The sequence below is a fragment of the Lissotriton vulgaris genome, chromosome 1_2, assembly GCF_964263255.1.
Source record: "Lissotriton vulgaris chromosome 1_2, aLisVul1.2, whole genome shotgun sequence".
Taxonomy (NCBI): Eukaryota; Metazoa; Chordata; class Amphibia; order Caudata; family Salamandridae; genus Lissotriton; species Lissotriton vulgaris.
In genome coordinates, this window is record NC_141686.1 from 20,577,997 (window position 1) to 20,722,175 (window position 144,179).

Genomic DNA, 144,179 nt, shown 5'->3' on the forward strand with positions numbered 1-144,179 from the left:
GAGGAGCAGATTTCAGGCAGCGTCTGCTCTTATAATCAATGTCACCTGCCACAGTGGGCGTGGCTACACCGCAAAGCATTCTGTGCTTTGTAGTACGCTGACCTTCTTCCCCCAGTGGGGCCACTCACCAGTCCTTGCAAATGGAATCAAGTGTTCACCAAGTGGAGTGGAGAGTGCGCTGGATGCCTTCCAATTGCGTTTTTGCAGCCGTGAAATTGTGCGCAAGACAGCACCACCTGCATTGGAGCTGTTCTTGTCTTCGTTCCGTTGTTTGCAAGCCCCAGCTCAGAGCCTGCACGGACCCTAGCAAGGTGGGCCTCGCTTCTCGACTGGGCAAAGCCGATATACATCAAATTCAAACACAGGAAGCCCCATTGAAGCACAGCCACACAAAGTTCAATTCAGCACGTGTATTTTGGATCCATTTCACAGCTCGCTCCTTGGATGCTTTCAGAGCAATCTTCAAACATGTAAAGCCTGACGCGTTTCAGGAATCAATCCTTTCTTCAGAGGCAGTTCGTGAAGGGCTGGAGGAGCAGATTTCAGGCAGCGTCTGCTCTTATAATCAATGTCACCTGCCACAGTGGGCGTGGCTACACCGCAAAGCATTCTGTGCTTTGTAGTACGCTGACCTTCTTCCCCCAGTGGGGCCACTCACCAGTCCTTGCAAATGGAATCAAGTGTTCACCAAGTGGAGTGGAGAGTGCGCTGGATGCCTTCCAATTGCGTTTTTGCAGCCGTGAAATTGTGCGCAAGACAGCACCACCTGCATTGGAGCTGTTCTTGTCTTCGTTCCGTTGTTTGCAAGCCCCAGCTCAGAGCCTGCACGGACCCTAGCAAGGTGGGCCTCGCTTCTCGACTGGGCAAAGCCGATATACATCAAATTCAAACACAGGAAGCCCCATTGAAGCACAGCCACACAAAGTTCAATTCAGCACGTGTATTTTGGATCCATTTCACAGCTCGCTCCTTGGATGCTTTCAGAGCAATCTTCAAACATGTAAAGCCTGACGCGTTTCAGGAATCAATCCTTTCTTCAGAGGCAGTTCGTGAAGGGCTGGAGGAGCAGATTTCAGGCAGCGTCTGCTCTTATAATCAATGTCACCTGCCACAGTGGGCGTGGCTACACCGCAAAGCATTCTGTGCTTTGTAGTACGCTGACCTTCTTCCCCCAGTGGGGCCACTCACCAGTCCTTGCAAATGGAATCAAGTGTTCACCAAGTGGAGTGGAGAGTGCGCTGGATGCCTTCCAATTGCGTTTTTGCAGCCGTGAAATTGTGCGCAAGACAGCACCACCTGCATTGGACGGAACGGAACGAAGACAAGAACAGCTCCAATACAGGTGGTGCTGCCTTGCGCACGATTTCACTGCTGCAAAAACGCAATTGGAGAGCTTCCAGCGCACCCTCAACTCCACTTGGTGAACACTTGGTTCCATTTGCAAGGACTGGTGAGTGGCCCCACTGGGGGAAGAAGGTCAGCGTACTACAAAGCACAGAATGCTTTGCGGTGTAGCCACGCCCACTGTGGCAGGTGACATTGATTATAAGAGCAGACGCTGCCTGAAATCTGCTCCTCCAGCCCTTCATGAACAATGCCTCTGAAGAAAGGACTGATTCCTGAAACGCGTCAGGCTTTACATATTTGAAGATTGCTCTGAAAGCATCCAAGGAGCGAGCAGTGAAATGGATCCAAATAAACGTGCTGAATTAAACTTCGTGTGGCTGTGCTTCAATGGGGCTTACTGTGTTTGAATTTGATGTATATCGGCTGTTGCCCAGTCGAGAAGTGAGGCCCACCTTTGACAGGGTCCGTGCAGGCTCTGAGCTGGGGCTTGCAAACAACGGAACGAAGACAAGAACAGCTCCAATACAGGTGGTGCTGCCTTGCGCACGATTTCACTGCTGCAAAAACGCAATTGGAGAGCTTCCAGCGCACCCTCAACTCCACTTGGTGAACACTTAGTTCCATTTGCAAGGACTGGTGAGTGGCCCCACTGGGGGAAGAAGGTCAGCGTACTACAAAGCACAGAATGCTTTGCGGTGTAGCCACGCCCACTGTGGCAGGTGACATTGATTATAAGAGCAGACGCTGCCTGAAATCTGCTCCTCCAGCCCTTCATGAACAATGCCTCTGAAGAAAGGACTGATTCCTGAAACGCGTCAGGCTTTACATATTTGAAGATTGCTCTGAAAGCATCCAAGGAGCGAGCAGTGAAATGGATCCAAATAAACGTGCTGAATTAAACTTCGTGTGGCTGTGCTTCAATGGGGCTTCCTGTGTTTGAATTTGATGTATATCGGCTGTTGCCCAGTCGAGAAGTGAGGCCCACCTTTGACAGGGTCCATGCAGGCTCTGAGCTGGGGCTTGCAAACAGCGGAACGAAGACAAGAACAGCTCCAATACAGGTGGTGCTGCCTTGCGCACGATTTCACTGCTGCAAAAACGCAATTGGAGAGCTTCCAGCGCACCCTCAACTCCACTTGGTGAACACTTGGTTCCATTTGCAAGGACTGGTGAGTGGCCCCACTGGGGGAAGAAGGTCAGCGTACTACAAAGCACAGAATGCTTTGCGGTGTAGCCACGCCCACTGTGGCAGGTGACATTGATTATAAGAGCAGACGCTGCCTGAAATCTGCTCCTCCAGCCCTTCATGAACAATGCCTCTGAAGAAAGGACTGATTCCTGAAACGCGTCAGGCTTTACATATTTGAAGATTGCTCTGAAAGCATCCAAGGAGCGAGCAGTGAAATGGATCCAAATAAACGTGCTGAATTAAACTTCGTGTGGCTGTGCTTCAATGGGGCTTACTGTGTTTGAATTTGATGTATATCGGCTGTTGCCCAGTCGAGAAGTGAGGCCCACCTTTGACAGGGTCCGTGCAGGCTCTGAGCTGGGGCTTGCAAACAACGGAACGAAGACAAGAACAGCTCCAATACAGGTGGTGCTGCCTTGCGCACGATTTCACTGCTGCAAAAACGCAATTGGAGAGCTTCCAGCGCACCCTCAACTCCACTTGGTGAACACTTGGTTCCATTTGCAAGGACTGGTGAGTGGCCCCACTGGGGGAAGAAGGTCAGCGTACTACAAAGCACAGAATGCTTTGCGGTGTAGCCACGCCCACTGTGGCAGGTGACATTGATTATAAGAGCAGACGCTGCCTGAAATCTGCTCCTCCAGCCCTTCATGAACAATGCCTCTGAAGAAAGGACTGATTCCTGAAACGCGTCAGGCTTTACATATTTGAAGATTGCTCTGAAAGCATCCAAGGAGCGAGCAGTGAAATGGATCCAAATAAACGTGCTGAATTAAACTTCGTGTGGCTGTGCTTCAATGGGGCTTCCTGTGTTTGAATTTGATGTATATCGGCTGTTGCCCAGTCGAGAAGTGAGGCCCACCTTTGACAGGGTCCGTGCAGGCTCTGAGCTGGGGCTTGCAAACAACGGAACGAAGACAAGAACAGCTCCAATACAGGTGGTGCTGCCTTGCGCACGATTTCACTGCTGCAAAAACGCAATTGGAGAGCTTCCAGCGCACCCTCAACTCCACTTGGTGAACACTTGGTTCCATTTGCAAGGACTGGTGAGTGGCCCCACTGGGGGAAGAAGGTCAGCGTACTACAAAGCACAGAATGCTTTGCGGTGTAGCCACGCCCACTGTGGCAGGTGACATTGATTATAAGAGCAGACGCTGCCTGAAATCTGCTCCTCCAGCCCTTCACGAACTGCCTCTGAAGAAAGGATTGATTCCTGAAACGCGTCAGGCTTTACATGTTTGAAGATTGCTCTGAAAGCATCCAAGGAGCGAGCAGTGAAATGGATCCAAATAAACGTGCTGAATTAAACTTCGTGTGGCTGTGCTTCAATGGGGCTTCCTGTGTTTGAATTTGATATATGTATATATATATATATATATGTGTTGAATAAGTTAAAATGTTCTTTGTTTTCAGTGAGAGCACAAAAGACACTGCCTTCTGATTAGTTTGAGACCAAAAGCATCCTGGTGATAAAAACTATTATCTTCCTTTAAATGTATTCAGTCCGTAAACTCCTTATTAAGGTCTCATAAAATATGACAAGCAAAATAATCCATATTTCTCTGAAGACCAAAAATATCGTCTCCTAAATATTGATCACAAATATATTCTCTCGTCGGATGGATATGCTCTATTATTAAGCTTAATGGGGCAGGATTTTTATAAAAAGACATTTAGGACACAATATTTCTCTCAGACGGTATTTTGTTATTATATTCTTGCACCATCCCCACTGTTTCTTCATTTGTATGTGGTGGACTCGGGTTCTCAGACCTTACATTGCTACTGCATACTACAAGGACAACTTTCATGTATTTCTTCTGTTCCAAGACCATCCAAACGACACACGTCCTTGTTCTTCCTGGTCTTAGGCCTGAACAATCGCTTGTAAGTGTGTGAGGTTGTTGTCTTTTTTTAACCCCGAAGTCAATCTCTCTCAGTTGGTATATTAATCCCTCATGTGGTTAGTGTTATAATTAAAGCCACTGGTCAGTTATATCTAACCCATGTTCAGCCTTTGTTTCTCCATCACCACAAAGAGTATCTCATTTCAGTTCTAAATTGGATCTTGTTTAAACCACAAGCCATTGGTAATTGCCTGGGCCGGCTCGAATTTGGCTGGGGTACCATGAAAAGAAAAAAAAGTAAGAAAACAGTGAGAGAGGATGGTTTGGCATCTGTTACTTGCGTCTGGCCTTCCTCGCAAGGACATCCGACAGTCCACTCATTGTGCTTTGTTGTGTGCACTAGAGACCCACCCTACGTCAAATATGGTTGCTGGGTGAGGATCAGAACATTGTCCTTTTTATGCCAATCTTTCTTCAGTTTCCTTTGCAAGCCATTCTCGAATGAGGCCACTTCCTCGGCACACAGAAATATACTGCCCATTTGTTTTCCAAAATGTGGTCTTATCTGACTGCTTATTCTGTCCTGGCATGTGGGACATACTCTTTCGCTAATGAGAGGGCTGAATCCACCCTGCAGGCTGTTGTTTCTGTATCGGTTTCCGAACACAACACACTCCAGGAAAAAAAATCAAACAAGAATTATAATTTGCACTTTTTTCATGACCATTTTCCTCGAGGCTCCAAATACTACCTCCAAATCTGTCATTTTTTGTTAAAGGATATTTGTCAAAGGAACACGTTTCCAGGTTTCGACGCTTGCATTAGTGTAATTTGTTTTAACTCAAGACACTTTGAAGAGTAGTGACAAGTCATCTGTACTCGTGCAGAGTATGTCCAACGCTGTTTTATTGATTTTTTGGGCAGCACGAACTTGGCCAAAGGGCATTAGACCGCTATCCATGAGCAAAAGATTACATTACACAAGGGCAGAGTTATATATATATATATATATATATATATATATATATATATATATATATTCAATTCAAAAAAACTTTATTCGATCATTTGTTAATAATAATCATAAAAGTACATACATACATGATACGATAAAATACATATAAAATGCAGCTGATTTATAAATACTCATGTAACAAAGGACATATTTTTCCTCAAGTGTACCGACTTTAAAATAAATACAGCGGTGAAAAAACAAATGTCCTGCGAATCAAGTGCAAATAAAAGCCTCATGGCAGATTTAGTAGTGGATACATTATATCTTTTAAAAAGTGGTTTCAGGTAGGTTTTACGAAGATGAAGATAAAATGGACATATCAATAAAAAATGCTCCGAGCTTTGCTTTGAGGTCCCATCGCATGGGCAAGGGGCAATAGTGTGAGTCTTAATATGCGGGCACGCGACAAGCATATGAACGGTCCCCATCCGCAGTCTTGTCAGTACATATTGGTGAGAGCGAATGGTAACCATTTTAAGGTATCCTGCGAAACCCAGTTCCAACATGTTATACTTATCATAAAAAACATGTGTAGGGTACTGAGAAGTTACTGGTAATCAAAAGAGAATGGACACTGGTATCCGCAAAAAACCAATAGTTTTTTTATCGAAAACCCTCATAGACTTCCTGGGAAATGTCAAAGCGGTATATCTTTTCTCCGCCCCATCAGGAGTCTTGGCATAGTCATTGGGTCTCCGATTGACGTGCAAGATGCCTGCCTCACCCGAGGCTACTCCTGATATTTGCAGAAGTGTCCAGAGATGAAAAATAGTGTAACTCACACATAAGGTGTGTGCGTTAGACATAGCGATTATACTTTGTTTTGTGTTTGTTATTGTCCTGACGAAAGCTCCCCTGACCCCTGTGGGCCCCGAGAGCTGAAACATGTCGACACCTCTGGAATGATATAGTAGCCCCATAATCCAGCTACTCATATATCACTATTGTTTTTTATTAAGAGTGGCTATTTCTTTGCACTCATTAAAGTTTTTCATTTTTTTGATCTAGCCATTACTTTTTTAAATTTCCCTTTTTCATCTCTGGACACTTCTGCAAATATCAGGAGTAGCCTCGGGTGAGGCAGGCATCTTGCACGTCAATCGGAGACCCAATGACTATGCCAAGACTCCTGATGGGGCGGAGAAAAGATACACCGCTTTGACATTTCCCAGTAAGTCTATGAGGGTTTTCGATAAAAAAACTATTGGTTTTTTGCGGATACCAGTGTCCATTCTCTTTTGATTACCATTAACTTATAAAGGGGAAACGAATGGATTCTATTTTTCCTCTTCCCTCCTTTTCAATTTTTGGGTACTGAGAAGTGGCAACATTACGCTTTAGGGTCCTAGCCCTCATAAAGACATGTTTAAGTTCTTTCTTAGGGATGTCTATAACACTAGGTGGATTATCACAAACATGCAATTTGAAGACATCCTTAAATACACAGATGATGTAATTAAGCCAGGGGATACGGGAACACTTGTCCATTTGGAGACAATCTAGGATAATCTTTCTTGTAAACCCTGTCTGCTCCTTGTACCAAATAGATCTTCACACCAAAAGTGGTCTAAGACTTATTAGATCAGAAAGATGTTCCAGGCCAACCTCCTGGTGGATCAGATTGGTTGAGGCAGAGGGTGGTAAGCAAAGAAGCTTTTTGACAAATTTATTTTCCTCCACCTGAAGCATATTATGATTACAGCGGCCCCATACCCCTGAACCATAGAGGGCCAAGGCAACACATTTATGACGATATAAATACAACATATCGGAAATCCGCCTGGAGCCTACCTTGAAAGCAAACTTAAAAATGCCAAAAGCACACTTGCCCATTTTAGCGGGAAGTGTCAGTGATTTGCCCAGAGTCACAGCATGTTCCGCTGAGTCTTGAACCTGGTTCCCCAGTTCCACAGGCAGCAGTTATTGGTGCAATGCCACATCCGTTAAAAAAAATATTGACAAAGCCAACTCACACAGAGCTATTTGGCTTAGTGAATGTTTTTTAAAGATGTTGCACAGCTGCATGGGCTGCTTTACAACATGATTTAAAGCAAGCAAAAAAAAGTGTGATGTGATGGCGCAGTCAATATTGGCCGCCTCATAGCATTTTGGGGCATATTATCAAGAAACGGCGTTAAAATGATCACATGTTCTGGTGTGAACATGGGCTTCTATTAGAATTCTCAGGGACATATTATTAAGCCTATTATCGCTGCTTTAGTGGCAGTTTCCTGACGGTAAAGCAGCGAAAATTGTAACGCCGTTCTTGATAATATGCCCCATTGTTTTTATTTACTTTGATTTATGTTGCACAGCAACTAGCTCTGCTTTCAAATATCTTTAGAAAATATTCACAACGCCAAGAGGTCTCTCATAGGCGAAACCTGTTTACTTTGCCAATGCTTATTTGCCATAGTATGGTTATGTTACGCTAAGTCCTTACATGCCCTGATGAAAGTAAACAGCAAGCCACAGACAGGAAATGAAAAATAACTTGTGGTGACCTATTGTCTCTAGTGAAGTTCTGCAAACAGATTTGACTTGACTTGCCTCCCAGCAGGGGTAGCTGAACTATGTAATTTTTGGGAAGACGTTTCTAGTTTTTAAGCAACATTACACAACCGTAAACAAAGGAATGCACTTTTATTGTCACCACAATATGATATAATTACATCAAACTGAAGCACGCATGTCTCGTGCTGTTTCCTTCGTACCTCTGTTGTTCATTCAGCCAGTAAAATTCACACGTGTACAAAACTGAACATGAATGACTAACACAAAATATATAAGTGTAAACTTTATATAACGATCAACCCAATTAAACAGTCCTCAGTTACCCACCTGGCTAGGATGGAATACTGACTGCGCCTAGCCGAGATTCGAACTTGTGGCCAGCAGACAACAAGGGGTGTCAGTGCAGAGCTCATCTTCACATTTTCACTAATGTGCTTAGCCAATGATTATTTAACATTAATATTTGAATAAACGAAGCGCTGATTCAAATATTTATATCAAAGACGATAGGTTGATACACTTCAGTGGGGTTACTATGACAGGAAAAAATAATAAATTTACTCAAACCGCGGAAGAGGCGTGTAGAAGCTGGCTACAGCACACAGATCCTAACTAAAGGTATTCATGAATCAGCCCTACTTTGTGCGATATTATACCATGTCTTTTCTCTTTTATTCCACAAAGTATAGTTTTAAGTTGAGGATTAGGTCAGGCAATTATACAATGGATGAATATTCCAGTAAACTGAGCTTTAGGAGAGAGAGAAAAAAAAAATATATATATACACACATATATATATACACATATATATATATATATATATATATATATATATATATATATATATATATATATATATATACATACATATATATATATATATATGAGGCATACAACGTCTTGGCATCTGTAGAAAAAGACGAGGCGAACCCATAGATAGTGCGGTATTATTTATTGGAGCCCAAGCACCACACCGAACATGACGCGTTTCAGCCCTCGAAAAGGCCTTGATCACATCAGTATATATATATATATATTTTTTTTTAAAACATATCTCACAAGAGATCAACCTGAGAAAGTACATCCGTCAACAACATTTCACAGTATGAGGAGCATTGTTGTATTTCTATGCCAAGGGCCTCTAGGTTAGGGTGGGCCGGGGGGTATGGTGATAGGTCCCTCTGCAAACCTTTGACGAAGTTCTTTCTTGGGTCCACATATTGGTCTTAACTGGTACCCCTCGGGCCAACAGTTTGGCATAGACGAAGCAAGCTAGCGGGAGCCGAATGAGATATTAATATCATTTGTAAGACACCCAATGCCTTTTTAGATCAGTGTCTCCTAATGTCAACTATTGTCCATATCAATCTCACTCTCCTCTGGAATACATGGATAAGTAACTCTGTATATCCTTATCTGCCATTCTTTTCACTCTTTACGATTCATGAGCTGTAATGACCATCCTTGTGTCACAGCACTGGGTAAACTCAACACTTCTTCAAATTAACTATGTTCTTCGGTATTAACAACTCATGCCAAATCCTGGCTCAAACTGCCATCAGCAATCACCTATCTCAGTGCTAGCTTCTGGGTTTCGTTTTCAGGTCGAGCCTAGACAGTGCTTGCACTGTCTCTTCGAGAAATGTTGTACATACTTTGTGGGCTTACAGCCCTTCCATTGCTATTCATTTGTTTCTTTCACTGTTCTTCAAAAATACTTGCTTCCAAGTGGTTAATCTTTCCTTAACACCTTGACTGCTTGAGATATTTGCCTGCTGTGCCGAAGGTCAATAGAAACGGGTGTGGTCATGATGAGCTCAGCTCGTCATCAGCACACGAGCAGTGTGCCTTATGACGAGCTGAGCTCGTCATGAGCATGGAAGGGGTTAATTGTCCTTTTTTTTATTGGTTATTCACTCCCACGGAGCAGTACCCCATTACTTGTAGCCTTCCATTTGCCCCATTTTAGTAATTGTAAAAGGTACTACTTTTTCCTTTGCCAAATAGTATTCACACAAGTTCTCCATGTTTTCATTCGCTCCAAATTCCGACTTCAATTTCTGTAAACAGGGCTGTAATTCTTTTTATCTCCTCATTTGCTGGGCATTCAAAGACCAACATCAACTGTAAGCTTTTGGGTCACATTTTGGTTGTTTTTAACAACGTAATTGGCAGGTCAGTAATGGGTGCACTCTCTTCTCAGTGCTGCTAGTAATGCCAGATGGCGGCATTCCCACGCCCCTTTACCTCAACAGCTGTGACTCATGCCCCCAGTTCTGTCTGCCCCTGCTACCCAGGGCCGGACTGGATACTGGGCTTTCCTTAGTGAACAATGCAAAACAAATGTTTTAAAAAGTATGCTTTAAAGCTATTTGTTTTACGTTGTTCATTTAAACGCGCCGGCAGCTCCCCAGAAACAAAATCAGTCCCTCAGCAGTGAACCTGGACCCCACCCAGCCACTCCAGCCAAAAATGCCCTGTTGCCAGTCAGGCCCTGCTGCTTCCTCACCACTTCACCCACTGCTGCAGGCGATGCCTGCCTTACGCTTGCCTTTTACTGTAGTACATTATGGAAATGGTCCCAGTACCAAATTGCTAAATATAAAAACACCTTTAAGTAAAATTCACAAAACATATATAGTAAAAGAATGCAATAGAATAGAGTTCAATTGTTATTTAATCACAACCAACATACAAAGCATTTCAAATATTTATGAAAAATGAGTGCCCCAAAGGGAGAGGGGGGTGTTGCAAGAAAAGGTTCATGTGGATGGTGTGAAAGTGAAAAGGTGAGTATATTTATATATTTATATTTAGCAATTTGGTACTGGGACCATTTCCATAATGTACTTCTATACACCCAGGTCCCAGGGACTTTAACCCCTTCCATGCTCATGACGAGCTCATCTCGTCATGAGGCACAATTGAGCTGTGCTGATGACGAGCTGAGCTCGTCATAAATAGGGCTAAAGTGCAATTTCCAACACAGGGGAAAAATAACCACAGCAGCGATGTGGTTAACTGGGTTTACTCTTATGGTAACGCAAATGCCTTTTACTGTAGGGCAGCCAGTTGAGCACCCTCCCTCGCTGCTCAACTGTGAGGCATTTTTAGCCCATTAGTGACACGCTGCGCTATGTAAAAACGTAATATTTCTTATGATATGCCACTGGGGCTTTGGGGGGCGGCCAACCGACAGGGAGGCTCACACCCCTGGGGTTTCTGGGCTGGATGGTGCGACCTGAGCCTAATTGGGCTTGATTTGTGCTACTTGTTGGGCTAAGGTGAAGGTTGATATACGGCCATTTCGGGAGCCGTGTCACCATTTTGGAAGGTGACACGGCTGCCAAGATCTCCTTTAGTCAGGGAAAGTTTTTGCCCACCCAAATTTTGGAAGGAAGGGGGGTGTTGTTTGGTTTTACCTGTTATATATATTTCTTGGCACATTTTGATTGGGTACAGGTGCATCAGGGGAAAAAATGATTGTGCATTTTAATTGTCGCTTGAAGCAGGTGGGTGCCGTTGGTTGCCTATTTTTGGCCAGTTTGTTACTGTTTCAGTTTTGGTTGGGGACAGGTAGGTAATGAGGTTAGGATAGTTTTTACTTATTTGGAGAAGAGTTTACAGGGTTTAAGGGTTAACAGTTATTGATCGGGTAGGTAGATCTTTTGATAGGTTGAGAAGCAGGTTGCAAGTTTTTAAAGGGGCAAAAGTTATTGATTACTTTGGGGTAGGTTAAATAAATTGCAATTGTGTTTGGGGAAAACATTAGGGGTGGGGGGAGGTGGATACGTAGATGTATTTTGTATAGTTAGATTTCGTTTTGTAAGGCAAAGGCCAAGGTTATGTTGTGTAAGGTGCACCTGTCTTCAATAAAAGTGGCCTTTTGCACACTTATGGTGAGTCAATTGTGGTTCGTTCCGTGCACTTCTCGTCTAGACACAACCTTGAATCAACGTTTTGTGGTGTTGAGAAAACTTTTGCTGTTTCTGCAGTATGTAGTTTCAGCGTCAAGGCAGAAGAGCCCTGCTCCTTTGATCAATGTCCCTTCTGAGACAGCTGGCGCAATTCCATCTCCGTTAAAGCCCCTACATTTGCATGTGGCTTCTGACCTGCTGTTGTGGTTCTGGCCTAAGCTCCCGGGAGGGGACGGCTCATGGATTCTCATATGTTGCAGTTTTGTTTCTCTCTTCTTTCTATTTATCATTAGACTTGTTACACATGAGGGATCCTCCTATGATGGGCGAGGCCAAGGCCTTGTTAGATGCACAGTTGTCAGTCATGCCCTCTGGAGCTTTCCATTGCCGAAATCCGCCATGTTTATATTCCTGTCCACTTCGAATTCGCCGCCTATCGCTTTAATGACGCAATTGAAGCAAGCCACCCACAACTGGTACAGAATGCTGTCAAACATGTTATATGCTGAGTACGCTGTTACAATTATGTAAAGCTTCCACAGGTAGCTTTTCGCTGCTGCTATTACATACCATTTGACATGCTTCCAAAGTTGAGTATTTTTTTTAACTCTGACCTGGGATTGGCTTATCTGTTATTTTTTTTTTTAACATTTTCAGCAACCCTCATGTCTTGTTAATGACGGCTTCACGTCTGATCGTTGGGGGAGCCCATTACTTGTGCAGCTCTAGTGAATCAGTGCATCGTGGCGTGAGAGGTGGGCTTGACTGACGTGAGTTCTGTATGTAGAGTGTGGCGCGTTGTGTTGGTACGCTATCAGAATGACTCTAGGGGAGGAGACTCACGGATCTTAAACTTCGGCAGCACGTTAGTCATGCGTGCGTCTGTGGCTGCATGCGATGAACTGAAAAATAGGTACTGGTGTGCTTGTGCAAGGTCTGCAAACCAGCAGCTCTATTCATTGACTTGCAAGTAATTGCAGAGCGCCAGTGGAGGCTGCAAGATAACACCACAGGACTTAATGAAGTTTTCAAATACTTGCCAGAGCTCCACACTGTGTAGGTGGCGCGATCGTGTGTCTTGTCATTGGCAACGCATTCATGCTGCTTGTTTGCACTTAGTTACAATGTGTGCACTAGGGCACATTCTGAGTCTAGGCACATGACCATGTTCGCCAGAAAGGTACAGTTTTGTATGTAATGTAAATATGGGAGCAATAGCAACCACAATAAGAAAGTCATATACATCATGGACATTAATAATAGTCTGCTGTCAGAGCAGCGGTGTGCGTCAAAGTTTTGCTTTCATGTTATACAACCCGATGATTTTTAGAAATGTTTCCTGTGATACTTAATCTGAGTAATTCATTCCATTCCATTTCTTTGAGTAAGCCCATTGGCTTAAAGCAAAACTCGATGCTGGGAACTTACTATATTTTGGCAATTGCATTCAGAATTACGTGTCATTTATTTAAAATCAACATGCTTATCAACCAAGTTCGCATATCAACCATTTAAATCACAAATATCTGTATAAACAACACAGTAGATAAAGTAAACATTGATCTTAACAGGCTGTTTTTAAAGAACTCTCTCTACTGCCTCACCTATTTCAAAAACACATGCAATGTACACTTACTATATAACCACACTACTGTAAAGCAAAGCAGAAGAAAGACACTCTCAAAAGTGAGACCTATTGGCTTTGCCAATGCTTGATGGCGTTGGTATTGCACATATTCTGGGGTAATTGTTTTCAACCGGTCTCATTGTCAGTGATCTGATGGGCTTTGTGGCTTACTGTAGTTAACTTTGGAAGCAGCCAAACTGCGTTGTGGCATACAGTCAGTCTGTGACCTATCATGGTAGTGGGCAATCAGGGGCTGATCCAGTTGGCTCATGGTCATCTGCCAACCTGCACTTATAAGATTCTTGCTTTACACAAGGGTGTGCCTTACAGGTTTTGGTGATAGTGTGATGCATATGCACTAGAAAGCTTGTAATGGAGATCCCTGCATCTTACTCTGCTTCTATTCAGCCAAATCTGTTAGTTTTAGAAAGTCCTTTCATTTAGGTGAGATGCCAGCAAGTGAGGCAATGTGTAGCTCTCTTCTTGAGGCATTCCCAGAATGTCTTAACTCAGTCCTCCTTCTACTTGTGGCTCCATCTTGAACAGCAATGACTAGTCTCACTCTCACTGTCTCCCCTCTCACTCTCAAAAAGGTGCACAGTAGAAGTGTGCTTTTGCACTTTGGCCTGCTGAGCTGGGGTTCAAAGCATATTCATGAGGGGCTGGTATTTACAATTCCCAGGAAGCGATGGTCAAGTTCCAGTATCACATATTGTAACTCCTTGAACCACTAAAAACTGGCTAGTCAGCTTGAAAATTGGACCTGAATTATAGAACTTTCCATTAAAGTGTTGCTGTCATAGCATAAGGGTGCTGTGTGTGTCCCTGACCAGTGCCCTTTAGCCTTCAAAGATGCCTGCTGCCTACAGTTCCCTTCATCTGAATTGTGAAATGAAGACGAAGGAGAGCTAACAGAAAGATGCAACAGAAATTCTCCTACAGACTCACCAAACTCAGAAGAATATTTACAACAAGGAATTATCTCAGCTTTCCCCTGTGGCCTGAACGAAACACCCACATGACTGTTAATTTTTTTATTCACATTAGAAATCTGTGACCTGAGGTCCAAACACCCTCCGTGTGGTGGGGATGAATTTAACATGGTTGACATCACCTTCTTTCATGGATGTCATCACCTTTGTTTCTGGGTTGACATCACCTTGTTTCTGACTGCTGGTTTCTTTGAGGGTGATGGTGAAGCAGATAAAGCAGGGTAATGAATCATTGCCACCAATAGAATTTGCTGGCCACGAATTTTCGGGCGGACAGCACTTGGGACCCTGTTCAGAGGGTGAGGATTATCAGCAAGTTCAATGGGTAATTAGTTTCCCCGTAGTTAATGATTGGACAAAACAGCTTTGCAAATGCCCCTGTGATGACACCGCTGACCAGTCTACGATACATGTGCTAATCATTAGTAAATTTGACTCCTCATCAAGGAAAAAATGGATCGTCCCTGTCCTAAAAGAATCAGGAGTGAGGCTTTGTCGCCCTGCTCTTGTGGTACTCTAGTAATTGGAGACAATTTTTGTTGTATTTTCAATTACTGTCTTTTAAAAAAATGTTTTTAGATTGAAGTAAACAATTATAATGTGATTTAGCTTTATGATGTCTCTTTTTAAACGCATTTTAAGGTATATTTATAATGTGTGATCAAATTGTATGTGCTTTTATGGTTATATACCTCTGTAACCGAATAAAGTATTTTGATTGATTGGGTAATTAATTCAAATTAGCCTACTATTCTGCTATCAGTCGTGGTATTAATTCTTTGTTAGGTTCATGCAACAGAAGGTCAGAGCTCTTCTTCACGGAAAACGTTGTTTGATTTCAAGCAATAAAGGTCATCAAACGAAGACTTAAATAGATCTGTTTCCAAGAGCCACGTGAAGTTGTAACTAGTTTGATCCAACCTTCCTACAAAGGTTCAGTGCATTCCAGGGTATTGGACCCTGGATTACCAGGCATCTTCCCTTGTGTTTTATTGATTAATAGACTTAACGATGTAGCATGGGGCGGGAGCAGGAATATTTGCAGAACCTATGGTATTTGCCTCAGAAAACCATCTGCATAAGTCATATGGTTTTGAAGTCGATCCTTGACTCAACCGTGAGCCAGTGAGGTACTTGCAAGGCAGATTTAACTGGATTAGGGGGCATATTACCAACGTTTAGCGATATTTATCGCTAACGATGCTTAGCAACACATTTTTTACCGCTAAGCATCGCCGGAAATTATCGCAGAGATAACTTGCTATTAGCAAGGTTTATCTCAGAAGTGATAAAAATCCTCGTGCTAACTGCCAATTGAGAGATTATTGCTGGAAAACCAACGATAATCTCTCGAAGTTTGGCGTTAGCTTGATGATAGGGGCTCACAAATTTAGCCATGATATCCACCTTCCATAGGATATCATGGCTAAGTCAGGAAAATACCAGGTGTAAAAAAAGCAGTGCTAACCGCGGTTAGCATTGCTTTTTTTTATCACTAACAGGGTTAGCGAAATCCTTGATAATAGGAGAAATGTCGCTTAACAACATTTCTACTATTATTTTTCTCTGGAACGCCCCCTTTGCATCTCATTAGAGATGCAAGGCGAAGCGTAGAGAAAAAGGGTGCTAACATGCGAATTTGCGTGTTAGCCCCCTGTTGCTAATAGGGAGATAATTTTATCTCTGGAACCAGAAAAACTAAGCCTCTGTAACCAGTTGACAAAGGTATGTGGGCTGTACACCTCAGATAGAGCATAGAGCTGACTGTTGTGGTGCACTGCAGCACCCAATAGCACTTTTCAATAATGTACATCACACACAGACATGTAATAGCGCACACTGGATGAAGCTTATATAGCACATAGCTCAGAAATACCATATAGCTGGATGGCACGTAACTCCCTAGAGCATTGTAAGTAGTTTAAAATGCACGCAAGCATCTAACAGAACGCACTGGACAGGCCTTGCATACACCCCACATAGCACAGATATACTATACAGCTGGCTGCAATGTGGCCCAAAAGAGCACTTTTCAATAGCATAGAACGCACACAAACTTCTAACACAACACATATAATAGAACATTTTGCTTACATCTAATTAAGCACAGGCATGGCATTTGGGCCGTGGGCCGTATTTTCCATAGAATGCAGTATATAAACATAAATAACGTAACATAACATGTAATTGATGCCCCTAGTGTAGCTCTATCTATAACTTGGTTATTAGAATGTGCTACAACAAAGACGGTGATGCTGGGCTGGTAGACAGGAGAGAGAGCCAACGCATCTTCACTATTGAGAGACTCAGAAGCGCACCATTTAATTTATGAGGCAGGCCACCTGGCCGCAGGACTGATATGAGGCAACTGGTGCGCCCATGCTGCTGATGTGTGCTGCAACTATTGCAGTCTACTCTGCAACACTCCGCTTCACTCTGCACCACTCTAATCTGCGCTACTCTACTCTACACCACTGCACCAATGCACTCGGGGTCAATGCAGTCTATACCACTTTACTCAAAACCAATCCACTCTATGCTATTCTACTCTGCACCACAGTACTTAATCCCACTTCACTGTAGGCCACTTTACTCCACTCTGCAACACTCCACTGTTTGACGCTCTTCTCCACTCTATGTCACTCTATGACACAACCTGCACCATTCCACTCTACGCACTGCAGTCTACTCTGCACCACTCCACTCTGCACCACTCTACACTGCACCACTCTACTCTACTCTACTCCATGCCAATCAACTGTATGGCACTTTACTCAAAACCAATGAAATCTAAGCCAATGCACACTATGCCAGTCCACTCTAAGCCACTGTACATTATGCCACTTCATTCTAGGCCACTCTAATTCACTCTACAACACTCCACTCTATGATGCTCTACTCCACTCTATGCCACTCTGCAACACTACTCCATTCTACGACACTCTATGCTACTCCCTCTCTTCCACTTCATGCCATTTTACTCCACTATATTCTACAGTACACTCTAGTCTACTTCCCTCTACGCCACTACTCTGCATACCACTCTATGCCGCTCCGCTCTGACACTCTACTCTACAACAATCTACTCCGCTCTACACCACTCTACTCTATAACACGGTACTCCAGTACTCCACTCTACACAACACACTCTATTACTCTCCACTCTGCTCTATACCACTCCACAACGCTCCATGACTGTACGCCACTCCATAACAGCCCACTCTACTCCACGACACTCTGCTTTACGATAGTCCTGCCACGCCAGTCTCCTTTACGCCACTAACTATCTTTTAGCCATTCTGAACAGCTGGCTAGCAGGTAGACAACACGCTAAAACATATTGGCAAAATTGATAGCTCTTTCATTGCTGAGACCTATTGGTTTTGCCAATGCTTGTTTAAGAGTAAGCAGTGGTACGTGGTGCCACTGACTGTTCTGTTCTAAAAAAATAATTTGTTAAACATTTTTAAATGGGAAGGGATCCAAGAGGTCCCTCGTGGTCCCCTTTCTATTTGTGAATAGTTACCACCTCCTTCGAAGTGTCAGTAAAAAATTTAAGTTTTGTAACCGTAATTCAGTTACAAAACATTAATACATACCACTGCGATTCTGTAACAAGTTAATTGATAGCAATTTGATTTTTGTACATATGAAAATGCTTCGTTGCTGTTGCAAATGGCCTTATTCTGCTAATTGGGCCGTTTGTGACCTCCAAACAACTTTTGTGCATATAATTTTGTTCTTTACTGTACCAACAATAATTGTCTTAGCTTTCCGAACCTTGCATTTCAAGACATTAGTGGAATTGATGATGGTACAGGTCGAGAATGAGGTACATTGGAAGAGCAAGGTGTCGCACTGTAACAGAAGTGAATGTCATGTCAGAATTTCTGTACATTGGCAGAGCTGTAAGATGGGCTCTGCACTAAACCAACCCGAGGTGATGCTACAGCATTTTGGGTAGCGGTGCACCAGTGAGTGAGGTGCCCCAGTACTGGGCTAGAAGTGCCAGCTGCAGATCAGAAATGATTGTGCACATATGCAACTCTGACTTGATTTCTGTACTGGAATTGCAGAAGGGAGCTGTCCTACAGGCCAGACATGTTGGGAGAGTGGCCAACTAGACTCTGAGCACAGGGGCCATCCCCAGAGTGCAACTGTCCACGACCCACTCTAAACATATCCCAGAGTGCTCTGTAAAGCTGGGAATCCCCCACCATACCCTGGGTGCTTGTCCTCTTCTGGCCCTTTGCTTGCGTCAGGGGTCAGGTATACTAGGGCACCTCCACAACGCAAGACCCAAGGGATTGCTGGAAATGAGCCCAACTAAGAAGGACGTCTGTGCAAGTCTTTCTGCTCAGTCGTAGGCTGTGCACATATCTCACAGCATCCATTTAAAGGCCTCAAAGCACACTGAGTAAACAACTGGAAGACTCCATTTACAGATTCAGAGAAGGCTGTGCACACATCCAACTGCATCCATTTACAGGCCTCGTGCAGACTGAGCAAACAACTGGCAGGCTCCATTTACAGTCTCAGACGAGGCTGTGCACACATCCGACTGCATCCATTTACAAGCCTCAAAGCAAGCTGAATAAATAGCTGGCAGGATCCATTTACAGCCTTAGAGGAGGCTATGCACACATCTGGCAGAATCCATTTACAAGTCTCAAATGAAGCTGCTTAAACACCTGGCAGGATCCATTTACTCCCTTAGAGGAGGCTATGCACACACCTGGCAGCATTCATGTAAAGGCCTGAAAGGAAGCTGTATATGCATCTGGTGGGGCCCATTAGGACCTCAGAGTAGGCTGTGCACACAACCGTCAGCATCCATTTACTGGTCTCAGAAGAGGTGGACTACAACTAGCAGGATCCATTTACATGCTTCAAACGGATGTATGACGTTACAACGCAAACTTTTACAACGCATACCTTTACAGCGCATTTTTTACAACGCAACATCCATACAACGCATTCCGTTACAACGCATGCCATTACAACAAATTTTTAAAAACTACCTTTACAACGCATTCCAATACAACGCATACTACCTCTACAACGCATACCATTACATTGCATGTAAGGTAAGTATTGGATCCCCCCTCTCAAATGCTTTGCAACTCCATCGCAGATTTTTTTGAGGAAAAGGTTAAGGGTCTGACGAAAGACTTTGAGGCTCCCAGCTTTGATCAAATATGTGAGGACGAAACTACTAGGCAGGAAGACACCCAGCTTACAGCTTTCCGCACAATCAGCCTGGAAGAGACAAAAAAGGCCATCCTGGCAACCAAATCAGGATCACCATTTGATCCATGTCCTATAGGACTCTTACATCTTATTGCGGATATTGTTAACCCGGACATAAATGTTATCGTTAACAACTCTCTGTCCACCGCCTATGTCCCCCCCGAGTGGAAACTGGCAGCTGTAAAACCCTTACAAAAAAAACAACTTCCCGACTCCTCCACACTATCCAATCTACGTCCGATTTCATTACTTCCAGCTTTGTGTAAAATCACTGAGTCTACAGTGAACAAACAGCTGACACTTTTCTTGGAAAATAATGAAGTATGGCACCCCAATCAGGCTGGCTTCAGAACTCAGCATTCCACCGAATCGGCTCTCCTGTTCACTACGGAAACTATCCGCTCAGCTCTAGACCAAGGCAAGAAGGCCGTCCTGATACTATTAGACCTGTCGGCGGCCTTCGACACATGCCATCTTAATAGACCGGCTAATAACATCTGGCATTAAAGGTATTGCCTTAGAGTGGATAAAAAACTTTCTTAGTGACAGGAGACAAGTGGTGACTCTGGGGGAATTCCGTTCCAGCGAGAAGCCACTGTCAACGGGAGTACCTCAGGGCTCCAGTCTGAGTCCGACATTGTTTAATGTTTACACCGCACCCCTGATTCAGCTGATATCGTCCTACGGCATAGATGTAATAGCATATGCCGACGATACCCAACTGATCCTGGTCATGGACAAAGACAACCAGGCCTGGGAGGAAAAGCTCAAGTGCTGCTTAACGGCCACCTTTGAGTGGATGCGGAAAAACCACCTAAAATGTAACACAGGAAAGACCGAGATCATGCCCATAGGCTCAAATAATGACTTCATCCCCAGACTGTGGTGGCCTGAGAAGGCAGAAATTCCACCCCACACTACCTCCTCGGCTCGCAACCTTGGGGTACAGTTTGACGCCGATCTATCCTTCAAACATCAAGCGTCAAAAGTGGCAGGCACCTGCTTCGGGGTAATAAAAATGCTTAGAAAGTTCTTCGACTTGCTGCCCCTCGAAGCAAGGAAAACTGTTACGATTGCATTAGTCACCTCCCGCATCGACTACTGCAATAGCCTGTACGCTGGCTCCAATAAGATGGTTACCCATAAACTTCAGATGGTGCAGCATGCAGCTGCAAGGCTGGTTCTGAAATGGCCAAGAAGATCCTCAGCAACCAAAGCCCTCAATGCACTACACTGGCTGCCTATAACTAAAAGGGTCCTCCACAAAGTTTTAACTATCACTTTTCGCGCTGTGCATAATTCAGGCCCCACTTACCTAAGAAATAAATTTGTAAAATACTGTCCAAATCGCGCACTAAGATCCTCCAATGCCAATCTTTTGACCATCCCTAGATTCAGACTCAAAACCCGCGGGGGCAAATCCCTAGCGGTGTTGGGTGCCAAAGCATGGAATGCCCTACCCCCTCTATTAAGAGCACTGGACAAGGAGTCTGAGTTCCGCAAGCAATTGAAAACCTGGATTTACAATCTTCCAGACCCAATGGCCAGAGCGCTAGTGTGATCCCGGTTATGGTCTCCTTAGCAGTAAGGCAACCTTTTCATCTGGTTGTCCTCATATTGGCGCCGAGATGCTCCTTGGAGCGATTGCTAGCGCGTTATAAATGGACTCTACATCTACATCTCTACATAGTGTAGGGGTAAAAATTACTATTCTAACTCCAGGGGGGTGCAACAGTAGGGTAAGTGTTGGATAGTGTAGGGGTAAAAATTACTATTCTAACTACAGGGGGTGCAACAGTAGGGTAAGTTTTGGATAGTGTAAGGGTACTATGCATTGTGATGGTATGCGTTGTAATGGTATGCGTTGTAATGACTGCGTTGTAATGACATGCGTTGTAATGTTTGCGTTGTAATGGCATGCGTTGTAATGGATCTTGCGTTGTAAAAGTTTAGTTGTAATGGTAATACGTTGTAAAAGTTGCGTTGTAAAGGTGTTTTCCCCTTCAGACGAGACTGTGCATAGCTAGCTGGCAGGACCCAATATGAGCTCTGAACAGCCGGTGTACACAGCTGGCAGGATCCATTTACATGCCTCAGAGTAATCTGATTAAGAAAAGGGGGTGGTGATGGACAGAGTGTCTGAATTAAACAGAACACTCGTACCCAGTCAACAGATCAGGGCTTGATCCATCACCGCTTTTAGCTCACTGCACCATCCCAGCTCAGAACCTGGCTACATGCAAATTAGTCTGTCCCTGGCCCAGTGCATCATGGGAACAGGGCAGACCAAACTACCAAGCCAATTCTTATACTGGAAAGGAAACAAGCTTCCGGGGACCGGTTTCTGGCATTACAGCCGTCTTCGGCCCGGCTTGCTTGAATCCTGATGGTGCAGTGAGCAAGGTACTCACATCTGAGTATACCCTTCCACGCTTATGGTGGACAAAACGATTCAGAAAAGGGGGTGGTGATGGACAGAGTATCTGAATTAAACAGAACACTCGTACCCAGTCAACAGATCAGGGCTTGATCCATCACCGTATATATATGTGACTGGGCACCGTGGATGCTGACTGCTAAGCGGTGAGGTTGGTGTGGCATTTTGAAGTTTATTCTTATCGGTCCTCATCGACCCATCATGTGCGCCCTTGACTTCAACACAGCAGCGTGTTTCTTGCAAGGATGTTCGGAAAACTTTTTTCTACATCATTTTTAACATTACGGTGGCGACCCTGAAAAGGAACATTTCTTTAGGGTTTGTGCAATGATCCGGTTTCTATTCACTTTAGAGATTGACGTCAGAACTCTTGCACGGATTTTGACTGACAATTCCGTTGATGGGGATTCTGGACCTTGTAGTTGTACTAGCCAGTAGAGACTGCCTGGAGGCTGACATTTAGGTCGCAAATGCACGCAGTTGGTGCAATTTGAGCCCCATGTACTTATCACTACACCATTATCTCCCAAATGTGTTCCAGATGGTTCATGTCAACAGTGTTGATATTAGTTTCCTGCCATATTCGCCGTTTCTGTTATCTAGGGAAATGTGTTCCTTTCAATCAGTTGACCAGATGTATGTTTCCGACCTTCATTATAGCAACAACGAGCACGTCTTTTAAAGTTGCTTTGATTTTATAGATATATTGGATGGGCTGCATTTTTTAGAGCTTTTTGGTGCTGTATTTGTATAAATTTACCCACTCATTTAGGAATGTTATTTTTTTATATGCCACTCTCCAAGTCCGATAATGCACTGACACAATTTACATGATAGGAAAAAATTTACATAATAGGATGGCTTTGCAATATGCGGCTTTTGTATTATTTTATAATTTGCATTATGCACTTTACCTATCTAACATGCTTGGTATGTTTATCCAAACAGGAATTTACCTATGTAGTCTGTTTTCCATGTTTATCAGTGCCTGTATCACAGGGGAGGGCTATATATACTTAAATTTAGGCGCCAAATGGGATTGACAAAGCCTGCTGCGCAGGCGAAACGCGTCTGTCTGTCTTTGCGGGGTCGTGGGAGACCTGAATCAATAAATTTGCCCTATTCCTACTGATCATGAGTACGTGCCATTTACTCTCTGGAATCGGATGGATGTTTGGGATATATATATATATATATATATATATATATATATATATATATATATATATATATATATATATATATATATCCCACAGCTCCAAAACACCAACCAATTGCACACGCGAGTCGGTGCACACGAAAACGGGGGTGTACCCGTGTTTAAATATGCGCTCCAAGTATCCCAGGAAAATCACTCCAAAAGGAAAGTAGCACACGCAGGGGAGGTTTCCACAGATTTTTAATGGAAAAACCAACAGCAACGACGCGTTTCGCCTTGGGGCTTCGTCAAGTTGTGCAGCTGCTTGACGAAGCCCCAAGGCGAAACGCGTCGTTGCTGTTGGTTTTTCCATAAAAAATCTGTGGAAACCTCCCCTGCGTGTGCTACTTTCCTTTTGGAGTGATTTTCCTGGGATACTTGGAGCGCATATATATATATATATATATATATATATATATATATATATATATATATATATATATATATATTATTTATTAACAAAACATATAAAATATTTTTTCCGTAGGATAGCGAGAGGGTTAAATTTACTTTTCGCACTCCAGAGAGTGCACCAGTAGGAAAATCGTTGGATGGCGTAGGGGTAAAAATTACTATTCCCACGCCAGAGAGCGCAACAGTAGGGAAAGCGTTGGATAGCGTAGGGGTAAAAATTAATATTCCCACTCCAGTGAGTGCAACAGTAGGGAAAGAGTTGGATAGCGTAGGGGTAAAAATGACTATTCCAACTCCAGAGAGTGCAACAGTAGGGCAAGCGTTGGATAGTGAGAGGGTAAAAATTACTATTACCACTCCAGAGAGAGCAACAGTAGTAAAAGCGCTGGATATCGTAGGGGTAAAAATTACTATTCCCACCCCAGAGAGGGCAACAGTAGGTAAAGCATTGGATAGCATAGGGGTAAAAAAAACTATTCCCACTCCAGAGAGTGCAACAGTAGTAAACAGTAGTAAAAATTACTATTCTCACTCCAGTGAGTGTAACAGTAGGGAAAGCGTTGGATAGCGTAGGGGTAAAAATGACTATTCCAACTCCAGAGAGTGCAACAGTAGGGCAAGCGTTGGATAGTGAGAGGATAAAAATTACTATTACCACTCCAGAGAGAGCAACAGTAGTAAAAGCGCTGGATATCGTAGGGGTAAAAATTACTATTCCCACTCCAGAGAGGGCAATAGTAGGTAAAGCATTGGATAGCATAGGGGTAAAAAAAAACTATTCCCACTCCAGTGAGTGCAACAGTAGGGAAAGCGTTGGATAGCGTAGGAGTAACAATTACTATTCCCACTCCAGTGAGTGCAACAGTAGGGAAAGCGTTGGATAGTGTAGGGGTAAAAATTACTATTCCCACTCTAGTGAGTGCAACAGTAGGGAAAGAGTTGGATAGCATAGGGGTAAAAATTACTATTCCTACTCTAGAGAGTGCAACAGTAGGGAAAGCGTTGGATAGCGTAGGGGTAAAAATTACTATTCCTACTCCAGGAGTGCATCATTAGGGAAAGCATTGGACAGCGTAGGAGTAAAAATTACTATTCCCACTCCAGTGAGTGCAACAGTAGGAAAAGCGTTGGATGGTGTAGGGGTAAAAATTATTATTCCTACTCCAGAGAGTGCAACAGTAGAGAAAGCGTTGGATAGCGTAGGGGTAAAAATTACTATTCCAACTCCAGAGAGTGCAACAGTAGGGAAAGCGTTGGATAGCGTAGGGGTAAAAATTACTATTCTCACTCCAGTGAGTGTAACAGTAGGGAAAGCGTTGGATAGCGTAGGGGTAAAAATGACTATTCCAACTCCAGAGAGTGCAACAGTAGGGCAAGCGTTGGATAGTGAGAGGGTAAAAATTACTATTACCACTCCAGAGAGAGCAACAGTAGTAAAAGCGCTGGATATCGTAGGGGTAAAAATTACTATTCCCACTCCAGAGAGGGCAACAGTAGGTAAAGCATTGGATAGCATAGGGGTAAAAAAAAACTATTCCCACTCCAGTGAGTGCAACAGTAGGGAAAGCGTTGGATAGTGTAGGGGTAAAAATGACTATTCCCACTCTAGTGAGTGCAACAGTAGGGAAAGAGTTGGATAGCATAGTGGTAAAAATTACTATTCCTACTCTAGAGAGTGCAACAGTAGGGAAAGCGTTGGATAGCATAGGGGTAAAAATTACTATTCCAACTCCAGAGCGTGCAACAGTAGGGAAAGCGTTGGATAGCGTAGGGGTAAAAATTACTATTCCAACTCCAGGGAGTGCATCAGTAGGGAAAGCGTTGGATAGCGTAGGGGTAAAAATTACTATTCCTACTCCAGGGAGTGCATCATTAGGGAAAGCATTGGACAGCGTAGGAGTAAAAATTACTATTCCCACTCCAGAGAGTGCAACAGTAGAGAAAGCGTTGGATAGCGTAGGGGTAAAAATTACTATTCCAACTCCAGAGAGTGCAACAGTAGGGAAAGCGTTGGATAGCGTAGGGGTAAAAATTACTATTCCCACTCCAGTGAGTGCAACAGTAGGAAAAGCGTTTGATAGTGTAGGGGTAAAAATTATTATTCCTACTCCAGAGAGTGCAACAGTAGAGAAAGCGTTGGATAGCGTAGGGGTAAAAATTACTATTCCAACTCCAGAGAGTGCAACAGTAGGGAAAGCGTTGGATAGCGTAGGGGTAAAAATTACTATTCTCACTCCAGTGAGTGTAACAGTAGGGAAAGCGTTGGATAGCGTAGGGTAAAAATTACTATTCCCACTCCAGAGAGTGTAACAGTAGGGAAAGCGTTGGATAGCGTAGGGGTAAAAATTACTATTCCCACTCCAGTGAGTGCAACAGTAGGAAAAGCGTTTGATAGTGTAGGGGTAAAAATTATTATTCCTACTCCAGAGAGTGCAACAGTAGAGAAAGCGTTGGATAGCGTAGGGGTAAAAATTACTATTCCAACTCCAGAGAGTGCAACAGTAGGGAAAGCGTTGGATAGCGTAGGGGTAAAAATTACTATTCTCACTCCAGTGAGTGTAACAGTAGGGAAAGCGTTGGATAGCGTAGGGTAAAAATTACTATTCCCACTCCAGTGAGTGCAATAGTAGGGAAAGTAAATACTTCATTTATAAATATAAATAACATAAATATTAATACCAATTACAAAATAATTACATTATTTTACAATTTTATAAAACATTAATTAATCAATTAAAATTACAATTAAAAATTAAATAATAATAAAAATTACCTAATAATACTAATTATTTACCAATTACCAATACATTAATTTACAATATAAAAATAAATAAAGATTAGACACAAAAAAAATTACAAAAAATGTAATTACTTACAATTAAATTACTTCCCAAGCTATTCACCTATAAGCACACAACCCACTACAGAAAATAATGTAATAAAATTAACATATTTATCAATTGATCAATTACAATAAATTACCAATTATATTTTAATTATTACCAATTAATAATTATTTAACAATTAATTCTAAATAAATACCAATAAATAAATTAACATATTTAATTAATTATAATTAAATTACTTCCCACCCTATTCCCCTATAAACCCACAACCCGCTACAGAAAATAAATTACTAAAATTAACATATTTATCAATTAATCAAATAAAATTAATTACCAATTATATTTTATTTAATTGCCAATTAATAATTAATTAACAATTAATTCTAAATAAATACCAATAAATAAATTAACATTTTAATTAATTATAATTAAATTACTTCCCACCCTATTCCCCTATAAACCCACAACCCGCAACTGAAAACAAATTACTAAAATTAACATATTTATCAATTAATCAATTAAAATTAATTTCCAATTATATTTTTATTAATTACCAATTAATAATTAATTAACAATTAATTCTAAATAAATACCAATAAATAAAGTAACATATTTAATTAATTATAATTAAGTTACTTCCCACCCTATTCCCCTAAAAACCCACAACCCGCTACAGAATTATATTACACAAATATTAAAAATTTATATTAACTTACCCTAAATTTGATATGTTTGTTGTCTATAATATGTCTAGTCTATATTATGTCCATTCTATATTTTTGATTCGATATTATGTCCATTCTATTCGATATTAAAATTTTCTAGTCGATATTTTTGTTGTCTATATTATGTCTAGTCGATTTTGTCTATTCTATATTTTTTACTATATATTATGTCTAGTCGATAATTAAAACTCTATATTTTGTCTCTATACCGAGACTTTAAAGAGATTCTTTGAAGTACACAATGCCCTGCTTTTTCTGTCTTGGCTCCAGAAGCACTACATGGCGGTATACAACTCTTTGGGGACAAGACCTGGCCCTTTCTGCAGAGTGTCGGCCTCTCCCTCTCATCCTGTCTCAGGATGACCCATAAACATGCAAATTGCTGCTCAGTCAGAACTACCCTTTCTTTGTGTGTGACTGTCTAGAGGAATGCAGAAAGCTAGCTGTCACCAACCCCAGACATGCATTTCTGAGACCAATTGGTTTAAATAAGAAAATGCCAAATGTCTAAAAGTGGAATTTTAAGAACTGCAGTGTAAAAAACCAACTTCACCACAGGGTTATGTTTGTTTTACATTTTGAGTCCGGAGACACCAAATCAGATTTTTCTATCTTTTCCCAATTGGAAACTACACTGCAATTAAACACTAATTTCACCATAAATTGTGTTTTTAAATTGTGAGTCCAGAGACACCAAATCTGATTTTCCTATCTTTTCCCAATTGGAAACAATACTTATAAATTGTAATGCGACAGCCCCAATGTTACCCTATGGGGGAGACAGCCCTTGGAGTTGTGGTAAATTAATTTAAGAGTATTATCCTGCTAGGACATGTAAAACTTAAAAGTAAATGCCCTACTTTTGAAATACACTCTATCTTGCCCATGGGCTGCCCAGGGCCTATTTTAGGGGTGACCTATATATAATAAAAAGGAAGGTCTGAGCCTGGCAAGTAGGTTTAGTTGCCAGGTTGAAAATGGCAGTTTGAAACTGCACACAGAGGCTCTGCAGAGGCAGACCTTAGCCATATTTAAAGGGCTCAAGACTAACTACAAGGAGTATGAAGCCCTTTGTGTGATGGCATAACACATCCTATTCAAGTGCAAGTGGGGCTGAGCCCAGCTCCTTCCCTCCCATTTTGCCAGTGATGGCCCATCCAGGCACACCTAAACTACTTTTTTTATGTGGCTGTCTAGGATAAATACAGTTAGCCCAACTGTCAACTGCCTTCAGTCATGTGACCCAGAGACAGGCTGCAGGCACCAAATCGCTAAGGCAGGAAAATGACAACTTCTAAAAGTGGCATTTTCAAAATTGCAATTTAAAATCTGACTTCACCATAAGTTAGGATTTGCAATTACAATTCCAAAGACACCAAGAAGAGAGGTTGTGGAGTAACAGACGGCGCTGCCAACCTTGTAACCGAGGCACCAGGTCCGAGTCTCGGCCTCAGCTCAACATCCTGTGATTCTTGACAAATCACTTACTCTCCCTGTGCCCACCAAAAATGAATGTGTTCTTGTGTAATGTAACTACTGCACATGTAAAGTGCTCCAATACCTTCGGGTCAAGTTTGTGCTATATAAAACTACAAAAACTGCAAACAGCAACCAAACATGAATGAGTTGCCTGTTCCCATTTTGAAATTATAACTTATTAAATGTAATAAAGTACCGCAAATGTTATCCTATGGGAGAAGTAGGCCTTTCAGTACTAAAAAACAAATTTCTGAGTTTTTCACTACCAGGACATGGAAAACTAAAAGTACATGCCTCACTTTTTAAGTACATTGCACCTTGACCCCTGAGCTGTCCTTGGACTACTCATTACATGTATTAAAAAGCAAGGTTTTGGCCTGGCAAAGGTTTATTTTGTCATGTCGGCATGGCAGTTTAAAACTGCACACACAGGCTTCAACCTGAGTCATTATTAAAGTGCTACTTGAGTGGGTGGAAAAATCAGTGCTTCAGGTCATCTAGTAGCATTTAATTTACAGGCCCGGGGGACAGGTAGTTCCAATTTACTAGGGATTACAAGTTACATATGCCAATTGGGTATAAGCCAATTCAACCATATTTTCTGGAGAGAGCACTTTAGCAGTGGTAAAGTATGCAGAGTCCTAAAGACAAAGTGAGCAAAGAAGAGGGTTGAAGACAAAAGGTTAGGGGGGTAAACCACGCCAATGATGTTAGGTCTAACATCAACCTGCTCACAATTGAAAGTTCTCACTTGTTAAATGTAATAAGGTAACCCAATGTTGTCCAATGGGAGAGGTAGGCCTTTAAGAGTTATTAACTACCAGGACATATAAGCTTTAAAAGTGCATGTCCAACTTTTTAAATGCAAGGCACCCTGCCCTGTAGGCTATTTTGGGCCTACCCTAAGGGTCAATCTTTTGTATTAAAGTGGAAGTTTTACTTTGCCAGTTTGAAAAACCAGTTTAAAACTTCACACAAAGGCTGCAATGGCAGACCTGAGACATGTTTAAAAGGATACTTAAGTGGGTGCTACAATATTTGCTGCAGGCCCACAAGTAGCGTTCATTTTGCAGGCCTTGGGTGCATGTAGTACCACTGTGCTAGGGACTTACAAGTAAATTAAACATGCCAATTTGGTGGAAGCCAATATTACCATGTTTAAAGGAGCGAGCATAAGCACTTTAGCACTAGTTAGCAGTGGTAAAGTGTGTAAAGTCTTAAAGTCAGTAAAAACAAAGTGAGCAAAAACAGCATGATGGAAGGCAAAATGGTGAGGGAAAACCATGCCAAAGATGTCAGGTCCAACAGTATGTCTCTGTAGGAGCTATTGATGTTTAGCGTGTAAGGCGTTTTTATGAGTTTTAGTCAAAGATATGTGACAGTGGTTTTCCAACGCTTAGCCCAATCTCTGTTGTAACATTGGTTGTTAGCTTCAATTCATGACTGAATTTCGCAGTTTCAGCGGCGAAATGTTGCTTAGTATGTAAGAGATAGTATGAAGATGTTAACACAGAGTCTGAGATATTCGATTGGACCAATCTGTCTGAGTTTGTCTTCATTGGCAAATTGTTGCAATCGCTACATGCAAAGGTCTGTTTCAGCTCTGTTGAAGATGATTAGTGAGACAAGTGTTCTCATTGTTTTGTTGTGTGTAAACACTATTAGGCAGATTTATAAATTTTTAGTGCAACGCAACAACCATAATTCCTGTGCAGTGTTGTGCAAAGTGGATGAACCAGCGTAGATCCATGTTTATTACAAAAGGTTTGCTGCTGTCATCCCCTGTGCTGGTGCATTATCATGGCTGCCTAGCACCAATCACAAGCTTAGCACCAAGGTGCAGAGTTTTGAGGATGCTGTCTAGCAACAGATTTCTACTATAAGCATAATCTTCCAGTACAAAATCTATGCCTACACAAATTCTGAAACATTCCATTCATTGTACACATGTTGTGCAATGCAGCACACATCCAATGTGTCGAATATTTGGAGAAATTAAAATATTTCTCCTTCTTAATGCCTGGTTCAAGGAACCTTTATTTTTTTTGCAAATCCCTCAAGTTATCTTCACAGATTAGATTTTGCATAAAAAATGATGAGTGCTTGCACACAATTCGCCCCCTTGACAGAAAGTGGTGCAAAGTGCTATTTGCACTAAGAAAAGGGTACCTTTCCAGCCAAGACTGAAAGCTCAGCTCTGCAATTTTATCCGGGAATGAGCATATATCGTCTGATGTTCGATATATTACTGCTGTAAGAAAGATTTAGGGCCTGATTACGATGCGGTTCGGACTGCAACCGACGGCTTGTCGGCTACGCTCCGAACCGCATCTACTGCTATGGTCCGACCTGAATATCCCTGCACGGTGCCTGCCACAAGGTGCTTGGATGTTCACAAACTCCCATTCCTCACGGGGAGCTTGTGCTGCAGGCATTTTCCATGTACAGCACAAGCTCCCATTGAGAAATGGGAGTTTGTGACCATACCGTGTGTGGTCGCATCCAAATAAAGGAGTCAGAGCCGCCAACCTGAGGTCGATTGGTTCCCAATACGCAGCGATGTTGGTCGGACGCAACTCCGACCTACATTGTAATCAGACCCTTTGTCGGGTTAACTATGCATCCACTTGACTATGCACTAGAAAGCTGGAAACACTGTGATAGGTTTTTCATGAATGTGACTTCAGCAGAGTGAATGACCACTACTCCTCTCCTGGCTTCTCTTTTTTGGTGAATGTTTGAAAGGAAGACACTATACAGAAGCGATGAAGGTAAGTGTCTGGTTTATTCCATCTAACGTCCAGGTCCCGGCAGCAACTGAACTGCTGTGGGACCCCACATTCCAGAATAGAACCCCACCAGCAACACGAGCTCACACGCGAGCTCGAGACATGTGTTCCAAATAGATCCCAACACACGCCCCTTCCTTCACAATATAAAAAAAAAGAGATAGAAAGGGTGAATAAAGATAAGGGAAAAAAATAAGAGAAAAAACAAACAGGAAACAAAGCATACTAAAGAAACGGCATTACAACATTTTGTAATCTTGCAGGAACAAATTTCAATCTGTTGGATGCACCCCTGGAAGAAGCAGGATCAAAATGAACAGGTTCCTTCCTGTGAACATTGGTGGGCACAACCATAGAGGGGGAATCAACACCAAGTTTCTTGTTGACATAGACCAGCATTGACTCAGGCACAATGGATATAGAAGACTTGTTCCAAACTTTGCCGTTCGCCAACACCACCATGTGATTCCTTACAGCAGACACTTTTTTGGGAGCAGAGAAGCGAGACTCGCCCTTGCGCAGAAAACCCGGTATCTTGACTCGACTCTCACCCAATCGCCCACCTTGACAGGCAAAGAATTACGAGCTCCAGGCCTGGTGTCATACTTACCCTGAACAGCAGCCCTGACATCAGTTATGACTGACAATTTCTTAGTGTCCACCTCCCTCCTGAACATCCATTCCTTGTTTAATTTGGAGTCAGCAACCATCTCCCTACGTAAGGTAAATGGGGCAATGCCGGTACTAACATGGGGGATAGTCCTCACAGCCCACAGCATGTCACTGACGGCTTGCCGCCAATGCAACCCATTCAGTAATGCCAGCTGCAGGTGTTCCGCGGTTGAAACGTTCAACCAGACCGTTGCTGTGGGGGTAATAAAGGGACGGTAGAATGTGACTAACACCTATATCCTTGAGAAATTTCTGCATCTCTCAGGACACCATTTGGGTACCAATATCTGACACCAACTCCTCAGGAAAACCCTCTCTGAGAAAGACATCCTGCAAAAAGTTGATAACAGATGAAGAAATGGCATTGTCTACATACCTGGCTTCAGGCCATTTTGACATGTAGTCAATTAGGACAAGAGCATACGTGGGAGAACTACCAACGAGTCCAAAAGGACACGCAATGTCGAAAGCTAATGTAGTCCAAGGAGGGTTTTTCACCACAACAGGTTCAACCGGGGAAGGATGGGTCACCTAGGATTTGTCACTTGTTACACACGCACAACAAGTAACAAACAAAGTGCTCAACATCCTTATCCAGGGCAGGCCACCAAAAATCCTTCATTTCATAGCTCAAATCCCAGGATGGCCCTCATGAGCCAAATTCAAAATCCTTCTGCGAATGGATAAAGGAACCACCAACAAATCACCTCTCCTCAATACCCCATCCACTACAGATAACTCATCCTTAACCCTTTTGTAAGGTACCAACTCGGAAGGGCATTCTTTGTTGCTGGGCCACACACCGGCTAAGAGATCTATGACCTTCATAACTACAGCATCTTCAGACGTACTCTCCAACCAGTCACGTTCCGAAAGTGCACAGCTAAAAGTGTCCTCTGACGAGCACACAGAACAAACCATCTCCAAGTCATCACATCCCAACACATCATCCTCACATGAGAGAGGTAATCTGAATAGACAATCGGCGACATGGTTTTTGACTCCAGCCACATACTCAAGCCGATAGCGGAACTCCTGCAGTCTATACTGTCATTAAGAATTGCGTGGCATGGCCCTGCCACCACCTTTGGTAGTAAACAAATCCTTCAAGGGTTTATGGTTAGTTCTTAAGATGAACTCGTTGCCCCACAAGAAATTCTTGAAGTGTTTGACACCCCACCACAAACCCAAAACTTCCTTTTCAATGGTTGAATAGATGCTCTCAGCACCCCTTAAGGTCTTAAAGCAAAGGCTATGTTTTCTTCACGACCATCACCCCTCCTCTGAAGAATAACTGTCTCTAAACTAACATTACTCGCATAAGTAGGGGGGCAGAGCTTGCTCGCGACCAAGATGGCGGCTTGTGCCGAGAGCTCCGCAATACTGTCGTAAAAATCTGACATTAATCCGGCAACCTCATCGCTCTAGAGGCCAGAGACGGCGTTGCCTGGACTCTGGAGATTGGCAGCGGCAATCTCATGTGCCCCCCATGGCTGTGCTCCCCCATGGAGCGAAGAAAGAGAGATTGACGCCATTGGCCTGGCTGGGCCACAAGCACCGCCGTAAAGTAGTTGCGGAGGGCGGTGTTCGCCCGGCGACGCTGATGCGTGTGAGCCGGGGGCGACTTCGGAGCGCTGCTGCACATACACGGCCGGCGCCCTGCCCTGCTGGCCCCCTGCGGTACCTCAAGGTGCATGGCCTTTACATATTGGTGACCCCACTAGCTGCTGAGCTGTCCGGGGGGAGCCCTGCCATGCTGCATTCCACCTGCATCGGAGCCCCGAGATGGACGGAAGTGCGATCCGCCTGCTGTTGCCCCCTGCCATAGGCTGCCCTCTCTTTACTCACTGGGCATACTACGGGCTACCAGCAACCCTCGCCTGCGGCGACTTCCTCTACCAAACTCGGCGGTGGAGGCACGTCGAGCTTCCACCTTACAGCCTGGACGGAATTACCATTTTGTTAGCTGGGTGAGCCTGATATCCCTAGCCTGTGAAGCTGGAGGCCTGCTCTGAAAGAGATCACAATACCCCCTGGTAGGTCCTTGGTGGTGACTGTGTGGTGTGCCAGGAGCGGTGCCTGATACCAGGATTCAGATAGTCTGGGGCGAGGACATAGCTTTTATTGTAGGCTGCCCCTGAGTGCTGTGGACGCTTGCTTTTGTTCTGGGTAGCTTGAGTTTACGGGCCTCATCTGCTGGGGCTGCCTGGACTCACTTTCTGTTGACCCCTGGCCCTGCTTGTATTACCGGCTGCGGTGTGGGGGCCCTGCACTCGCTCTGTGCTGCCTGTTTGTAAGATACGCCACAATTGCTCTGGAACCGGTTTGTGCCACATTCTCCCGTGCTAAGTGGCCTGGCATTGGGGGCTTGAATCCACATTCGAGTGAGTCCCTATACTCTTGCCCCACTTGATTCTGACAGAGATGGCAGATATGCGATATCTAGATGTCAGGGGAAGGGCATTTAGTGATAGTAAACATCCATGGCCCCAATTACGACTGTCCCAAACTTTTTTGACTCACTGGTGACCGCAGCTAACACATACAAGGACAGTCATTTCCTCGGGGGAGGGGATCTCAATATGTTCAGAAACCCAAACTTGGATCATTCAGGGGGCCTGAGAGGCGCCACTCTGCAACAGCTAGGGCACTGGAAAGCGCTATGCTTCGTCTGGACCTGTGCAATGTTTGGCGCACAAGATACACGCAGAAGGGGGGTTATACACATTATTCTGCTGATTATAATCTGCATACTAGGAACGATTATTGGGTGGCCTCCTCATCTCTTTGTGATGATGTCAGGGAGTGTAGGGTCCTCTCACGTACACTATCAGACCACTGCCCCTTGTTGATAGCGATAGCTACCCCCAAGAAGAGTATACCGCTGTTTACCTGGAGATTCCCCCCGTACTCGCTAATGGATTCAGTCTTCAAGGCTGAGTTGGCGGAAGCAATCGAGACGTTCTTCATCACTAACGTGGGATCTATGGATAGTTTCCAAGTGGTCTGGGAGATCTTTAAGGTTTATATTCATGGTATAGTTATGTCCAAGCACTTGGGAGTCCTCCGAGATGTATGCCGACGCCTGGCCAATCTCGAAGAGAAACTGGGAGCACTGGAGCTGCAACAGTTGGTGCACGCAGACGATGCAGTATCTGCAGAATTAAGGCGCTTCTGGAGGAATATCATGACGCTACGGATGCCGAACTTAAACACTCAGGCATATATGCCACGGTGTGGGTGTACGGAGAGGGGGAATACGGAGAGGGGGAACAGGCGGGTGCAGTTCTTGTTTAGATGCTGAAGAGATGTCGGAGTACAGCCCAAGTCTCTGAATTAAAATCAGCAGTTGGTGAGGTGCTAACTGAGGAAGCAGAAAGATTTAGATGTTATTATCCAGAGTTATATTCCACCTTCTCTTCCAGGACGGAAGATGAAATCTTGATTATCTCTCCCATATCAAGCTTCCCTTCCTTACAAATACACACCATGAGTTTCTGATGAGACCCGTCGAAAGGGATGAGATCTTGTTGGCCTTGACTGGCATGAAGTCTGGCAGCGCCCCTGGAGTGAATGGCCTCTCTGTGGCCTTCTACAGGGTGTTCCTTGATATTTTATTGCCTCACCTGTCTGCGCTCTACAACAACATGTGCCAATCTGGCACTATGCCGCCCACGATGAGAGAGGGCGTCATAGTCGCTATACCCAAACCGGGAAAGCCCCCAGATGAGTGAGGATCATATCGCCCGTTTTCATTGCCAAACGTCAGCACTAAAATCTTAGTTAAAAAATCCTTGCTAATCGGATTATTCCCCTCGCTCAGATTCTTGTAGCCCCGGAACAAGCTGGGTTCATCCCAGACAGGAATCTCACTTATAATTTGCGTATGGTCTTCGGAGCCTTACAGCATATCAGGCAAGACACCGAGGCGGTAGCGGTCTTCCTGGACATGGAGAAGGCCTTTGATTCTGTTGAGTGGCCCTTCATACATCAAGTTTTGACCAGGATGGGTCTTGGGCCGGTGTTCCTACAACTGATTGGGGTGCTGTACAATCACCCCACCGCCAGAGTCTGAGTTGGCAATCTGATGACGGCTCCCTTCAATATTACCCGTGGGACGAGGAAGGGATGCCCGTTGTCCCCTATATCATACGCCATAATGAGCCACTGGCCTGTGCATTACGAGAATATAATGGTCACAAGGGTATTAGATTGCCGATGTATGAATTAATTGTGTCTCCCTATGCCGACGACACATTATTATATGTCCCGGACCCAGACAACAACCTCTCTTCTGCCTTGCGCGAGGTGGTGCACTTTGGTGCCCTCTCGAGGCTGAGGGTTAATTGGTCCAAGTCTATTGAGGTCCCACTCACGCCTGTCACAACGCCACTTGAACCAGACAACCCACTACAATGGTCTACTGATTCGATCAGGTACCTGGGGATACAGGTGCACCCTGACTCAGAAGTAGTCTTCCGGTTAAATTAACGTGCTGCTGTTAGTAGGTTGGAAGACAACGTGGACACTTGGATCAAACTGCCTCTATCCCTGTTGGGCAGAATATCGATCATGAAAATGTTGGTGCCCTCCAGAGATTTTTGTTCTTATTCACGAATATCCCCATTGCTTTACCCATTTCTTTTTTTCACCGGGTCATGACATTAATGATAAAATTAGGCTGGGTGGGCAAATACGCTAGAATTAAGTGACAGACACTGACCTTGCCATTTCATATGGGAGGACTGGGTGCACCGAACTTAAACTTATATTATAGGGCTGCGCAGAGGGCACATGTGTATCACTGGATGCACGGGCCGCAGATGCTCCTCATCTCTGTATTGAGACGATTGTTGCGAACCCGCTGCCACTCTTGGCCTTGATATTTGAAAATGTAGACCGTAGGACGGGTATACTTGACGCCATCAATGTTACATGGCATGCCTCGCACTCACTGCTGCAACTTGAAGTGGAGCACTATTATACTCCCCAGTCATGCCACTTGACTGGGCCCGTTGGCTCCCCCCCATGCAGAGACAGAAGGGTGTCTCGAGCTCTGAGCTCCCTGAACATCCAGACGGCCGGTGATCTCTTTCATAACTGCGAGGTTAAAAAATGGGAAGAGTTGGAACAGCAAGAGCCCCCTCACGCCCTTCTGCAACAATTTCAATTCCACAGGGTTAAGCACGCCCTATGAGACATTCTGGGTGAAGATCTCTTAGAACCCCCAGAGGTCCTGGAATTAACCTATGCAATTAAAGCTAAGTCATCCCGCAAGATAGTTTCCAATATATATAAGATTGCAATGTCACACAGGGTCCATCAGTACTCCAAGGCTAGGTTTGACTAGTAGCGAGACTTACAGCAACCAATCGATGATGCTATGTGGGCGTATTGCTGCACCAGTACACGTCACATCTCGTTAAATGGTAGGCATAGGCTGATTCATTTTAAATAATTGAAAAAGGCCGTATTATACGCCGGAGAGACTCCACAGATACGGGTTGAGGGAAACCGCAGCCTGCGATAGATGTGCCAAACAAACTTCTGACTTCTTCCATTTAGCCTGGTCATGCCGTAGGGTACACAAATTCTGGGAATTGGTCTTTAGTGAGTTGGGGAAAATAACAGGCTTAGAGCTCCACCTAGACCCTCCCCTTAACCTGATGGGTTATTCCAAAAAGATCACCCGAGTGGGGCGCAGACTGATAGACATGGGACTTCTTCTAGCAAAACGCAGAGTAGCAATTAACTGGCTTTGTGGCTCCACCCCTACAATGGCACAGTGGTCCCATGACATGCTTTTTTGCAGTACACAGACAGAAAACTTCAGTAATCTCCTCCCCCCCCCAGGAGTCGCCTGAAACCTGAAATATTTCTGGGGACTCTACACGACATACATATGTGACAGGGGTACAGACCAGCCAGAGCCTGACCGTGACGTTCCGAGCCATGTCCTTACTGCCTCTCATGATTGATCCCACTTGCGACATTGTTTGGCAGATATCAAGATTGTTGAGATGATGCAATATTTACCTATAGGTTACTACTGTTTCGTTCTGGAGATGCTGAAAGTGTTCATTCCACAGTCCTTACTATGAACCATCACATTTGTCTACACTGGTAGGTTGATTTTTAGGTCTTGCTGATCCAACGCGCATGTGTTGATCTGCGAGAGTTTAGAAGGGGCTCTCAAAAATGCTCCCGACGTCTGCAGGCGGATGGGGCACAGTGCATGTGCGCCGGGCTCGCGCACCATTTGTCTGCCTGCAGCCTTTGGGAGCAATTTTGCGGCCGCTTTGATGTTCTTAGTGACCGCGCCGACACTGAGAACATCAAAGCGGCTGCAAAATTGCTCACCAGATGCCTCCCCCTCCTTTATCCGACTTCCTGTTTGTTGCTTCATGCGCAGGCATCCTTTGTTTTCTACAGCTGCACACTGGAAGCTGCTTTCCAGGAATTGCCTGGCACGCACAAGTGGAGGCGCAGAGCATATTCCATAGCATGGCAGAAATTCAGAACATGTTATTCTTCATTGATACTTCCAATTCAGAATAAGATACCAATCACTGTAGAAGCCTTCTATCCATCTCTGCAGAGAATTTAGTGAGTTTGTTATTTTAGCCGAGAACTAGAGCAATTGTGCAGTTCAACAGCATATGTCGCTTATGTTCTGCACTGTGCTGTCATTGTGCTGTTGTGTAAACCTTGTTTGCATGTTTCATAATGTTAAAAGATGCATACACAGCATACTCGCCTGTTTAGAGTCTTAGTCTCTCTTTCCTGTAATATCTCTTTCAAATTTTAAGTGAGACATCTTGGTACCATTGCTTATATATCAATGTATTTGTTTTTTTATGTTAGGTCATGTTATGTTACTTCATGCTTTGCTATTTTAACAGAGAATTGTTTAGCGGGGCATGGCTTTTTAGTGTGGTCCACAGTGACTGGTGGTTTGGGTATCCCTCACTGTGTAGGGGTACTGCCATGTTGACTTGCAGTTTCTGTTTCAGACAACCCCAGACACAAACACGCAACCCCACACACAACCCCACACACACAACCACACACACACACAAAACACCCCACACAAAACCCTATACACACAACCCCCACATACCCCCCCACACACGACCCCCCACACACAAACCCACACACACACACACACACACCCACACACACCCCCCACAGACACACACCCACACACACACAACACCCCCCCACACACAAACCCACACACATACAACCCCACACACACAACCCCACACACACAACCCCCCGCACACAACCCCACACACACACAACCCCCCACACACACAACCCCATACACACAACCCCACACACACACAACCCCCCCACACACACAACCCCCTCACACACACAACCCCCCCACACACACAACCCCACACACAAACAACCCCCGACACACAACCCCACACACATAAAAAACCCCACACACACAACCCCCCACACACACAACCACACACTCGCACAACCACACACACAACCACGCACACAAGCACACACACAACTACACACAACTACACTCAACCACACTCAACCACACAACCACACACACAACCCCACAACCACACACACAACCCCAAACACAACACACACAACCACATACACAACCCCACCCACACTACCCCACACACACACAACCACACACTCACACACAACCACACACACAAAACCACACACACACAACTACACACACAACCACACACACAACCACACACACACACAACCACACACACAACCACACACAACCACACACACAACATTCTATCTATCTATCTATCTATCTATCTATCTATCTATCTATCTATCTATCTATCTATCTATCTATCTATCTATCTATCTTAGTCTCCCTTTTCTGTAATATCTCTTTAAAATTTTAAGTGAGACATCTTGGTACCATTGCTTATATATCAATTTATTTGTTTTGTTATGTTAGGTCATTTTATGTTACTTCATGCTTTGCTATTTTAACAGAGAATTGTTTAGCGGGGCATGGCTTTTTAGTGTGGTCCACAGTGACTGGTGGTTTGGGTATCCCTCACTGTGTAGGGGTACTGCCATGTCGACTTGCAATTTCTGTTTCACACAACCCCAGACACAAACATGCAACCCCACACACAACCCCACACACAACCACAACACACACACAAAGCCCTATACACACAACCCCCACATACCCCCCACACACACAACCCCCCACACACAAACCCACACACACACACACACACACACACACACACACACATACAACCCCACACACACAACCCCACACACACAAACCCACACACACAAGCCCACACACACACAACCCCCCCACACTAAACCCCATACACACAACCCCACACACACACAACCCACCACACACACAACCCCCCCCCACACACACACACAACCCCCCCACACACACAACCCCACACACACACAACCCCCCACACACAACCCCACACACATAAAAAAACACACACAACCCCACACACACACAACCCCCCACACACACAACCACACACTCACACAACCACACACACACAACCACGCACACAAGCACACACACAACCACATACAACTATACTCAACCACACAACCACATTCAACCACACAACCACACACACAACCCCACAACCACACACAACCCCAAACACAACACACACAACCCCACACACAACCCCACACAACCCCACACACACAAAACCACACACAACTACACACACAACCACGCACACACCCACACACACAACCACACACACACAACCACACACACAACCACTCACACAACCACACACAACCACACACACACACAACCACACACACACAACCACACACACAACCACACACAACCACACACACAACATTCTATCTATCTATCTATCTATCTATCTATCTATCTATCTATCTTAGTCTCCCTTTTCTGTAATATCTCTTTAAAATTTTAAGTGAGACATCTTGGTACCATTGCTTATATATCAATTTATTTATTTTGTTATGTTAGGTCATTTTATGTTACTTCATGCTTTGCTATTTTAACAGAGAATTGTTTAGCGGGGCATAGCTTTTTAGTGTGGTCCACAGTGACTGGTGGTTTGGGTATCCCTCACTGTGTAGGGGTACTGCCATGTCGACTTGCAATTTCTGTTTCACACAACCCCAGACACAAACATGCAACCCCACACACAACCCCACACACAACCACAACACACACACAAAGCCCTATACACACAACACCCACATACCCCCCACACACACAACCCCCCACACACAAACCCACACACACACACACACACACACCCACACACACACACACACATACAACCCCACACACACAACCCCACACACACAAACCCACACACACAAGCCCACACACACACAACCCCCCCACACTAAACCCCATACACACAACCCCACACACACACAACCCACCACACACACAACCCCCCCCCACACACACACACAACCCCCCACACACACACAACCCCACACACACACAACCCCCCACACACAACCCCACACACATAAAAAAACCACACACAACCCCACACACACACAACCCCCCACACACACAACCACACACTCACACAACCACACACACACAACCAAGCACACAAGCACACACACAACCACATACAACTATACTCAACCACACAACCACATTCAACCACACAACCACACACACAACCCCACAACCACACACAACCCCAAACACAACACACACAACCCCACACACACAACCCCACACAACCACACACACACAAAACCACACACACAACCACGCACACACCCACACACACAACCACACACACACAACCACACACACAACCACTCACACAACCACACACAACCACACACACAACCCCCCCACACACACACACAACCCCCCCCACACACACAACCCCACACACACACAACCCCACACACATAAAAAAACACACACAACCCCACACACACACAACCCCCCACACACACAACCACACACTCACACAACCACACACACACAACCATGCACACAAGCACACACACAACCACACACAACTATACTCAACCACACAACCACATTCAACCACACACACAACCCCACAACCACACACAACCCCAAACACAACACACACAACCCCACACACACAACCCCACACAACCACACACACACACAACCACACACACAAAAACACACACAACTACACACACAACCACGCACACAACCACACACACACAACCACACACACACAACCACACACACACAACCACACACACAACCACTCACACAACCACACACAACCACACACACAACCCCCCCCCCCCCCACACACACACAACCCCCCCCACACACACAACCCCACACACACACAACCCCCCACACACAACCCCACACACATAAAAAAACACACACAACCCCACACACACCCAACCCCCCACACACACATCCACACACTCACACAACCACACACACACAACCACGCACACAAGCACACACACAACCACATACAACTATACTCAACCACACAACCACATTCAACCACACAACCACACACACAACCCCACAACCACACACAACCCCAAACACAACACACACAACCCCACACACACAACCCCACACAACCACACACACACAAAACCACACACAACTACACACACAACCACGCACACACCCACACACACAACCACACACACACAACCACTCACACAACCACACACAACCACACACACAACCCCCCCCAACACACACACAACCCCCCACACACACACAACCCCACACACACACAAACCCCCACACACATAAAAAAAACACACACAACCCCACACACACACAACCCCCCACACACACAACCACACACTCACACAACCACACACACACAACCACGCACACAAGCACACACACAACCACACACAACTATACTCAACCACACAACCACATTCAACCACACAACCACACACACAACCTCACAACCACACACAACCCCAAACACAACACACACAACCCCACACAACCACACACACACACAACCACACACACACAAAACCACACACAACTACACACACAACCACGCACACAACCACACACACACAACCACACACACACAACCACACACACAACCACTCACACAACCACACACAACCACACACACAACCATCTATCTATCTATCTATCTATCTATCTATCTATCTATCTATCTATCTATCTATCTATCTATCTATCTATCTATCACATTCACTCTATCTATCTGTCACCCTCAGTCTATCTATCTATATATATATCTATCTATCTATCTATCTATCTATCTATCTATCTATCTATCTATCTATCTATCTATCTATCTATCTATCTATCTATCTATCTACCTATCGCCCTCACTCTAACTATCTATCTATCTATCTATCTATCTATCGCCCTCACTCTAACTATCTATCTATTGCCCTCACTCTATCTATCTATCTATCTATTTATCTATCTATCTATCTATCTATCTATCTATCTATCTATCTATCTATCTATCTATCTATCTATCTATCTATCTATCTATCTATCTATCTATCTATCTATCTATCTATCTATCTATCCATCTATCTATCTATCTATCTATCTATCTATCTATCTATCTATCTATCTATCACCCTCAATCTATCTATCTATCTATCTATCTATCTATCTATCTATCTATCTATCTATCTATCTATCTATTTATCTATCTATCGCACTCACTCTATCTATCTATCTATCTATCTATCTATCTATCTATCTATCTATCTATCTATCTATCTGACTCTATCTATCTATCTATCTATCTATCTATCTATCTATCTATCTATCTATCTATCTATCTATCTATCACCCTCAATCTATCTATTTATCTATCTATCTATCTATCTATCTATCACCCTCAATCTATCTATCTATCTATCTATCTATCTATCTATCTATCTATCTATCTATCTATCTATCTATCTATCTATCTATCTATCTATCTGACTCTATCTATCTATCTATCTATCTATCTATCTATCTATCTATCTATCTATCTATCTATCTATCGCACTCACTCTACCTATCTATCGCCCTCACTCTATCTATCTATCTATCTATCTATCTATCTATCTATCTATCTATCTATCTATCTATCTATCTATCTATCACCCTCAATCTATCTATCTATCTATCTATCTATCTATCTATCTATCTATCTATCTATCTATCTATCTATCTATCTATCTATCTATCTATCTATCTATCACCCTCAATCTATCTATCTATCTATCTATCTATCTATCTATCTATCTATCTATCTATCTATCTATCTATCTATCTATCTACCGCCATCACTCTATCTATCGATCTCCCTCCCTCTATCTATCTATCGCCCTCCCTCTATCTATCTATCGCCCTCCCTCTAACTATCTATCACGCTCACTCTATCTATCTATCGCATCACCACAGTATCACTCAGCACCACCACAGCATCACTCAAGGGCACCACAACATCACTATAGGCTACCACAACATCAATGAATGCCACAGCATCACTCGTCACCACCACAACATCACTCAGCTCCACCACAGCATCAATCTGTGCAACCATTCAACAACAACTGGTTCAAATATTTTCTCTCAATGTTTCAAGCTTTATTACAAATGTCACAAAAAGATGTTAATATTTCACTTCTGTTCTTGGATTTTCGTCGCAATAAAATACACTGAACATAATCTTCACAAAAGTTATTTGCAAAAGTTTAAGCTATTGCCACTATAAATTACAATAACTTTTATTTAAGTATTAATTATTAAAAAAAATTAAAAGCTATTCTTATTTGTAATATCAATATATCTAAGCCACGTAAATACAACACATATTGCATTACAAATGCTATAGGTGTCCCAATTGCGAAAGTTATAACTATTGTCATTGGAAATGACAAAGCTACTAATTTCGCTGTTTTCAAAACCAACACATAAATAAAAAATGTGTCATTTACAATACCAATAGCTCAAACTTTCCTAATGCGAGACCTATTGCATTTCAAATGCTTGTTTTACTTGATCTGATTGTATTATGCCTCATTGTAATCAATTGTACAGCATGTGCTCACTCTACATCGATCGATATGTGACATATTGCTTCTTGTATGTACTGATAAAGCTTCATAAATGCATTTTTTTTTACTATTACTCGCATCAGTAGAAACAATACATAGATCATTAATGTTGGAGAGTTTAAGGGTACGAGCATGTACAATTTCCTGTTTGATAGACTCAAAATTGTTGCTGCAGTCAACATCTCATACATACTTGACGTTTTTCTTCAGCAAGTTCCGCATGGAAGTGGTTCTAGTGGACAAACTTTGCGTAATATTCCACTAACCCTAAAAAAGAGCGAAGTTGGTCCTTGTTCAAAGGAGTGGGTACATTCTGAATAGCCTCAATGATATTTAGTTTGGGTTCAATACCCATGTGTGAGATAAGATGGCCAAGTTAATCAACACCGTCTTGGAGGAACTTGCACCTACAGGTCCCGGCAGCAACTGAACTGCCGTGGGACCCCACATTCCAGAATAGAACCCCACCAGAAACAAGAGCTCACACACGAGCTTGAGACATGTGTTCCAAAAAGATCCCAACAATGTTATATGTCAAGTGATAGCGTTTGAAGGTTAAAAAACATGCTGCATGTCTTTCCATCAAGTTGAGCTCCTCAGAGTGAACATGTGCTACTGCACTCCTTCTCCTGGCTTCTCCTATTTTTGTGAAAAAATGTATATCTCATTGGCCCGCTAGACAGACGAAATATTAGAATAGGTATATTTCCTTGAGGTAAGCTTTGTAGAGGGAGGGGGCACTAGATGGCGCCAAGTAAGATGGCCGCACTTGTGTGAAGCTATTGCTGTTCGGGCTGCTATCCACCTGTAATCCTGGTCATCTCTCACGGAAAACGGCTGAATTGCACCGATGTGGCTGTGTAGACGGCTTGGTGTTGAACTGGGACCCAAAGCGACGGTGTGTTGGGCGTAGGAACTCGGAGACCCGCCACCCGACCCCGGAGCCGTGGCCCACAAGATGGCCGTGGCCAACTGATAGCGGAGGAGGGATGAGAGTTGTGCTTATCTGCCACGGGGGAGGTGCTGGACATACCGGACGGCGGGTAACACTGCCGAGCACTGAACAGACTCTACAGGAGATGCCTGCCCGCGGCCTGTGATAGCGCCAAGGTGAACTGCAGATGCCGCACAAGAGGACCCGGCTAGGCACGTGCCGCTGCCTTGAGGAGAGACTGAGTGCACGGTGGCCCCCCGGGCTGCCCTTCGCTGACTGACAGGACCGGGGCCGGAGCTTGCCCAGAAAGAATGCGGGGCGGGGAGAGAACGTCGCAGCAGACTTGAAACTGGGCACTTAGAGGCCCGCTGCACCCCCCCCCCCTGCGGCCTTGAGAGCTGTTGGAGCCGCCGGCTGGCTTCCGCCGGACCTCGCTGCAGTGGAGCACAAGGATCTGCTGGACCCAGCGGAGCCTACCTGATCCCTGCCATTAATCTGGCCTGCCGAGGGCCTCAGCCTGCATTGCTGTGACAGCGCCGGAGGGGAAATTGCTTTGGACCACCAGGGGCCGAGAGGCACGCGCCCTGCCCACTATGGGGCTGCAACAGGACCTAGCAGCGGCCGAGCGGCCCGCTGTGAGAGGAGGCCTGGCCCCCATTGTCACCCCACGCAACCAACCCATCCTCTGAAGGACGTGTGAGGTCACGAACTGCATGGGCATGCCTGCCCGAGTGAGTTGCACACCAACGCTACACTACACAACCCGGGCCTATATAGACACTGCAGTGGGCTTCGTGGGCTGCCTGACGTCGCCCCCCCTTCCCCTGCTGGGTGACTGCTGGGGGTTTTGGAGGAGATGCTGGCGTAACTGAAAGACGCTGAATTTGGGAGCACATAACGGCTGCAATCTTGAAATGAGCTCTGCCACTGATCAGCTCTCTGTGGGGCGGGCCCTGTTGGCACACTGTGCCATCCGGCTGCTCCCGGCCCGTAAGATCACTCTTGAACTGCAGCGCCACATCGAGTAACTCCACGCACATCACCCTAGAAGTGCACAAGGCTGATTGACCCGGCGATCGCGGAGGAACCCTCTCCCATTTGCTCAAGTATTATCCCACACGCGCCAACCCTCAACGATGGGGAAGCCGGATGGACGCCAACCAAAGATGACTTTTGAGGCCAGGAGGACGATCATGCGGATCCCCAACCCCCCTCCACTGCTGATCTAAAAGAACTCCTACTCATCACGCAATCCAGCTTGACTTCCATTGAGTCAAAGATGGACTCCATGAATGCAAGGCTGGATGAAGTCACTCACAGGGTTGACAAGCATGAAGACCATCTGATGGAGGCGGAACGCCGCATTTCAGACCTAAAAGATAACACCACTGCCACTACATCTCGCACATCAGAGATGGAGAGGGTTCTCAAGGTATTAGCAGCCAAGAACGAGGATTTGGAATCTCGCTCTCGCCGCAATAATCTCCGAATCCTTGGCATACCTGAGTCGATAGCTACAGGATGAATGGAGGACTATTTTGAGCGTCTCCTAATAATGCTGTTTGGAAGAGAGGCCTTCGCCGGTCCTTGTGGTGGAGCGGGCGCACCGCTCACTATCTACCCAACCTGTCCCGGGGCCCACTCCCCGGCCGATCATAGCTAGGAGTCTGAACTACCGGGACCGCAAACACTGCCCTCCGCCTTTCTAGGGAGCATGTGCAGCTCCGCTTTGAAGGTATGGACATCTCTCTCTACCCTGATTTTACCATGGCGGTGCAGGAACAAAGGAGGAAGTTTCTCCCTGTCAAAAATAAACTGCAGCAACTCAATCTGCCTATGCCATGCTCTTCCCTGCATGTCTTAAAATGACGCATTTGGGAAAGCAGGTCTTCTTTAACACCCCACAACAGGCACAGGACTTCCTTAAGACTCTGCCGAAACAGCCGGCGGCTCGTGTCTCTCCTCCCCACCCACTGGATGAGCATGGTGGCGCCTCAGACATAGAATGAAGAATTGCCACACCAGATCTGCACCAATCACTGTTTTGCGGATGAGGACTAGCTGCTATGACATGTCCCTTCTTGGGGGCGCCAAATTTGCTATGGATACTGGATGCGGAGGGGGGAGCCGAGATGGAAACATTGGATGGTCTGGCCTGCACTGCCCCCGGATGCGGGCGCTCCCTCTGACCAGCTCTGCTGAGAATATAATCCCCTGACAGGACTGGCTTGGTAAGTTTTCTTGTCCTACTATTGTGACCTGCAAGCCAGTAATGACATTATCCTGGAGGGCTTAAATGTCCTCATGATGGTCACCTGTCAAGCCATAGACTTAACATACAAACTGGCCTGAACTGACCCTTCAATGTTGCCCGAACAACCTCGCTACTGCGAGGAGACTCTGATCGCCCTCTGGACTCCACGCACCAGGTGAACCCTTACTATTGTTGTTGTGTCCTGGCTGGGATTGAAAGGCTGTTTTCTCCGTACTTTATTGTTTTGGTTGAAGTTATGTTGCTTCTTGGGCCACGGAAGAGAGGGGAGGGGTAGGGTTGGGGGCCACGGCAGGTTTGGGCTGCTGGTGTGGGAGGGGGGGAGGGGTTTCGTTAAACACTTGCCACAGAGACCTACAAATTCATGACTCGCCACAAGCCACTGGTCACCTGCTCTTAATTACTACTCCGGTATGCAACTGCTGCTTGACACAAATCGTGGATGAGCATATGCCCCTACAGCCGCTGCCATGAGTGACCCCCCCCCCGAGCCTTCCTACATACCAGTTCCTCACATGGAACATGCGAGGCCCGGGCGATCCTCGCAAGCGCCAACACATATTATCTTACCTAGATCTCCATAATGTGCATTGCGCAATGTTGCAGGAGACACACTTCGATCCTAGTGTTACCCCCACATTTGCTTTCGCTTGGCCAGCTTCTCTTCTTACTCATCGTACGCCAGAGGCACGTGTATCCTCGTAAGGAAAACCCTTCCCTACACTCCTATAGGTTCCATGGTGGATGAGCAGGGTCGATACTCCATCGTCTGGGTCAGATTAGCCACACAGTCCTTCACATTTGTCTCTTGCTACTGTCCCAACTCTGATGACCCAGAATTTTTTCGGGTACTCTGGGGCAAAATCCTAGAATTGGTTCCACACACTTTTTTTTTTAAAAACATTTATTTTTGTAGCAGGAAGCACATGGGTATCATCAGCCCTGTAACATCATATCCACGTGAACCCTCGGATATATACATAGAATGGAACCTGTAGCACGGCCCTTGAGCCCACATCCCTGAGGCCGGGCGGCGCGTCCTTGATCAGTCATCAAAACATTTGCCATATTCTTCCCTTCGGGCTTTCCATGTCTCATCAAAATCCCCGCACTTTATGTTTTTTATCCCCCCCCCCCCCAACTGCGTTCTGTAAAACCTAGAAAAAACATTCCCCACCTTGGAAATCGCCACATCATACCTTTCGTAGCACCTCAAAATTAACTCATCGTCCTTGTGGCCAGAATCTCACACTGCCCCGACTCCCCCCTCCCGACAGCGCACTTTAGAGCAGTACAACATTCCTCACATTGGTATCCTCTTGACGTTGTGCACCCCCCCTTCTATGACAATACGGGGTCAAGTCCAATCCCACTCTTTATCGTCGACCCCTGTGAACAGCCCCTCCCCTCTCACTGACCTCCTTCAAGACCGTGGTATTGTCTCCATTTCGCCCACACTTTCTTGAATTTCCTGGGGCAGCCTCTGGCCTTATATGTCACCCTTTCAGCCATCATGTATAGATCTAAACCTCTCCTCCATTCCTCTACCTCTGGTGTCTCTGCAGCTCCCCAATGTTTCGCGATATCTCTATTGGCTACCACTAGTGCTAGTACCAGGAAAATTAGTAGTGGGCGTGGCAGGTCCACTCCATTTGTCATGCCCAGCAATGCCAGCTTGGGTCCCGCACTAATTCCACCAACAGGACTTCCCCTAATTCCGTAAAGATGTGAGCCCAGTATACTTGTATGTTGTCGCAAGACCATATAGTGTGGTAGAAGTCCCCTTGTTGCTGTCGGCATCTGAGACACGTGGGATCTGTTATTTTCCCAGCCTTAAGAAGGCGCACTCTATCGAAATATGTCCGGTGTAACACATTTAACTGAATGAATCGCAGCCTTGACTTGATCGCGACCTCCCGGGGGTGCATCAGGACTATCTCCCAATCTAGGTCTTCCATCTCCCACACGTCTGCCTCCCAAATCCCTCTCAGTTTCCTCAAGTCGCCTAGCATGTTGTTGGTTAGTGTCTTGTATGTGAGGGGGACCGCCTGGTGAACCATTTGTTCCTGGAGTAGTCTGCCTTCTAGCGGGGCGTATTCCGGTATGTCTGTGAGTGTAATATTTTGTACCCTCCATGCATGTGCCAGCTGGGTGTGTTTGAAGAGTTGTGAGCAGTGTAATCCAAATTCTACCTGTAACATGGTGAACGATTTCAATTCTCCCTTACATATCACGTCCCCAATATGTGAAATACCTATATCGTCCCACCTCTGGAATCCCTTTAGTTTTTTAAGTTCTGACAGCCATTGGCAGTGCCAAAGCGGCGTCTGTCGTGTCGGTCTACCCTCCCATCCCATACGTCTCGTGGCACGCGTCCAGGCCCGCAGCGTGATCGTTGTCGCCGGTAGGAGCGCTCTCCGCACCTTCCCTCCGTACAGGTAATAGAGTATGTAAAGAGGTGACAGCTTGTGCCGCTCTAGCGCGTAAGTCGGGTGGTCGGCCGGGGCGTGAATCCAGTCGTTTATAGGTGTCAGGTGTTCCGCCCAGTAATACGCCTCTAAATTAGGCAGGGAGATCCCCCCCGCTGTATTGGTGTCGTTGGAGTGTCTGGAGGGCGATTCGAGGCTGTTTCCCTAGCCACAGGAACGAACGCAGGTCTGCGTGCATTTTGGGGAGTGCCGTAGCCGGGAGCGGGTAGTATTAGTTTTGAAGTGCATAGAGGAATTTCGGAAGGGTGATCATTTTATACATTGCTGCCCTGCCTAGTAGGGTGAGTGGCAATTGTCTCCATCTGTTCATGTCCTCCGTTGCAATGGACATAACTCGCTCTACGTTTCTGCTGAATGAAAGTGCTCCATCCAGTGTGACATATACACCCAGGTATTGAAACCCCTCAGTAGTGGTGAGCAGTTGTTCAGGCAAAATCCCCCACTTATCGGTCCCCTGCGGGTCATAAAGGACTGACTTGTTCCAATTAATTGTATGGCCCGCCCTTGCCCCAAAGCCTTCCAGTTCCCTGAACAACTCTGGGATCAATCTCTCGGGGTCGGTTATGTATAATAGCACGTCATCTGCATACAGTGATATCTTTTCTTGCATCCCCGTAGCGTGTCCCAAGAGAAGCCACTGATGTCCGGGTTTTGCCTAATCCTAGCCGCCAGGACTTCAATCGTTAACGTGAACAAGAGAGGGGACAACGGGCACTCCTGCCTCGTTCCCCTGGACACCGGAAACTTTTGAGAGAGCCTGCCATTCACCCGCACACGGGCTTTTGGTGCTGTATACAATAACCTTATCCAACCCTGAAATTTTGGGCCTAGTCCAAACCGTTGAAGCGCTGCCATAAGAAAGGGCCAGTGTCCTGTGTCAAATGCTTTTTCTGCGTCCAAGGATAAGAACCAGTGGGGTTCCACCCTGTGTTTGACTTCCTGAAGCCAATTGTGTGTGCGTCTGAGGTTGAGCTTAGTTGCTCTATCAGGTAGGAATCCAGATTGGTCCGCGTGTATGAGATCAGGAATCACCGATCTCAGGCACGTTGCCAGGACCGTCGCCAAAATCTTCACCTCCATGTTAAGGAGGGAAATGGGGCGGTACGAGGTACACTCTCCCTCGAGCTTACCCTGTTTGTGGATCAGGACTATGGTGGCTAATGTAAGATCATACGGGAGGTGCCCCTCCTGGTAGGAATCGGCGTAGAGGGCCTTGAGGTGTCGCACCAACAGATCTGACGTGCGTTTAAAGAATTCCGCAGGGAAGCAGTTTGGCCCCGGGGTCTTTCCCGTTTTAAGTTTGTTTATGGTCTCCGAGATCTCATCAAGTGTGATCTCCGCCTCCAGTTCCGAGGTTGTTTCGGCCGCCAGCGTAGGCAGATCCACCTCCCCCATGTATTGCAGCGCCTCAACAGCGGTCCCGAGGTCCCTTGCCTTATAGAAGTTTTCGTAATGCGACGCAAAGATGTCGGCTATTTCCTGTTCAGTGTTTACCAGGTGACCATCCTCTCGTCTGATCTGTTCTACCCATCTAGCTGCACTTTCTTTCCTGCTTAACCATGCTAAGAGACAGCCCGATTTATCACCCACGTCATACAACCGGTGGAGGGTTGCCAGTGCTTGTGTCCGAGCCTCGTTGGAGACTATCTCCCTGTACTCCCTCTGTTTGTCTAGCAACAGTCTTAGGGTACCCTCCCCTTTGTGTGTCTGAAATTCCTCCTCCAAGTGCAGTATTGTACTTTCTAGGTCGGCTAGCTCCGCTTGTTGCATCCTCCGTTCCTCCCTCAGTCTACTCTGTGCTCTATCCCGCAACACTGGCTTCATTGCCTCCCAAAAGGTCGTCCTGGAACTGACAGAGCCTTCGTTCTCTGCCACGTACACCGTAATGTCGGCCCTAAGCCCCTTTATGATCTCTGGCTTCTGGAGGTCCCAGGCAGCCAGGCGCCACTCCGAGCCCCTTTTCCCCCTGTCTGCCCCTAGCTTCGCATATAGTGGCGAGTGATCCGAGATCCCCCTTGCTTTATAGGCCACCTCGTCCCCCACCGTGAGATATTGCCTAGCTAGGAATATGTAGTCTAATCTAGAGAATACTTTATGTGCCCCTAGAATAGAAGGAGTATGCCTCTTGTGCAGGGTGTCGCCATCTCCAAATGTCAGTGAGGCCCAGTGTATCCATGTGTTGCGCCAACGCTGTCTGTGCCCCTCCCCTCCGTGTTGGCCCAGTGCGATCGAGCTCCTCAGACATGACGTCGTTAAAGTCCCCTCCTACCATTTGTATCATGTCCGCCGTCTCCAGGAGGATGGAGGCGATAGCCTTGAGTGTGCGTGTCTGTAGTTTCGGTGGCGCATAGACCGAAATCACTGTGTATGTTTGTCTCCTCCACACCCCCTGCACTCCTGCGTATGTACCCTGTGGGTCACACCAAGTATGTGTTGTGTTGAAAGGGAACGATTTATTGACCACCACGGCTACCCCTCTGGAGTCTGTCATGTACCCCGCGTGTGCCAGGACTGCGTACCTCCCTCTCGCTATGAATGCGCATTTATCGCCTCTGAGGTGCGTCTCTTGCAGGAGCACAAAGTCCGGAGCCACCCTCTTGATATATGCGTTTACCAGTCCCCTCTTTATTCTGGAGCCCAGACCGTTTACATTCCACGTGAGGATGGATACCCCCCTACCTTCCTGCCATGGTTCAGTTAGTGTACCTGCCATGTATTGGAATGACTCTCATGTCCTGTCGGTGTCTGAGAAGCGTGCCAGTAGTGGTGCTTTAGCTCGTACGATTGTGGCTGTTCCCCCCGCCTCCCCCTCCCATCCCCAACTTGTGAAATGCTTTCCCCCCCATGGCCACCCCCTTCCCCACCTCCCTCCCCTTCCAGACTCATCCCCATGGAGGATCGAGCTTTCAGCAGGGGTCGGTCTGTCGCCCACACACTCCCTCCCTCTATTCAATTACGTCGCACAGATCCCGCCTCAGCAGGATGTAGCAGAACAGTTCAACCGGGCTGAATGCCCAAACGTGTCTTTGGTCAAGATTTGAAACACAAGAGAAAACCTATAACCCCCAACAGATACCCCTAAGAAAACAAGAATAAGAAAGAAGAAAGGGGGGTAGCGTTAACTTGCGTGTCGCCGGTCTTCCCGGCCGACGTTTCCAGTAGTTCACTTCCACAGTTATCAGGAATGTGAGTCTTGTGTGGACGTTTCTACCCCGCTGATTTTGTCAGAGTTCTCCTGCTCCATATTGCGAATCACAGTCACTAGGGGGTGTACAGAATTTTGATGATTGTCCCGCTCCCCATCCTTGGTGTCCGAGTCTCTGAGTTCCACCTCCGCTTCATCGTCTCCTTCCGAGCAGGCCAATTTGCGGGATCAGCAGAGTCGCAGGTCAGCTGTGCCGGAAGCACCCGGAGAGTCCGACCTCCCCCTCCTACTTCCCCTTGCCGCTGTGCGTGCGGGCTTGGTATGGGGTCCCTGTGTTGCGAGAATATGTCCTTCTGGATTTCCTCCTTTGCGGTTTAGGCAGGCCCCATTGAGTCTTTTCTCTCACGGTTTTATCCAGTTCCGCGCGCCCCGCAGTTTCCCTACTAGTTAAGATCGGCCTCTCCTCCAGCCACTGACAAGCATCTTCCGGGTGGTTAAAGAAGAGGGCTTTGTCCTTATAGATGACTTTGAGCTTTGCAGGGAAGAGCAACATGTAGGTAATATTCATGGATCGGAGTTTAGCCTTTACCGAGTCAAAGGAGCATCATGATGTTAGTATTTTCCAACCTGATGTCTCCTAGTTTCCTCGCTTCCCTCAAGATCAAGTCTCTGTCCGCGAAGTTGAGGAAACGTGCGATCACCGGTCTGGGTCTCGCCCCCTCTGGTGGTTTCGCCAGCAATGCTCTGTGTGCTCTCTCAATCACGAAGCACGTCGAGAATTGCGTCTCCGGGAAAGTTTCCTTGAGCCAAGTGTGTAGGAATGCGGACATGTTGTTCCCCTCAATTCCTTCTCTAAATCCTACAAAGCGCAGGTTGTTGCGGCGTGCCCTGTTTTCAGCATCGTCCACCTTCCACAGTAACTGCCTGTGGGAGGCTTGGAGTTCCGCCGTATCTTTTCGGATCGTGGTGATCGAGTCCTCCGCTTCCCCGATGCGCGATTCCGTCTCCGTCACTCTGGCCGAGAGGTTCCTGAAATCCTGGCGCAGGAGAGTGACCTCTGACCCCACCACACCAATTTTGACTTTGAGCGCCGCTCGTGATTCCTGTATATCCGTTCTCGACGCCTGGATTGCTGTGAGTAGTGTCCCAGTGTCAACGGGCCCCTCAGAGGATGAGTCCGGGTTGCCCCTGGCCTGTCGTGGTGCCGCGTAGTTGTCCATCTGGCCCTGTTTCGGTGGTCTGAGTGACGGATCCTTCTTCCCCATATTCGCCGCCGTGGATCAGCAGTGTAGGGGTGTTGCTATATATATGGCCTACAAGACTGGTGGGGTATATGGGTGTACTGTCTCTCCGCTCCCGTCTACCCCCGTGGTAGCCCTGTATTGTTCTCGCCTCTCCCCACTCAGCAGTGTTGTTCGCTGCCACGTGGTTGTGGCCGTTCCCCCAGCTCACCCTGAGGGTGCCGCTTAGTCGTCCATCACCTGTCTCCCCGGCCCGCTTGTGTCAGCCGTGAGGTGGTGTCAGCGTGCGCTATCCTGTATTGGTGGAGTCCGCGACCTCCGCTTTCCCTTCTTGCGTGGCTCCCGATTACCAGGTGGCGGTATTCCGGCTTCTGACTCTTAAGGCTGCGTGGTGGGGGTGCAGCGCTGATTGACCGCCTCCTTATACCACGCTCTCCGTTACGACCCCTCCGCGGATCGGCTTGTGTTCAGGGCCTCCCACCCGATTAGTGGGGTAAGGTACACCTCGCTTTGGGGGGGAGGGGGGGAGGTCTGCCCAATGTCTATTAAGTCGGGTTCAGGTAGTGGTTCATGGGCTATCCGTCCCCCGGTGGCTTCTATAGCGCAGGTTGTGGAGGGCTGGGAGACCGCTTACCCTCTCCGCCTCCGTCAGCTCTATGCCCCCTTGTTTCACCCCACAACCACACACAACCCCAAACACAACACACACAACCCCACACACAACCCCACACAACCCCACACACACAAAACCACACACAACTACACACACAACCACGCACACACCCACACACACAACCACACACACACAACCACACACACAACCACTCACACAACCACACACAACCACACACACACACAACCACACACACACAACCACACACACAACCACACACAACCACACACACAACATTCTATCTATCTATCTATCTATCTATCTATCTATCTATCTATCTTAGTCTCCCTTTTCTGTAATATCTCTTTAAAATTTTAAGTGAGACATCTTGGTACCATTGCTTATATATCAATTTATTTATTTTGTTATGTTAGGTCATTTTATGTTACTTCATGCTTTGCTATTTTAACAGAGAATTGTTTAGCGGGGCATAGCTTTTTAGTGTGGTCCACAGTGACTGGTGGTTTGGGTATCCCTCACTGTGTAGGGGTACTGCCATGTCGACTTGCAATTTCTGTTTCACACAACCCCAGACACAAACATGCAACCCCACACACAACCCCACACACAACCACAACACACACACAAAGCCCTATACACACAACACCCACATACCCCCCCACACACACAACCCCCCACACACAAACCCACACACACACACACACACACCCACACACACACACACACACATACAACCCCACACACACAACCCCACACACACAAACCCACACACACAAGCCCACACACACACAACCCCCCCACACTAAACCCCATACACACAACCCCACACACACACAACCCACCACACACACAACCCCCCCACACACACACACACAACCCCCCACACACACACAACCCCACACACACACAACCCCCCACACACAACCCCACACACATAAAAAAAACCACACACAACCCCACACACACACAACCCCCCACACACACAACCACACACTCACACAACCACACACACACAACCACGCACACAAGCACACACACAACCACATACAACTATACTCAACCACACAACCACATTCAACCACACAACCACACACACAACCCCACAACCACACACAACCCCAAACACAACACACACAACCCCACACACACAACCCCACACAACCACACACACACAAAACCACACACACAACCACGCACACACCCACACACACAACCACACACACACAACCACACACACAACCACTCACACAACCACACACAACCACACACACAACCCCCCCCACACACACACACAACCCCCCACACACACACAACCCCACACACACACAACCCCACACACATAAAAAACACACACAACCCCACACACACACAACCCCCCACACACACAACCACACACTCACACAACCACACACACACAACCATGCACACAAGCACACACACAACCACACACAACTATACTCAACCACACAACCACATTCAACCACACACACAACCCCACAACCACACACAACCCCAAACACAACACACACAACCCCACACACACAACCCCACACAACCACACACACACACAACCACACACACAAAACCAAACACAACTACACACACAACCACGCACACAACCACACACACACAACCACACACACACAACCACACACACACAACCACACACACAACCACTCACACAACCACACACAACCACACACACAACCCCCCCCCCACACACACACAACCCCCCCCACACACACAACCCCACACACACACAACCCCCCACACACAACCCCACACACATAAAAAAACACACACAACCCCACACACACCCAACCCCCCACACACACATCCACACACTCACACAACCACACACACACAACCACGCACACAAGCACACACACAACCACATACAGCTATACTCAACCACACAACCACATTCAACCACACAACCACACACACAACCCCACAACCACACACAACCCCAAACACAACACACACAACCCCACACACACAACCCCACACAACCACACACACACAAAACCACACACAACTACACACACAACCACGCACACACCCACACACACAACCACACACACACAACCACTCACACAACCACACACAACCACACACACAACCCCCCCCAACACACACACAACCCCCCACACACACACAACCCCACACACACACAAACCCCCACACACAACCCCACACACATAAAAAAACACACACAACCCCACACACACACAACCCCCCACACACACAACCACACACTCACACAACCACACACACACAACCACGCACACAAGCACACACACAACCACACACAACTATACTCAACCACACAACCACATTCAACCACACAACCACACACACAACCCCACAACCACACACAACCCCAAACACAACACACACAACCCCACACAACCACACACACACACAACCACACACACACAAAACCACACACAACCACGCACACAACCACACACACACAACCACACACACACAACCACACACACAACCACTCACACAACCACACACAACCACACACACAACCATCTATCTATCTATCTATCTATCTATCTATCTATCTATCTATCTATCTATCTATCTATCTATCTATCTATCTATCTATCTATCTATCTATCTATCTATCTATCACATTCACTCTATCTATCTGTCACCCTCAGTCTATCTATCTATCTATCTATCTATCTATCTATCTATCTATCTATCTATCTATCTATCTATCTATCTATCTACCTATCGCCCTCACTCTAACTATCTATCTATCTATCTATCTATCGCCCTCACTCTAACTATCTATCTATTGCCCTCACTCTATCTATCTATCTATCTATCTATCTATCTATCTATCTATCTATCTATCTATCTATCTATCTATCTATCTATCTATCTATCTATCTATCTATCTATGTATCTATCTATCTATCTATCTATCTATCTATCTATCTATCTATCTATCTATCTATCTATCTATCTATCTATCACCCTCAATCTATCTATCTATCTATCTATCTATCTATCTATCTATCTATCTATCTATCTATCTATCTATCTATCTATCTATCTATCTATTTATCTATCTATCGCACTCACTCTATCTATCTATCTATCTATCTATCTATCTATCTATCTATCTATCTATCTATCTATCTATCTATCTGACTCTATCTATCTATCTATCTATCTATCTATCTATCTATCTATCTATCTATCACCCTCAATCTATCTATCTATCTATCTATCTATCTATCTATCTATCTATCTATCTATCTATCTATCTATCTATCTATCTATCTATCTATCTATTTATCTATCTATCGCACTCACTCTATCTATCTATCTATCTATCTATCTATCTATCTATCTATCTATCTATCTATCTATCTATCTATCTATCTATCTGACTCTATCTATCTATCTATCTATCTATCTATCTATCTATCTATCTATCTATCTATCTATCTATCGCACTCACTCTACCTATCTATCGCCCTCACTCTATCTATCTATCTATCTATCTATCTATCTATCTATCTATCTATCTATCTATCTATCTATCTATCTATCTATCTATCTATCTATCTATCTATCTATCTATCTATCTATCTATCTATCTATCTATCTATCACCCTCAATCTATCTATCTATCTATCTATCTATCTATCTATCTATCTATCTATCTATCTATCTATCTATCTATCTATCTATCTATCTATCTATCTATCTATCTATCTATCTATCACCCTCAATCTATCTATCTATCTATCTATCTATCTATCTATCTATCTATCTATCTATCTATCTATCTACCGCCATCACTCTATCTATCGATCTCCCTCCCTCTATCTATCTATCGCCCTCCCTCTATCTATCTATCGCCCTCCCTCTAACTATCTATCACGCTCACTCTATCTATCTATCGAATCACCACAGTATCACTCAGCACCACCACAGCATCACTCAAGGGCACCACAACATCACTATAGGCTACCACAACATCAATGAATGCCACAGCATCACTCGTCACCACCACAACATCACTCAGCTCCACCACAGCATCAATCTGTGCAACCATTCAACAACAACTGGTTCAAATATTTTCTCTCAATGTTTCAAGCTTTATTACAAATGTCACAAAAAGATGTTAATATTTCACTTCTGTTCTTGGATTTTCGTCGCAATAAAATACACTGAACATAATCTTCACAAAAGTTATTTGCAAAAGTTTAAGCTATTGCCACTATAAATTACAATAACTTTTATTTAAGTATTAATTATTAAAAAAAATTAAAAGCTATTCTTATTTGTAATATCAATATATCTAAGCCACGTAAATACAACACATATTGCATTACAAATGCTATAGGTGTCCCAATTGCGAAAGTTATAACTATTGTCATTGGAAATGACAAAGCTACTAATTTCGCTGTTTTCAAAACCAACACATAAATAAAAAATGTGTCATTTACAATACCAATAGCTCAAACTTTCCTAATGCGAGACCTATTGCATTTCAAATGCTTGTTTTACTTGATCTGATTGTATTATGCCTCATTGTAATCAATTGTACAGCATGTGCTCACTCTACATCGATCGATATGTGACATATTGCTTCTTGTATGTACTGATAAAGCTTCATAAATGCATTTTTTTTTACTATTACTCGCATCAGTAGAAACAATACATAGATCATTAATGTTGGAGAGTTTAAGGGTACGAGCATGTACAATTTCCTGTTTGATAGACTCAAAATTGTTGCTGCAGTCAACATCTCATACATACTTGACGTTTTTCTTCAGCAAGTTCCGCATGGAAGTGGTTCTAGTGGACAAACTTTGCGTAATATTCCACTAACCCTAAAAAAGAGCGAAGTTGGTCCTTGTTCAAAGGAGTGGGTACATTCTGAATAGCCTCAATGATATTTAGTTTGGGTTCAATACCCATGTGTGAGATAAGATGGCCAAGTTAATCAACACCGTCTTGGAGGAACTTGCACCTACAGGTCCCGGCAGCAACTGAACTGCCGTGGGACCCCACATTCCAGAATAGAACCCCACCAGAAACAAGAGCTCACACACGAGCTTGAGACATGTGTTCCAAAAAGATCCCAACAATGTTATATGTCAAGTGATAGCGTTTGAAGGTTAAAAAACATGCTGCATGTCTTTCCATCAAGTTGAGCTCCTCAGAGTGAACATGTGCTACTGCACTCCTTCTCCTGGCTTCTCCTATTTTTGTGAAAAAATGTATATCTCATTGGCCCGCTAGACAGACGAAATATTAGAATAGGTATATTTCCTTGAGGTAAGCTTTGTAGACGGAGGGGGCACTAGATGGCGCCAAGTAAGATGGCCGCACTTGTGTGAAGCTATTGCTGTTCGGGCTGCTATCCACCTGTAATCCTGGTCATCTCTCACGGAAAACGGCTGAATTGCACCGATGTGGCTGTGTAGACGGCTTGGTGTTGAACTGGGACCCAAAGCGACGGTGTGTTGGGCGTAGGAACTCGGAGACCCGCCACCCGACCCCGGAGCCGTGGCCCACAAGATGGCCGTGGCCAACTGATAGCGGAGGAGGGATGAGAGTTGTGCTTATCTGCCACGGGGGAGGTGCTGGACATACCGGACGGCGGGTAACACTGCCGAGCACTGAACAGACTCTACAGGAGATGCCTGCCCGCGGCCTGTGATAGCGCCAAGGTGAACTGCAGATGCCGCACAAGAGGACCCGGCTAGGCACGTGCCGCTGCCTTGAGGAGAGACTGAGTGCACGGTGGCCCCCCGGGCTGCCCTTCGCTGACTGACAGGACCGGGGCCGGAGCTTGCCCAGAAAGAATGCGGGGCGGGGAGAGAACGTCGCAGCAGACTTGAAACTGGGCACTTAGAGGCCCGCTGCACCCCCCCCCCTGCGGCCTTGAGAGCTGTTGGAGCCGCCGGCTGGCTTCCGCCGGACCTCGCTGCAGCGGAGCACAAGGATCTGCTGGACCCAGCGGAGCCTACCTGATCCCTGCCATTAATCTGGCCTGCCGAGGGCCTCAGCCTGCATTGCTGTGACAGCGCCGGAGGGGAAATTGCTTTGGACCACCAGGGGCCGAGAGGCACGCGCCCTGCCCACTATGGGGCTGCAAAAGGACCTAGCAGCGGCCGAGCGGCCCGCTGTGAGAGGAGGCCTGGCCCCCATTGTCACCCCACGCAACCAACCCATCCTCTGAAGGACGTGTGAGGTCACGAACTGCATGGGCATGCCTGCCCGAGTGAGTTGCACACCAACGCTACACTACACAACCCGGGCCTATATAGACACTGCAGTGGGCTTCGTGGGCTGCCTGACGTCGCCCCCCCTTCCCCTGCTGGGTGACTGCTGGGGGTTTTGGAGGAGATGCTGGCGTAACTGAAAGACGCTGAATTTGGGAGCACATAACGGCTGCAATCTTGAAATGAGCTCTGCCACTGATCAGCTCTCTGTGGGGCGGGCCCTGTTGGCACACTGTGCCATCCGGCTGCTCCCGGCCCGTAAGATCACTCTTGAACTGCAGCGCCACATCGAGTAACTCCACGCACATCACCCTAGAAGTGCACAAGGCTGATTGACCCGGCGATCGCGGAGGAACCCTCTCCCATTTGCTCAAGTATTATCCCACACGCGCCAACCCTCAACGATGGGGAAGCCGGATGGACGCCAACCAAAGATGACTTTTGAGGCCAGGAGGACGATCATGCGGATCCCCAACCCCCCTCCACTGCTGATCTAAAAGAACTCCTACTCATCACGCAATCCAGCTTGACTTCCATTGAGTCAAAGATGGCCTCCATGAATGCAAGGCTGGATGAAGTCACTCACAGGGTTGACAAGCATGAAGACCATCTGATGGAGGCGGAACGCCGCATTTCAGACCTAAAAGATAACACCACTGCCACTACATCTCGCACATCAGAGATGGAGAGGGTTCTCAAGGTATTAGCAGCCAAGAACGAGGATTTGGAATCTCGCTCTCGCCGCAATAATCTCCGAATCCTTGGCATACCTGAGTCGATAGCTACAGGATGAATGGAGGACTATTTTGAGCGTCTCCTAATAATGCTGTTTGGAAGAGAGGCCTTCGCCGGTCCTTGTGGTGGAGCGGGCGCACCGCTCACTATCTACCCAACCTGTCCCGGGGCCCACTCCCCGGCCGATCATAGCTAGGAGTCTGAACTACCGGGACCGCAAACACTGCCCTCCGCCTTTCTAGGGAGCATGTGCAGCTCCGCTTTGAAGGTATGGACATCTCTCTCTACCCTGATTTTACCATGGCGGTGCAGGAACAAAGGAGGAAGTTTCTCCCTGTCAAAAATAAACTGCAGCAACTCAATCTGCCTATGCCATGCTCTTCCCTGCATGTCTTAAAATGACGCATTTGGGAAAGCAGGTCTTCTTTAACACCCCACAACAGGCACAGGACTTCCTTAAGACTCTGCCGAAACAGCCGGCGGCTCGTGTCTCTCCTCCCCACCCACTGGATGAGCATGGTGGCGCCTCAGACATAGAATGAAGAATTGCCACACCAGATCTGCACCAATCACTGTTTTGCGGATGAGGACTAGCTGCTATGACATGTCCCTTCTTGGGGGCGCCAAATTTGCTATGGATACTGGATGCGGAGGGGGGAGCCGAGATGGAAACATTGGATGGTCTGGCCTGCACTGCCCCCGGATGCGGGCGCTCCCTCTGACCAGCTCTGCTGAGAATATAATCCCCTGACAGGACTGGCTTGGTAAGTTTTCTTGTCCTACTATTGTGACCTGCAAGCCAGTAATGACATTATCCTGGAGGGCTTAAATGTCCTCATGATGGTCACCTGTCAAGCCATAGACTTAACATACAAACTGGCCTGAACTGACCCTTCAATGTTGCCCGAACAACCTCGCTACTGCGAGGAGACTCTGATCGCCCTCTGGACTCCACGCACCAGGTGAACCCTTACTATTGTTGTTGTGTCCTGGCTGGGATTGAAAGGCTGTTTTCTCCGTACTTTATTGTTTTGGTTGAAGTTATGTTGCTTCTTGGGCCACGGAAGAGAGGGGAGGGGTAGGGTTGGGGGCCACGGCAGGTTTGGGCTGCTGGTGTGGGAGGGGGGGAGGGGTTTCGTTAAACACTTGCCACAGAGACCTACAAATTCATGACTCGCCACAAGCCACTGGTCACCTGCTCTTAATTACTACTCCGGTATGCAACTGCTGCTTGACACAAATCGTGGATGAGCATATGCCCCTACAGCCGCTGCCATGAGTGACCCCCCCCCGAGCCTTCCTACATACCAGTTCCTCACATGGAACATGCGAGGCCCGGGCGATCCTCGCAAGCGCCAACACATATTATCTTACCTAGATCTCCATAATGTGCATTGCGCAATGTTGCAGGAGACACACTTCGATCCTAGTGTTACCCCCACATTTGCTTTCGCTTGGCCAGCTTCTCTTCTTACTCATCGTACGCCAGAGGCACGTGTATCCTCGTAAGGAAAACCCTTCCCTACACTCCTATAGGTTCCATGGTGGATGAGCAGGGTCGATACTCCATCGTCTGGGTCAGATTAGCCACACAGTCCTTCACATTTGTCTCTTGCTACTGTCCCAACTCTGATGACCCAGAATTTTTTCGGGTACTCTGGGGCAAAATCCTAGAAATAGGTTCCACACACTTTTTTTTTTAAAAACATTTATTTTTGTAGCAGGAAGCACATGGGTATCATCAGCCCTGTAACATCATATCCACGTGAACCCTCGGATATATACATAGAATGGAACCTGTAGCACGGCCCTTGAGCCCACATCCCTGAGGCCGGGCGGCGCGTCCTTGATCAGTCATCAAAACATTTGCCATATTCTTCCCTTCGGGCTTTCCATGTCTCATCAAAATCCCCGCACTTTATGTTTTTTATCCCCCCCCCCCCCAACTGCGTTCTGTAAAACCTAGAAAAAACATTCCCCACCTTGGAAATCGCCACATCATACCTTTCGTAGCACCTCAAAATTAACTCATCGTCCTTGTGGCCAGAATCTCACACTGCCCCGACTCCCCCCTCCCGACAGCGCACTTTAGAGCAGTACAACATTCCTCACATTGGTATCCTCTTGACGTTGTGCACCCCCCCCTTCTATGACAATACGGGGTCAAGTCCAATCCCACTCTTTATCGTCGACCCCTGTGAACAGCCCCTCCCCTCTCACTGACCTCCTTCAAGACCGTGGTATTGTCTCCATTTCGCCCACACTTTCTTGAATTTCCTGGGGCAGCCTCTGGCCTTATATGTCACCCTTTCAGCCATCATGTATAGATCTAAACCTCTCCTCCATTCCTCTACCTCTGGTGTCTCTGCAGCTCCCCAATGTTTCGCGATATCTCTATTGGCTACCACTAGTGCTAGTACCAGGAAAATTAGTAGTGGGCGTGGCAGGTCCACTCCATTTGTCATGCCCAGCAATGCCAGCTTGGGGTCCCGCACTAATTCCACCAACAGGACTTCCCCTAATTCCGTAAAGATGTGAGCCCAGTATACTTGTATGTTGTCGCAAGACCATATAGTGTGGTAGAAGTCCCCTTGTTGCTGTCGGCATCTGAGACACGTGGGATCTGTTATTTTCCCAGCCTTAAGAAGGCGCACTCTATCGAAATATGTCCGGTGTAACACATTTAACTGAATGAGTCGCAGCCTTGACTTGATCGCGACCTCCCGGGGGTGCATCAGGACTATCTCCCAATCTAGGTCTTCCATCTCCCACACGTCTGCCTCCCAAATCCCTCTCAGTTTCCTCAAGTCGCCTAGCATGTTGTTGGTTAGTGTCTTGTATGTGAGGGGGACCGCCTGGTGAACCATTTGTTCCTGGAGTAGTCTGCCTTCTAGCGGGGCGTATTCCGGTATGTCTGTGAGTGTAATATTTTGTACCCTCCATGCATGTGCCAGCTGGGTGTGTTTGAAGAGTTGTGAGCAGTGTAATCCAAATTCTACCTGTAACATGGTGAACGATTTCAATTCTCCCTTACATATCACGTCCCCAATATGTGAAATACCTATATCGTCCCACCTCTGGAATCCCTTTAGTTTTTTAAGTTCTGACAGCCATTGGCAGTGCCAAAGCGGCGTCTGTCGTGTCGGTCTACCCTCCCATCCCATACGTCTCGTGGCACGCGTCCAGGCCCGCAGCGTGATCGTTGTCGCCGGTAGGAGCGCTCTCCGCACCTTCCCTCCGTACAGGTAATAGAGTATGTAAAGAGGTGACAGCTTGTGCCGCTCTAGCGCGTAAGTCGGGTGGTCGGCCGGGGCGTGAATCCAGTCGTTTATAGGTGTCAGGTGTTCCGCCCAGTAATACGCCTCTAAATTAGGCAGGGAGATCCCCCCCGCTGTATTGGTGTCGTTGGAGTGTCTGGAGGGCGATTCGAGGCTGTTTCCCTAGCCACAGGAACGAACGCAGGTCTGCGTGCATTTTGGGGAGTGCCGTAGCCGGGAGCGGGTAGTATTAGTTTTGAAGTGCATAGAGGAATTTCGGAAGGGTGATCATTTTATACATTGCTGCCCTGCCTAGTAGGGTGAGTGGCAATTGTCTCCATCTGTTCATGTCCTCCGTTGCAATGGACATAACTCGCTCTACGTTTCTGCTGAATGAAAGTGCTCCATCCAGTGTGACATATACACCCAGGTATTGAAACCCCTCAGTAGTGGTGAGCAGTTGTTCAGGCAAAATCCCCCACTTATCGGTCCCCTGCGGGTCATAAAGGACTGACTTGTTCCAATTAATTGTATGGCCCGCCCTTGCCCCAAAGCCTTCCAGTTCCCTGAACAACTCTGGGATCAATCTCTCGGGGTCGGTTATGTATAATAGCACGTCATCTGCATACAGTGATATCTTTTCTTGCATCCCCGTAGCGTGTCCCAAGAGAAGCCACTGATGTCCGGGTTTTGCCTAATCCTAGCCGCCAGGACTTCAATCGTTAACGTGAACAAGAGAGGGGACAACGGGCACTCCTGCCTCGTTCCCCTGGACACCGGAAACTTTTGAGAGAGCCTGCCATTCACCCGCACACGGGCTTTTGGTGCTGTATACAATAACCTTATCCAACCCTGAAATTTTGGGCCTAGTCCAAACCGTTGAAGCGCTGCCATAAAAAAAGGGCCAGTGTCCTGTGTCAAATGCTTTTTCTGCGTCCAAGGATAAGAACCAGTGGGGTTCCACCCTGTGTTTGACTTCCTGAAGCCAATTGTGTGTGCGTCTGAGGTTGAGCTTAGTTGCTCTATCAGGTAGGAATCCAGATTGGTCCGCGTGTATGAGTCAGGAATCACCGATCTCAGGCACGTTGCCAGGACCGTCGCCAAAATCTTCACCTCCATGTTAAGGAGGGAAATGGGGCGGTACGAGGTACACTCTCCCTCGAGCTTACCCTGTTTGTGGATCAGGACTATGGTGGCTAATGTAAGATCATACGGGAGGTGCCCCTCCTGGTAGGAATCGGCGTAGAGGGCCTTGAGGTGTCGCACCAACAGATCTGACGTGCGTTTAAAGAATTCCGCAGGGAAGCAGTTTGGCCCCGGGGTCTTTCCCGTTTTAAGTTTGTTTATGGTCTCCGAGATCTCATCAAGTGTGATCTCCGCCTCCAGTTCCGAGGTTGTTTCGGCCGCCAGCGTAGGCAGATCCACCTCCCCCATGTATTGCAGCGCCTCAACAGCGGTCCCGAGGTCCCTTGCCTTATAGAAGTTTTCGTAATGCGACGCAAAGATGTCGGCTATTTCCTGTTCAGTGTTTACCAGGTGACCATCCTCTCGTCTGATCTGTTCTACCCATCTAGCTGCACTTTCTTTCCTGCTTAACCATGCTAAGAGACAGCCCGATTTATCACCCACGTCATACAACCGGTGGAGGGTTGCCAGTGCTTGTGTCCGAGCCTCGTTGGAGACTATCTCCCTGTACTCCCTCTGTTTGTCTAGCAACAGTCTTAGGGTACCCTCCCCTTTGTGTGTCTGAAATTCCTCCTCCAAGTGCAGTATTGTACTTTCTAGGTCGGCTAGCTCCGCTTGTTGCTTCCTCCGTTCCTCCCTCAGTCTACTCTGTGCTCTATCCCGCAACACTGGCTTCATTGCCTCCCAAAAGGTCGTCCTGGAACTGACAGAGCCTTCGTTCTCTGCCACGTACACCGTAATGTCGGCCCTAAGCCCCTTTATGATCTCTGGCTTCTGGAGGTCCCAGGCAGCCAGGCGCCACTCCGAGCCCCTTTTCCCCCTGTCTGCCCCTAGCTTCGCATATAGTGGCGAGTGATCCGAGATCCCCCTTGCTTTATAGGCCACCTCGTCCCCCACCGTGAGATATTGCCTAGCTAGGAATATGTAGTCTAATCTAGAGAATACTTTATGTGCCCCTAGAATAGAAGGAGTATGCCTCTTGTGCAGGGTGTCGCCATCTCCAAATGTCAGTGAGGCCCAGTGTATCCATGTGTTGCGCCAACGCTGTCTGTGCCCCTCCCCTCCGTGTTGGCCCAGTGCGATCGAGCTCCTCAGACATGACGTCGTTAAAGTCCCCTCCTACCATTTGTATCATGTCCGCCGTCTCCAGGAGGATGGAGGCGATAGCCTTGAGTGTGCGTGTCTGTAGTTTCGGTGGCGCATAGACCGAAATCACTGTGTATGTTTGTCTCCTCCACACCCCCTGCACTCCTGCGTATGTACCCTGTGGGTCACACCAAGTATGTGTTGTGTTGAAAGGGAACGATTTATTGACCACCACGGCTACCCCTCTGGAGTCTGTCATGTACCCCGCGTGTGCCAGGACTGCGTACCTCCCTCTCGCTATGAATGCGCATTTATCGCCTCTGAGGTGCGTCTCTTGCAGGAGCACAAAGTCCGGAGCCACCCTCTTGATATATGCGTTTACCAGTCCCCTCTTTATTCTGGAGCCCAGACCGTTTACATTCCACGTGAGGATGGATACCCCCCTACCTTCCTGCCATGGTTCAGTTAGTGTACCTGCCATGTATTGGAATGACTCTCATGTCCTGTCGGTGTCTGAGAAGCGTGCCAGTAGTGGTGCTTTAGCTCGTACGATTGTGGCTGTTCCCCCCGCCTCCCCCTCCCATCCCCAACTTGTGAAATGCTTTCCCCCCCATGGCCACCCCCTTCCCCACCTCCCTCCCCTTCCAGACTCATCCCCATGGAGGATCGAGCTTTCAGCAGGGGTCGGTCTGTCGCCCACACACTCCCTCCCTCTATTCAATTACGTCGCACAGATCCCGCCTCAGCAGGATGTAGCAGAACAGTTCAACCGGGCTGAATGCCCAAACGTGTCTTTGGTCAAGATTTGAAACACAAGAGAAAACCTATAACCCCCAACAGATACCCCTAAGAAAACAAGAATAAGAAAGAAGAAAGGGGGGGTAGCGTTAACTTGCGTGTCGCCGGTCTTCCCGGCCGACGTTTCCAGTAGTTCACTTCCACAGTTATCAGGAATGTGAGTCTTGTGTGGACGTTTCTACCCCGCTGATTTTGTCAGAGTTCTCCTGCTCCATATTGCGAATCACAGTCACTAGGGGGTGTACAGAATTTTGATGATTGTCCCGCTCCCCATCCTTGGTGTCCGAGTCTCTGAGTTCCACCTCCGCTTCATCGTCTCCTTCCGAGCAGGCCAATTTGCGGGATCAGCAGAGTCGCAGGTCAGCTGTGCCGGAAGCACCCGGAGAGTCCGACCTCCCCCTCCTACTTCCCCTTGCCGCTGTGCGTGCGGGCTTGGTATGGGGTCCCTGTGTTGCGAGAATATGTCCTTCTGGATTTCCTCCTTTGCGGTTTAGGCAGGCCCCATTGAGTCTTTTCTCTCACGGTTTTATCCAGTTCCGCGCGCCCCGCAGTTTCCCTACTAGTTAAGATCGGCCTCTCCTCCAGCCACTGACAAGCATCTTCCGGGTGGTTAAAGAAGAGGGCTTTGTCCTTATAGATGACTTTGAGCTTTGCAGGGAAGAGCAACATGTAGGTAATATTCATGGATCGGAGTTTAGCCTTTACCGAGTCAAAGGAGCATCATGATGTTAGTATTTTCCAACCTGATGTCTCCTAGTTTCCTCGCTTCCCTCAAGATCAAGTCTCTGTCCGCGAAGTTGAGGAAACGTGCGATCACCGGTCTGGGTCTCGCCCCCTCTGGTGGTTTCGCCAGCAATGCTCTGTGTGCTCTCTCAATCACGAAGCACGTCGAGAATTGCGTCTCCGGGAAAGTTTCCTTGAGCCAAGTGTGTAGGAATGCGGACATGTTGTTCTCCTCAATTCCTTCTCTAAATCCTACAAAGCGCAGGTTGTTGCGGCGTGCCCTGTTTTCAGCATCGTCCACCTTCCACAGTAACTGCCTGTGGGAGGCTTGGAGTTCCGCCGTATCTTTTCGGATTGTGGTGATCGAGTCCTCCGCTTCCCCGATGCGCGATTCCGTCTCCGTCACTCTGGCCGAGAGGTTCCTGAAATCCTGGCGCAGGAGAGTGACCTCTGACCCCACCACACCAATTTTGACTTTGAGCGCCGCTCGTGATTCCTGTATATCCGTTCTCGACGCCTGGATTGCTGTGAGTAGTGTCCCAGTGTCAACGGGCCCCTCAGAGGATGAGTCCGGGTTGCCCCTGGCCTGTCGTGGTGCCGCGTAGTTGTCCATCTGGCCCTGTTTCGGTGGTCTGAGTGACGGATCCTTCTTCCCCATATTCGCCGCCGTGGATCAGCAGTGTAGGGGTGTTGCTATATATATGGCCTACAAGACTGGTGGGGTATATGGGTGTACTGTCTCTCCGCTCCCGTCTACCCCCGTGGTAGCCCTGTATTGTTCTCGCCTCTCCCCACTCAGCAGTGTTGTTCGCTGCCACGTGGTTGTGGCCGTTCCCCCAGCTCACCCTGAGGGTGCCGCTTAGTCGTCCATCACCTGTCTCCCCGGCCCGCTTGTGTCAGCCGTGAGGTGGTGTCAGCGTGCGCTATCCTGTATTGGTGGAGTCCGCGACCTCCGCTTTCCCTTCTTGCGTGGCTCCCGATTACCAGGTGGCGGTATTCCGGCTTCTGACTCTTAAGGCTGCGTGGTGGGGGTGCAGCGCTGATTGACCGCCTCCTTATACCACGCTCTCCGTTACGACCCCTCCGCGGATCGGCTTGTGTTCAGGGCCTCCCACCCGATTAGTGGGGTAAGGTACACCTCGCTTTGGGGGGGAGGGGGGGAGGTCTGCCCAATGTCTATTAAGTCGGGTTCAGGTAGTGGTTCATGGGCTATCCGTCCCCCGGTGGCTTCTATAGCGCAGGTTGTGGAGGGCTGGGAGACCGCTTACCCTCTCCGCCTCCGTCAGCTCTATGCCCCCTTGTTTCCCGCGCTGCTCCTACCTGGCCTCTCCAGACCTCACCAACATCTGTCCCCTGCAGCGTGAACGTGGTGCCGGTGCCCGTCTCCCTGCTCCGCCACTCTCTGCTGCTTCCGCAACTGCGTGTCCGTGGGGGGTCTACAGTCTGCCTCACTGTCCGTCCCTTCGGGGGTTCCCCTCCTACTTGCAGGCTCCCCCGGGTTGAAGCGATTCTGGCCCTCCACACAGCTCGCGACCACTAATGCTCTACGGTCGCCATCTTGGGGCAGGCAGCACCGGGCACCATGGGGGTGTTCCTCACCTTCTCCAGTGGTTCCCCAGGCGGCCTCACAGCATGTCCTTCAGGCCGTGCAGGGGGACCGTCCCGCCGGGCGCCACCTCCGCAGTCCGGCCGTCACTGCCGCCTGTTCGGTCCGCCCTTGTAGGGAGAGGGAGCTCGGCGGATCTCTCGTGCACCCCCGCTGTCCCATTGGTGGCCGCCGCGGGGGAATCGCTCACTTTTGTCTAGTTTCGCGCTCCTCTTCAGAGCCTCCAACGCCTACCGCAGCTCCTTTCCCGACCTCTCAGACTGGCCGTCATCTTGCGTTGGGATGTCCGAGTGTCGTCCAGACTCCGGCACCCTGTACCGCCGGGGGCTCACCGTGTGCAGATGTGGTCACTCGCTCTCCCCGCACCGCCGGTCAGCGTTTCACAGGCGCGGGGGCACAGGCTCCGCGGCGCACTCCTCCGCCACTCAGGTACGGCTCTCACCGCAGGGCCGCCATGTTGCCTTGCTGGATCGCCACCCCGCCGGCCGAGGAAGCTCCGATTTCTCTGTCCTGGAGTCACGCAGATCGCCTGCCGCCTGACACACGCGCCTCCGGGCTGTCTGCCACACTTTGTTTGTATTTTTGGATTGTGGTGTTAGGATTTAATGACGGATTTCGGTCACGGCGGCCGGGAGCTCCCGGGCCACACGTCTAGCACGGCATGTTGCTTGGCCACGCCCCCTCTAGGTTCCACACACTTGATATGGGGGGGATCTTAATGTCACAATTAATCCTGCACTAAACAGCTCACACCCGCAGCCACATCATTACTCCAACTCCCAATCCACTTTGAAACTGATTGCTACTGATCACGAGTTGGTAGATGCGTGGCGTCATATGCACCTGATTGCTACTGATCACGAGTTGGTAGATGCGTGGCGTCATATGCACCTGATGCGGAGGGAGGGTACCTGCTTCACCACGGCCCGCGCCTCCTGGTCTAAGAAAAGAAACGTGGCTTATCACTAAAGGGCTTATCACGTGGCTGACACACGACTTCCATCTCCCCCGCACTTACTCTGATCACTCCCTAGTGCATATCACTCTTACTCCTCCACATGAAAGCTCCCCATTCTCGAACTGGCGTTTGGATCCACTCTCCCTGCTCGAACCAGTCTTCAAACAAGAGCTTGGACAGGAGATCACGGACTTCTTCCCGCGCAATGAAAACTCGGTTACGCACTACTCCACGATATGGAAGGCATTTAAGGTAACCATCCGGGGTCTGTGCATTGCCAAAAGCGGGGGAATCTTGAGAGACATTAGGGCCAGGCAGCGCCAGCTAGAGGCCTACCTCAAACTCATTGAGACTAACTTACAGACAGCACCGACGCAGCTCCAGAACACACTAAATCAAGAAACAGCTGAAAGCGAGTGCAACTACAGAGGGAAGTATTATAGGGCACGCCAATATGGTGAGGGGGCTAGGCCAGGGAAGGCTTTGGCATCCCTAATCTGCCCTCCGCGGTTCTCGAATACAGTCCTTGAAATTGAGGATGAGGATGGCCAACTGCACAGGAATACAACAGACATTGTGGCAACTTTCCACAGATTTTAAATGTCTGTATAAAACTCAGAGATATCACTCTGCTGAGTTTGATTCCTTTTTTGAGGACATGGCGATTGCGTGGCTGCGAGATGGCCAACGGAAATTTCTTCTGCAGCATCATGAGGATGAGGAGATGGTGACAGCTATAATGCAGCTACCCTACTTTAGAGAGTCATATTGTCTCCCTATTGAATAAATCATTAGATACTGGCCATTTACCCTCTAGCCTTAAAGAAGCATGAGTTAGGCCCCTAATAAAAAAGCCTGTCGCTGACCCTGCCAACCTAAAAAACTATAGGCCAATATCCCAGCTGCCATTTCTGTCCAAGATTCTGGAACAACACGTTTTGATGTCTCTTTCATCATTCCTGGAGTCACACCATCTACTCCAGGAGTGTCAAGCGGGGTTTTGTGCACATCACAGCACTGAACTGGTGATGCTCTCAGTGCTGGATGAGCTCAGAGGTATGGCTGACAGTAAGAAGCAGAGTGCCTTGATACTACTAGATCTGTCAGCAGTATTCGATACTGTCAGCCACACCCTGCTTCTGGACAGACTTGCCGCAGTCGGGATACAAGACTAAGCCTATCAATGGCTAAAATCCTTCCTGTCTGGGAGAACTCAAAGGATTCAATTAGGGGACTGTACATCAGGCCTGGATACCCTTGAGTGCGGAGTCCCTCAGGGATCTGCATTGTCCCCACTTTTATTTAACCTTTTTCTGCAACCATTAATTGACTCTTTGGTAAACATGGGCTACAGAACTTTCAACTATGCCGCGATACTCAGTTGCTACTCAGCATTGACAACACGGCATCTGCACAGATCCAAGCCCAAAATATTCTCAGACACACTGTGAGTTGGATGACAGCGAACTCGTTGAAGATTAATCCGGACAAAACAGAGGTCCTGGTGGTTTCAACTGCTGCTTCACCTTGGTGTGACCTGTTTTGGCCCCAAGATCTTGGCCCTACCCCGAAACCATGTCTTAATGTAAAAAGCCTTGGTATAAAGATCGACCATGAGCTGTCTATGGCCAGCCAGATTTCCTCTGTTGTTGGGACTTGCACAAACCTAATTAGACCGCTACGAAAGCTAGTCCCTCTTCTTTCCCCTTCCACGCTTCGTACAAATGTCTCCGCCACAATAATTTCAAGACTGGATTATGGGAATGCCCTTTATTTGGGATTGCCCAAAACATTGACCAGCAGGCTGCAAGTGGTCTTAAATGATGCAGCTAGGTTAATCTTTAGGCTACCTAGACGGACCCATGCCTCTCCATTGCTGTGTAGGTTACACTGGCTCCCCATAAAAGAAAGGGTGGAGTTTAAAAGTTTATGTATTGCCCATAAGGCAATCTATGGCCAAGCACCTGCCTATATCAAAGAACGCCTCGGGGTTTATAACCCCACACGATCATTAAGGTCCTCTAATACACAGTTGCTGTCCTGTCCCCGTTACAAATTGGCAACCAAGGGAGGGAGATCCTTTTCTGTGTTGGTTCCACAGATGTGGAACAAACTTCCAGAGTCTCTCCACAAAGAATCAAATTTGTTGCACTTCAGGAAGTCTTTAAAAACGCTCCTGTTTAGGGAAGCCTTAAGCACCGCTTAGTGCCATAGCCTCACGCATCTTTCTTCTTCTACTCTGCTGTTGTTACCTCCATCTGTCATGAGCGCCTAGAGACCTGACGGTGATTTGGCGCTATACAAGCTTCAGTTAACAATAACAATAACAATAACAAAAGAACTGGGGCTGGATGGCCTCCCGGCAGAATTCTACAAAAACTTTCACCTGCTCATTCCGGTGTTGCAACACGTATTCGAAGAAGCTAGGGTGTCCGAGATCCTCCCCCCCTCTATGCGTGAGGCACACATCATCTCCATACCCAAGTCAGGCAAATCAGCCGCGTGTTACGACTCGTACAGGCTCCTTTCACTAATAAATGTGGATGCAAAAATCCTAGCTAAATTAATTGCCAACCGCATCAGCCTCCTAATGACTGCATTGGTGCTCTCGGACCAGTCGGGCTTTGTACCCACTAGAGGCACCACCTACAACCTGCGCACACTGTTCGTGCTACTCCAAGACATAGACCCTGAGACAAACGCTGCAGCAATATTCCGAGATGCAACTAAGGCGTTTGACTCCCTGGAGTGGGATTATCTTGCCTTCGTACTGCAGCGAATGGGATTCCCCTCCCCTTTCTGGCCTGGACCAAGCTGCTATACCCGGGATTGCAAGCAAGGGTCCTGATTAACGGGGTACAATCGAACCCCTTCACGATAACCAAGGGTACCCGACAGGGGTGCCCCCTGTCATCCCTTCTATTTACTATAGCAATTGAACCATTAGTGGCCAAAGTCAGACAACATCACCGGAAGTATAAAACACAAAGTCCTGCATACTCAAATCAAATTTAACAAGTGGTATGTCCCAATATGTAATTGAAAAAGACAACTGTCCAACCTTGATTCCTGGAGTTTGATGTATATCTCCTTTATTAGATCATCACGCCATTGGTAATTTACAGCCAGCCGGCACGTGTTTCGTTGTAGGTCTGTACATACACAGACGCTACAACTCTTCAGGGCTCAATGGCTGGATCCTTATTATTAGGGCCCACGTCCGGTGATACTTCCAACCCGGCAGGGTAACCTTATAATGGGAAGGTAACGGAGTATAGTGTTCCGATATTTCGTATTCAAATGCAGTAGAAAAATGCCAGTATTCCGCACCTCGGTGCAACAAGTATTCAACACTCCAATTTTTTAACAGGTTAGAGTTCCTTCCAGAGATACCACATGGATGTGTGTGGTATCATTAGCTCCAGGGCCGAATCACCCTCGCTAAACTGGCGTCTAACCTGTACAACGTCTAACCTCTACAACACTTCACTCTATGCCACTCCATTGTGTTCCTCTCCAGTCTACACCACTCCAGTCTAAGCTACTCTAATATATGCCACTCCACTCAACGCCACTCCACTGTATGCCACTCCAAGCTACAATATCACACACTATGGCACGCCACTCTATGCCACTTCACTGCACATCATAACACTATACGCTAATTCACTCTACGCCATTCCACTCTACACTATTCCAGTATAGGCCACTCCACTCTACGGCACTCCACTCTATGCCCTTCCACTGCAGGGCACTCCACTCTACTCAACGCTATTCCACTCTACATCTCTCCACTGTATGCCACTCCACTGTATGCCAATCAACTGTACCCTACTCCACTTTAAGCCACTCTACTCTACGCCAGTCCACTGTATGCCACTAGACTTACGCCACTTCACTCGTTGCTATTTTACAGTACACTGTTCCACCCATACACCACTGGACTCTATGACACTCAACTCTAAGCTGTTCCACTCTATGCCACCCCACTGTATGCCACAACACTGTACGCTATTCCAGTCTATGCCACTTCACTATACCCATCCCACTCTACTCTATTGCACTGAACACCACTTCAGTCTGTGCCACTCTACTGTACGGCACTCCACTGTATGCAACTGAACTCTGGCTATTCCACTGCACCACACTTAACTCTACACCACCTTAGGCAAGTAGTAGGTTTTATATATTTTTCTCTACCTATTACCACTTTATTTCCACTCTATGCCACTCCACTCTATGCCACTTGGCTCTACACCACTCTACTCTATACTATTCAAGTGTACACAACTTCACTCTACTTTAACACCCTCCACTTTAAGCCACTCCACTGTATGCCACTCTAATCTAAGCCACACCACTATTCCTCACTTCACTCAACGCTATTCCACTGTATGCCACTCCACTCCAGACAACTGTACACATCTCCACTGTACGCTACACCACTACACTGTACGCCTCTCCACTCTATGCCAATCCATGCTACACTATTCTACGTTATGCTATTCCACCCTACTGCACTCCACTGTACGCCATGGGGCAGATTTACAATAAGTGGCGCATCCCTGCATATCAGCAGGGATGCGCCACTTATTGTGCGCCATGCCTCCGCCACCATTGATGCGCCACATTTACAATGCGGCGCACCAATGGGCAAAATCGGCACAGATACGTGACGCATCTGTGCCGTAAAAGCGGCGCATTGCTGGAGTTGCGTCGCAAGCGCGACGCAGCTTCAGCAAGGCTCTGGGGGGAGACCCATCTTGTTAATGCTGCGTCAATCCTTACGCCTGCTTCAAGCAGGCGCAGGCTTTGACGCAGCATGGGCCCCAACATGACTAAGTGAAATCTTGTAGATTTCACTCAGCCACTTTTAGGAGGCGTTCCAGCGCCGGAACGCCCCCCCCCCCTGCGCAGGAACGCCTCCTTATGGCGCGGGGCTTTACAACGTGACGCATCTCTCATTGCGTCACGTTGTAAGTACCCCACATCATGGCACTTCTTTTGCGCCACCGCTGTGTCACAAAAGTGACGCAATGGCGGCGTAAAAAGGGGCGCAAGGGGCTTGTAAATCTACCCCCATGACCCTAAACATTATTCCACTCTATTCCACGCCACTCTATGCTATTCCACTGTAAGCCACTCCACTGTACCTAACTCCACTATACCACATTGCAATCTATGCCACTCCACTCTATGCTATTCCACTGCACGGCAGTCAACGCTATGCCATTATACTCTATGCCACTTCATTCCATTTTACTCTATGTCACTCCACATGCCATTCCACTATGCCAGTCTGCGGAACACCACTGCATTCTTCATAAGTCCACTGAATGCCACTCCACTCTACCCTATTCCTCAGTACACCACTCAACTCTATGTCAGTATTCTACTGTACACAAATCCACTGTACGCCACTAGACTCCATGCCACTCCAATCTACGTCACACTCTACTGTACACCACTATACTTTACGCCTTTCCATTGCAAGCCACGCCACTGTACACCACTCCACTCTACGCCACTCCACTATTTGCCACTCCATTCTACGTTATTCCACTCCACACCACTCTAAGGTATGCCACTCCACTCTAGGTCACTCCGCTATTCCACTCTGGGCCACTTGAGTCTATACTACTCTATGCCCCTCCACTCAAGGCTATTCTACTCGACGCCACTCCACACTATTCCACTCTCCACCACTGGAGTGCATGCCACTCTATGTCACTCCACTGTATGCTATTTGATGCTACGCCACCACATGCCACTTCACTCCACTCAGCTCTATGCTATTCTTCTGTACATCACTCCACTGTACAGTATTCCCTCTACACCACTCCACTCTAACGCACTTCACTCTTCACCACACCACTGTATGATATTCCACTCCACCCCAGTCCACTGTACGCCACTCTACTATATGCTACTCCACCTTACACAAGTTCACTCTACAACACTCCACTCCACATTATTTCACTCTACACCACTCCAATCTATAATATGCTACTGTATGTCGCTCAATTTTACACCACTCTGCTGTATGCCTCTCCACTCTATGTGCCTCCACTCTACGCCACTCCTCTCCACTGTTCGATAGCGCTTGTGTTCTTCTATTTTATTTTATTTATTTATTTTATGGAGTTTGTAGAGCGCGCAGCTACCCCCGAAGGGGTGTCCCGGCGCTAAAATCCAGGGTCAACCAAGTAAGAGGGGAGGTGAAAAAGGAAAGAAGTGGGGAGGCTAGAGTCCGGAGAAGAGCCAGGTTTTAAGTTTGGCTCGGAAGATGGTTTCGGAGGGACAGAACCTCAGCTCAAGTGGAAGGGAGTTCCAAAGTCTGGCAGCAATGACACTGAAACCTCTGCCACCGGTTCTGGACAGTCTGAAACGGGGCGAGATCAGGAGGCGAAGGTCATTGGATCTCAAGGCTCTGGTGGAGCGGGATATCGAGACCCGGTTTTTTAAATAAGTAGGACCGAAGTTGTTGACGGCTCGATAGGTAAGAGTGAGGACCTTAAACTGGATGCGGCTAGCCACAGGGAGCCAATGGAGTTCCCTCCGGTATGCAGAGACAGATTGACGGTACGGGATATTACCGATCAGTCTGGCTGCAGCATTCTGGACAATCTGCAGCCGGCCAATCAGGTACTGGGGAGCCCCTGCATAAAGACTATTGGCATAGTCCAAATGGGACGTGATGAGGGCCTGGGTGACTGTGCTCTGGGAAACCAGGGGGAGATAGGGAAGGATCTTTTTTATCATGCGGAGTTTCATAAAAATCCATCACAAACCCTTTTTTAATTTATCCTTTTTTCTTCAGCTTTTTGTCCATTTCCCATCTCTTCACTTTCTGTACAAACCAAAATTAAACTGCAAAAACATTAGAAATTCTAAAGTTATAGTTATAGCTTAAATTTAGGATTTACGCACCACCTTCAAATTATTATAACTCGCTCACCTCTATACACAGTGTAATGAACTCTGTAGCCACACCACATTACCTATCACTCATTCCTTCCCTATTCACTGCTTACACCTTTTCATATTACATCACTTATACCATCTGAAATTATAGCAATCATATCGACATTTATGACATCGCTAATCACATAATTTGTGAGAACACAGTGCATGGTACAGTGGAGAGCTGTAGTTAAAGTGATGTGGCTACTGAGTCAGAAAATTCAGCCGCTGCATTGTCCTTTGGACAAAATGCGAGAAGGTCTGCAAAGATCAGTCTTGTAAAGAAAACAGTGGAAATATGCATTGCTAAAACCAATCAATTAATCAGGGGAATTATAAGCATGCTAATCACCCGTGAGGGTCTCAAGGCGCTGGGGGGACCCGGGGCATGCAGCTCCGGTCAGTGGAAGAGCCAGGTTTTGAGGGTCTTCCTGAAGATGTGCATGGTGGGGGCACGCCTGATGTTGATTGGTAGCTTGTTCCAGGTTTTGGCCTCGATGTAGGAGAAGGTTCTTCCGCCCGTTCTTGCTCTGCAGATGCGCATGGGTTCGGCTAGGTCCGTGGATCGGAGGTTCCTCTTGGGTGTTTGGAAGCAGATTCTGTTGTTGAGGTACTGGGGTCTGGTGTTGTGGAGGCATTTGTAGGTGTAGCTGAGTATCTTGCAGATTACTCTTTTCTCAACGGGGAGCCAGTGGAGCTTGTGCAGGTGCTGTGTGATGTGTTCCTTTCAAGAGATGCAGAGGACAAGCCTGGCTGTGGTGCTCTGTACGGTCTGAAGGTTGTGGAGCAGACTTGTTGATGCCGGCGTAGATGGCGTTTCCGTAGTCCAGTTTGCTGGGTATGAGTGCGTGGGTGACGGTCTTCCTTGATTCGGGGGGATCCATTTGACGCTCTTTCGGAGGATGCAGAAGGTTTGAAGCAGGTGGAGGTAATGGTATTGCCCACCAGGAGTTGCCCCATGCAGAGGGGGAGGGTCTGAGGACGAGGACCTCTGTCTTCTCCGAGTTGAGCTTTAGGCAGCTGTTGCTCATCCAGGATGCAACATCTTTCATTCCTTCCTGGAAGTGGAGTCTGGTGGTGACGGGGTCCTAGGTGAGGATGAGCTGGGTATCCTTGGCGTAGGATACTATGCTGAGTCCGTGCTGTCTGATGATGGTGGGGAGGGGGCCCTGTAGATGTTGAAGAGAGTGGAGCTGAGCGACGATCCTCGGGGTACTCCGCAGTTGATTTCCTAGGTTCAGAGAGGAAAGGAGGAAGTCTGATTCTTTGGGTTCTTACGGCGAGGAAGGAGGGGAGCCAATTGAGGGTGGTTCCCTGAATGCCAGCTTTGTGGAGTCTGGTGGTGAGTGTGCAGTGGGAGACGGTGTTGCAGGCTGCAGCGAGGTCTAGTAGGATCAGGGCTGCGGTGTGTCCTTGGTCGAGGAGAATGCGGATGTCCTCTGTGGCGGTGAGTAGAGCTGTCTCTGTGTTGTGGTTGCTGTAAAATCTGGTTGGGAGGGGACGAGGATGGACTTTTCTTCGATGAATTTCATTAGCTGGATGTTGACGGTCTTCTCATTGACTTTGGCCACACAAGGGAGGAGGAAGATGGGTCGGTAGTTTTTGAGGTCCGTGGTGTCTGTTGAAGGCTTCTTGAGTAGGGGTCTGACTTCTGCACGTTTCCAGTCATTCGTAAAGATGCCGGTTTCGAAGGTGGTGTTGATGGTGCGTCATAGTTCTGGGGCGATGACGGCAGCTGCTCTGTGGTAGATGTGCAGGGGCATGGTCCGTGGGGGCTCCTGAGTGGATGCCTTTCATGGTTGTTGCGGTCTTCAGTGGTGATTGGAGTCTGGGATGAGATGGTGGGTTGGTTGGCGTTGGTGGAGGAGGGAGTGGTTTCGGAGTCAGGTGTCTGCCCCTTGAAGTTGTCGTAGAGTCCCTTGATCTTCAGGTGTAAGTATGAGTCAAGCTTGTTGCAGAGGGGTAGGGGGTGATATCCGTGTTTCGCTGGGGGGTTTGGTGAATTCCTGGACTATGCTGCATAGTTTCTTGGAGTTGTTGGAGTTGGCGAGGATCTCGGTCTGGATGATAGTCCTTTTGGTGGATCTGATATGTTGGTGGTAATTCTGTCTCGGCGTTCTTGTAGGTGGTGCGGTCTTCTGAAGATTTGCTGTTTATCCAGTTCTTCTCGAGGCTTCTGCAGGCCCGCCTGGATTCTTGGAGGTAGGCAGTGAACCAAGAATCCTTCCTGGGGTGCTGCCTGTCCAGTTTACATAGGGGTGAAAGCTCGTCCGCGCAGTTGGAGGTCCATCTGTGGAGTTCTTAGGCTGCGAGATCGCCGTTGGTGGAGGTGGGGGGGGGGCATTGCAGTTGACGGCGGAGTTGAGCTGTTCCTTGGTGATCTTGCTCCAGCTTCTTTGTGGAGGGCGGGCTCTAGGCTTGGGTGCCGTTGGTTTGTCGACGTGGAAGTGTACGCAGTAGCGGTCCGTCCATGGGGGTTGGGTAGTGTGGCTGAAGTGGATGTTGGTACTTCCTGCATAGATGGGGTGGAGGGTGTATTCTCCCTTGTGGGTGGTGGTGGTGAAGAGTGGTTTCAGTCCAAGGTTGGTGAGGTTGTCTAGGAGGTTGGTGAAGATGGGGTCGCTGAGGTTGTCGAGGTGGAAGTTAAGGTCTCTGATGGGTATGTAGTCCATGGAGGCAATGGCCTGGGGTGCGATGAGGTCGGCAATGGAGGTGGCGAATGCAGTTTGAGGTCTCGGAGGTCTGTAGGCAAGGAATCCTCTCATGGTCGTTCTGGGGCTGGTCTGGATCCGGAAGTGGAGGTGTTCCGTGGTGAGCGGGCTGTTGCTCGAGCTGGAGGTCGTGAATCTGAGGGAGCTCTTGTGTACGATGGCAAGTCCCCCTCTGGGGCAGTTGGGGCAGTCCTTCCTCTGTAGCTTGTATCCGAGGGTGTCGAGGAGGTCCCAGATGTCTACGGCGTGTCTGTGCATGGAGAGCACATTGAGGAGGATGCACCTCAGGGCTCCAGAGGTGTTGGCGTTTGGTGTTTAGGTGGTGGTCGTAGGGGTGTGGATGGTAGTGAAGGTCTGGTAGCAGTGGTGGCAGGAGAACTGGCCGTGGGTGGTGCTCGTGTGGACAGCTGGCAATTGTTGTTCCTTCCTGGGTTGAGTGCGAGGAAGGTCGCTGGGTCGTAGCGGCAGAAGGTTGGTGATGCAGGGTCTCTGGCGCTGGTCACGTTCGGGTCACGGTCAGGTAGTGGTTGGGTCAGGGTCGGGTGCAGATGGGCTTGCCTTTGGTGTGCCTTTGGCGCCCCAGCAGCGCAGTCGCACAGCGGCCGCTATTAAATAGGGAAGGGGGAGGAGGTGGGAATCATCAGGGGGGAGGGGCCAAAGGGGCAGCAGCGGCAGAAAGGGAGCAGGAACGGGCAGAGAGACTGGAGCTGAAAAACAATAACAAGACAGCACCAAATAAAGGGCAGAAGTAACACTGGCAACAAAAGTGGGCACAAGACAGGTACAAAATAAAATAAGGGCAACAGTGACACAGCCCAAAAAAACGGACATACACAGCAAGGCACAACGCGGTGGCTCGAACCGCTACCTGCACCGGGCACTGCACAGGGCAGCGGCAGCAGCACTGTAGCGGAGCTGCACAGGGAGAGGGCAGGTCTCTGGCTAGGAGGTCAGAGGTCCTGCTTGAGCTCACACGCAGCAGCTGCCATTAAATAGGGAAGGGGGAGAGAAGCGCAGCTGAGAAGTGGGATCGGAAGGGGAGAGGGGCCTCGGGGGCAGCAGTGGTGGGAAGGGAGCAGGAACGGGCGGAGAGACTAGGGCTGAAAAACAGTAACAAGTCAGTCACCAAATAAAGGGCAACAGTGACACGGGTACAACTAATAAAGGGCAAAAGCAACACTGGCAACAAAAGTGGGCACAAGACTGGCACAAAATAAAATAAGGGCAACAGTGACAGGCAAAAAAACGGGCAGACACAGCAAGGCACAACGCGATGGCTCGAACCCCTACCTCCACCAGGCACTCCACAGGGCAGCAGCTTATCTCTTTGTTGTTTGTTGCTCCATTGCTTCTTGCCCCCACCGCTTGTTGCCCTTGTCACTCACCCCCCCTTTCCCACTGACAAAGCCAATAGGTCTTGCATTTGAGAGTATTGGCTCTGCCTTTGCCTCTTGCTCATGCTGTACAGTATGCCATTGCCAAGTTAGGCAATGATTTGTAGCCATGCAGCATAGCAGTGTGTCTGCTGTGCAGCATGGCTAGAATAATAATAAAAAAGGACTATGATGCCTCCAGCGCTAATGCACTTTAAAAGAAAAACATTAGCCCTGGCCGCATTATAGCACTTTTTAAAATGTGTTTTAGCCACACTGCAAAGCATCCGCGCTGCTGAGCAACATGGCTACAAAATATTGTCGAAACAATACTTCTCGTAGGCGAGACCTATTGGTTTTGCCTATGCTTGCCTTTAAAGGTCCTTATACAAGTATAGGTTAGACTTTTGTGACAACGACTGTCTCCATTGTTGAATTATTCTGTTATTGATTTGTTAGAGTATTAGCAAAGTGGAAGCTTTTTTTCTCTAGAAAGCGGGTTTCCTTGCTTAATACGGGTGCTGTGATTACTGCAGAAAATGCATCATAAATGACATGATAATATGCGTCTCCTAATAATGAATCTTTACAAATATTTTTATTGTTTTAGAGTTTTATATATTTTACTTTGCCGTGTCTGAAAAAATCACTTGTCGGGTTTACTACTAGTGTATAGAACTGCATACACTCGTTGCTAGTAAAAATGTCAAAATGGACATGTTTTATGTGTTCGAAATTATACTGTGTTGTAAAGCTCAAGATTCCACTTGAAACTTAAAAAACATTCATCTGAAAACCACATGCCTACAACTTATTCTAAACTCATCATAAAGTGGAGCGTTTTGAATTTGTAATACATACCAACATTGCCACTGGTATTCACGAGCCTCCAGATTTAGGGTGGAAAGTAGGGTGAGAAAACATGCAGGCCAGTTGTGTTTGTTGGCCAGGCAACAATGTCTCAAAACACAAGCTTTCTGGCGGGGGCTGAGGCCTTGTCCACGTGCTCTATACAGCCCCTCTGCAGGAGCCCAGTCAAATCACTAAGGGTCTGATGTATCAAGCGATTTTACGGTCACAAAGGTCAAATTTGAGCCTCTGCAAACCCAAAATGTTTTTTTAAAATTTACCAAACCCATATTGCAATTCGGTAATGTTGCCGAATCGCAATTTGGCTTTTAGAATACATAAAGAATCTGTATTTAAAAGGGACATTTAAAAAGATGTCCCTTCCAAACACAGATTCTTTAGCTCGTGTTAATGTTTTGCGTCCAAAATCCAGTCACAACACATTAAGGGGCAGATTTACAAGCTCCTTCCGGCCCTTTTGTGTCGCTGTTGTGGCGTAAACAATGCGGTCAATTTACAACGTGAAGCATCTAGGGAGATGTGTCACCTTGTAAAGCCCACCGTCACAATATACCTGCGTCAGGTATAATGTATGCAGGGTGGGCGTTCCCACAGAGAAAAAGGCTTGTAGAAGTGACGCAGTGAAATCTGCAAGATTACGATGCACCACTTCCAGGACGCCACTGTGTCAAAACTTTATGCCTGCTGGAAGCAGGCGTAAGGAGTGACGCAGTACAATAAGTATAGACCTCCTCATGCATTGCTGGTGTTGCGTCATGCTTGTGACACGACTCCAGCATTACTTGACTTTTGCACAAACAGATGCGTCAGAATTTCTGATGCATCTGTCAATCCTTGCGCCATGGTGTACCATATTGTAAATACGGTACAAAAGGGGGTGGTGATGGACGGAGCATCTGAATCAATCAAACACTCACACCCAGTCAAAAGATCTGGGTTTAATCCATCACCGATCTTTAGCCACCCCCTTTTGTACCGCTTTTGGCCGCCATAAGTGTGGCAGGGTATGCTCAGACGTGAGTCCCTTTCTCACTTTGCCACTGGATTCAAGCAAACCGGGCTGAAGACGGCTGGAATGCCAGAAACCGGTCCTCAGAAGCTTGTTTCCGGTCCAGGGAAGACATGGCTTGGCAGTTCGGGCTGGACTGTTCCCATGAGGCACAGGGTCAGACTGATTTGCATATAGCCATGTCTGAACTGGGGTGGCAGAGTGGCTAAAGAACGGTGATGGATTAAACCCAGATCTTTTGACTGGGTGTGAGTGTTTGATTGATTCAGATGCTCCGTCCATCACCATCCCCTTTTGTACCGCTTTTGGCCGCCATAAGTGTGGCAGGGTATGCTCAGAAGTGAGTCCCTTGCTCACTTTGCCACTGGATTCAAGCAAGCCGGGCTGAAGACGGCTGGAATGCCAGAAACCGGTCCTCGGAAGCTTGTTTCCGGTCCAGGGAAGACATGGCTTGGCAGTTCGGGCTGGACTGTTCCCATGAGGCACAGGGTCAGACTGATTTGAATATAGCCATGTCTGAACTGGGGTGGCAGAGTGGCTAAAGAACGGTGATGGATTAAACCCAGATCTTTTGACTGGGTGTGAGTGTTTGATTGATTCAGATGCTCCATCTATCACCACCCCCTTTTGTACCGCTTTTGGACACAATAAGTGTGGCAGGGTATGCTCAGACGTGAGTCCCTTGCTCACTTTGCCACTGGATTCAAGCAAGCCGGGCTGAAGACGGCTGGAATGCCAGAAACCGGTCTTCGGAAGCTTGTTTCCGGTCCAGGGAAGACATGGCTTGGCAGTTCGGGCTGGACTGTTCCCATGAGGCACAGGGTCGGACTGATTTGCATATAGCCATGTCTGAACTGGGGTGGCAGAGTGGGCTAAAGAACGGTGATGGATTAAACCCAGATCTTTTGACTGGCTGTGAGTGTTTGATTGATTCAGATGCTCCGTCCATCACCACCCCCTTTTGTACCGCTTTTGGCCGCCATAAGTGTGGCAGTGTATGCTCAGACGTGAATCCCTTGCTCACTTTGCCACTGGATTCAAGCAAGCCGGGCTGAAGATGGCTGGAATGCCAGAAACCGGTCCTCAGAAGCTTGTTTCTGGTCCAGGGAAGACATGGCTTGGCAGTTCGGGCTGGACTGTTCCCATGAGGCACAGGGTCAGACTTAATTGCATATAGCCATGTCTGAACTGGGGTGGCAGAGTGGGCTAAAGAACGGTGATGGATTAAACCCAGATCTTTTGACTGGGTGTGAGTGTTTGATTGATTCAGATGCTTCGTCCATCACCACCCCCTTTTGTACCACTTTTGGTCACCATAAGTGTGGCAGGGTATGCTCAGACGTGAGTCCCTTGCTCACTGTGCCACTGGATTCAAGCAAACCGGGCTGAAGACGGTTGGAATGCCAGAAACCGGTCCTCGGAAGCTTGTTTCCGGTCCAGGGAAGACATGGCTTGGGAGTTCGGGCTGGACTGTTCCCATGAGGCACAGGGTCAGACTGATTTGCATATAGCCATGTCTGAACTGGGGTGGCAGAGTGGGCTAAAGAACCGTGATGGATTAAGCCCAGATCTTTTGACTGGGTGTGAGTGTTTGATTGATTCAGGTGCTCCGTCCATCACCACCCCCTTTTGTACCGTTTTTGGCTGCCATAAGTGTGGCAGGGTATGCTCAGACGTGAGTCCCTTGCTCGCTCTGCCACTGGATTCAAGCAAGCCGGGCTGAAGACGGCTGGAATGCCAGAAACCGGTCCTCGGAAGCTTGTTTCCGTTCCGGGAAAGACATGGATTGGCAGTTCGGGCTGGACTGTTCCCATGAGGCACAGGGTCAGACTGATTTGCATATAGCCATGTCTGAACTGGGGTGGCAGAGTGGGCTAAAGAATGGTGATGGATTAAACCCAGATCTTTTGACTGGGTGTGAGTGTTTGATTGATTCAGATGCTCCGACCATCACCACCCCCTTTTGTACCAATATTGTAAATACAGCGCATCCATGGTGGCACAAAGGCATCGCAGACTGGCGCAGGGAAACCTCATTTTTTACCACCAAATCAAAAGTAATGGTAAGCATTCACAAACATGAAGTGGTCTACAAGGGGTACCTTTCCCTCTGTGAATTCCAACAAAAACATTTTTGTTGGCATTCACACTGCTGGCTCCTAAGCAATGTTTAGAAAAGTATTCATATGCATTAAAAAGGTTGCTTTATTTAAAAGCAATCACAGACATGGTAATTTGATTACCCTGGCAGACCACCATGCCTGTGGCTTTAACCAATCGTGATAAGTCGAATTGCAAACCACTAAAAATTGGTAATTTGTGAACCAACCTAAAAATACATAGGTTGTTTAACAAAATATCAATGCATTAGGAAGGAGTTGGTGTGCAAATTGCACCCACTTCTACCAAATGCATTTTAGTAGATTCCTATTAAGACATAGGAATTGCAAATCATTATTTGATGCAATTTATGATTCCTTAATAGGAATCTTAATATATCAGGTCCTATATGCCCTATATCCACTGTAAACAAAGTAGCTGGGTCAATTCTAGCAGCGTATCAACAATTGAAAACAAGCAAAACAAACTTTGGTTGAGCCAATAGGCCTGACTTTAATGCGCCAATGTGTGTAAGCACAGGCAATCACAAATTGTGTTTACATGTGTAAGAAAGTGGGTTATTAGTTGAAAGGTGTGAGATCCCCACTCAAAGATTAAACACAATCCTAGTCAGGGTGAGCCACAAAATTCACTAAATAATCCTGTACTTGATTGACACTTCTGGTAGCATGGCACAAAAGCAGTCAGGCTTAAACTTAGCTTCAGAATGTGCCACATTTGGGGGCAAGGAGGTCTGCTGAAACTGCTTCTGTTGGATACAGCTCACCACCATAAGAAAAAGGATCCCAAGATCATTAAAATCGGTCCATCGGGCCTGAGATATCCACAATTGAGGTTCTTGGACTTTTGACCTCGTTTGAGAAATAGATCACATGGGGATCCGCGGCATCTTCCCTCAGTCACGCTCGGGGTGGGCCAGCGCACGGGGGTTCGGCACAAGAGCAAATGATTTATCTTCCTTGAGGGACATGGGGTACATTGGGCTCCCTCCCCAGAGCTCTGGAGGTCCCATCTCTGGGCCCTTGCAAGGAAAGCTGAAGGGAAAGCACCGTCGTACCCTCCAAGAAGGAGGAAAGTGGCCCTGGACTAAACCTCTGGGCCCACAAAAGGAGGAGAGCAGGGGGGAGCCTGAAACAAACAACGCAATACAGAAGCCCCACATCACAAAAGAAAAGGACTCCGGGACCCTATCTCCGGGGCCCCCAGTGGCAGTGGCCTTGCTCCCACTCCCCGTTTCTGGGAGGAGTGGGGCAGCCATCATGCATGAGGCACCCTGTCTGCAGTGATCAGGCCGCGGGGGAACTTAGCTATCGGCTCCCTCACAGGCAAAGATGGACCCTGCCAGGCAGGGAGTCAACAGGGTCAGAATGGGGTGGGCTCCCTGTGCTGCCTCCCCAAAAAGAAAAAAAAAGGAAAACCAAAAAGGAAACCATGAGGCCTGGGATGTGTGGCTGAGGAACAACACGGCCGAAGCCACTAATATCTAATATGATATTCACGGCCCCAAGAGGGAGCACCTCATAATTCCCTGCGGGGCTGGACCAGCATGTGATTCTTCTCCGCTAGGGACACCACCACATACGTTTTAAGTGCTCTGGGTGCTGCAGACATTGTAGCAGCCCCTCTCAGAATGCATTTGGAAAGTAACCCTTTGTCTCCCGGGCCACAGGAAGCTTGATCTGGGGAAATTGTCCTGCCACTTTTTAAGCACTCACAAGCAGCGACGGCTCGTGGAGGGAGTTACGGTGGGGCAGGAGGGCGGGGAGGGGGAGGGGCAGGGCGGAGGTTGCTAAAAACCGGCATATGGATAATTGCAGGTAAGTAAACAATTTAATTAATAAAACGAATTTCGTAGCTCGCACTGCATTGCATTTTGCGATGCGTTTTATTAATTAAATTGTTTACTTACCTGCAATTATCCATATGCCGGTTTTTAGCAACCTCCACCCTGCCCCTCCCCCTCCCCACCCTCCTGCCCCACCGTAACTCCCTCCACGAGCCGTCGCTGCTCACAAGAATGGGGCTTATGCTCTTCAGCCGAGAGTGCAGCATCCTCTCGGAGCTGGGTCGATGACTGCATTTTTTGAGGCCTGGAAGTGTATAAAAAGACACAGACAGCTGTTATTTTCATATCAAGTGCTTTATTAATCATTTATGATGACAATGATTTTTTATCAATGTTGAAATGCATTATTGACATTAATTATTGCATTTATACATGGTTATTGATTACCGTGCCATCATGATAGTTTGTAACATGTGGATTTTGTGTCTTTTAATAGGGTAGACCTGTGACAAAGTCAATAGGCTTGCCTTAAATATTTTTGTGATGACCTTTAAAAAAGCCAATAGGCTGTTCTTATATGTTGTTTGATGACTCCTTGGCAAAGCCAATAGTCATCTTTTATTTAAAATGATACCCCCTATATTGTCATGTGCTATCTGGTATAGGTGAGGGATACACTGTGATTTTTGGGGGTTATGATCCTTTAGGGGTAAAATGTGATTTCATAGTATCACCAAGATATTTCGTTTTGCCTTATTTATATATTGGTAAATTACTGCATAATATTTATTAGTGTGTGTAAAAAAAGTTCTTTTATTTTTTCAAAGAAAAAGCACTGACGGTATAATAATGTATTGAATGTTGTTTTTGCGTGCCAGCAACTGGTGATTAGTGGCCAACTCCACCGCTCATGAGTAGGCTTTGGACTGCTGTGCTACGCTACTCTGTGAGAGTCAAGCGCTATAATGGGGCCCTTGGTTTAGAGTAGGGGAAACTATGGGCCTATTACTTGTGCATCCTGTACAACTAATAACCCAATTTCGGACATAATTCAAATGTGTGGAAGAAATCTTTCTCTATCTGCTCCCAAACTAAAGGCCTTATTACAAAATTGGCAGTCTGGCAGTGGGCCACCAAGGCAGCGCCCTGCTGCTACACCGCCAAACATGTACTGAGGCCGCCCGCCGGCTTCTGACTGGAATCCAGGTCGAGTGGTCCCGCTTTGGTGCTCCCACAGCAGTGCTGTACTAAGGCTCATATGTGAGCATTAGCAAGGCCTCGCCTTGGGACCACCAAAGCATGTTCCTGCATGGCATGGACTGTGAATCCTATTCTGTGCAGAAACTGGGGGTGCATGCAGACTGGGGGCACAACATGTGCGGCCCTGCATGCATTCCTTGGCCTTGAGGCAACAGGGGGCCCAGTAGGGCCCCGTTAGTTTCTTCAGTGCCACACTTTTCATGGTGGGCCACCGCTATGAAAACTGTGGTGGTGAGGAAACTCGTAATATGCTTGCCCTGAGCTCAGCAGCACTGCCAGCATATTGTGGGCCTCAGACCCCCGTAAGACTACCAGGGATTGTGGATTCCTGTCGGCTGCAGCAGTCCCATGGTAATCCGGATATAGCTGCCAGTTTGGCCGTCTAGCAGACCACCAAACTCATAATTAGGCCCTTAGTCTTCACTTCTTAAGTCTAATATGGTAACTCAGTGTTAGTCCATGGGAGAGTTAACCTTTAGGAGTTTTTCACTGTCAGGTCATGCAAACTTAGGTATTCATTGTTCTACTTTTTAAATACCATGCACCCTATCTGATGAGCCTTAGGGCCTGCCTTTGGAGTGACTTGTAAGTATTATACATGAAGGGTTTAGCCTTGCAAAAGGTTTATTTTGCAATGTTGAGGTGACAATCTAAAACTGCACTACAGGCTGCAATAGCATGACTGAAACATGAGTGCTACTTTATTGGGTGGGACATTGAGGGCTGCAGCCCACTTCTAGCATTTCACTTACCGACCTTGGGTACACATAGTACCATTTAGTAGGGATGTATATGTAAATGAAATGTGCCAATTTATGTGTCTATCAATTTTACTATGTTTTTGAAGGGAGAGAGCAAGTACTTTGCCACTGGTTAGCAGGAGTAAAGTGCGCAGTGTCCTAATGCCAACAAAAACGGGCTCAGCTAAAACAAGGTAATAAAGGCAAAAAGCCTGGGGAAATACCACATCAAAGGGGGTCAGGTCTAACTTAAGTCTCCCCCTAGTTCAAGTTCAATCTTTATTATGTTTTGGAACTCCATAGAGGTCCACATAAAAGAAACACACAATACAAAACTCCATTCATTACCAGAAAGACAGTTTACAACAATTACCGCAATACAAAATAATTCATAGATACATACATCATAGCTAAAAAGCATTTAAAAAAATTAAAAATGTTAAAACAGAATCTCTCATTTGGGGGGTTATATAGGGCAAACATAAAGGAATTAGCATTTAAAATACCCATTTGCAGGCATATTTGCCTTAACCATTTACGACGAAATGGACGTAGCGCTGGACATATAAAAAGAACATGCATTCGGTCTTGAGTGGACAGGTGACAAAAGTCACAGATTGCAGGGACTCGTACCATTTAAACAGAAGATTATTTAGAGGTAGCAAGTCCTGCCTCAAGAGTAACCAGAATCTCCGGACGCCATGGGGCAAATTCCAAGTGACGTAAGGTTGCACAAATTTTCTTGCAAATGAGTCAGTAAGGGGATTAATACCTTTCTTAGCAAGGATCGAGGCTCTGTCCAATCTGTAGCTAAGGTCCCAGGAGGCCTCTTTCAAGACAGACTTTAACTGGGTTGCGGATAAGGAAAAGAGGGTACTCTCCTCCAACTGCAGAAGCGATACAGCCTTTCTAAAGTTTTTAACAATTAGGGAATTTTCTCTTAAACTTCCCAATAATTCTGCCTTTAAAAGGATTCTCATAGTCCCCGCTTCTCCTCTGGCTATGCTTGCGACCCAACGAACTACAGCTGCCAGGCCCTGCACCCAACTGCTGCGCAGGCCAAACTCAAGTCTGCAAGCGGCCACTGAGCAGGCGGAATTAATGGAGGTTACACTTCTTAACAATTTTCCTTCAACCACATTTAAAAACTCCCAATGCTTTAGGTCGACCAGTTCCAATCCATACAAGAGGATAGAGGGAATTTTTGCCCTGAAGACTTCCAATAAATAAGAAAAGTGCCTTCTTCCCATTGCCGAGTACAATGCACTTAAGCTTCTCCCTTGGGATAAGGCTTTCCGGGCATTGTTGTCGATATGGGTTTTATCACTTAAAGTGTCTGAGATTAATTTTCCTAAGAAAACATAACTCTTTACCACCTAAAGTTTGTCACCTCCCACAGACCAGACAAAGCTCTCAAACTTATGTTTTTTCCGGCCTGAAATACACATAATTTTACTCTTTGATGCATTAATTTTTAGATAATTGGTTTCGGCATACAAATGTAAAGCATGGAGGCGTTTGGCAAGACCTTTGGGCATGAGATCCATTATTAAAATATCGTCCGCATATAACAGACATGAAATGTGCTTTCCGCCCAAGACTGGGGCTATACCGTCACAAGAGGAAAGTGAGGCGGGTAGATCTGCAATATATAGCGAGAAAAGCAGTGGGGCAAGGAGGCAACCTTGCTTAAGGCCATTCATTGATGGAATGATCTTAGATAATCCCCCTATCTCCTCCTTGCAGAACTTGACACCATGTGTCTGTATGTAACGCCTGGATCAAATCTAGCAATTGAGGGGGCATACCCAAAGCGGATAGCTTTCTCCACAGCAGAGGGCGATCAACCATATCGAATGCTGTGGAGAAGTCTATAAAGGCCACATACACTCTTCCGCCACGTACCCTTATGTATTTATCAGTAATAATCTGAAGGGCGGAGAGATTATCCAGGGTTCCATGCCCCTTGCGAAAGCCTGTTTGTTCTAGTGGCAAAATTTGATTTAGAACCACCCAGTCAATAATTAAGGACAATAAGCATTTAGAGAAAACCTTCCCAATAGCGTCTGAGAGGGCTATTTGTCGATAGTTATTGGGAAGATTTCTATCACCCTTTTTAAACATGGGCACCAAAATGCTCCCCTTCCAAGAAGATGGGATAGTTTTTTTAATAAAGCAGATCCTGAATAGAGGGAATAGAATTTTACTCTAGGATACTGGATCTTGTTTGAAGACTGATATCGGGAGTTCATCCGGTCCCATAGCTCCTGATGGACGCATATCCTTAATAGCCAGTTCTATGGATGATTCAGAAGGGGACTCAATTGTGGAATTAATATCTTCACCGATTCCCCTAAATTCCACTTGCAGGTCATTCTTAGCATACAAATTTGAAATGTAGTCTACCCAGGTTTGTTCCGAGATAGGAATTGGGAGGGGGCGCTCTCTTGTACCACAACCCTCCCCAATGAGAGTCCAAAACTGTCTAGATTTTCCTTGGACAGCAGCCTCCCGCAAACCAATCCATAGGGAGTCCTCCTTTTCTTTTTTCATTTTTTTCTTTACCCTGCTTCTCCTTCTTTTGAGGAGAGATATTTTCTGAGATCTCTCTGCTGATCCACATATATATTGCTCCCTCGCCAACTTGTTTATTTCCTTATTGAGGGTAATAACTGCTTTAGGGAGGGAGATCTTTCTTCTGATTAAATTAGATTTTTTTACTGCAGAGATAATCTCCTTCATAAGAGCCTCAAAAGAGGATAGTTCCAACCCCTGCCAATTATCTAGATTAGTTAAGGTTTTTCCGAGGATAGGCTCCAAACCCTTAATGGCTTTAAAATCTCTCCCCAGCAGAAAGCAGAGAGAACTACCCACCCTCATGGGAGTGCACTTCACTAAGGCAGACAGACCTGGAGAGACCATCCGCCTTGCCCTGGTCATTCCCATGGAGGTGTTCCATTGCATAGTGAAGTACCGGGTTTTTAAGAACCCAGCGGTGCCAGGGAACACACCCAAAGACTTTGAGTTCTTCCTGTTTCAGACTACAGAAACACAGAGTCTTCTTGGTGAAGTCAAAGATCGTATTTATTGGCTGCAGCCAGTAACAGGTATCCTAGAAGTACAACACGGTGTATGTTCTCAGGAGACTGCTCAATCTTACAAAGCCAGCCTTCTCTTTTATACAAAATATTATGTTTTAGGCAAATATTCCTTATTTTACAGTTGGCCATTCACATATTTTCGCTACAAAGAAAAAGCAGAGTCATGATGACAAGTCCATATTTCAGTTTGTCCAGCCCACAATCAATTACTCGGCAAAGCCCAGTATTCGCATCAGATATCGACGGACCCCCAATAAAAACGGTCACCTCCTCCTCGTAAAGCAAGTCATAAAGAAAGAAGCAGGGACAGGTGTGTGTAAGATTAGGCATGGTTTGTGTGCGATGAAAGGTTTATGACATGTTGCGCCTTGATACTAATCTCATTCGGCCACTGGGAAAGGAACTGGCCGAACAGGTTTGGCTTCAGGCAGCTTGCCCAGGTCACAGAGGAGTCAGCAAAGGTGTACGTGTCCATTAGACTCGTTTCGGCCTTAGTCATTTGGCCTGTGTGAGGGCAATCACAAAATGGCTGCCGTTCACTAAATCCGTGAATACAGAGTGTTCTCTTAGATCGATTCATGCGAAAACACTCAGACACACTACACTCATCATTTGCGGTCTGCTGACAACAAAATCGTCATGATACGACAATGTTTATAACACGGGTCCAGAATTTTCAGTACCACAGGCCCTCCTTTTGCCCTTACACAGGCAATAACCCATACTCACGCTAATCTGAGTCCAGGTCTATATTCACAAAGTCATTGAGATGTTGCTGTAGCATCATCCTATTACTTAGCCATTTCTTGATACAGGTTTTCTTACACATGATGTAGCACAGAGGCCACATATTGCAGGAGCACACTGTACACACAGACAGAACAGAAAAAGAATGGCTAAGATCATCCTAATGACTATCAGAATTTTCCATCCCCAGGCAGATATCAGTTCCCAGAACCATCCCATCAATGACCAGTCTCTTTTATCCACGTGGATAGATTCAGAGATCTTAAGCAGTTTAGAAATGGCCTGGTAAACTGTTGGAGCGTTATCGGGATGAAAATGCAGCAACTTGAGTGGATCACTTTACATACCCCACCTCGGTCTGCAAGTATGACGTCTAATGCGACCCTGTTCTGAAGAGTCATAAGGTGATCCGACTGGAGCTCAGCCGTCAAATTACTAAGGGCACCAGCGGTTTCAACTACAGTGGATTCAACCACCCTTGTCAATTGCCTTATGTTCCTGCTGTTAACCATAGGTCCCCAAAACGGCAGAAAACCCTTTACGAAATCTCCAAATTCTTGTCCTGCGGTGTCTTCTTTGCTGATGACACCTCTAACTATCCTTGTCTTATGGTAATCTGCCACAGCAGTGTAGGTGGGAGGCAACAGGAACGAAACAAAACATGTGCCCGAGAAGTCAGGGGGCAACCATGTATAGGCTCTATCATGGCAGATGAAATAGGTACCCCCTAGCTGCTAGAAACGAAGGGGAAGTCTGAGACGTAAAAACATAAGTTTAAGTGCAGATACTTTTCCCTAACTGAGCTCTGGGATTCTTGCCATTACCTTGCAGACATAGGTGACCCTGATGGGGTACAATCCAATTCGGGGAGGATCTCTTTGTTCGCTTGTTCTCACTCAGAGTAACTCTATATCCTGTTACATTCCATCTATCGTAAGCTTGTAACTCATCTCTGGGAATCGTTCTATACGAGTCAATGTTTCTGCTCATATTTGTGATACCCATTACCAATGCCTTGTTGCTCGAGTTACTTCTCGTGGAACGTGGGGGATATGGTTCGATGGCATATATGAACATCGTCTGAAACGCCCACAAAGAACCATTGTAACTGAATGGTAAGACCAAGTATGGAATACCCTTATCTGTTGTATGTGGCATAAGACCACACACCCAACAATTAGATGTGCTCACTATTAATTGGTGTTGGTGTAGGAGCTGAACGAAAGAGTTATTGATAAACTATGATCTTCTCGTGGACTCATGCTCAGGCAAAGGGTGAAAAGAATGCGAGTAAACAGTAGGGGGAGTTATAGGCTGTGTAGTGGGTGCAAAGGTCACTTGAAAAGAGAATAAAACATATCCTATTAAAAACGTCATTACACTAAGCAACATGAAAAAGCATAATATCAAAAATCGTTTCCTTGTCATTAATATACACATTCTGGCTTTAAAATTCATCTGTTTGGCAGGTCTCTCCATCTCGAAAAACTCCATCCACTCTAATTGCTGCCCGTGGCGGTAGGGTGTTCTATGCTAAGGAATGCTTCTGTCAGTCCAGGGCAACTCCCTTAGACCAACCAGAACTGTCGACCTAACGTCTTCAGCTGCACCCCAAAGACTTGGGCAACCACGACCCTAGCAGCTGAACCAGATGGCAGTTCGAAAAACAAAAATAAGCAAGTTTCTCAGATGAGAGAGCTGCACATTCAAAAATAGGAAAAAAAAAGAATTTTTTATTTGTCCATAGTTCTCGGCCTCAAATTATAACGGCTTTTTCCAGGTACTGTCTGGTTTTGAAATAAGAGTTCAGGCTCTGAAGTGTTCAATCGAATTGACGGTGGCACAGCTGCTTGCAAAATATTGTCACTTTCTTGTTCAGAAATTGTTCCTTTTACACGTGCATCGCTAAAAGGCAGAAAACGAGGCACAGTCTCAGTCTCAGAGTCGGCAATCCCCTCCTGGACCATACGGTCGTACGGAAGAGGCAGAGGGACCCTCTTACAGTGTACGCCGTGGATCCAGTGCTTTTTCCCTTCTACTCGAACAGCTGATCTTGTTGAGAGAAGGATGAGGTGGGGGCCGGTCCAACGGGGCTGGTCATTCTTTGTCCGTTGGAAGTTCTTAATCAGCACCCACGATCCAGGATCGATAGGATGTCCTGGAGCTTCTGAGACCTGAGGCAGAGTATCGTGAACCTGTTGGTGTAAAACACGCAATTTAGACGTCAATTCATACAAATAGTCAAGGGCCCCTTTGCGCTGAGGAAACTCACCGGCTGCTGTTCAAAACGCCAAACTCCCTTGCCATCCTGCCTGCCTCCCCGTATCCCTGGAGGGATTGACCGCCCTGCCGCCGCAGGGACTCTCAAGACCAGGAGTCCCTGCGCTGCACAGGTGTGCACGGCCGCGCCCCCAGCAAGACACACCCCCCGGCCGACCAGGAAACAAAAGTGGGAAGTCCTCTAACTGAAAACGGGACCCTTTGCGCTGAGGAAACTCACCGGCTGCTGTTCAAAACGCCAAACTCCCTTGCCATCCTGCCTGCCTCCCCGTATCCCTGGAGGGATTGACCGCCCTGCCGCGTGCTAACAGCTTGCAGCACCCGCTTCGCGGGCGCCGCTGCGCGGCGTGAGGCGTGGGGTCGAGGCTGCTGGAGTGCTGACAGTTGCTGAAAGGAGGAGGGAGCACCGCGAGTAAACCGAGGGCGCGCGCCGCGGGGACTCTCGAGACCAGGAGTCCCTGCACTGCACAGGTGTGCACGGCCGCGCCCCCAGCAAGACACGCCCCCCGGCCGACCAGGAAACAAAAGTGGGAAGTCCTCTAACTGAAAGCGGGACCCTTTGCGCTGAGGAAACTCACCGGCTGCTGTTCAAAACGCCAAACTCCCTTGCCATCCTGCCTGCCTCCCCATATCCCTGGAGGGATTGACCGCCCTGCCGCGTGCTAACAGCTTGCAGCACCCGCTTCGTGGGCGCCGCTGCGCGGCCTGAGGCGTGGGGTCGAGGCTGCTGGAGTGCTGACAGTTGCTGAAAGGAGGAGGGAGCACCGCGAGTAAACCGAGGGCGCGCGCCGCAGGGACTCTCAAGACCAGGAGTCCCTGCGCTGCACAGGTGTGCACGGCCGCGCCCCCAGCAAGACACGCCCCCCGGCCGACCAGGAAACAAAAGTGGGAAGTCCTCTAACTGAAAGCGGGGCCCTTTGCGCTGAGGAAACTCACCGGCTGCTGTTCAAAACGCCAAACTCCCGACCAGGAAACAAAAGTGGGAAGTCCTCTAACTGAAAGCGGGACCCTTTGCGCTGAGGAAACTCACCGGCTGCTGTTCAAAACGCCAAACTCCCTTGCCATCCTGCCTGCCTCCCCGTATCCCTGGAGGGATTGACCGCCCTGCCGCGTGCTAACAGCTTGCAGCACCCGCTTCGGGGCCGCCGCTGCGTGGCGTGAGGCGTGGGGTCGAGGCTGCTGGAGTGCTGACAGTTGCTGAAAGGAGGAGGGAGCACCGCGAGTAAACCGAGGGCGCGAGCCGCAGGGACTCTCAAGACCAGGAGTACCTGCGCTGCACAGGTGTGCACGGCCGCGCCCCCAGCAAGACACGCCCCCCGGCCGACCAGGAAACAAAAGTGGGAAGTCCTCTAACTGAAAGCGGGACCCTTTGCGCTGAGGAAACTCACCGGCTGCTGTTCAAAACGCCAAACTCCCTTGCCATCCTGCCTGCCTCCCCGTATCCCTGGAGGGATTGACCGCCCTGCCGCGTGCTAACAGCTTGCAGCACCCGCTTCGCGGGCGCCGCTGCGCGTCGTGAGGCGTGGGGTCAAGGCTGCTGGAGTGCTGACAGTTGCTGAAAGGAGGAGGGAGCACCGCGAGTAAACCGAGGGCGCGCGCCGCAGGGACTCTAAAGACCAGGAGTCCCTGCGCTGCACAGGTGTGCACGGCCGTGCTCCCAGCAAGACACGCCCCCCGGCCGCAACGCCCCTTCTTAAAGAACGTTTTTCCGCTCAGCGGGACGCCGAGCGAAGCCCGAGCAAAGGGCGGGCAGTCTGTGGCAGTCAGGGGCTGACAGAGGCTGGGCTGGGCCACCCTCTTACATCCATCGCCTGTGGTCTAAGATCTCGGAGTCTACCTGTGGGTCTCGAGGCCAATATGTCAACCCGCTCAGGTAAAGCTTTGAGGGGCGGCGGAGAAAGTGCCACAGGGAGTACCATGATTGGCACAATGGACAAATTCATTACCAGGGTAGCTGTTGTCATCGAAAAGGAGATTGCAATGACGGAAGGTCGCCTCTCACAAGACTCCTTTCCCTCCAAACGCTCCTCCCTGGGAGCTGTTGCACATGCCCTTTCCCCAATTTCCACCTACCCTACCTCTCCCTTGCCTGTGATCCTGTCCGGGGAGTCACATATTGTAGCTATAGAGGCAGGTATCGATAGGATAGAAAGTCTGATAACTAATCCTCTTCCCTCCAGCCCTAGCCCAGTTGCTGTACAGCCCTGCCCCGTTCCATCTACAGCTATCTCGTCTGGTCACAAGTCACAATCCCGTTCTGATGTTCCAACACCTGGCCAAAAACCGTTGCCCCAGACACGAACGGGCCGGGCACACAAGAAAAGGAAAAGGGCGACCAGTATCCGGAAGGGTTGTTTCTCCTCGCTTTATAAACGTCCTAGGATACAGTCCCAAAGGGGTCCTACGCATCGAGATTCTGGTGGGCTTGAACCATCTGGGAGCTTTACCCCTCTACAGCCTGCAGTCGACACACCACTGTCTCATTCCCCGATCCCGGCATTACTTATACCTGCAAACAAGGGTTCTTCCCTAGAGCCCCTCGAGAAACTGGTTGAGTCTTTGCTGGTACCTCTCATCGACCAAGTTAAGAGTCTGGGGGACAGGCTAGGCAGATTCGAACAGGCCTCCAGGGACAATTTCTTCTCCCTGAAAACTCTGCTTAAATTACAGCCAAAGCTCAGGGAGGATAACGCAGACGGAAACGAAGGAAAAGGGGATTCCGTGGTCCCACTAAAGGGACACCAATCAGCACTGCCTGCTAAGGCACAAGCGACTGGGAATGTCATTACACCAGCATCCCTAGCTGGTGCAAAACAGGCAAGGCCGATTCCTACTACTCATGTTGCCCAGGTGCATGCTAGCCCCCCCTCAGCAGCGAAACTACCCATGCCTATCCCTGTCCAAAAGAAGCGGCAAAAAGGAGGGGCTGGTCCTAATTCTAAACCTTTGGCCGCCCCGCCCACTAAAGCTAGTGGAGTAGCCACGACTCTAATGGCAAATCCATCCACTTGCCCACCCAAAAATCCCACCCCAGTGGCCATCCCACAAAAGGCGATACGCAAGTGCCCCCCAGTCAATCTCCCCCCTGAGTGCCAACCATACGTTGTTGTCCTTGTCAAGGTTCCCCCCCTGAAGGACACCCAGCAGGAAACCCACCAGGCACTGAAGAATAAGGTCATCCACTGGCTGCATGCCAACAGACCCCTTCCACTGGGCGTGGACGGCCTGATTCTTGGTGTACGCAGAGTGGGTTGGATAGGACAGGGGAAAAAACTATTTGAGGGGGATTGTGTGGTAGTCAATTTCCAAGACATAAGAGCTGCCCACTCAATATGCAGTCTAGGGCGAGCCATGGCTGGCCCCGGAGTTGAAGCAGTTGAATTAACATTCTTCTACCCGCGGCCGGCCTTGAATCCACTAGTTAACCATACCGTGTTCCCACCCCAAAATAGTGCTTACGGTCAATGGCACCCAACAACAACTGTAGCGCAGCCGCACACAGTTCTGCCAATACCGAGCTGGGGCACTTGGGGCTGTTGACTTCGCGATGCCCCTAAGGAGGCTCTGGTGGTCCGGTGCTCCAGCGTCCAGTGCCCTCCTACTGCTAAAAATAATATCCCTCTGACCACACCAGAAGAACAGGCTACCTTTGAGATCACAGGGGAACTAAGGGAGGTGAGGGCGCCACTTGACCCTACAGTTGTTTGTCCTACTGTGGGCGCTGTGGACTTATCCGGACCTGTCGAGACCCGTAGCATTGCGGCTGTGGCGGACCCACCTATTAGGGTTCTCAGCTGGAATGTTGCTGGTCTGGACAGGAAGTTGGCACTGCCCGACTGGAACTCGCTTGTGGAGCAATACTCCATATGCCTGTTCCAGGAAACCTGGAGTAAGGAGCCCTTACATAAGGCAGGATATTCTACCCATCACTTACCAGCTGTTCACTCAGAAACTGGCAGGGGTCGCCCTTCGGGTGGCCTCCTCATCTGGGTGGCTTCTGCACTTAATTGCAGGGTGGAGGAGCGGGACACTAAATGTCCGGACCTTCTTAACATCTCCCTGAAAAATTCCAAGGGACGTGTAATTCTAAACATCTTTAACATCTATGCCCGAGGTATGAAGGGGGGTAGAGAATCCCCAACCATAGCCTGCCTGGAAGCTTCGCTTCGATCCTCACCATACAAGCACTGTACTGTGGTTGCGGGTGACCTCAATTGTACTTTTGAGCCCCTTGGCCCCGAAATCTTACAAGATCAAGAGGAAAATGACAACAGGTGGGGTATGCCAGCTCTAGAGCTCAGACCAATCAAAAAATGGACAGAAGTGGTGCTCCAGATTAACTCCCTAACAATGGAGTTTGATCTGAGGGCCGCTAATGGTAGGACTGGTTCTGACAAAGCGGGAGCCCATACATATAACAGGCCTGGGCATACGTCAAGAATAGATTATTTTCTTCTTAACGTAAACCTATGGAGCATGGTAGAAGATATGGTGATTATACCCTCTGTCGAGAGTGATCACAATCTCCTCTCGCTTACACTGTCCCATAGGTGGTTAACTTGTACAGGGAACAGAACCGCTTGTAACCCCGCCCCGGATATGTCATCGGTCTCCAACTGCGGACGACAGCTAAAGTGGGCTAAGCTGTCGCTCTCAGTGGAGAAAACTTCCACCATAAGGCAGCTTTTAGCTGTAGCCTTAGAAAATCTCGACTCCCCGGAGGATGGGTTGCTGGAGGTGACTGCTAGGTTCTGTAGCCTAACCCAGGCCATTGGTGACCTTTTTGTTGTCCCAATTAGTGCCAATAGGAGGAAACCCTGTCCATGGGCTAGACAAGGCTGGTTCAATAGTAAGTGCAGGGAGACGAAGACACTGCTCGTTGAAGCAGTTAAATCCAAAATACATACTAGGACCAGGGAGGCAAGAAGGCTATATTCTCTCTGCCAAAACAATGCCAAGAAGGAGTGGGAGGACAATTACTGGCAGGACCTCCGGGCTGCTAGTCGAGGGAGAGACGCCAAAGGGTTCTGGGACCTGGTGGGCAGCAGGAATCGTCCCGATGACACACTGAGGACCTGCACCATTACTGCCCAGACGTGGTTTAACCATTTTAAGACACTCTATTCTGCCGTTGAAGGTTCGCTTAATGATCCCTTCATCCTTCCGCCATATACCCTGGATAGAGACATGGATTTGTTTTCTGCACGGGAGGTCACGAACCTGATTAAAACTCTGGTGCCATTAAAAGCTGCCGGCCCGGATGGACTGCCGGGGGACCTTCTACGAGCCTATCCAAAAGAATGGGGGGTACTGATCTCGGCCCTTCTTAATGCCATTATCGAGGGAGGATCTGTGCCTGATTCCTGGAAAGGGGCAGAGGTAGTCCCAAATTTTAAAAAGGGCTGCCGGGATCTACCAGGGAACTACAGGCCAATAAGCCTTATAGACACGACCCAGAAAGTGGCGGGGAAAGCAATCTTGGGGAGGATTCTCCAATGGGTGGATGACAACCACATATTGTCTGATATGCAAGCTGGGTTCCGCTCAGGCACAGGAACCATCGAACAAGTGTTTAGGCTCCTGTTACTTTACTGGAAGGTGTTAAAGCAAAAAAATTCATTAATAAGGACAAGAAGAAGGGCACATTCAAGGTTTCAAAAGGAAGTGGCTTTATTGCCAATAAAGCTGCAGCTGAGACAATTTGCAGGAGTGCAAAGAGATCTGGTGTTACAGAAAGAAATCAGTCTTTATATACGTTCACAGACTCTTGGCATGTTATTAATTAACTATTACATCATGGTGTGACCATGCTAGAATTAGGTCCACGTGTACATTACAGTATCAAGGTGCATTTCAGAAATATGTCTACGTTCACATTTTACATTATTTGCGACGCATCTGACCATGCAGCTACAGGTTAATCTTTAAACCACCACCTCCTGACTTTCAGCCTTGCCTTGGCCGGTTATCTTGAAATGCCAATGTGCAATGTTGATCTACTATCAGCAGAGGCCCGTGTTTTCTGCTTTCCAACACAAATGACGCACTTGCTATCTATGCTATCTGTGCTGAGCAAACAATTCGCCTCTTCACTTAACCGAGCAAGGGCAGGCCAAATTTGTCACGTCCTAGGTCAGCGAACGATTCCTAGAAAGGGCTCGCTGAACTGACTGAACTGGCTCTGTACATAGGTGAAAACCTAGTGAATCATTAAACAACTTGGAGCTACAACAGAATGGGCACGTGCATGTTCACTTGCCTTTCTTTCCTGGTTTCAGCTAAATTTCAGACAACTTAATTTAACCCTCTGTGCACCAGCTGTGCACCATGGAGCAACATTTCATTATGACTAGTGGGCTCATTTTATTTGCAAGCAGGTTAAAAGACAGAAATTAATATAAACTACGGTTCAATTTTAATATTTTCTTTCAAGAAACGGCCAACTAATTTTTCATCTTTTACAAATCGACCCTTTGAACCTCAGTTTAAAATAATTTCATCACGCAGCATATCACAATTTAATAATTATATTGTTCATTCTTATCATTGTCAGAAATGTCTATGTTCATTAACTCAGTAGTGACTGTTTGCATCAGCATTCTTTCTTTTTCCTTTAATTTCCTCACTTGGCATTTTGTCAGCTGTCCCAATAGTTGACAGCACATTGGCAGGCAATTAACTAATAGACAACAGCCTATTATTAGTAGGAAAATTGTTATGAACACCATTCCTATCTTCCAACCCCATGCGCTCAACCAACTCCAAAGTGAACCTCCTATATCCCATGTACCAGAATCCTGATGTGCTTCTACACCTATATGATGCAATCGTTTTATTGCTTCCCTGACAGTAACAGAGGAGTCCGGGACATAGGTGCAACAGGACGCCCCTATAATTGCACAGACTCCTCCCCTTTCTGCTAGCATCATGTCGAGAATCATTCTATTTTGTAACGAAACTAATCTCACAGCTTGAAGCTCTACTGTAATATTTTCAAGTATACTTGTTGTTTCATTTATTGTTGCTTCTAGTAGCCTGGATAATCTACGTATATCCCTGGAGTTGATAGCTGGACCAATCCATGGTATCACTCCTTTAAATATGTCACCCGCTATCTGTGATGCTGTATCTCTTTGATCCACATCCACACTTCTCCTGCCTCGCCGTGGTGCATGTCTTTGCATGTCCCTTCGTACTTCTTTTGTGTCTTTTATTGCTATAGCAGGTAATACAAAACCTAGGTGACAACAACCACCCCAATTTGTTGGAAGCCATGTATAAGCCTTTTCTCCACAAATGAAATAAATTGAGTCACCTACGTAGAGTGGAATGCTAATATTTCCGGCCGTCATTTCAAATGTCATGTTACAATTTGTACTATTGCCCACCTGATAGGTCCCATTACTCTTAATACATATACTCCCTATTGCGTTGTGTTTTCTTAATTTTAACTTCAAAAATTGTATATTCTTATTTGCCTCTTTTGATGGGCCTGCTATCCTAATGCTTGTATTCTTATTTGGAAAGAGCGGAGTAAAGATGTCAGACAGAGGAAATGTTGCATTTGGTTCTGTCACTTTCGTGCAGTTCCCTAGTGTCAGAATATCTGCCATATATTTGTTATATAATGTTCCTGCAGGTGGGGCCATAGTTGTCCCTGCACCAGCAGTACTTTTCTTTAAGTTCTGCAAAACAGCTATCAGTTCTATTTTTACTATTGTTATGTAAATGGCATAACAGGATGCTGCAAACGGTAGTGGGACTTGAACCAGGGGCAAACTCTGGTCTACAGAAGCTGGGAATTGCAAACATATCCAGCAATCTCCCCTTGTTAATATCTTATTGGTATGATGCATCAAAGTCACAAAGGAATTGTGGTGCATATCTTCTCTGTGGGCTATTTATTCAGGTGACAAAGTGTATGCAGGTATTGTAGCAGGTGTTGTTGGTGTTGGGATCAACTTTTCCATGGGATAGAACACATCTAATAGATATACAGTAATTAATGCTAATAATAACAGACAGAATATCACCCCAGATATGCACATTTTAGACTTGTACCATTTTCTCTTCGTTTTTAGAACTGTATTTTCCTTATCCATACTTATCTATTCTTATACTTTCTTTAATTGGATGTAGTGCTATTGATGACACTATGTTGTGAATTATCACTATGAATCTTTACTATAATATAAGCTAAACACACAAAAAGCATAAACACATATAAGGTGAGGCTGTAGTATAAAATATGTTGCGAACAGCTATTCGTTAATATTTCAGATGGTCTCTGAGTATTTTTTGGTACTTCTCTCCTCCCAAAGATATGCATGTAATTCCTATAAGACACGACCCTTTGATCATGAATATCAATTGTTAGTGCAGCCACATTTACATTTACAGGAGTGTCCACTATACCTCACCCCAAATGTATCTTTCTGAAGCTGGCTGTCCTGATGATCTGGAAAAAGTCCTTTGCTGGTTGCTGCAGCAGCACGGGTGCTCGCAGTGACAGAAGGACCCGCAAATTCCTTCTGGATCCGTTCAAGTCCTTTGCTGGTTGCTGCAGCAGCACGGGTGCTCGCAGTGACAGAAGGACCCGCAAATACCTTCTGGATCAGTTCATCTACTAATTGCTGCAGTGGCACGGGCACTATGCAGTTACAGGAGGACTCGCAAATACCTCCTGGATCAGTTCATCTACTCAACGTTGTACTGGCCCACTTTTTACTAAGAACTTCCCTGATGAATTGTTGTAGTCTCTTTCTGTTATGCAGACAGGCTGTTATTCCTGGTGGTAGTGTGCAATATACCCTAGTTGAATTTTCTCAGTCAGCACGTACTCTATTCAAGGCTTCTTGTAATGCTATACTATTTAAATCTCGCATTAGTTGGTATTCTAGCTCATTAAATACTTCCTCAAGGTAACTGAGTGCGTCTTCGTTGTCTTCTTCACTGCTATTCTGAAAGTCAAAAATTGTTGTCAAGATATCTGTTAGGATAATATCTAATAGTAGTACTTCATCTATTTCCTGCAGAAGATCAGGTACCAGAATTACTGACATTTCATCTCCTTCTTCTTTGTAGATCTCAAATTGTACCTTTTTTCTTCTTTGATCAGTTCTGGTGTTGGCATGTGCTGCTGACCTGGGTCTTGGCTGAATGCAGTCTCAGGAGGTGCCCTCTTGACGTGGCTGGCATGAATCCAAGATTTGTTGTTGGTGCACTTCACTGCTGTCTTTGTGGCGAGCAGTACCTGTTGTGGTCCCTTCCAGCGAGCTTGGAGACAGTTGGACCTCTGGAATGCTTTAATGAGCACCCAGTCACCGGGCTTGAACTTGTGCCCCTCGACCTGCAGCGGCTCTGGAAGGGCTCCCTTCACGTGCTGGTTGATAGAAGCAAGAGTACGTGTAAGTGACATGCAGTAATCATTCAACAGTTCATTCGTCATCATAGGCAGAGCATTTTTGTCTGGAACTCCCCAAGCGACCATTGGCAACCCAGTGACTATTTCGTGCGCGCTGAGCTTGGTCTTGGCATCTGGTGTGCTCCTCATGCTCATTAGGGCAATAGGTAAAGCATCCATCCAGGTCAATTTTGTGTCAGCACATATTTTTGCTATCTTGGCCTTGAGCACGCCATTTTTTCTTTCTACTGCACCAGCGGCCTCTGGATGATAGGCGCAGTGAAGCTTCTGCTGTATTCCCAAGGCTTTGCATGTCAGCTTTATTAGTTCATTACAGAAGTGACTGCCATTGTCTGAAAATATTGTTTTTGGGACCCCAAAATGTGGGATCAGTTCCTTTATCAAGCACTTGGCTGTTGAGATGGCATCATTGTGTTTCACCGGATATGCCTCTATCCACTTTGAATACATGCACACCACCACCAGGATATACCTATACTTATTTGTAGGGGGCATCTCCACATAGTCTATTTCCAGGGCTTCAAATGGCATTGTTGGTTTCTGAAAGTGGCCTTTGGGTACTGGAGCAGTCTTACCCACATTGTACTGTGCACATACCATACATGTTTGACATATCTCCTGTGCTATTTTTCTTATGTTCTTGTTCACCCAGAATTTGTCCATGCAATTTACAATCGCATCCCTGCATATATGTGCCGGGCCATGCATGGCCAAACACATAGAGTAGACCATCCTGTCTGGGAACATATATTTATCCTTGGCGCCATTCATCCAACATCCTTGAAAAAATGACCCGTTCTTTGACCAACTCATCTGTTCTTCTGTGGTTGCTCCTTGTTGCATTAGTCTTATACCTTCACTTGTTAGATCTAGTGACTTCACTTCATCTGGTAATTCTTGGACAGTTAGTACTAGTGCTGAATTATTTCTTGCTGTCTGTTTTGCTGTTATGTCAGCAAATGCATTTCCCTGGCCTACCTTGTCTGTAACTTTTTTGTGAGCGCTGCATTTAACTATGGCCAATTTCTTTGGAAGTGCCAGGGAGTTAAGTAATTTGGTGATAAGCACTCTGTGCTGTATCTTTGTGCCTTGTGAGGTAATAAAACCTCTTTCCTTCCAGAGTCTTCCAAAGGAATGTGCCACATTAAAGGCATATTGGCTGTCTGTATATATGTTAACACACCTTCCTTCAGATAATTCACAAGCTCGTGTGAGTGCCACAAGTTCTGCTGCTTGTGCAGACAACTCGGGTATCTTACAGGACTCAACTACATTTTTATTTGTTACAACTGCATAGGCTGCTGATGTACTTCCATCCTCTGTTCTAAGGCAGGAACCATCCACCCACAATTCTCCTTCTGCATCTGCATAGGGTATATCTGTCATGTCAATTCTCCCTTTTGTTTGCTCCTCAGTTAACAAAATACAATCATGGTCTGAGTCCACTAGATCGTCAGTGGGAATAGGTAACAGAGTGGCAGGGTTAAGCACATTGCATTTGTGAAGTGTCACATGTGCTGCAAATAAACAGATCTCATACTGTGTGAGCCTGGCATTTGTGATGTGCTGAGTACGTGTCTTATTTAGTATCATCTCTACGGCATGTGGAACATAGACATCAACTTCATGTCCCATTATTATGCTTTCTGCACGTTGTAGTGCTAAGGCAGTTGCTGCAACAGAACGTATACAGGGAGGTAAAGCCTTGGCTACAGTATCCAAGGTGGCAGAGAAATATGCGCATGGTCTTTTGTGGTCACCAAACTGCTGGCATAGAACCCCAAGAGTACTCCCGTCAGACTCATGAACATAGAGTTGGAAAGACTTAGAATAGTCTGGTAGGCCTAAAGCAGGAGCAGAGCAGAGAGCTTGCCGAATGGCAAGGAAGCTTTGTTCATGTTCTGGCAACCACTGAAGGGGTTCGGGCGTGTCCTTGTGGGTCAGGGCCAATACGGGTTTTGAAATCAAGGAGAAGTTAGCAATCCAATGTCGACAATAACTGGCCATGCCTAAAAAGGCTTGCACCTGTTTTTGGGTGCGTGGCACTGGTGTCTGTAGAATCAATTTAATGCGCTTATCATCCAATCTTCTCTGCCCTTTCGACAGGATGTGTCCTAGGTAGGATACTTCCTGTTGAACAAATTGTATCTTTTCTGGTGAAACTTTGTGACCACGTTCAGCTAAGAAATTTAACAAATTAATGGTGTCAGTTGTACATTGTGCCTCAGAGATGCTACCAAGCAGCAGGTCGTCTATATATTGAATTAGCACAGAGTTAGGTGATAAATTGAATGTGTCTAGTTCTCTTTTTAAGGCCTGGTTGTAAATGCTCGGGCTTTCTGTGAACCCTTGAGGGACCCTACAGAAGCAGAACGTTCTCCCGCCTATAGAGAATGAAAAGAGGTACATGCTACCCTCATCTACTGGGATTGAGAAGAAGGCATTCTTCAAATCCACTACAGAAAAATATGCCATTTCTGGTGACAATGTTGACAATATTGATACTACATTTGGGACAACCGGGAACTGTGGCACCACTATTTTATTAATTTCTCGTAGATCAACTATGAATCTGTAACTTTTTTCATTAGTATTTCCATCGCTCTTCTTCAAGACCGGAAGAATAGGGCTGTTACAAGGCCTGCCTGATATTTCTTTAACAATCCCTTCTTTTAGTAAGTCAGCTATTATATCCTGCAATCCCTTGAGACCCTCTGGAGCTATTTTGTACTGTGGTATTCTTGGTAATTTTACATTCTGTTTGACTGTAATTGTTACAGGTGTGATGTTCATTTTCCCTGTGTCATTTTTGTGTTTTGCCCAAATCCTTGAATCTATCTGATCCATTATTTGTGCGGCAATATTTTGTATTCCTATTGATAGGAAACAGTTGCCCATTTCCTCTGTCATTGGCCCATCTACTTCCAAGAAAACTCCGTCTGCAGTGCACTTAATTGTGGCATTCATCTTTTTTAGCAAGTCCAATCCCAACAAATTAAATGCACATTTGTCTGATATAAGGAATGAATGCGTGTCCTGAATTGGGCCTATACTGTATTTCAAGGGTGCTGAAATTGGGCTTGTTACAAGTATGTTGGTGAATCCCACTGACTTATTTATTTTTCCCGAGAGAGGAACATCTGGAAACTTTTTCTTGGTCGAGGAGGAATTGGTGGCCCCTGTATCTATTAGTAATTCCACAGGTGTACCTTCAATCTTACCCCTCACATATGGTCCAGTGGGATCTACAGGGATTACCAGTTTTTTATACTATATTTCAACACTTTTTGCAAGATACAGTTGTATGACCTATTTCAACAATATGCATATGTACTTTTAATTTTTAGACGTCTTTCAGAAGCATGCTCTGTCTAAAGGCGACCACCCACGGTCCCTCTCCTAAAAGCGACCACCCACGGTCCTTCTCCTGTCCTTGGGATCCTTAAGATCTTTCACAGGTTGGACAGTCCTCCTCAGGCACCTATCTTAAAGGCGCCCTCAGACCTCTCCTAGAGACCCCTAATGAATCTCAGTATGCACCTTCTGGTGTATTTTAGAAAAACACTATTCAATTGATAAAATTTAGTTCAGTGCAATTAAGCACTGCCTACCTGATCATCAGACCAGTTGTATGCCGTTGTATGCACCCTTCTTAGCTGTGGCAAAATCACCTGATGGCTCAAAGGAAGCTGGTGGTGTCTTTTGTCAAAGGCTTATCAACGGGAGCCTTGTCATCTGGGCGTGTCAGGAAACAAGCCCTCTCAGTAGCTGCGCAGAATACACCGAGACAGGAAGGCTCCTGAAGAGTCCAAAGACAGCAGTTCTTTATCCCCTGCAGAGACCATCAGTTCCTGTCGAGTCACGGCGCCATCTGTTAAAGCAAAAAAATTCATTAATAGGGACAAGAAGAAGGGCACATTCAAGGTTTCAAAAGGAAGTGGCTTTATTGCCAATAAAGCTGCAGCTGAGACAATTTGCAGGAGTGCAAAGAGATCTGGTGTTACAGAAAGAAATCAGTCTTTATATACGTTCACAGACTCTTGGCATGTTATTAATTAACTATTACATCATGGTGTGACCATGCTAGAATTAGGTCCACGTGTACATTACAGTATCAAGGTGCATTTCAGAAATATGTCTACGTTCACATTTTACATTATTTGCTCCGCATCTGACCATGCAGCTACAGGTTAATCTTTAAACCACCACTTCCTGACTTTCAGCCTTGCCTTGGCCGGTTATCTTGAAATGTCAATGTGCAATGTTGATCTACTATCAGCAGAGGCCCGTGTTTTCTGCTTTCCAACACAAATGACGCACTTGCTATCTATGCTATCTGTGCTGAGCAAACAATTCTCCTCTTCACTTAACCGAGCAAGGGCAGGCCAAATTTGCCACGTCCTAGGTCAGCGAACGATTCCTAGAAAGGGCTCGCTGAACTGACTGAACTGGCTCTGTACATAGGTGAAAACCTAGTGAATCATTAAACAACTTGGAGCTACAACAGAATGGGCACGTGCATGTTCACTTGCCTTTCTTTCCTGGTTTCAGCTAAATTTCAGACAACTTAATTTAACCCTCTGTGCACCAGCTGTGCACCATGGAGCAACATTTCATTATGACTAGTGGGCTCATTTTATTTGCAAGCAGGTTAAAAGACAGAAATTAATATAAACTACGGTTCAATTTTAATATTTTCTTTCAACAAAGGGCCAACTAATTTTTCATCTTTTACAAAGGTGGTGGAGCTAGGCAAAGGCAGTCTCTACTTGGCCTTCATAGATCTGAAGACTGCCTTTGACCTGGTTCCTAGGGAAGAACTCTGGAGGGTGTTGCATGGCCTAGGGATGCCCCCTTACATCTTAAACCTCCTTATTAAATTGCATAACGCCAACTATGCCAAGGTTAGATGGGGGCTGAATGGGGAAAAGACCGACAAGATCAGGGTCGTGAGGGGGGTCCGGCAGGGCTGTGTTCTAGCTCCCACCCTATTCTTTCTCTATGTGAATGGGGTGGTGGAGCACCTGCTTGGTGAGCCAGCAGATTCCCCCACACTGGGTGGCGTAAAAATTCCAACATTGCTGTTCGCCGATGACACCCTTCTCATTTCGAAAACTCCCCTAGGCCTCCAGAAGCTCCTGAACCGCTTCCAGGATTTCTGCACCATCAGAGGACTTGTCATCAATGTGGACAAAACAAAGTATTTAATCATGCACCCCCCCCGTAAACTTGGCCGCCCCCCTATTTTGAACTCTATCCCCCTTGAAAGAGTGGCAGAATTTGACTATCTGGGAATCCGTTTGAGCGATGCTATGAGCTGGACTGCCCATATTAACAAAATGACAGTTGGTCATAAAAGGGTGGGGGGGGGCCCTCCTTAAGGAGTACAGCAACTCATAAAAACACTGTGTAGCCCCGATAATAGACATCTATAAAGCCCGAGCTGTATCTGCATCACTCTACGGAGCCGAATTATGGGGCCTAGGCAACATGGAGTCTCTGACCAAGGCAGAGAATAAATTCATTAAGGACCTCCTTGCCATTCCGATGAGTACCCCGACAGTCCCGGTGCTAATGGACGCAGGCTGCAAAACAATTAAGGACCAGGCCCGCCTCCGACCTCTCCTGCTCTGGGCTCGCTTATGGAGGGTCCCGGAGCTAAAATCCTATGCAGACGGGCTGGCAGAGGTGATGTGTTCGGACGGTTGGCAGAAGATCAAATGGCTTAGGGACATCAAACACCTGCTAGGGGACCTAGGATTGGGGTCTTGCTGGTCCAACCACTCAGGTCCCCCAAAGGAGTCCCTAAAAAAACTATACTGGGAATGGGTCTCTACCAAGCTCATTAGCAACCAGCGCCACTGCAACGTCACTGCAGCATATTTGAAAATAAAAGACGATGTTGCCTTTGAGCCCTACTTGGACATTATTACCATTGCCATGGACCGGGCTCTCTATATTAAATTCTGACTAGGGACTCTACCCCTTGCCGACCTCCGCTCTAGGTGGAATATGTCTCAGCCGGCATCACGCCATTGTGCCTTATGTACTGATAAACCCGAAACTGTGGCACACTTTCTTTTTGAATGCCCGGATTACGCGCGCCCTAGATCACGTTAGCTAAAACCACTTTGTAGAGAACTGGGCACTCGACAGTACCAGGTGGCCCTCCGGATTTTATTAACCGATACAGCCCCTCCCATTGTTTGTGCCGTATCTAAATTTTAAAAATGGGCCAGGTTGATTCGACTAAAAAGACTGTCTATATCAATTTAATCTTTTCTTAACTAATTTATTCTGATTAATTGCTGTTTTTATCCTTTTATCTTAAAATGTACAGTCTTTTTTACGATGTGCTGTTTTTATATTTTTGTAATGCTTTTATGATATATGCATATCGAAATAAAGCAATCAACCAACCAACAAATAGTCAAGCAGTACAGGGTGCTCGATCTCGCTGAATCTTGTCCGCCTCGGCACTCCCCATATGTTGGCCGGACGGCCGAACACAATTTCATAGGGACTAAGTCCTACTCGAGAATGCACAGTCATTCTTGTGGATAGGAGTGCTAAGGGCAGAGCGTCGGGCCTTTTAAGACCAGAGCTCGCTTGGATCTTGGCCAATTTCAGTTTTAGTGTGCCATTATAGCACTCTACCAGTCCAGTTGATTGGGGGTGATTTGCAGCATGGAATTTTTGTTGGTTGCCTAGCCCCTCACACACTCTTCATCACTCGACCCACAAATTCACTCCCATTATCACTCAAGACCATTCTCGGCATTCCGAACCTAGGGAAGAATTCTTTGACAAGGGCTTTAGCTGTGGATAAGGCAGTATTGTCTTTTAAGGGATATGCTTCTACCCATCTAGAAAAGGCACAAACAACAACGAGTATGAATTTCAAATTCTTGCACCTTTCCATGTGGATGAAATCTAGCTGCAAAACCTCGAACGGGTACATTGGAGGCGCAAAATGACCAGCTGGAGTTGGGGTTCCCCTACCAGGATTGTATTTCAGACACACCATGCAATTCTTGACCACATTCTCTGCACACTTAGGAATTCCAGCATTTTGCCATACTGGAGCTAGCAACTTACAAATCCCTTTCACACTGATATGAGCCATTCCATGGGCCATTGTCACCACTGCAAGCACATACGCATCGGGTAGCAACCATCGCTGATGTTCTGACAATTCAACCCAACAACCATTTGCATCCAATTTACCCGTACTCTCTCTCCACACATTCAACTCTTTCTCTGAAGCTTCAGCTTGAATAGACTTCACACTCTCTATCGTATCTTCACACATCCCAACGTCACCAATCCATTGGGCAGGTTCTGCAACATACATTCGATTCATTACATCTTTTGCTGTTTCTTTCGCAACTTCATCTGGAAACGCATTTCCGCGACCAACATCATCTGTAACCTTTTTGTGTGCACTGCATTTCACAATCGCAACTTGTAACGGCAAGGTCAGTGACTCAAGCAGCTCATTCACCAACTGACCATGTTGTATCTTAGCTCCATGCGAAGTCAAAAACCCACGTTCACGCCACAAACGTCCAAAGCTATGAGCCACGCCAAAGGCATACTGGCTGTCAGTATATATGGTCACTCTCATTCCTTTCGACAACACACACGCTCTCGTAAGTGCCATCAATTCTGCTGCTTGAGCTGAATCATGTGGAATACGTGCAGTTTCAACAATCGTATGCAAAGTCGTGACAGCATATGCCGCAGTCGTATCACCATACGGAAGCTTAAAGCACGAACCATCAACCCACAAAGTACCATCACACTCAGGAAGAGGAGTATCCCTTAAATCTACTCTCCCTTTCGTGTCTTCTTCAGTTCTCAGAAAACAGTCACGCTGTTCTTGACTATCTGTCTCAACTGTAATTGGCAACAACGTGGCTGGATTCAACTTATTGCACTCGCTAACAACGTTAACTCGTAACCTGACAACCGAGCACTAGTTAAATGCTGTGTCTTCGTACGGTTCAACAAGGTATCCACTGCATGTGGAACCATAACCACTAACGTATTGTCCATAACTAAACCAGCAGACTGTCGAATTGAAACAGCCGCTGCCGCTGTGGCTCTCAAGCAACTCTGCAACGCCTTAGCAACCGGATCCAAAATCGACGAAAAATACGCACATGGACGCTGTTTGTCTCCAAAAGACTGTGTCAACACTGACAATGCACAACCTTCTTTCTCATGGGCATACAGTGTAAAGGGCTTACTGTAGTCGGGGGTACCCAACGCAGGAGCCGAACACAATACATCACGCAATTCGGAAAAACTTTTCTGACAATCTTCAGACCATGGAATGGGATTCGGTGTATCTTTACAAGTTAATGCCACCAAAGGTTTGGCCAACAAAGAAAAATTCGGTATCCATTGTCTGCAATATGATGTAAGGCCCAAGAAAGCACGTACTTCTCTCTGTGTCCTTGGCACACTCAATTTTGCAATTGCCTGAATTGTTTCTGGGGTCAGTTTCCTTCCCTCCTTCGATAAGAGGTGACCTAAGTAGGTCACTTCTTGTCGACAATATTGCAGTTTTGAAAGAGACACTTTGTGATGCAGATCAGACAAATGACGCAACAACGACAATGTGGCTTCTTTACAAATCTCCTCAGTATCTGCAGCGACTAGTAAATCGTCGACGTACTGAATAAGGGTAGCGCCATCAGGAAAAACAATCGTATCAAGCTGTGTTTTTAAAGCCTGACTATATATTGATGGACTTTCACAGTAGCCTTGAGGAGCGCATTTGAAGCGGAAGTTGTACTACACTCTACAACACTACGTTAAACAGAAGGGGGGCGGCAAAAAGATGCTTGCTGACAGGATTTGGGGTAATTACTAAGGGGGGTTTTTTAATCAGGAATTTACAGTGATTGTTTTTTTTAATAAGAACGGTATTCAAACAGACCGCCAGAGAGACTGTACGGGGGGTATATGGTTGAGAGTGGTTGATCTAGGTTTTGTATATACCTGTAATCTCTGTTCAGCTCAGATGTACCGCATTCCCTTTTGTATTCTTGTTGTGATTGCAGATACTGATTCCGAAGGTTTACCTTTGATTTATCAAGACCATGTCATCCTAGTACTAATTGGGTGGCCATAGTTGGTGTACCTTGCCCTACTAACCGAGGTAATGGCAGGGGTTGGGTGGCATCTTGTATTTTAGCTAAATAATGCACTGTCTGCATGAATTTAATGGGAGATATCTGTTTTACCCTGATAGATTACCACCTCAGTACTTTTGATTTTCGCGCCTGGAATATCTCCACAACCAGGCCAAGGTGAGGATGGGGGTGGATCTAATCCCTCAGTAGCTCTTATTAACTGTGCGGTGGGCTTTCTGATGTACTATGGTCAATGAAAATTTTTCAAATTAAGAACAATACTGACCTACCGATGACTCTTGTTGCCCTTAGATACGTGTGACAGGTCATATTATTTTCAGCTGCCCTTGAAACGAGTATTCATCTTTTTGGCACACCTAATTGGACCTGTTTCACCCGATACATTAAGGTGTGAGTGTTTGTCAAGGTTGGGATTTTACTTATAGGTAGTGAATATGTTCTGTATAGCATAGAGGTAGGCAGGTTAACACATTTGCCCGGTAATATGATGGAACCTTGGAATATGTCTATTTTTGTTTACCTTCTCTTGGCTTATTGTAGTCAATTCTGATTGAGGCCTGTTCATCTAGAGCACCTTATCTGTAATGTTGAGTCGGTAGGAATAGGCTGTTTATTTAAAATCATCCATCTTTTAATATGACATAGATAATTTTAGTCTTTTTGCTTTTGTATCTATTACCCCTACTGATTTCTTCTTTTTGTGGTTTACAGCATCAATCTAATGAACTTTGGAGACTTACAATTCCTCTGCTTATTGTCTTGAAACTTAGTATCTGTCCCAGGAGAGAGTCCGGTGTCAGATATGTTATACTCATACCTTTGCTTTAGACAGATGAGGGAATGTGCAGTAGAGTATAGTGACTTGGGAACTGTCCACTTATTGTTCATAAGAGTTGACTATCCTGTCCCTATTTCTCCTTGGTGATTACATATTTTCTTGATGATTTTTCTCATTCTTATTTGCCCAATGCAATGTATTTTTCTTGTAGGACTACGCGAATTGGTTGTCACATCTTATTGACTCATATATGAGTGATCACGAAACATCTTACCATACAGGTTACTGAACCTATATATTATAAAAGGTGAGAGGTGTATGAGACTTTGTGTGTGATTCAAATATATTCCCAATGAGGTTAGTTGGTTAAGAATTGGAGATTAGGTACTTTTTCTGAGATGTAGGTTTCTTCTCGACGGTAAACAGTCAAAATATCGAGTTTTTTATTTCGACTTACACTTATATCGAGTTGCTAATATCGATGGGACAGAATATCGATGTCCAGAATATCGATGGCCAGAATATCGACCCTAAGGTAAGTAATATCGAAATTACTTATATCGATAGCATATATATCGATGTAAGTAATTTCGATTTACTAATATGTGTTAGAAATATTAGTTAAGTATTTAAATTAATTGTTATAATATGTGTTTAATATGTTTTTATAAATAAAAAATATATAAAAGTAAATAATATGTTTTACTACCAGAGCGGGTTGTGGGTTTATAGGGGAATAGGGTGGGAGGTAATTTATTTGTAATTAAATAATTATTTTTCAATGATTAATTTATTTTGCAATTAAATATTAATTGGCAATGAATTATTTTAATTGATTAATTGATTAATTAATTGATAATTTATGTATATTTTTAAGTAAATTATATGTTTTACTACTGGAGCGGGTTGTGGGTTTATAGGGGAATAGGGTGGGAAGTAATTTATTTGTAATTAAATAATTATTTTTTAATGATTAATTTATTTTGCAATTCAATAGTAATTGGCAATGAATTATTTTCATTGATTAATTGATTAATTAATTGATAATTTATGTATTTTTTTAAGTAAATTATATGTTTTACTACTGGAGCGGGTTGTGGGTTTATAGGGGAACAGGGTGGGAAGTAATTTATTTGTAAAGAAAAAAATATTTTTTAATGATTAATTTATTTTGCTATGAAATATTAATTGGCAATGATTTATTTTAATTGAATAATAGAATAATTAATTGATAATTTATGTATATTTTTAACTAAATTATATGTTTTACTACTGGAGCGGGTTGTGGGTTTATAGGGGAATAGGGTGGGAAGTAATTTAATTGTAATATTAATTAATTTTGGGTAAAGGAGTATTTTTAGGGTTCAGGGTCAGTTTTGAGTTTTTGGGTAAAGGGGTACTTTTAGTGTTCTGGGTCAGTTTTGGTTTTTGGGGTAAAGGGGTATTTTTAGGATTCAGGGTCAGTTTTCAGTTTTTGGGTAAAGGGGTATTTTTAGGGTTCAGGGTCAGTTTTCAGTTTTTGGGTAAAGGGGTATTTTTAGGGTTCAGGGTCAGTTTTCAGTTTTTGGGTAAAGGGGTATTTTTAGGGTTCAGGGTCAGTTTTCAGTTTTTGGGTAAAGGGGTATTTTTGGGGTTCAGGGTCAGTTTTCAGTTTTTGGGTAAAGGGGTATTTTTAGGGTTCAGGGTCAGTTTTTAGTTTTTGGGTAAAGGGGTATTTTTAGGGTTCAGGGTCAGTTTTCAGTTTTTGGGTAAAGGGGTATTTTTAGGGTTCAGGGTCAGTTTTCAGTTTTTGGGTAAAGGGGTATTTTTAGGGTTCAGGGTCAGTTTTCAGTTTTTGGGTAAAGGGGTATTTTTTGGGTTCAGGGTCAGTTTTCAGTTCATGGGTAAAGGGGTATTTTTAGGGTTCAGGGTCAGTTTTCAGTTTTTGGGTAAAGGGGTATTTTTAGGGTTCAGGGTCAGTTTTAGGTTTTTGGGTAAAGGGGTATTTTTAGGGTTCAGGGTCAGTTTTCCCTACTGTTGCACCCACTGGAGTGGGAATAGTAATTATTGTTAAGTAATTATATATTATATATGATTTTTAATTATAATTTTTTTAATTAAATATGTATTATTTTTTTTTTACCATTATTACATATATTTAATTATGTTTAAGTAATTAATAAGTATTATTTACAGTATTTTTTATGTTATTTTAAATTTTAAAAAAATCGATATATTTAACAACGATATTTTTAACAACGATATTATTTTTTCGATATTTTGGTACTTACCATGTTGTACATAGGGCGTCGATATTTTTGCTATCGATATAATTACGCCGATATTTGTGTAGGTCGAAATTCTGTCTGTCGAAATTCTGTCATAGATCCCTTCTCGACATGTCCGACTGGTGATCTGTATATTCCAATAACCGATTTATGCCATTTGTGGGTGGTTACACTATTACCGTGGACATGACGGGCCTATGGTTATTCTGCTACATTACATAGTAGGTATGAAGGGTAGGTAGCTTATGCTGATTTTGGAATGCCGGAGGCTCCAGAGGTGATCAACCAAGACTAGACATGCCTTTGTGTTGCTCCTTTTGGGCTACAGGTGTTTACCTGTTGCCATGGTTTTTCATTGAGTTATCTATTCTGTTTTCAAACTTCTTTCAAACTTTTTTGTTGCTTGTTTCCTCTTTTTGTTTTTCTTTTTTATGTATCTTTCCCACCCACTTACAAATGTACGGTGTCTTTAGCTTTTTGAGATAATTTTTGGAAATGGGACCGAATAGACAATCAATTGACAAGTGGCTACTTTATGGCTGTCATTTTTAATGTTGTTTTGGTTTTTCTTATGTTATGTAATTCGCTGTGGTTGTATATGTCTTAATAAACAGACTTTGTGTGAAACTACGTCTGGGGCCATCTGTGTCAGCAGTATTCTTGTTACCTTTTTAAATCTATTTTTAAATGTGTTTCACTATGTATATATTTGTCACATTGTATGTACATTTATGTTAGTCTTTTGTAATTGTTACAGCCCTGACGAAGTTCTCGTGGCACTGGGGAACGAAACTGCGTTGGCTGTGTGCTAGTGTTTTTTCAAGAATTCAATAAATAGAAGAATCTTTTAAGTACTTACTTGTCACTAGTCCTGACTTCTATGAAGTACACCTTCCTTTAGTTTGAAGAATAAAGGAATTAATGCCTTGAGAAGCATCTTACTCTCGTGAGTATTAAATAGGAACTCAGATAAAAGGAAAAGACTCAAATCCATTTTAGATTAAGAATATTGATTAAAGTTCTATAATCAATCGAACATCTTGGCAGGGACATGGTACAAAAAGCTTATCCGTGATGCTTTCCAGAAAGTCATGGGGTTCATTTGGCAGTTGAAGACACTGCCTTTCATGCATGGTGCCCTTGAAGACTACAAAACACATGGCTGCTTACTATCCATCACTGCATAACTCATATAATTTGACAATAGAGCCTGACCCGGCGGTAGGCAAATGCATATTTGGCAATTGCAGTATTTGTGACCTTGCCATCAAAACCAAGGAGTTTAAACATTCCAGCATTCTCATCACTCTTAATCATTTCTCCAGCTGAAATTCACAGACTGTAATATACAGCATCAGGTGCCCCTGTGACCTTATTTATATCAGCAAAACCTGTCGAAATTCAAAAGCAGAATTGGCCAGCATTCCAGTAGAATTGGCTGCGTGTACCCAGTGCTCCTCTGATCTCACGTTTAAAGATTATAAACACTCAGAGGCCAACCTTAAGTTGCAAGTGACTGAAATGATTACTGTTGATGCCCAGACACAATACATTTTATGGGGGAGCAAACCTGGTATCATATATTTAGACAAACATTAAAGAAAAAACTTGACACTAATCTCAATTCTGTTAATTCATTCAAATATCCAAATAATTGTTACAGAGAGCAAACATAGGGATTTGGGTGACTAGCCTTGGAGAAAGTCCTTTAAGTCCAGAGATCAACACACGAGTCCCAGATCAAATCGCAGTGATGTTGATGCTTTCATGCCCTTGCAAGCTCATTTTCAGCTGTTTGCGCCTCTGAAGAGACGTAAATTGTGAAGTAGAGTTTAATTTGATAGGTGGATTATCCACCCAACATCATTGTGCAACATCCACCCCTTGGAGTCACTAGCAGGAATTGTCCACTGCCTGCTTCACTCCATGAGTCATTCTAGGAAGGATTAAAGATAGCAACTCTCTCCAAAACTGAGGCACATCTCCAAATACCTATGCCTGCCCCTTTCTCCCAAGCACTGTAAAAAGACCCATTGCTGTGAAGCAGCTGCATACATCTGTGATCTTCCAATGTTGAGCCTTGGAAGTATCCCGCACTTAGATTTACAAGTGTTGGATGATAACTCTGGAGACTACAATCCTGTCCTCTTCCTTCAGCAGAAGAAGCTTTTTTTCCCTTTTGTTTCTTGGAGCCTTTGATCTGCCCACTGGTGCAGCGGATTAATTATCCCACACCTCGAAAAAGCTGAAATGATATATCTCTTTAAGGCCTGGCTGTGAGTAATATGCCAAATTATAAATAGGTTAAGGAATTTTGATGTATCCAAAATTACATCATATCCAAAAAAAACATTAGTTTATCGACAAAACATTAGCTCTGACTTTTGTACCATCTGTCAATCAGGAGATACAATTCAATCACTATTTCACACATGAAGTGTTAAGTGAAAACATTACACATGATACACCTCTTTAAGAGGAATGGTGGAGCTCCTTCAAGTCTACAATAACAATTCAGTCTATGTCCCATCTGTCACAGTGCTATCTGTATCTAATTTTGTCAAGTGGGCCCTTTGGGCATCAAGCATCCATTTGTTTTTTGTTTCCTTGAAGAAGGTAAACAGGAGCCCAAACCTTGACCCTTGAAGAGCAGTTCCAGCCTGTAGGTGCCCGCAGGATTCAGGAGCTCTTGAGTACTTTTGTGAGTCATCTTCTTCCATCAGGAGTCAGAGTCAAGAGTCAGAAGCTGGGGATCTTCTTCCAGTATCTTCTTCTTTGGTAGGAGTCTTTCCTGGTCCAGGAATGTCCTTAGGATGTAGTGATTATGGTGTCATAGTCATTCTGTGCACTTCTCAGTGATAAGAGAAATCTTTCTCCCAAATCTATTGTCTCAGAGTCCCCCCCACCTTTTACAGTACTTTCTCTTTGTCCTACTGTAAAAAAAAATACCCAGCAACTCCTGTTTCAACATGGCAGGATCCAGCTAGCTCCAGACCGGCCTGTCTTCATCTTCTTGGCTTCTCCCCTACCTGGCAGTATCAAGAATATTTTCCCTCCTACTTGGGTTGGAGCCTGTAAGGCTAGCAGAGTCCTGGGGATGAATAGGAAAATCCCTTCCAGGCATCTCCAAGCCAAAAGAGGTAGTGCTAAAGCTGCCCTATGTTCTGCCTACTGTTCCTGTCCATTACTAATTAGCACATCTTTGCTAAGTGGTCAGCAGTTAACACTCTTTGGCCTTTCTTGGGTCCAGAGGCAGGCTATTGTTCTCTGAGTCAGAATCATTAACTCTCACTCGAAGATGTATATTCACTGTCTGGATGTGTGATAGGTGGCAGAATTGTTTTCCCTCCTATTGTGATTTGAGACTGGCTACCTGAGAGGGTCCTGAAGATTAATTGGAGAAGACCTCCCAGACATTGTCAGTAAAAAGAGGTAGTGCTAAAACTGCCCGTTGTTCTGCCTACTGCTCCTGTCCACTCCCATATAGCGAATTCCTGCTAAGTTGTCAGCAGTTAGCATCCATTGGCCATTCCTGGGCCTGGGCCCGGGCCTAGGGCCTGGGCATGAGTTTTGGCTCAAGCAGCCCAAAGTAGACTTACTATTCTGCTTAAGTTAACATCAATATAATTTTACAATTAAGTCAGGTTTTTAAAAACTAAGCATGAAAAAACATTGAAAAACTAAAGGGGATGATGGACGGAGTGTTGAACATTGCAAGCACTCACCCCCAGTCAACTGATCTGGGTTTAATCTATCATCATTCTTTAGCTCACTCCTCCACCCCAGTTCAGACAGGGCCATATGCAAATCAGTCTGACCATGTGCCTCATGGGAACAGTCCAGCCCGAACTGCCAAGGCATGTTTTCCCTGGACCGGAAACAAGCATCCTGGGACCGGTTTCTGGCTAATCAGCCGTCATCAGCCAGGCTAGCTTGAATCCAGTGGCAAAGTGAGCAAGGGACCCACTTCTGGGCATACCCTGCCAACTTAGGGCGAACAAAGCAAAACCAAAGGGGATGATAGACAGAGTGGTGAACATTGCAAGCACTCACCCCCAGTCAACTGATCTGGGTTTCATCTATCATCATTCTTTAGCTCACTCCGCCACCCCAGTTCAGACATGGCCATATGCAAATCAGTCTGACCCTGTGCCTCATGGGAACAGTCCAGCCCGAACTGCCAAGCCATGTCTTCTCTGGACTGGAAACAAGCATCCTGGGACTGGTTCTGGCAAATCACAAAAATAACATTGAAGCATTTTTCTAGTTCTTTTCTAATCAGATCAAAATAGTTTAATCCCCCTTAGATATATTAGGGAAATGTCTAGGCAGGCCTACACAGTAAAGTAGCTTTTAGATCTTATTTCTCTGTGAGGTCACACTAAGCCCAATTTTTTGTGTGTCCACTTTTAATATATATTACTCCCCTGCCCTGTGGGCTTATAAGTCACACTTTAAGGATGAATATATAATATATAAAATGAATATAGAATATAAATATAAAATATAAAATGAATAGATGAATATATATATAAAAATAGACTTTTCGTGGGTGGCAAAAAGGCGATTTCTTTCTGTCAGTTGTCACTGAAGTCGATTTAAACTGGAGCCTTGGGGAAGAACTGTGGTCCTCCTGGAGGAAATATATTTCTGAACATATATGGGTGGTTTAAATATAAATTGCAGCCCATAGATGACCTTTAACCTTTCATGCTATAGGTGCACTTTAGGTACCATTACCATGTACTTATAGGGAAGTTAACTTGGACACAAAGAGAGTTCCAATGTACAGTATGTGTTTTAAAGGGGAAGCATGGGTTCTTTCCAACTATTTTGCCGTGGCAAAGTGTACAGAGTCATAATGCTAGCACAAATAGGGTCCAGAAAAAGATTAAATATCTGGGGTGACAAGGCGCAAAAGGGAGAATGTCTATACCGGACCCCCCCAGCTGAGCGTTATGGGTGAGTAATGCATGTCTTGATGAATTTCTTTGCTCAACCGATAGAACAAGAACTATACTATTTTTGCCCCTATGAAACAGCCTGTACCTTCTCAGTCAACATCTGCCCTAGCCACTAAACCTGCCCATGGAGAAACCTTCTCCCTTACTGTAGACCCCAGGACTAGTGTGTCTGATCTCAGTCCCTAACCTAGAGGCAGTTATCTCAGAAAGGCAACCAACAAACAAAAAAAAAACTGACAGCTGTCACTTTATTGCACCCTGTCACTGATCATGAACTCACTGCTGAATTCTCAAATCTAGGGTCTGATGTTCGAAAAGTGTATTTAGTGATTCCTAAATTGCAACAAACACCAATTGACAAAATAGGAATTTCGATTCATAAGGATTTGGGGGCACATGCATCACAGTTTCATTTTGTGATTACCAATGATCAATTTTTAAGAAATCGCTATTTGGTAATAACAAAATGCAATGCAACAATACAAACAGCAAGTAGTAATTCTCTAATTGCGATTCCTTAAGAATCACAAACGCAATTGGGGAATTGCTATTTGCAATTGCGACTCCATTCTTTCCTATGGGCCTCTAGGCACAAAGGAGAGAATCGTCTTGCATTGCCTAAATGGCGATTACCTAATTGGTAATCGCAAATTAGGTAATGCAAAGGCAAGGGGCCTGGGGGCCTATGGCCCTCATGAGGGGCTCCTAATTAAAAAAGAAGCACGGTTACGGCAAAAACATGCCCTAGGGGCATGTGTGCATCACATGGCACTTTGACAAATGCAGTTTTGTGCATTTTTCAAAGTATGCACATGGTTACCATCAACTTGAAGTTCACATTTAGGAAAGGCTTCTTGCCTGTGCATTAGGGAATTTCAAATTACGATTCCCTATTTCCATTCACAATTTAGATAATCTCAAAAATGTGATTACCTAAATAGCAAATAAAAACTTTCATGCATTAGAAAAAGCCGTTTTGCAATCACAAACGGACGATTTTTGAGAATCGCACTGTTTACGACCGCAAAATAACTTGATGAATGTGCCCCTTAGTATTTTTAAATGCTGAGAGCAGATCTACAAAAAACGAACGCAGCACGGTGCCGCAAGTCATTTGTTTCAAATCACAGGGATGCGACATATTTACAACTCTGTGCTTCTCCCTGCACTGGCACACAAACTGCTGCCATGTGCCAGATCAGGCACTCTTGCACCATGGTGCAAGGATGCCTGCGTCGTGGGGAGATTGCTTTTGTACAGGAATGGCCACCTTCCTGCACAAAAACAATCATTTGAGGTGATTTCCTCTTCCAATGTGTGCTGTAGAAAGCAGCACGCATTGAAAGAGGAAAAAAACAAGGAGAAATGAAAACATTTCTCCTCGTAGCACCTCGCTACGCCACCACTAGGGTGGCGTAGCATTCTGATGCATTCCCAGATTTATGATTACTCGTAATCTGGAAATGCATCAGTGGACATGGGTGTTGCGTGGGAACACCAACAGCAACACCCATGTCACGCTCCTAACACGCAAAGTGTTGCGTGAACAGGGGCGATATTTACAAGCACAGGTTAAGTCACGCAGGGTGACTTTACCCGTTATTGTAAATGTCACTTAGCAGGCTGCGCCACTGGTGCGTCACACAACGTGATGCACCGGCGGCACAAGGGGCTTGTAAATCTGCCCCTGAATTGGTGTTTAGGAATTATGTTCTCTGCCTACGGAGGACTAATTTATAGCAGCATGACCAGGCAGGAGCCACAGGAGGAGTTGGGGAGGAAAAGAAAGCGCAAATTCAGTGGCACAGAGCTTGAATTATTAGCGGCGGAGTGTGTCCCTTATTTAGACACGGATCCAACAATACCTGAATGCAGTTGGGTGTACAAAGAGAGTGGTAGAAGAGATCCAAAAGTGCTTGTACAACCTGCGCTCCCGCACCAAGGAGAGAGGAGAAAGCAGGCTGCACCTACAGGTGGAGGACCAAGCACAGAGCCACCACCCACACCTGTGGAAGAATTAACAGAGACAATATCACAGCCTGAAGCCATCTCAGGAGTTCCATGTATCCGATACTCCACATCAGTTGTTCACACTTTACTTATATCAATATATGCAGATTAAACAATACATTTAGAATATTACAAGAAAGTAACAGTAAAAGTTGTGTGAAAATGTTTTTATTTTCAAAATACTTAAAGTAGAATTTCTTCAAAATGCTGCAGTAAACATAGAGAACATTTTAAATTTCAGGTTTTCATAGTGTTCAAAACAATGCATTGTGGGTAATGTAGGCAATGTGCATAAAACCAATACTCACATACAACACTTTTTATCTTTACATTTCTAGCTTTGTGGACTATATCATTAAACATACATGTTTTAAATAAACCTGAACCTGAATCAGTGCAGGAAATTTTAATCATGCTCTTCACTTATATTAAATTAATACTTTCACTGACTTGTTATTTACAACAGCTGATCCTACTCCTAAAACGCCACAAGAAACAGAGGATATTAGTGAAACATCATGTCACATAGAAGCTGAAATGAACTGAAAATGTAACAACTGGTCCGCAAGAGACTGAAAAGTGCACAAAGCTGCCAAATGACACCTCTACATTAGGAGCCCCACCTACAATTAATGCTTTCTCTACCAAAGCTCTGCAACAATCATTATCATTCATTCTAATTTTATAAAGACAAAGAAGGGTTTTAAACCCTACTGTAAGGTGAGAAGTCCAGGAAAGTTCACCTACTCCTATTCCATACATTAGATCAATAGCGGATCATCTCCCCTGACAGTAAGCAACCAACGCAGCACCTCCCCTGCATAGCAGTAAGGAACCAACGCATCACCTCCTCTGGGAGTAAGGGACCAACGCATCGCTATATTTTACGGCGACTTACCTCCCCTGCATCTGCTTTCGTCTTTGATTTTTGACGCATCCCAGGTACTTTGTGCTAAAAGTGATACATCCATAGATTTCAATGGACTGAACTGATTTAACCTTTCAAAAGTGATATTTTACTAGTGTATGTTGGATTTTTGTCATTTTGGTCTTGTTTTATTTAGATAAATAATGGCTGTTTGTCTAAACCGGTGTGGAGTAATTTTGCAGTGCTTTCACTGTGCTACTGTGTGTGTATGTACAAATGCTTTAAAAATTGCCCCTGAGATAAGCCTGACGGTATGTAACTGTTACCACGGATTTTTTACAACGCATACCATTACCACGCATACTATTACAACGCAGGTCATTTTACAACGATTACCTTTACAACGCATTACACTACAACGCACATACTATTACAACACATACCATTACAACGTAAGTATAATTATAGGTAAGTTTATCTTACATTTTATTTTACATTTTTTAGTGGTATTTGGTTATGGGGTACAGGGGTATTTTTAGGTTTTAGGGTTCGGTTTGGGTTTTGGGGTACAGGGGTATTTTTAGGTTTTAGGGCTGGGTTTGGGTTTTGGGGTACAGGGGTATTTTTAGGTTTTAGGGCTGGTTTGGGTTTTGGGGTACAGGGGTATTTTTAGGTTTTAGGGCTGGGTTTGGGGTACAGGGGTATTTTTATTTTTTAGGGTTGGGTTTGGGTTTTGGGGTACAGGGGTATTTTTAGGTTTTAGGGATGGGTTTGGGTTTTGGGGTACAGGGGTACAGGGGTATTTTTAACATAAATTTACAAATAAAATTAAAATTAATTTTATTAATTTTATTAATAATCCCCCCGCTTTCCCTACAAGATCTCGACAAGCGGCTTGATAAAACCAAATCAGGGTCTCCACTAAATGCTTGCCCTCTTAAGATCTTGAAGCAGTGCAGGGGATCTCTTCTACCCCCTTTACTTGAGATCATGAATGGGGCCATGAGGGAGGGTGTCTTCCCACAGCAGTGGAAAAAGGCTGTGGTCAAGCCCCTTCTTAAGAAACCCTCCCTTGATCCTGGGGTCTTAAAAAACTTTCGCCCCATTTCACTGCTTCCGGCCCCTGCAAAGATGCTCGAGTCCCATCTTAACGAGCATCTAGCTGCCTTTGTGGAGAATTCAGGCTGTCTTGATCCTTCCCAGCATGGTTTCAGGAGGGAACATAGCACCGAGTCCGCCCTCACCCTGGTTCTCGATTCCATCCGTATGAGTGTGGATGAGGGCCGGACATCCCTCCTGATCCTTCTGGATCTCACAGCTGCCTTCGATACCCTATCTCCCCAGGTTTTAACATCTCGACTGGGTGAGATTGGGGTTCGGGGGGCAGCCCTGGGTCTGCTCTCTTCCTTTCTCGAGCATAGGGAGCAGAGGGTAATGTTGGGAAAATTTCTATCTCCATCCCTGTCTGTGCAATGTGGGGTCCCTCAAGGGTCGGCGCTTAGTCCCACCCTTTTTAACATCTATGTGACCCCCCTTGCCAGACTTATCAGATCTTTTGGGATGGAGGTAGTCTCCTACGCGGACGACACACAGATCCTCGTGTCTCTCTCCCAGTCAATTGAGCTGACCGCCTCCAGATTTAGATCCTGTATGGAGGCCGTCGGCCAGTGGATGATATACAACTCTCTCAAATTGAATGGGGAGAAGACCGAGGTGATGGTGTTCGGCGGAAGGGAAGATATCTGGTCCACGGAGTGGTGGCCTGACTTGCTTGGTCTGTGCCCCAAACCTACCTCTGTAGCTAAAAATCTTGGAGTAATGATTGACCCTACTCTTGACATGCGTCAGCAAGTCAACAGGACGGTATCGACCTGCTGGGGCATAATTCATGTTCTCAGGAAAATAAGGAACTACCTTTCCCAGCCGGCAAGAAGACAACTGGCTGTCGCCCTTCTGGGATAGCGTCTGGACTACTGCAATGCGCTGTATGCTGGACTGAATAAGAGTCAGATGCAGCGCTTGCAGGTAGTCCAGAATGCGGCAGCTAGATTTGTCCTTGATCTTCCCCGTCGCACTTCGGCCACGCTGGCCAGGAAGCAGCTACATTGGCTTCCGATTAAGGAGCGGATTGTTTTCAAGTCCATGTGTATGGTCTACAAAGCCTTGGCCAAAAGCAGCCCCACAGGGATTAGAGCCATCCTGACACATTACAACCCTGGCAGGAGCCTCCGCTCCTCAAATCATTCTTTCCTCCACATCCCACGTATTCGGAAAGCTAGATGGGGTGGTAAGGCTTTCTCCCTTCTGGCCCCTAAATGGTGGAATGATCTTCCACTAGAACTTAGGTCCCTCCCTTCCCTCCAAACCTTCAGAGCAACCCTTAAAACACGCCTCTTTGTCCAAGCGTACATGTAAGTGCATGACTGCCCGCTTTCTGATCTTTTTTGATAGGCGCCTTGACACCTTCGGGTTTTAGTTCGCGCGGTACAAGATGCAAAATAAATAAATAAATTAATTAATTAATACAATTATTTAATAATTAAATAAATAAAAATTAAATTAAATAATACAAAAATAATTATTTACATTATATATTGTTATTATATACTTACCTATACTTACGTTGTAATGGTATGCGTTGTAATAGTATCTGCATTGTAGTGTATTGCGTTGTAAAGGTTTCCGTTGTAAAATGACCTGCGTTGTAAAAAATCCGTGGTAATGGTATGCGTGCTAAAAGTACGCGTGGTAGCATCATATATCCAAGCCTGACTGCTCATGCCAACCTACCCTTGAAAGCCTGTCTTCTCAAGCCAAGCTACCAAGTGGGTGAGCAGGGGTTACCCTAGCTGTGTGATCCCATTACTCTGACTACAGTGAGGGTCCTTACTTGAACAGGGTGCATACTGACTGCGAACTAGAGACACCATTTCTAACAAACAGACTACCCAACATCACCTTGCAGTGCAGCTAATTCTGGTGCCTGGAACAATGTGTCTGGAGACGACATAATCATGGGTTAAATACAGATCATCTTTTGGCGACTCCTAATGTTTTAGCTAGTATCTTGATGAGGACCTAACGTTTATCATTATGTCAATGATGAACATTGAACTATTAAGGAAATAAAACACAAACCCCTATCTTATTGCTGTCTGCTGGCTGAATGCGGACTATGACTCCATATTTTTTCAGAAGCGAGTGCGGATAATATTGACGTGGACAGTTACACTTTGTGAGAAGGTACGCAGTGGCCTTTTAAAAAATATGTTTATCTATGCGCCCTAAATGGCACATACCCAGATGCACTGGACATGTGCATTGTAATAGGCACTAAAGTGTATTTGTTGGCATGGATTGCTGTTTTTTCTATTTACTGATTGTAAAAACACATACGTTATAGTTTTCAGGGTAATCTGAATCTGTGTTGACATTAGTGCTCTCAGTGAAGTAAGTTATATTAATAATATGTTCAATGTGCATCAATATTTGTGCTACAGGACTGACAGTAGTTTGTAAAAGAATTCCCTTTAATTATATGTTATTACATTGCTGTCAGTTTAGAAGATTATTGGTATTTGTGCATGTGGTGCGTCTTTGAGGGATAGATATCAACAGATTCTTTGAACTTGACTGCTGGTACTGACTCAGTGACACTGGGGATTCAATACAGATTGCAGAGAGTACCGCCAGCACCATTTCCTGGCTGCACGAAGAACACCTCTCCTGAATGGGACTAAATGGAAGAAAGGAATTAAGGCTTATTTTGGATGCAATTGAAGGAGACCTGTTTACTGAATGTATGATGATACTATGCGATCATGTTGATCGCAGTATGTTACAACGCAGGCTTTACAACGCAAGTCATTTCAACAACTTGCGCTGGAGGGCGCTTGGCTTAGGGATAGTACGATTTACTATTCCAACACTAGTCTACGTACAGTAGGGAAGGTGTTGGAATAGTAATTCGTACTATTCCGTAGCTTACAGCGCCATCCAGCGCAAGTCGTTGACTTTCGGTATAAAGCCCGCATTGTAAACCTACTACGGTGAAACGCCCACGTAGTAAAGGTCGTCTCCCCAGTTGACTTCCGAAAAAAAAACTAGTATTGTTGAAACACCGCTTAGGGCTGGAGTGAAGAGTGTGATGCTAAAACATTTACCAAAGAAGAAGTGAATATAAAAATGGGTGATGGGGTGTGTGATTGATGAGTACGCAAGTGTTATGAAAGTGTTTGTTATTATACTGGGCAGTTGTTTCCCAAACCTAGGACATGCCCTCATTACCACCAAGCTGAACTCTATGAAGCAACAAAACATCTTGCATCTTTTGTAACTCCCAATGGGGCATATAGGTTCAAAAGGATTTCATTTTGATTGGCACCCGCTGTCTTCCAGAGGGCAATGCGTGACCTTTTTACAGCGGTGTGCGGGAACATTTTCCAAGATGATGATATGGTATTTAATGCAGGTAAACGGGAACATAATATGATTTTAATTCAGATGTTAGACAGTTTAAGCAAAGTAATAGGACGCTAAAAAAAGACAACTGTAAGATTACTAGAGATGGTTAAATATCTGGAGGACCACATAAAAGTCATTGAGCCTAAAAAGAGATTGGTGAAAGCTATAAGGATGCAATGGAACTGCAAAACAAGGAACATGTGAGTTCGTTCCTAGGCTTTACGGAGTTCAACGCACAAATTGTGCATCATTTTGCTGGAAAAATAGCTGTGTTGCATGGACTTCTCAATTAAAAAAAGAACTTTTATGTGTGGATTGAAGGGTATAAACAGGCATTCATGCAGGTGAAGGAGTGTGGTGCCTTGTAGGCATTTAATCCCCATTGTGACTGAATTCTGGTTATTGATTAAAGTGGGTGCAGCTTAGATGCAGGATTAATGCAGGAACGAGAAGGTCACAAGGCATAAGGATGTGGGGACAGATTTACAAGAAAGTGCTGCAGCGCTGCACGGCAAGCCCTTTGACAGCGCCATGCTGCGGCACTTTCAGATCACAGGAATGCGACATATCTACAATGATATGTCTCATTCCTGTGCTCTCCCCTGCGCTGGGGCAGAAACAGCTGCCATGGGCCTGCGCAGGCACCCTGCCATGAGGAGATTGCTTTTGTGAAGGAAGGGGCCCTCACTGCAGGCATTTTCCTCTTTCAATGCATGCTGTAGAATGCAGCACGCATTGAAAGAGGAAAAAACGAGGAGAAATGAAAACATTTCTCCTCGATTTGCTTGGCTACGCCACCCCTATGGCATTTCAGGTTTACGATTTCTCGTAAAACTAGAAAAGCCTTAGTGGACATGGGTGTTGTGTGGGACCACCCACAGCAACACCCATGTCCCGCCCCTAACACGCAAAGTGTTGCGTGAACAGGGGTGAAATTTACAAGCACAGGTTAAGTCATGCAGGGTGACTTTACCTGTGCTTGTGAATATCCCTTAGCAGGCTGCGCCACCGGTGAGTCACGCAACGTGATGCACCGGCGGCCCATGGGGCTTGTAAATCTGCCCTGTGTTGTTTAGAGCACTCAGGGGAGCAGGAGACACTAATCTATGAAAGAAATGGAAGCTTTGGTGTGTTGGTGTGGTATACATTACTTCCGAGCATCTTTACTGGAAGTGAGTTCATCCAAAGGACTGACCACAAATGGGTGGTAAAACTGTTCATTGCCAAGGGAGCTCCAAAGATAATGCCCAGGTCAGCAAAGTGAAATTAGAGGTTACAAGAGTATCATCACATGATGCAATATGGTCCTGGAGTCACGCAGATTCTTTCTTTTGTCTGCCATTGGAGTCAGAAGAACAATCCAAGGAGGGTGCAGTTGTTTGAAGAGTAGGAACAGGGAGACCAAGTGGTTGTAAACCTTTTAGGTGCAGTGTAGAATGAAACATTAACACAGGAGGAGTGGCTATTGAGCATAAGGGAAGGTGTAGGGTTGTCTAAGTTTATCCCTAAATGAGGTAACTTTAAGGAGGAAGATCTCGGGGCATATTATCAAGGATCGGTGTTAAAATTACCACTGTTTTGATAGTTTGTTATAATTTAGCTAATAAATAAACGAAGGAGGGTGGCATTATACATGAATTTGATTTACCGGTGGCACTTGAGAATGTGAGAAAACGTGGTGGAATTTGCTCGTGATGGGTATATTTATCCGCGTTCTGTGAAAAGACGCATTTGTGCCAATTACTGGTGGGCAGATTTGGATAGGAGTGTGCAGCATCTCAGTAGAGAGCACACTGCAAATGATGCAAGTGATAGATGACATACCCCATTCCCATTAAACCAGCAGTTACGCCAAAATAGATTTGAGGTTAGTTGACAATGGATATGGCCTGTTATTATGACATGTGTTTAGTGGGACACCCAAGTAGCTATTGTCATGGTGAGTTCCAATTCTAAATGGCCCATGGCGAGGTTCATTAATTATGTAGAACTAAAGCAGCCTTTGAATTAATGAGGGACATGTTCTATCAGGAAGAAATTCCTGAGGAATTAGTAAAGGACAATGGTCCTATACTTGTTTCTGAGGGAACAGCATTTGTTCTTTAAAGTCAATGGGCATTAAGCATGTGAGAGCTTAATTTTACCATCTCGGAAGTAATGGGCTAGTCAAGCTCTTTCATAACATTTTCAAAGTTCATCTGCAGTTGGAATTGATTTACAGGACTAATTTGAAAACATACTTTTGGTGGTGAGCACCACACTGTGTGAGTATAGGTGTAACCCCGTCTCTGCTTTTGAGGGCAAGAGTTACCAGTACTCCATTGAATAAAGAAGCAATGGGAAGGAAAGGGGTCGATGAGAACACGTTGGGAGAAGTGAGCAGTATGAGGCTGAGTTTGCACGGAAAGTACTAAGAGAAGTGGTGTTGTGAAGGTGAATGTAGAAGATGTGGAGATGGTGAAGAAAACAAGAATGACTTGCAAAACAGAGACTAAGTTGTATACCCCTAGGAGAAGTGTCAAGGTTGGAGAAGAAAGATGTTGAGGTTCTGGATGATAGGCTCGTGCTGAGCAAAAGCAGACCATTCATGGTCCCACATGTGGTGAGGAGAGGTGTATGTGGAATGGACTGAGGAGGTGGAAAATGAGCAATTTGCTGGGAAGAGGGCTACAAGAGCTAGTTTAGTTCTATGCAAAGGACTATGTGGCTTGAAGTAATATGTGTCTGGTTGAATCTGTGTTCATACTGGTGTTCTAGTTCATCCTAGTGCGATGTCCCTCTGTTGGAGCCATGTGTTGTTCTGCTGGGATAATTTATTGTGGGACAAATTGGGCGTTAGGGTAAGGGATGTGTTGGGTTTGTGTCTTAAAAATTGTTATGCCCCATAGCTCTGGAATCTGCTGATGGAGCCGTGGGGTAGTGTTGAATGTGACCGAAGTATGTTCGATATATGACAGCTGCAATAGTGTTGTGGGCACTGGTGTGCCATCTTTCTTGTGTCTGTATAAAGGAACTTATTCTTACCTACAGAAGTGGTCCAGAACTTTCTTCAGTCTCCAAGGAACCTTCTGACCGTACCACTGTGGAGGGGTTGTCAACTCAAACTAGAAACTTTAACATTGTTAATAAATAAATGGAAAGAAAACCATTGACCAATAGTACCTGCTCTAACTGCTCTAAATTAACGATTGCACCTCTTGTTGTCACATTCCAACTTTAAATGTCTCTAGCCACCATCACTCCTACCATACAGTTTTATGTCCAAATCCAGCCCGGAGAATTCACAATACTCAAGGAAATTCATATTTTGTGCTGTTTCTTCTTTCTCAGTTCTTATATCTGTCTGTCAGTGAATATTCTGAGTCTCTTGACAGTCGACGCACCAACATATGAAGCTTAATGTTCCTTCTGGAATGCACAGGTTTTGCAGGCCAAGAGAAAGTGTGAATATTTTTAGATTCAGTGTTATTTGGTAATGTAGTACACCTTTAAATCTGACAATACAGTACTTTATTTTTTTTTGCTACTAAAACACACAGTAAAAACGGAAGGCTCTTGTTCAATGTATTTTTTGCGGGGGAGCCAAGAAATTTGCAGTTGTTTTTAGTGTGTGGGAAAAATTACTTTGATTGGCAGAAGGCCTCTCTCTGCCAATATTAAAACCATCACATTTCGTCAACGATACAGCTGTTTGTATACCGCAAAAAGCATTTTACAAATATACAGTTTTCACATACATAAACATAAGCACATCAAAAACGTACAGTAAATGCTAACATGTGACGTATTTTTATCCTTTTTACTTTACGTTCCCAGTAATATGCACGGGATAAATGCAGTAGGGCCACTCAGTTTATTTTCCTAGCTACGGCAAAGTTAAAAACATAATAAAATCCTGAAATGGGGGATTGACAGTTTGTTTTAGTATAAGCAGAGCTGAACAAAACATTTTTGGACAAGGGATAAATCAAGCGCATTTCAAATTGCAGAGCAATCACACAGAAGCATGGAAAATAACTTTTCTCCTCAACCTTACGTCACTGTTTTCACGCCTTATCGTCCTCCTTACTCCCACTTCTGCCTTACCATTTTACTTTTTTCCTTCAGACCTGCGTTTAAGCATTTCGAATGATGTTCAGGAAACTAGTAGGCGCTTTACAAGTGAAATTCAGCGTCACATAATGCAGCATAGTTAAAATATTGATACCAGTATAACTAACTACAGAACTGGTCAAAATTCCCATTGGAATAAAGAATGTGGCCAATTTTTACTTTTTTAAATAAATGTACAAATTGCAGAGGTACATGGGCCTTGACGAACACCCCAGACATCAGCGCTTACGTAAAATTCCCAGCGTCTTTGGAACGGCTATAAGGCACGTTCCTTCCTCTACAGAAACTCTCCCGTGTGTCGCTTAAATACGATCTTTCTTATGTAACATGCGGCTGGCACTATGTCTGTGAACTGTTCGCTGTCTTCTCTGTTTAGGGGGGCTTTGGCCAGTGAGACAAGGACAGGGTGTGGATGGGGCATTTCGTTTCTTAAAACTTTATTCGGCTATAGAAAAACAACCATACGAGTACAAACAAAATTGCACATTTAAAACTTTGAGATACAATGCATTATAAAAATTCATTTGTTACATGCATGATACTTTTCCTCACACTGATCGATTTTAAAATAAATAGAGCAACATTATAACATAAAAAAGGTTCACCTAGTGTCACCAAATATCTCATTGCTGCTTTATGTGAAATAATGTTCTGTGCAACAAAGAATGGTTTAAGATAAAATCCCTAAAATTCAGATAACATTTACAGAACAATAGAAAGTGCAATGTGCTTTGTTTACTTCGGTTGTCAAAAAGACAAATGCTATATCAGCTGGACCGGACTTCATAGTTGGGAAAGCCAGTAGGTGGTGCACATTGCCACATCTCATTCTCACCAGGTCAAAACAATTCTACGCATTAGTCTTGTATGTTAAGTATTATTTCCTCCCTTTTCCAAGTTCAAAGATGTAGAAAAGGCGACCATTGGTTTATTTCTCTCCTCCATCGATCGACCATCCAGTCTATGCTGGAGAAAGGTTTCTTTAATCCTTCTCTTGGTTAGAGATAATACCTTTGTAGGATCCGACCAGATAGATAAATTAAAAAGCCTGGCGAGGGAGGAATTGACATACAGTAGCCAAGGAGTACTTAGTGCATCATTCAGGGTTAAACAGCCTAAAATAATTGATCTAGTAAAATCAGTTTCATCCTTGGCCCATATTGAAGCCCACAACAACAACGGTCTAACCAATAAAAGATCCTCTAGATACTGTAGTCCGACCTCATGATGTACAATAGTATTTGGTGCAGAGGAGGGTAGGCATAATAAGCGCTTTAAAAAGCTATTTACTTCTATTTGCAAGGCCAAGTTATTTTCGTAACCCCAGAGGCCTTCCCTATAAAGGGCTGTGGTCACTCCTTTTGCTTTGTAAATGAGTACCATCTCATTAATGGGTTGATTCCCTAGTTTTGAAGAAAATTTAAAAATCCCTTGGGATGCCCTACTTATTTTAGCTCTAGTGTTTAAAACATGTTGTGACTATGAGCCATTGCACCCAAATAAAATACCCAAATAACAAATTGAGTTCAATCAAAAACGATTTACAGGATTTATGCGTGGGCCCACAAGCCGTGGTGAATGTTTTAGATTTGTTTATTACCATTTTCTTTTGGGTCATAAAATCTGTGAAGGCATTCATCAGTCTCTGGAGGCCCACAGGAGTCCAGCTATTAATACTGCATCGTTATTTGCTGGTTAGATTCTCATGAAGACAGGCGAGAAACCCAATAATTGACCTAGGCACTCCCAAGGAGGTCAAAGATGACCAGAGTAAGTTATGGTCGACCAGGTCGAAGGCGCTACTTAAATAAGCAAAGCATAAATAAAGTGTGCCTGCCTAAGCCCGAGTATATTTACCAATAAGTTGCTCTAGATTGGTACTTTGTTCGATAGTCCCCAACTGAACTGTTTTCTGAACTCAAAATGCACTGGGTATTGATTGCTCAATCGCCCATTCCTCCAATCTTATTAACAGGACGCTACTCATTACTTTCAAGGAGGACTCCAGGAGGGAGATAGGGCGGTAATTGTTTGGTTCTGTTTTATCCCCTTTTTTAAATATGGCTACAATAGTTGATTCACCCCAAGAATATGGTATAGTATCTATTACGGATTAATTAAAGACCATAGTTAGAATAGGTCCCCATAATTCAGGGGATGATTTAAAAACATCTACAGGCACCCCATTGGGGCCCAACCCCCGTCACTGGCCTGTATAGCCAGGTGGACTTCTTCATTGGTAGAATTCAAGGGGAGGCTCCCCCCTCATACAACGGCTCCCAGTCTTTCCCTATGGCCTTTACACTACTATGTCTAAAAATTTCAGAAAAATGTGTTATCCATCTATCACAAGGGACAAAAGAGCAGAACTCAGGGATATCGTCGTTCTTTAGAAAGCGTGCCTTCACTGTATTTGAAAAAAGTTTTGTATTCCTAGTTTCTATAGCAATGGACAAGTTTTCCCATGCTTCAGCCTGGAGTGTCTTTTTCCTAGCAGCTATGGCTAATTTGTACTTACTCCGAAGGGATTAAATAGTCAATGTATCTCATTGGGAATTAGACAGGGCATGTTTAAATGACTGTATGTTTTTGTACAAGCACTATCAACCATCCCCTTCTCTTGTTCCCTCATGTATTTGGGTACTGAGTTAAAAGTGATTTAATAGCAGCAATAATATAGCTAACGTTTTCTAACATTATATTTGGGACAATATGGAGGGTGTGGCTTAGCCAGCTGCAAGATGGCCGCACTCTGAGTGGGTTCTGCCAGCCAAGCTCATAATCTGGCACAATCCTGCGAACTGATGTGGGCATGATGACCCATGCATAGTGATTCATGCTCCATGCACCTTGGGGCACGAGTTGACAGCTTCCCACGAGCTACAGCACTGTGGTGAGAAGAATGGATGCCTGATGCATGGCTGGTGCCTACGCACGGCCAAGGGGCTGACTCGGTGGTGAAGCAGTGTGAGTGCAAAGCGTGCCTGCCAGACATGTGCCGCTCCGCCTGAGCCCTGAACTGCTAGCATTGACTCTGTGGAAGCGTCGCCCAACAGAAGAAGACACCAAGTGAGTGCGGCATCAATTGTGGGGGGGGGAGGCAGTGTCGCACTGCGGGGCCTAGGACGCGTGGTGCTGTGGCAGGGGCTCCAGTATCCTTGCGGTGGTCCGGAGCCTCTCTCCGCGTACTCAGGGCCCTGTGACGGGGCACTGCACCCCCCTTGCGTCTCTGCTGCGGACTGTCCTTGTAGAGTGGTCTGCCCTCGCGCGCATACCCTGAGGCCTGCAGGTGCTGGAGGAGAGGGGGACAGGAGCAAAGCACCAAGGCGGCTGATAGGGCACACAGGACTACAAGGCCAGGACCGCCACATACCTAGAGGGACACCCTCGCAACCTACTGAGTGCTCTGTGCCTCACTCCCCCCGCATATCTTCTTGCACGGTGGGAATCCTGGCTTGTTGGCCCCCGTGAGTTGGCATCCTGCTGCTGGGCAACCTAAACTGCATCGGGGGTGCCCATACCCGCACAGCTGGTGGCCAGCATTGGAGGCCCATTGAGAATCATATTACCCCGCTAAAAATGCAAGTGCCTCACTCAGTCACTTCAGAAGTACCTTGCTAAAGAGAGAGGTTGGTTTGCCACCTTGCCTGCTGCACGGCGACTGCGACCTCTGCTGTTGGTGCCATTTCAACCACTGAGGCCCAGCATTGCACTCCTGAAGTCTCACCGGCCACTGACTATAGCTCTCCTGCGCCGTTGGCACAGACTGATCATCCCACAGAGCTCCATATCCGCAGGTGGTGAATCCTCCCTACCGGGTCCATAGGCAGAAGGGGCAAGGTGGACACCAAACAATCTAAGCTTGCCTTTGAACATCACAGGCAGACTAGGCAAGAGGAGTCCGCTCCAGAGACTGGCGAGCTTGCCACCCAGACTGAACGTGGCACAACGCGGGACGGCCATTTAAAGGTGATACTGCTGGACGTCAAGGCCAGACTTGGAAGCATCGAAACTAAACTTGACCAACTGTCTGCCAGCCTAGACAGCATTAAAACCAGGGTAGGCACACACAACTCACAGAACACGCAATTGGAGGCAAGGGTGTGTGATGTAGAAGACACAATGACTGGTGATAAGCAAAAACTGCTCCACATGGACAGAGTATTGGAGCTCATTAAATCCAAGAATGAAGATCTGGAGGCGCGTTCCCGAAGGAGCAACCGCCGCATCACAAGCGTGCCCAAGTCCTCCAATATCTAGAAGATAGAAGAATTTGTAGAGGAGCTACTACGTGCACTCTTCGGAGAGGTGCTCTCATCGGTTTTTATTGTGGAAAGAGCACATCGATCCTTGGGACCCCGGCTACTCAGAGCATGCCGGCCCGCCCGCCCAATAATCGCCAAGCTCCTGAACTAACGCGAGCTGCACGAGACAAAGGTGAGGTGCCACACCGAGGGAACACGCTGGCATTTTACCCGGACTTTACGCTGGGGGTGCAGGCTGCCCGGCAGGTGTTCCTCCCAGCTAAGAGGCTACTCCAGAAACACAATGTATCATACTACCTGGTTTACCGTGCCAAGCTGAGAATATAAATGGGGCGCAGACACAATTCTTCAATGACCCTAAAGCCGCCTTGGCATTTGCCGGAAAACTGGAGAAGCAACAGGGTCATTCACCAAACAACGCACAGTAAGCCGAGGGTGGAGGTACGAGTGGCAATGACTAATGGGAGTTCACAGGTTTGCCCTTGCCACTCTCTTGGCGGGACAAAGATGCCTGAACTGCTCATTACGTAACGACATTTCTTTTGGGGCGGGTTGCCTATATACTTCCTAATGATTTGCTTTATCAATGCCAGACTACCAAAGTGGCTTGACCCCCTGTCTCAGCAAATGAACAATTAAGTGACAACGATTGACTAACTCGTGGGGCGCAATCCATTGATATTATACGGCATTACATTCTAGTTATCGGACCTGTTGATGTGATTTTGTTTTAGACTCGCAGTTGAGTCCCTTTTGGGGAGGATTGCCTACATGCTTCTCTAATGATTTGTTTTATCAATGTAAGTCTACTACTGTGGCTTGGCCACGTGTCTAAATGGCATTACGTAACGACATTTCTTTTGGGGCGGGTTGCCTATATACTTCCTAATGATTTGCTTTATCAATGCCAGACTACCAAAGTGGCTTGACCCCCTGTCTCAGCAAATGAACAATTAAGTGACAACGATTGACTAACTCGTGGGGCGCAATCCATTGATATTATACGGCATTACATTCTAGTTATCGGACCTGTTGATGTGATTTTGTTTTAGACTCGCAGTTGAGTCCCTTTTGGGGAGGATTGCCTACATGCTTCTCTAATGGTTTGTTTTATCAATGTAAGTCTACTACTGTGGCTTGGCCACCGTGTCTAAATGGCAGGGGTGTATGCCAGTTAGAACCATGCCTCTTATGGATAATTCCCTTTCTCATTTTCAAAGCTATTTCTCCACATTGGGGGTCCCTAGGTGGGGTGGGTTTGGATGCTCAACCTAATTGGGGGATCTCCATGTTATCATATGACGGACAACACATTTTGGACCTGGAACATCAGAGGCCTAAACGACCATCGCAAGGCATGCCTTATACACGTACAACTTATCAGACATCAGGTGGACGTTTGTTTCCTCCACGAAACTCACCTCCTTCCTGCTACTGCCGCCAGGCTGAAATCTCGGTACTGGGTTTAATCTCACTCTTCTTTATATTCTAACTACTCCAGTGGAGTTTCTATCCTCTTACGGAAAGGTCTCCCCTGGCACAACACTAACTATTGAAAATACAATTGAGAAAATGGTGTGTGGCACTCTATGTTCCGTTATGGTTGACTCTGTGTAGACAAATTCTTCTATCTTATGCGTTTTGGGTGCTAGTGGGTGTCTCCCTCTGACCCTGGGAGGTGGACTTGAAATCATGAAAATATACAGTGTTAAATCAATAACAGTGTTCCATCTGGCACTCCTTTGAGACGTAGTCTCCTGGTGTAATCCTCAATATTAATCTGTTTAATGGAATGAAAACAGTAGACTGCATTTATCTTTCCAAGTTCAACTGTTTGTAATTTATTACATCTTCATTGTTGTTTCACAATATTTTCATTCGATGTGAGTTGTATCACTTTACTTTTATCAAATTACATTTGACTCATGTACATTGAAATCCTAGTGTGTTATGCATCCCTAGGTATTCGGGGACTGATCCCTTCTTCAGGGGAGATTTATTTTTAATCTGAAATAATAAGAAATAACACTATGCTATAGTCCAGGGATGTCTATTCTCCCATATTCTGGCACAAACTCAAGGTGACAGACCATAGTCACGAAGGTGTGGTGATCATAAATTAAATATACAAACGTGTAGCCCAGTGGAGGGGTTTAATATAAGCGTATCAAAAAAACATGGTATTAATGGATGATTATCCCGGTATATGTTTATGCTCCCGAAAAAAAACACATGCTTGTTAGGGACAAATGTATCCCTATGTGCAGGCAAGAAGTTTGGCTATATAAAAAAAAACAAATGGAGAATCGTGCGTTATCAGTGGGTTAATAATAATCGAGCGTAAAAAGGTGAACTACAAGCATAATCACGTTATCGGTGGGTTAATAATAATGAGGCGAAGGTGAGCTGTGAGTATAATCGCGAACGCCGTGTCACTAAGTGTTTAAATCGAACGACTTTAGACAGCGTACTAAAAAAATGGCATGCATGTAAACTGCGATTTCAAAAGACCCATGGCCGTCTGATATTACCGCGTTTGTAAACGTCAAGAAGTGCTTCTCTCCCAAATCGTCCGTGAAGCGGTAACCGGTATCATCAGTGTTTGTGTCGATTTCGGAAAACGTGAAACACGCTTGTTAAATGTTGGTTGTTTCCCTAATGGAAACAAACCACGTCTCAAAGGAGTGCAAGATGGGAACACTGTTATTGATTTAACAGTGTATATTTTGATGATTTCAAGTCCAACTCATCATGGTCAGAGGGAGACACCCACTAGCACCCAAAACGCATAAGACAGAAGAATTTGTCTACACAGAGTCCACCATAATGCAACATAGAGTGCCACACACCATTTTCTCAATTGTATTTTCAAGTACTGACCACAACCAGTGTGAGCACCTACTATTAAATTAGCGCAGAGATATCATACGAAGAAATTGCTAACATCACAGAGAATCGTGCCGACACATTTGGATTCGCATCTGAAGAAACTAGTCAACTTTATACCTTAATCGTGGAAGTCGACCCTTCCACAACTTGCACATTCTCTACACAAAGCATACTGAAACAATTGTTGTATATATCCAAGCGAGAAATCAATCAACGCTTACACGCTGGTACTCTCATCTGGTACCACAAGGACCAGAGGATCTCGAGAGGTCTACGAATCGCGTTGAAACTCACACTTTGCAGGAACAACCCCAAATTCACTGAGCGCTGGTACACGATTCTAAACAAGTGTTCTCTCGATCGAATACTGTTAATAGTTGAAGAATTGTCTAAGGTGATTGAAGATCTAGAAAAAGAAATCAAACAACTTCAACCCAATGTGAGCAACAAACTATCTAAGGAAGAACTAGATAAAGCATTAAATGACATAAACATGCAATTGGATAAATACGCTAAAGAAATTAATGAAAGTAGTATATGCCCAGCGCAGACAGGCCCTTCAACAATCCCTCTTCAGATGGAGGAAGCACAACATCTAATGGATCTTCACAAAGAGGTGGATAAAGAATGGAGAGACAAAGAATCAATATTCAAGCAAGAACTGAAAGTGCACCAAGTACATCAATGAATACTACAACAGGGGCTCCTTTTTTAGAGAGAGGCCCAGTCACAACATCGAACCAGAAGGGGTAGAGGTCACCAAAGATTCTAGCTTACACATCGCCCAGTCAACACGGAGCAAAAGAACCTGATCATTAACATTTCCAACAGCTCGTTATCTAACACCCAAATGGCCACACTACAACGAGCACCTCGTTTGTGCCCACCAACCACTCTAATGAACTTGAAACTGAAGTCAGTCTATATAAGTTTATGAGGAACCTCAGGCTAAAACATTTTTTCAACATTAGTTCCCCAGACAACTGTTAAGACAGAAGATACATGCATGGGTCTAAGAAGTAAAAGCTCATTCATAGCACCTATAAGTCATAAAATATTTTACTCTTATGAAACCATCACTATGAATGAAATTAAAGAATCATTCAAAAAACCAATTTTGAGGAGCACCAATTTTAAAATCAAAGAAAAACAAGCCATTAACCAAATAATTAACAACATAAACATCAAATGTTGTAAAGCTGATAAAGGTGGGGCACTCGTAATAATGGATTCTGAATTTTATCAACAGAGTTATAATGATTACATACACAACACAGAGCTGTACATAACACTACCCCAAGACCCAACCGGTGAGTTTGTAAAG